The sequence below is a fragment of the Globicephala melas genome, chromosome 2 (genome assembly GCF_963455315.2).
Source record: "Globicephala melas chromosome 2, mGloMel1.2, whole genome shotgun sequence".
Lineage (NCBI taxonomy): Eukaryota > Metazoa > Chordata > Mammalia > Artiodactyla > Delphinidae > Globicephala > Globicephala melas.
The window spans coordinates 82,289,927-82,434,105 of record NC_083315.2 but is presented as its reverse complement, the minus strand read 5'-3'; positions in this window follow the sequence as shown (position 1 = coordinate 82,434,105).

Below are 144,179 nucleotides of genomic sequence, written 5' to 3'. Positions count from 1 at the left end.
ACAGGAATAGGGAGAACCAATGAGAGACTAGCTGGAGGTGTCTGGACGGGGAAATTTAACTCTCATTTCCCACCAGGAAGAGGAATTAACCAAAGGCTCAGCGAGCCACGCCGGAACCACACTAGGGCCTGAAGCAATCCTGCGGTGTTGCGGCCAGCTCACAAGAAAGCGAGTTGAAGAAAGGAGCTCAGGGGCCCTGTAATTCACAAACCTGCAGAGTTCTAAATGACAGCTATCGTCCAAAAATATATTGAAGTAAGGCTGCCAAGAGGACTTGAAAGCGGGGCAGAATTGCAGGAAACCGATTTCAGGAGGTAGACTGGAATTGCATGTAAAGCATAGGAAAAGAGGCAGAACGTCCACAATGATACACTTGGCCAAAAAGGGCGTATGCGTTTTTTCCTGAATATATTCAGGAAAAAACGCATACGCCCTTTTTGGCCAACCAAGCAAGCTTGCAAAGAAATCTGCACTACAATGAAGTCTCACTGCCCCCCGGTCAAAAGGGCCATCTGAAAAAAGTGTAAAATCCAGAAAGGCAGGACAGGCCATGGAGAACTGGGAGCCTTCTTATGCTGATGGGCGGGATGTAAATTGCCAACAGCCACTCTGGAGAAGTGTATGGTGTTTCCTGAAACATCTAAAAAACAAAGCAACAGAGCCTAGGGCACTTCCACTTATGGTCCTATAGCTTAGGGAAATTAAAATCAAAAAGACACAGCCACCCCAAAGTTTGGGACGGCTCTGTTTACAAGAACCTCGTTTATGGTACAAGTTCAATATCGCAGAAAGCGAAAAATGGATAAAGAAGTTGTGGTACTTACGTACAATGCAATATCACTCAGCAGTGAAATCTATGTCATCAGGCCAGTAGCAGCATAATGAGTGGATTCAGGTACGATGATTCTAAGTGAAATAAGTCACACAGAAAAAGAAACATCATAAGGTATCACTAATACACGGAATGTAAACTTGGCTACACAGGAACTGAATTAAAAAACAGAATAGGGTCTCAAATGTAGAAAACCAACTTATGCTTGCTTAAGGAGAAAGGTGAGTTGGGGTGCTGCATAAAACCAGAGATTGAAATTAGCACAGATACCTTTCCATAAGCCAAATATGTAATAGACAAGAGCTACTGCTTGCTCAACGAAGTGGACTCAACACCCCGTATTAAACGCCTAAGAATATACCTGACTAGTAAGAATCTTAAAACCTATGGATTTATATGTCTCCGAAAGAGAATCAAGCGTGTGTACAGCGGCATAAACGCAGCAGTGATAGGATTGGTGAGGTTCGGTGAGCAAATGCAGACCCTTTGAAGTCATATTGCATGGTACCCATTCCATGGTTCTCAACTCTCCAGGTTTAAGGGATTCTTCCTTCAGCTAAAACATGCATGTGGAACCCACAGTATGATCCACCGTGTGATCGGGAAACGTGTTCAAATGTGTCTCAGTTTTCGTCCCCTGGTACTCGGGTGCAACATTCCAGACGCTTTACTAACACTCTCCCCACTTGGAGAGTCAGTGCCTTTAACCTCCTGTTTGGCCCAGTTTGCAATTTCTGCGGAAAATGAACAGGAATAGGGAGAACCAATGAGAGACTAGCTGGAGGTGTCTGGACGGGCAAATTTAACTCTCATTTCCCACCAGGAAGAGGAATTAACCGAAGGCTCAGCGAGCCACGCCGGAACCACACTAGGGCCTGAAGCAATCCTGCGGTGTTGCGGCCAGCTCACAAGAAAGCGAGTTGAAGAAAGGAGCTCAGGGGCCCTGTAATTCACAAACCTGCAGAGTTCTAAATGACAGCTATCGTCCAAAAATATATTGAAGTAAGGCTGCCAAGAGGACTTGAAAGCGGGGCAGAATTGCAGGAAACCGATTTCAGGAGGTAGACTGGAATTGCATGTAAAGCATAGGAAAAGAGGCAGAACGTCCACAATGATGCACATGGCCAAAAAGGGCGTATGCGTTTTTTCCTGAATATATTCAGGAAAAAACGCATACGCCCTTTTTGGCCAACCAAGCAAGCTTGCAAAGGAAATTTGCACTACAATGAAGTCTCACTGCCCCCCGGTCAAAAGGGCCATCTGAAAAAAGTGTAAAATCCAGAAAGGCAGGACAGGCCATGGAGAACTGGGAGCCTTGTTATGCTGATGGGTGGGATGTAAATTGCCAACAGCCACTCTGGAGAAGTGTATGGTGTTTCCTGAAACATGTAAAAAACAAAGCAACAGAGCCTAGGGCACTTCCACTTATGGTCCTATAGCTTAGGGAAATTAAAATCAAAAAGACACAGCAACCCCAAAGTTTGGGACGGCTCTGTTTACAAGAATCTCATTTACGATTCAAGTTCAATATCGCAGAAAGCGAGAAATTGATAAAGAAGTTGTGGTACTTACGTACAATGCAATATCACTCAGCAATGAAATCTATGTCATCAGGCCAGTAGCAGCATAATGAGTGGATTCAGGTACGATGATTCTAAGTGAAATAAGTCACACAGAAAAAGAAACATCATAAGATATCACTAATACACGGAATGTAAACTTGGCTACACAGGAACTGAATTAGAAAACAGAATAGGGTCTCAAATGTAGAAAACCAACTTATGCTTGCTTAAGGGGAAAGGTGAGTTGGGGTGCTGCATAAAACCAGAGATTGAAATTAGCACAGATACCTTTCCATAAGCCAAATATGTAATAGACAAGAGCTACTGCTTGCTCAACGAAGTGGACTCAACACCCCATATTAAACGCCTAAGAATATACCTGACTAGTAAGAATCTTAAAACCTATGGATTTATATGTCTCCGAAAGAGAATCAAGCGTGTGTACGGCGGCATAAACGCAGCAGTGATAGGATTGGTGAGGTTCGGTGAGCAAATGCAGACCCTTTGAAGTCATATTGCATGGTACCCATTCCATGGTTCTCAACTCTCCAGGTTTAAGGGATTCTTCCTTCAGCTAAAACATGCATGTGGAACCCACAGTATGATCCACCGTGTGATCGGGAAACGTGTTCAAATGTGTCTCAGTTTTCGTCCCCTGGTACTCGGGTGCAACATTCCAGACGCTTTACTAACACTCTCCCCACTTGGAGAGTCAGTGCCTTTAACCTCCTGTTTGGCCCAGTTTGCAATTTCTGCGGAAAATGAACAGGAATAGGGAGAACCAATGAGAGACTAGCTGGAGGTGTCTGGACGGGCAAATTTAACTCTCATTTCCCACCAGGAAGAGGAATTAACCAAAGGCTCAGCGAGCCACGCCGGAACCACACTAGGGCCTGAAGCAATCCTGCGGTGTTGCGGCCAGCTCACAAGAAAGCGAGTTGAAGAAAGGAGCTCAGGGGCCCTGTAATTCACAAACCTGCAGAGTTCTAAATGACAGCTATCGTCCAAAAATATATTGAAGTAAGGCTGCCAAGAGGACTTGAAAGCGGGGCAGAATTGCAGGAAACCGATTTCAGGAGGTAGACTGGAATTGCATGTAAAGCATAGGAAAAGAGGCAGAACGTCCACAATGATGCACTTGGCCAAAAAGGGCGTATGCGTTTTTTCCTGAATATATTCAGGAAAAAACGCATACGCCCTTTTTGGCCAACCAAGCAAGCTTGCAAAGGAAATCTGCACTACAATGAAGTCTCACTGCCCCCCGGTCAAAAGGGCCATCTGAAAAAAGTGTAAAATCCAGAAAGGCAGGACAGGCCATGGAGAACTGGGAGCCTTGTTATGCTGATGGGTGGGATGTAAATTGCCAACAGCCACTCTGGAGAAGTGTATGGTGTTTCCTGAAACATGTAAAAAACAAAGCAACAGAGCCTAGGGCACTTCCACTTATGGTCCTATAGCTTAGGGAAATTAAAATCAAAAAGACACAGCAACCCCAAAGTTTGGGACGGCTCTGTTTACAAGAATCTCATTTACGATTCAAGTTCAATATCGCAGAAAGCGAGAAATTGATAAAGAAGTTGTGGTACTTACGTACAATGCAATATCACTCAGCAATGAAATCTATGTCATCAGGCCAGTAGCAGCATAATGAGTGGATTCAGGTACGATGATTCTAAGTGAAATAAGTCACACAGAAAAAGAAACATCATAAGATATCACTAATACACGGAATGTAAACTTGGCTACACAGGAACTGAATTAGAAAACAGAATAGGGTCTCAAATGTAGAAAACCAACTTATGCTTGCTTAAGGGGAAAGGTGAGTTGGGGTGCTGCATAAAACCAGAGATTGAAATTAGCACAGATACCTTTCCATAAGCCAAATATGTAATAGACAAGAGCTACTGCTTGCTCAACGAAGTGGACTCAACACCCCATATTAAACGCCTAAGAATATACCTGACTAGTAAGAATCTTAAAACCTATGGATTTATATGTCTCAGAAAGAGAATCAAGCGTGTGTACAGCGGCATAAACGCAGCAGTGATAGGATTGGTGAGGTTCGGTGAGCAAATGCAGACCCTTTGAAGTCATATTGCATGGTACCCATTCCATGGTTCTCAACTCTCCAGGTTTAAGGGATTCTTCCTTCAGCTAAAACATGCATGTGGAACCCAGAGTATGATCCACCGTGTGATCGGGAAACGTGTTCAAATGTGTCTCAGTTTTCGTCCCCTGGTACTCGGGTGCAACATTCCAGACGCTTTACTAACACTCTCCCCACTTGGAGAGTCAGTGCCTTTAACCTCCTGTTTGGCCTAGTTTGCAATTTCTGCAGAAAAGGAACAGGAATAGGGAGAACCAATGAGAGAGTAGCTGGAGGTGTCTGGACGGGCAAATTTAACTCTCATTTCCCAGCAGGAAGTGGAATTAAACAAAGGCTCAGCGTGCCATTCCGGAAACACACTAGGGCCTGAAGCAGTCCTGCGGTGTTGAGGCCAGCTCACAAGAAAGCGAGTTGAAGAAAGGAGCTCAGGGGCACTGTAATTCACAAACCTGCAGAGTTATAAATGACAGCTATCGTCCAAAAATATATTGAATTAAGGCAGCCATGAGGACTTGAAATTTGGGCAGAATTGCAGGAAACCGATTTCAGGAGGTAGACTGGAATTGCATGTAAAGCATAGGAAAAGAGGCAGAACGTCCACAATGATGCACTTGGCCAAAAAGTGCGTATGTGTTTTGTCCTGAATATATTCAGGAAAAAACGCATACGCACTTTTTGGCCAACCAAGCAAGCTTGCAAAGGAAATCTGCACTACAATGAAGTCTCACTGCCCCCCGGTCAAAAGGGCCATCTGAAAAAAGTGTAGAATCCAGAAAGGCAGGACCGGCCATGGAGAACTGGGAGCCTTGTTATGCTGATGGGTGGGATGTAAATTGCCAACAGACACTCTGGAGAAGTGTATGGTGTTTCCTGAAACATGTAAAAAACAAAGCAACAGAGCCTAGGGCACTTCCACTTATGGTCCTATAGCTTAGGGAAATTAAAATCAAAAAGACACAGCCACCCCAATGTTTGGGACGGCTCTGTTTACAAGAATCTCATTTACGATTCAAGTTCAATATCGCAGAAAGCGAGAAATTGATAAAGAAGTTGTGGTACTTACGTACAATGCAATATCACTCAGCAATTAAATCTATGTCATCAGGCCAGTAGCAGCATAATGAGTGGATTCAGGTACGATGATTCTAAGTGAAATAAGTCACACAGAAAAAGAAACATCATAAGATATCACTAATACACGGAATGTAAACTTGGCTACACAGGAACTGAATTAGAAAACAGAATAGGGTCTCAAATGTAGAAAACCAACTTATGCTTGCTTAAGGGGAAAGGTGAGTTGGGGTGCTGCATAAAACCAGAGATTGAAATTAGCACAGATACCTTTCCATAAGCCAAATATGTAATAGACAAGAGCTACTGCTTGCTCAACGAAGTGGACTCAACACCCCATATTAAACGCCTAAGAATATACCTGACTAGTAAGAATCTTAAAACCTATGGATTTATATGTCTCCGAAAGAGAATCAAGCGTGTGTACGGCGGCATAAACGCAGCAGTGATAGGATTGGTGAGGTTCGGTGAGCAAATGCAGACCCTTTGAAGTCATATTGCATGGTACCCATTCCATGGTTCTCAACTCTCCAGGTTTAAGGGATTCTTCCTTCAGCTAAAACATGCATGTGGAACCCACAGTATGATCCACCGTGTGATCGGGAAACGTGTTCAAATGTGTCTCAGTTTTCGTCCCCTGGTACTCGGGTGCAACATTCCAGACGCTTTACTAACACTCTCCCCACTTGGAGAGTCAGCGCCTTTAACCTCCTGTTTGGCCCAGTTTGCAATTTCTGCGGAAAATGAACAGGAATAGGGAGAACCAATGAGAGACTAGCTGGAGGTGTCTGGACGGGGAAATTTAACTCTCATTTCCCACCAGGAAGAGGAATTAACCAAAGGCTCAGCGAGCCACGCCGGAACCACACTAGGGCCTGAAGCAATCCTGCGGTGTTGCGGCCAGCTCACAAGAAAGCGAGTTGAAGAAAGGAGCTCAGGGGCCCTGTAATTCACAAACCTGCAGAGTTCTAAATGACAGCTATCGTCCAAAAATATATTGAAGTAAGGCTGCCAAGAGGACTTGAAAGCGGGGCAGAATTGCAGGAAACCGATTTCAGGAGGTAGACTGGAATTGCATGTAAAGCATAGGAAAAGAGGCAGAACGTCCACAATGATGCACTTGGCCAAAAAGTGCGTATGCGTTTTGTCCTGAATATATTCAGGAAAAAACGCATACGCACTTTTTGGCCAACCAAGCAAGCTTGCAAAGGAAATCTGCACTACAATGAAGTCTCACTGCCCCCCGGTCAAAAGGGCCATCTGAAAAAAGTGTAAAATCCAGAAAGGCAGGACAGGCCATGGAGAACTGGGAGCCTTGTTATGCTGATGGGTGGGATGTAAATTGCCAACAGCCACTCTGGAGAAGTGTATGGTGTTTCCTGAAACATCTAAAAAACAAAGCAACAGAGCCTAGGGCACTTCCACTTATGGTCCTATAGCTTAGGGAAATTAAAATCAAAAAGACACAGCAACCCCAAAGTTTGGGACGGCTCTGTTTACAAGAATCTCATTTACGATTCAAGTTCAATATCGCAGAAAGCGAGAAATTGATAAAGAAGTTGTGGTACTTACGTACAATGCAATATCACTCAGCAATGAAATCTATGTCATCAGGCCAGTAGCAGCATAATGAGTGGATTCAGGTACGATGATTCTAAGTGAAATAAGTCACACAGAAAAAGAAACATCATAAGATATCACTAATACACGGAATGTAAACTTGGCTACACAGGAACTGAATTACAAAACAGAATAGGGTCTCAAATGTAGAAAACCAACTTATGCTTGCTTAAGGGGAAAGGTGAGTTGGGGTGCTGCATAAAACCAGAGATTGAAATTAGCACAGATACCTTTCCATAAGCCAAATATGTAATAGACAAGAGCTACTGCTTGCTCAACGAAGTGGACTCAACACCCCATATTAAACGCCTAAGAATATACCTGACTAGTAAGAATCTTAAAACCTATGGATTTATATGTCTCCGAAAGAGAATCAAGCGTGTGTACAGCGGCATAAACGCAGCAGTGATAGGATTGGTGAGGTTCGGTGAGCAAATGCAGACCCTTTGAAGTCATATTGCATGGTACCCATTCCATGGTTCTCAACTCTCCAGGTTTAAGGGATTCTTCCTTCAGCTAAAACATGCATGTGGAACCCACAGTATGATCCACCGTGTGATCGGGAAACGTGTTCAAATGTGTCTCAGTTTTCGTCCCCTGGTACTCGGGTGCAACATTCCAGACGCTTTACTAACACTCTCCCCACTTGGAGAGTCAGTGCCTTTAACCTCCTGTTTGGCCCAGTTTGCAATTTCTGCGGAAAATGAACAGGAATAGGGAGAACCAATGAGAGACTAGCTGGAGGTGTCTGGACGGGGAAATTTAACTCTCATTTCCCACCAGGAAGAGGAATTAACCAAAGGCTCAGCGAGCCACGCCGGAACCACACTAGGGCCTGAAGCAATCCTGCGGTGTTGCGGCCAGCTCACAAGAAAGCGAGTTGAAGAAAGGAGCTCAGGGGCCCTGTAATTCACAAACCTGCAGAGGTATAAATGACAGCTATCGTCCGAAAATATATTGAAGTAAGGCTGCCAAGAGGACTTGAAAGCGGGGCAGAATTGCAGGAAACCGATTTCAGGAGGTAGACTGGAATTGCATGTAAAGCATAGGAAAAGAGGCAGAACGTCCACAATGATGCACTTGGCCAAAAAGGGCGTATGCGTTTTTTCCTGAATATATTCAGGAAAAAACGCATACGCCCTTTTTGGCCAACCAAGCAAGCTTGCAAAGGAAATCTGCACTACAATGAAGTCTCACTGCCCCCCGGTCAAAAGGGCCATCTGAAAAAAGTGTAAAATCCAGAAAGGCAGGACAGGCCATGGAGAACTGGGAGCCTTCTTATGCTGATGGGCGGGATGTAAATTGCCAACAGCCACTCTGGAGAAGTGTATGGTGTTTCCTGAAACATCTAAAAAACAAAGCAACAGAGCCTAGGGCACTTCCACTTATGGTCCTATAGCTTAGGGAAATTAAAATCAAAAAGACACAGCCACCCCAAAGTTTGGGACGGCTCTGTTTACAAGAACCTCGTTTATGGTACAAGTTCAATATCGCAGAAAGCGAAAAATGGATAAAGAAGTTGTGGTACTTACGTACAATGCAATATCACTCAGCAGTGAAATCTATGTCATCAGGCCAGTAGCAGCATAATGAGTGGATTCAGGTACGATGATTCTAAGTGAAATAAGTCACACAGAAAAAGAAACATCATAAGGTATCACTAATACACGGAATGTAAACTTGGCTACACAGGAACTGAATTAAAAAACAGAATAGGGTCTCAAATGTAGAAAACCAACTTATGCTTGCTTAAGGAGAAAGGTGAGTTGGGGTGCTGCATAAAACCAGAGATTGAAATTAGCACAGATACCTTTCCATAAGCCAAATATGTAATACACAAGAGCTACTGCTTGCTCAACGAAGTGGACTCAACACCCCGTATTAAACGCCTAAGAATATACCTGACTAGTAAGAATCTTAAAACCTATGGATTTATATGTCTCCGAAAGAGAATCAAGCGTGTGTACAGCGGCATAAACGCAGCAGTGATAGGATTGGTGAGGTTCGGTGAGCAAATGCAGACCCTTTGAAGTCATATTGCATGGTACCCATTCCATGGTTCTCAACTCTCCAGGTTTAAGGGATTCTTCCTTCAGCTAAAACATGCATGTGGAACCCACAGTATGATCCACCGTGTGATCGGGAAACGTGTTCAAATGTGTCTCAGTTTTCGTCCCCTGGTACTCGGGTGCAACATTCCAGACGCTTTACTAACACTCTCCCCACTTGGAGAGTCAGTGCCTTTAACCTCCTGTTTGGCCCAGTTTGCAATTTCTGCGGAAAATGAACAGGAATAGGGAGAACCAATGAGAGACTAGCTGGAGGTGTCTGGACGGGGAAATTTAACTCTCATTTCCCACCAGGAAGAGGAATTAACCGAAGGCTCAGCGAGCCACGCCGGAACCACACTAGGGCCTGAAGCAATCCTGCGGTGTTGCGGCCAGCTCACAAGAAAGCGAGTTGAAGAAAGGAGCTCAGGGGCCCTGTAATTCACAAACCTGCAGAGTTCTAAATGACAGCTATCGTCCAAAAATATATTGAAGTAAGGCTGCCAAGAGGACTTGAAAGCGGGGCAGAATTGCAGGAAACCGATTTCAGGAGGTAGACTGGAATTGCATGTAAAGCATAGGAAAAGAGGCAGAACGTCCACAATGATGCACTTGGCCAAAAAGGGCGTATGCGTTTTTTCCTGAATATATTCAGGAAAAAACGCATACGCCCTTTTTGGCCAACCAAGCAAGCTTGCAAAGGAAATCTGCACTACAATGAAGTCTCACTGCCCCCCGGTCAAAAGGGCCATCTGAAAAAAGTGTAAAATCCAGAAAGGCAGGACAGGCCATGGAGAACTGGGAGCCTTGTTATGCTGATGGGTGGGATGTAAATTGCCAACAGCCACTCTGGAGAAGTGTATGGTGTTTCCTGAAACATGTAAAAAACAAAGCAACAGAGCCTAGGGCACTTCCACTTATGGTCCTATAGCTTAGGGAAATTAAAATCAAAAAGACACAGCAACCCCAAAGTTTGGGACGGCTCTGTTTACAAGAATCTCATTTACGATTCAAGTTCAATATCGCAGAAAGCGAGAAATTGATAAAGAAGTTGTGGTACTTACGTACAATGCAATATCACTCAGCAATGAAATCTGTGTCATCAGGCCAGTAGCAGCATAATGAGTGGATTCAGGTACGATGATTCTAAGTGAAATAAGTCACACAGAAAAAGAAACATCATAAGATATCACTAATACACGGAATGTAAACTTGGCTACACAGGAACTGAATTACAAAACAGAATAGGGTCTCAAATGTAGAAAACCAACTTATGCTTGCTTAAGGGGAAAGGTGAGTTGGGGTGCTGCATAAAACCAGAGATTGAAATTAGCACAGATACCTTTCCATAAGCCAAATATGTAATAGACAAGAGCTACTGCTTGCTCAACGAAGTGGACTCAACACCCCATATTAAACGCCTAAGAATATACCTGACTAGTAAGAATCTTAAAACCTATGGATTTATATGTCTCCGAAAGAGAATCAAGCGTGTGTACAGCGGCATAAACGCAGCAGTGATAGGATTGGTGAGGTTCGGTGAGCAAATGCAGACCCTTTGAAGTCATATTGCATGGTACCCATTCCATGGTTCTCAACTCTCCAGGTTTAAGGGATTCTTCCTTCAGCTAAAACATGCATGTGGAACCCACAGTATGATCCACCGTGTGATCGGGAAACGTGTTCAAATGTGTCTCAGTTTTCGTCCCCTGGTACTCGGGTGCAACATTCCAGACGCTTTACTAACACTCTCCCCACTTGGAGAGTCAGTGCCTTTAACCTCCTGTTTGGCCCAGTTTGCAATTTCTGCGGAAAATGAACAGGAATAGGGAGAACCAATGAGAGACTAGCTGGAGGTGTCTGGACGGGCAAATTTAACTCTCATTTCCCACCAAGAAGAGGAATTAACCAAAGGCTCAGCGAGCCACGCCGGAACCACACTAGGGCCTGAAGCAATCCTGCGGTGTTGCGGCCAGCTCACAAGAAAGCGAGTTGAAGAAAGGAGCTCAGGGGCCCTGTAATTCACAAACCTGCAGAGTTCTAAATGACAGCTATCGTCCAAAAATATATTGAAGTAAGGCTGCCAAGAGGACTTGAAAGCGGGGCAGAATTGCAGGAAACCGATTTCAGGAGGTAGACTGGAATTGCATGTAAAGCATAGGAAAAGAGGCAGAACGTCCACAATGATGCACTTGGCCAAAAAGGGCGTATGCGTTTTTTCCTGAATATATTCAGGAAAAAACGCATACGCCCTTTTTGGCCAACCAAGCAAGCTTGCAAAGGAAATCTGCACTACAATGAAGTCTCACTGCCCCCCGGTCAAAAGGGCCATCTGAAAAAAGTGTAAAATCCAGAAAGGCAGGACAGGCCATGGAGAACTGGGAGCCTTCTTATGCTGATGGGCGGGATGTAAATTGCAAACAGCCACTCTGGAGAAGTGTATGGTGTTTCCTGAAACATCTAAAAAACAAAGCAACAGAGCCAGGGCACTTCCACTTATGGTCCTATAGCTTAGGGAAATTAAAATCAAAATGACACAGCCACCCCAAAGTTTGGGACGGCTCTGTTTACAAGAACCTCGTTTACGGTACAAGGTCAATATCGCAGAAAGCGAAAAATGGATAAAGAAGTTGTGGTACTTACGTACAATGCAATATCACTCAGCAATGAAATCTATGTCATCAGGCCAGTAGCAGCATAATGAGTGGATTCAGGTACGATGATTCTAAGTGAAATAAGTCACACAGAAAAAGAAACATCATTAGATATCACTAATACACGGAATGTAAACTTGGCTACACAGGAACTGAATTACAAAACAGAATAGGGTCTCAAATGTAGAAAACCAACTTATGCTTGCTTAAGGGGAAAGGTGAGTTGGGGTGCTGCATAAAACCAGAGATTGAAATTAGCACAGATACCTTTCCATAAGCCAAATATGTAATACACAAGAGCTACTCCTTGGTCAACGAAGTGGACTCAACACCCCACATTAAACGCCTAAGAATATACCTGAATAGTAAGAATCTTAAAACCTATGGATTTATATGTCTCCGAAAGAGAATCAAGCGTGTGTACAGCGGCATAAACGCAGCAGTGATAGGATTGGTGAGGTTCGGTGAGCAAATGCAGACCCTTTGAAGTCATATTGCATGGTACCCATTCCATGGGTCTCAACTCTCCAGGTTTAAGGGATTCTTCCTTCAGCTAAAACATGCATGTGGAACCCAGAGTATGATGCACCGTGAGATCGGGAAACGTGTTCAAATGTGTCTCAGTTTTCGTCCCCTGGTACTCGGGTGCAAGATTCCAGACGCTTTACTAACACTCTCCCCACTTGGAGAGTCAGTGCCTTTAACCTCCTGTTTGGCCTAGTTTGCAATTTCTGCAGAAAAGGAACAGGAATAGGGAGAACCAATGAGAGAGTAGCTGGAGGTGTCTGGACGGGCAAATTTAACTCTCATTTCCCAGCAGGAAGTGGAATTAAACAAAGGCTCAGCGTGCCATTCCGGAACCACACTAGGGCCTGAAGCAGTCCTGCGGTGTTGAGGCCAGCTCACAAGAAAGCGAGTTGAAGAAAGGAGCACAGGGGCACTGTAATTCACAAACCTGCAGAGTTATAAATGACAGCTATCGTCCAAAAATATATTGAATTAAGGCAGCCATGAGGACTTGAAATTTGGGCAGAATTGCAGGAAACCGATTTCAGGAGGTAGACTGGAATTACATGTAAAGCATAGGAAAAGAGGCAGAACGTCCACAATGATGCACTTGGCCAAAAAGTGCGTATGTGTTTTGTCCTGAATATATTCAGGAAAAAACGCATACGCACTTTTTGGCCAACCAAGCAAGCTTGCAAAGGAGATCTGCACTACAATGAAGTCTCACTGCCCCCCGGTCAAAAGGGCCATCTGAAAAAAGTGTAAAATCCAGAAAGGCAGGACAGGCCATGGAGAACTGGGAGCCTTGTTATGCTGATGGGTGGGATGTAAATTGCCAACAGACACTCTGGAGAAGTGTATGGTGTTTCCTGAAACATGTAAAAAACAAAGCAACAGAGCCTAGGGCACTTCCACTTATGGTCCTATAGCTTAGGGAAATTAAAATCAAAAAGACACAGCCACCCCAAAGTTTGGGACGGCTCTGTTTACAAGAATCTCATTTACGATTCAAGTTCAATATCGCAGAAAGCGAGAAATTGATAAAGAAGTTGTGGTACTTACGTACAATGCAATATCACTCAGCAATTAAATCTATGTCATCAGGCCAGTAGCAGCATAATGAGTGGATTCAGGTACGATGATTCTAAGTGAAATAAGTCACACAGAAAAAGAAACATCATAAGATATCACTAATACACGGAATGTAAACTTGGCTACACAGGAACTGAATTAGAAAACAGAATAGGGTCTCAAATGTAGAAAACCAACTTATGCTTGCTTAAGGGGAAAGGTGAGTGGGGTGCTGCATAAAACCAGAGATTGAAATTTGCACAGATACCTTTCCATAAGCCAAATATGTAATAGACAAGAGCTACTGCTTGCTCAACGAAGTGGACTCAACACCCCATATTAAACGCCTAAGAATATACCTGACTAGTAAGAATCTTAAAACCTATGGATTTATATGTCTCCGAAAGAGAATCAAGCGTGTGTACGGCGGCATAAACGCAGCAGTGATAGGATTGGTGAGGTTCGGTGAGCAAATGCAGACCCTTTGAAGTCATATTGCATGGTACCCATTCCATGGTTCTCAACTCTCCAGGTTTAAGGGATTCTTCCTTCAGCTAAAACATGCATGTGGAACCCACAGTATGATCCACCGTGTGATCGGGAAACGTGTTCAAATGTGTCTCAGTTTTCGTCCCCTGGTACTCGGGTGCAACATTCCAGACGCTTTACTAACACTCTCCCCACTTGGAGAGTCAGTGCCTTTAACCTCCTGTTTGGCCCAGTTTGCAATTTCTGCGGAAAATGAACAGGAATAGGGAGAACCAATGAGAGACTAGCTGGAGGTGTCTGGACGGGGAAATTTAACTCTCATTTCCCACCAGGAAGAGGAATTAACCAAAGGCTCAGCGAGCCACGCCGGAACCACACTAGGGCCTGAAACAATCCTGCGGTGTTGCGGCCAGCTCACAAGAAAGCGAGTTGAAGAAAGGAGCTCAGGGGCCCTGTAATTCACAAACCTGCAGAGTTCTAAATGACAGCTATCGTCCAAAAATATATTGAAGTAAGGCTGCCAAGAGGACTTGAAAGCGGGGCAGAATTGCAGGAAACCGATTTCAGGAGGTAGACTGGAATTGCATGTAAAGCATAGGAAAAGAGGCAGAACGTCCACAATGATGCACTTGGCCAAAAAGTGCGTATGCGTTTTGTCCTGAATATATTCAGGAAAAAACGCATACGCACTTTTTGGCCAACGAAGCAAGCTTGCAAAGGAAATCTGCACTACAATGAAGTCTCACTGCCCCCCGGTCAAAAGGGCCATCTGAAAAAAGTGTAAAATCCAGAAAGGCAGGACAGGCCATGGAGAACTGGGAGCCTTGTTATGCTGATGGGTGGGATGTAAATTGCCAACAGCCACTCTGGAGAAGTGTATGGTGTTTCCTGAAACATGTAAAAAACAAAGCAACAGAGCCTAGGGCACTTCCACTTATGGTCCTATAGCTTAGGGAAATTAAAATCAAAAAGACACAGCAACCCCAAAGTTTGGGACGGCTCTGTTTACAAGAATCTCATTTACGATTCAAGTTCAATATCGCAGAAAGCGAGAAATTGATAAAGAAGTTGTGGTACTTACGTACAATGCAATATCACTCAGCAATGAAATCTATGTCATCAGGCCAGTAGCAGCATAATGAGTGGATTCAGGTACGATGATTCTAAGTGAAATAAGTCACACAGAAAAAGAAACATCATAAGATATCACTAATACAAGGAATGTAAACTTGGCTACACAGGAACTGAATTAGAAAACAGAATAGGGTCTCAAATGTAGAAAACCAACTTATGCTTGCTTAAGGGGAAAGGTGAGTTGGGGTGCTGCATAAAACCAGAGATTGAAATTAGCACAGATACCTTTCCATAAGCCAAATATGTAATAGACAAGAGCTACTGCTTGCTCAACGAAGTGGACTCAACACCCCATATTAAACGCCTAAGAATATACCTGACTAGTAAGAATCTTAAAACCTATGGATTTATATGTCTCCGAAAGAGAATCAAGCGTGTGTACAGCGGCATAAACGCAGCAGTGATAGGATTGGTGAGGTTCGGTGAGCAAATGCAGACCCTTTGAAGTCATATTGCATGGTACCCATTCCATGGTTCTCAACTCTCCAGGTTTAAGGGATTCTTCCTTCAGCTAAAACATGCATGTGGAACCCACAGTATGATCCACCGTGTGATCGGGAAACGTGTTCAAATGTGTCTCAGTTTTCGTCCCCTGGTACTCGGGTGCAACATTCCAGACGCTTTACTAACACTCTCCCCACTTGGAGAGTCAGTGCCTTTAACCTCCTGTTTGGCCCAGTTTGCAATTTCTGCGGAAAATGAACAGGAATAGGGAGAACCAATGAGAGACTAGCTGGAGGTGTCTGGACGGGGAAATTTAACTCTCATTTCCCACCAGGAAGAGGAATTAACCAAAGGCTCAGCGAGCCACGCCGGAACCACACTAGGGCCTGAAGCAATCCTGCGGTGTTGCGGCCAGCTCACAAGAAAGCGAGTTGAAGAAAGGAGCTCAGGGGCCCTGTAATTCACAAACCTGCAGAGTTCTAAATGACAGCTATCGTCCAAAAATGTATTGAAGTAAGGCTGCCAAGAGGACTTGAAAGCGGGGCAGAATTGCAGGAAACCGATTTCAGGAGGTAGACTGGAATTGCATGTAAAGCATAGGAAAAGAGGCAGAACGTCCACAATGATACACTTGGCCAAAAAGGGCGTATGCGTTTTTTCCTGAATATATTCAGGAAAAAACGCATACGCCCTTTTTGGCCAACCAAGCAAGCTTGCAAAGGAAATCTGCACTACAATGAAGTCTCACTGCCCCCCGGTCAAAAGGGCCATCTGAAAAAAGTGTAAAATCCAGAAAGGCAGGACAGGCCATGGAGAACTGGGAGCCTTCTTATGCTGATGGGCGGGATGTAAATTGCCAACAGCCACTCTGGAGAAGTGTATGGTGTTTCCTGAAACATCTAAAAAACAAAGCAACAGAGCCTAGGGCACTTCCACTTATGGTCCTATAGCTTAGGGAAATTAAAATCAAAAAGACACAGCCACCCCAAAGTTTGGGACGGCTCTGTTTACAAGAACCTCGTTTACGGTACAAGGTCAATATCGCAGAAAGCGAGAAATGGATAAAGAAGTTGTGGTACTTACGTACAATGCAATATCACTCAGCAATGAAATCTATGTCATCAGGCCAGTAGCAGCATAATGAGTGGATTCAGGTACGATGATTCTAAGTGAAATAAGTCACACAGAAAAAGAAACATCATTAGATATCACTAATACACGGAATGTAAACTTGGCTACACAGGAACTGAATTACAAAACAGAATAGGGTCTCAAATGTAGAAAACCAACTTATGCTTGCTTAAGGGGAAAGGTGAGTTGGGGTGCTGCATAAAACCAGAGATTGAAATTAGCACAGATACCTTTCCATAAGCCACATATGTAATAGACAAGAGCTACTGCTTGCTCAACGAAGTGGACTCAACACCCCACATTAAACGCCTAAGAATATACCTTACTAGTAAGAATCTTAAAACCTATGGATTTATATGTCTCCGAAAGAGAATCAAGCGTGTGTACAGCGGCATAAACGCAGCAGTGATAGGATTGGTGAGGTTCGGTGAGCAAATGCAGACCCTTTGAAGTCATATTGCATGGTACCCATTCCATGGTTCTCAACTCTCCAGGTTTAAGGGATTCTTCCTTCAGCTAAAACATGCATGTGGAACCCACAGTATGATCCACCGTGTGATCGGGAAACGTGTTCAAATGTGTCTCAGTTTTCGTCCCCTGGTACTCGGGTGCAACATTCCAGACGCTTTACTAACACTCTCCCCACTTGGAGAGTCAGTGCCTTTAACCTCCTGTTTGGCCCAGTTTGCAATTTCTGCGGAAAATGAACAGGAATAGGGAGAACCAATGAGAGACTAGCTGGAGGTGTCTGGACGGGCAAATTTAACTCTCATTTCTCACCAGGAAGAGGAATTAACCAAAGGCTCAGCGAGCCACGCCGGAACCACACTAGGGCCTGAAGCAATCCTGCGGTGTTGCGGCCAGCTCACAAGAAAGCGAGTTGAAGAAAGGAGCTCAGGGGCCCTGTAATTCACAAACCTGCAGAGTTCTAAATGACAGCTATCGTCCAAAAATATATTGAAGTAAGGCTGCCAAGAGGACTTGAAAGCGGGGCAGAATTGCAGGAAACCGATTTCAGGAGGTAGACTGGAATTGCATGTAAAGCATAGGAAAAGAGGCAGAACGTCCACAATGATGCACTTGGCCAAAAAGGGCGTATGCGTTTTTTCCTGAATATATTCAGGAAAAAACGCATACGCCCTTTTTGGCCAACCAAGCAAGCTTGCAAAGGAAATCTGCACTACAATGAAGTCTCACTGCCCCCCGGTCAAAAGGGCCATCTGAAACAAGTGTAAAATCCAGAAAGGCAGGACAGGCCATGGAGAACTGGGAGCCTTCTTATGCTGATGGGCGGGATGTAAATTGCCAACAGCCACTCTGGAGAAGTGTATGGTGTTTCCTGAAACATCTAAAAAACAAAGCAACAGAGCCTAGGGCACTTCCACTTATGGTCCTATAGCTTAGGGAAATTAAAATCAAAAAGACACAGCCACCCCAAAGTTTGGGACGGCTCTGTTTAGAAGAACCTCGTTTACGGTACAAGGTCAATATCGCAGAAAGCGAAAAATGGATAAAAAAGTTGTGATACTTACGTACAATGCAATATCACTCAGCAATGAAATCTATGTCATCAGGCCAGTAGCAGCATAATGAGTGGATTCAGGTACGATGATTCTAAGTGAAATAAGTCACACAGAAAAAGAAACATCATTAGATATCACTAATACACGGAATGTAAACTTGGCTACACAGGAACTGAATTACAAAACAGAATAGGGTCTCAAATGTAGAAAACCAACTTATGCTTGCTTAAGGGGAAAGGTGAGTTGGGGTGCTGCATAAAACCAGAGATTGAAATTAGCACAGATACCTTTCCATAAGCCAAATATGTAATAGACAACAGCTACTGCTTGCTCAACGAAGTGGACTCAACACCCCATATTAAACGCCTAAGAATATACCTGACTGGTAAGAATCTTAAAACCTATGGATTTATATGTCTCCGAAACAGAATCAAGCGTGTGTACGGCGGCCTAAACGCAGCAGTGATACGATTGGTGAGGTTCGGTGAGCAAATGCAGACCCTTTGAAGTCATATTGCATGGTACCCATTCCATGGGTCTCAACTCTCCAGGTTTAAGGGATTCTTCCTTCAGCTAAAACATGCATGTGGAACCCAGAGTATGATCCACCGTGTGATCGGGAAACGTGTTCAAATGTGTCTCAGTTTTCGTCCCCTGGTACTCGGGTGCAACATTCCAGACGCTTTACTAACACTCTCCCCACTTGGAGAGTCAGTGCCTTTAACCTCCTGTTTGGCCCAGTTTGCAATTTCTGCGGAAAATGAACAGGAATAGGGAGAACCAATGAGAGACTAGCTGGAGGTGTCTGGACGGGCAAATTTAACTCTCATTTCCCACCAGGAAGAGGAATTAACCAAAGGCTCAGCGAGCCACGCCGGAACCACACTAGGGCCTGAAGCAATCCTGCGGTGTTGCGGCCAGCTCACAAGAAAGCGAGTTGAAGAAAGGAGCTCAGGGGCCCTGTAATTCACAAACCTGCAGAGTTCTAAATGACAGCTATCGTCCAAAAATATATTGAAGTAAGGCTGCCAAGAGGACTTGAAAGCGGGGCAGAATTGCAGGAAACCGATTTCAGGAGGTAGACTGGAATTGCATGTAAAGCATAAGAAAAGAGGCAGAACGTCCACAATGATGCACTTGGCCAAAAAGGGCGTATGCGTTTTTTCCTGAATATATTCAGGAAAAAACGCATACGCCCTTTTTGGCCAACCAAGCAAGCTTGCAAAGGAAATCTGCACTACAATGAAGTCTCACTGCCCCCCGGTCAAAAGGGCCATCTGAAACAAGTGTAAAATCCAGAAAGGCAGGACAGGCCATGGAGAACTGGGAGCCTTCTTATGCTGATGGGCGGGATGTAAATTGCCAACAGCCACTCTGGAGAAGTGTATGGTGTTTCCTGAAACATCTAAAAAACAAAGCAACAGAGCCTAGGGCACTTCCACTTATGGTCCTATAGCTTAGGGAAATTAAAATCAAAAACACACAGCCACCCCAAAGTTTGGGATGGCTCTGTTTACAAGAACCTCGTTTACGGTACAAGGTCAATATCGCAGAAAGCGAAAAATGGATAAAGAAGTTGTGGTACTTACGTACAATGCAATATCACTCAGCAATGAAATCTATGTCATCAGGCCAGTAGCAGCATAATGAGTGGATTCAGGTACGATGATTCTAAGTGAAATAAGTCACACAGAAAAAGAAACATCATTAGATATCACTAATACACGGAATGTAAACTTGGCTACACAGGAACTGAATTACAAAACAGAATAGGGTCTCAAATGTAGAAAACCAACTTATGCTTGCTTAAGGGGAAAGGTGAGTTGGGGTGCTGCATAAAACCAGAGATTGAAATTAGCACAGATACCTTTCCATAAGCCAAATATGTAATAGACAAGAGCTACTGCTTGCTCAACGAAGTGGACTCAACACCCCATATTAAACGCCTAAGAATATACCTGACTGGTAAGAATCTTAAAACCTATGGATTTATATGTCTCCGAAAGAGAATCAAGCGTGTGTACAGCGGCATAAACGCAGCAGTGATAGGATTGGTGAGGTTCGGTGAGCAAATGCAGACCCTTTGAAGTCATATTGCATGGTACCCATTCCATGGGTCTCAACTCTCCAGGTTTAAGGGATTCTTCCTTCAGCTAAAACATGCATGTGGAACCCAGAGTATGATCCACCGTGTGATCGGGAAACGTGTTCAAATGTGTCTCAGTTTTCGTCCCCTGGTACTCGGGTGCAACATTCCAGACGCTTTACTAACACTCTCCCCACTTGGAGAGTCAGTGCCTTTAACCTCCTGTTTGGCCCAGTTTGCAATTTCTGCGGAAAATGAACAGGAATAGGGAGAACCAATGAGAGACTAGCTGGAGGTGTCTGGACGGGGAAATTTAACTCTCATTTCTCACCAGGAAGAGGAATTTACCAAAGGCTCAGCGAGCCACGCCGGAACCACACTAGGGCCTGAAGCAATCCTGCGGTGTTGCGGCCAGCTCACAAGAAAGCGAGTTGAAGAAAGGAGCTCAGGGGCCCTGTAATTCACAAACCTGCAGAGTTATAAATGACAGCTATCGTCCAAAAATATATTGAAGTAAGGCTGCCAAGAGGACTTGAAAGCGGGGCAGAATTGCAGGAAACCGATTTCAGGAGGTAGACTGGAATTGCATGTAAAGCATAGGAAAAGAGGCAGAACGTCCACAATGATGCACTTGGCCAAAAAGGGCGTATGCGTTTTTTCCTTAATATATTCAGGAAAAAACGCATACGCCCTTTTTGGCCAACCAAGCAAGCTTGCAAAGGAAATCTGCACTACAATGAAGTCTCACTGCCCCCCGGTCAAAAGGGCCATCTGAAAAAAGTGTAAAATCCAGAAAGGCAGGACAGGCCATGGAGAACTGGGAGCCTTCTTATGCTGATGGGCGGGATGTAAATTGCCAACAGCCACTCTGGAGAAGTGTATGGTGTTTCCTGAAACATCTAAAAAACAAAGCAACAGAGCCTAGGGCACTTCCACTTATGGTCCTATAGCTTAGGGAAATTAAAATCAAAAACACACAGCCACCCCAAAGTTTGGGACGGCTCTGTTTACAAGAACCTCGTTTACGGTACAAGGTCAATATCGCAGAAAGCGAAAAATGGATAAAGAAGTTGTGGTACTTACGTACAATGCAATATCACTCAGCAATGAAATCTATGTCATCAGGCCAGTAGCAGCATAATGAGTGGATTCAGGTACGATGATTCTAAGTGAAATAAGTCACACAGAAAAAGAAACATCATTAGATATCACTAATACACGGAATGTAAACTTGGCTACACAGGAACTGAATTACAAAACAGAATAGGGTCTCAAATGTAGAAAACCAACTTATGCTTGCTTAAGGGGAAAGGTGAGTTGGGGTGCTGCATAAAACCAGAGATTGAAATTAGCACAGATACCTTTCCATAAGCCAAATATGTAATAGACAAGAGCTACTGCTTGCTCAACGAAGTGGACTCAACACCCCATATTAAACGCCTAAGAATATACCTGACTGGTAAGAATCTTAAAACCTATGGATTTATATGTCTCCGAAAGAGAATCAAGCGTGTGTACAGCGGCATAAACGCAGCAGTGATAGGATTGGTGAGGTTCGGTGAGCAAATGCAGACCCTTTGAAGTCATATTGCATGGTACCCATTCCATGGTTCTCAACTCTCCAGGTTTAAGGGATTCTTCCTTCAGCTAAAACATGCATGTGGAACCCACAGTATGATCCACCGTGTGATCGGGAAACGTGTTCAAATGTGTCTCAGTTTTCGTCCCCTGGTACTCGGGTGCAACATTCCAGACGCTTTACTAACACTCTCCCCACTTGGAGAGTCAGTGCCTTTAACCTCCTGTTTGGCCCAGTTTGCAATTTCTGCGGAAAATGAACAGGAATAGGGAGAACCAATGAGAGACTAGCTGGAGGTGTCTGGACGGGGAAATTTAACTCTCATTTCTCACCAGGAAGAGGAATTAACCAAAGGCTCAGCGAGCCACGCCGGAACCACACTAGGGCCTGAAGCAATCCTGCGGTGTTGCGGCCAGCTCACAAGAAAGCGAGTTGAAGACAGGAGCTCAGGGGCCCTGTAATTCACAAACTTGCAGAGTTATAAATGACAGCTATCGTCCAAAAATATATTGAAGTAAGGCTGCCAAGAGGACTTGAAAGCGGGGCAGAATTGCAGGAAACCGATTTCAGGAGGTAGACTGGAATTGCATGTAAAGCATAGGAAAAGAGGCAGAACGTCCACAATGATGCACTTGGCCAAAAAGGGCGTATGCGTTTTTTCCTGAATATATTCAGGAAAAAACGCATACGCCCTTTTTGGCCAACCAAGCAAGCTTGCAAAGGAAATCTGCACTACAATGAAGTCTCACTGCCCCCCGGTCAAAAGGGCCATCTGAAAAAAGTGTAAAATCCAGAAAGGCAGGACAGGCCATGGAGAACTGGGAGCCTTCTTATGCTGATGGGCGGGATGTAAATTGCCAACAGCCACTCTGGAGAAGTGTATGGTGTTTCCTGAAACATCTAAAAAACAAAGCAACAGAGCCTAGGGCACTTCCACTTATGGTCCTATAGCTTAGGGAAATTAAAATCAAAAAGACACAGCCACCCCAAAGTTTGGGACGGCTCTGTTTACAAGAACCTCGTTTACGGTACAAGGTCAATATCGCAGAAAGCGAAAAATGGATAAAGAAGTTGTGATACTTACGTACAATGCAATATCACTCAGCAATGAAATCTATGTCATCAGGCCAGTAGCAGCATAATGAGTGGATTCAGGTACGATGATTCTAAGTGAAATAAGTCACACAGAAAAAGAAACATCATTAGATATCACTAATACACGGAATGTAAACTTGGCTACACAGGAACTGAATTACAAAACAGAATAGGGTCTCAAATGTAGAAAACCAACTTATGCTTGCTTAAGGGGAAAGGTGAGTTGGGGTGCTGCATAAAACCAGAGATTGAAATTAGCACAGATACCTTTCCATAAGCCAAATATGTAACAGACAAGAGCTACTGCTTGCTCAACGAAGTGGACTCAACACCCCATATTAAACGCCTAAGAATATACCTGACTGGTAAGAATCTTAAAACCTATGGATTTATATGTTTCCGAAAGAGAATCAAGCGTGTGTACGGCGGCTTAAACGCAGCAGTGATAGGATTGGTGAGGTTCGGTGAGCAAATGCAGACCCTTTGAAGTCATATTGCATGGTACCCATTCCATGGTTCTCAACTCTCCAGGTTTAAGGGATTCTTCCTTCAGCTAAAACATGCATGTGGAACCCACAGTATGATCCACCGTGTGATCGGGAAACGTGTTCAAATGTGTCTCAGTTTTCGTCCCCTGGTACTCGGGTGCAACATTCCAGACGCTTTACTAACACTCTCCCCACTTGGAGAGTCAGTGCCTTTAACCTCCTGTTTGGCCCAGTTTGCAATTTCTGCGGAAAATGAACAGGAATAGGGAGAACCAATGAGAGACTAGCTGGAGGTGTCTGGACGGGGAAATTTAACTCTCATTTCCCACCAGGAAGAGGAATTAACCAAAGGCTCAGCGAGCCACGCCGGAACCACACTAGGGCATGAAGCAATCCTGCGGTGTTGCGGCCAGCTCACAAGAAAGCGAGTTGAAGAAAGGAGCTCAGGGGCCCTGTAATTCACAAACCTGCAGAGTTCTAAATGACAGCTATCGTCCAAAAATGTATTGAAGTAAGACTGCCAAGAGGACTTGAAAGCGGGGCAGAATTGCAGGAAACCGATTTCAGGAGGTAGACTGGAATTGCATGTAAAGCATAGGAAAAGAGGCAGAACGTCCACAATGATGCACTTGGCCAAAAAGGGCGTATGCGTTTTTTCCTGAATATATTCAGGAAAAAACGCATACGCCCTTTTTGGCCAACCAAGCAAGCTTGCAAAGGAAATCTGCACTACAATGAAGTCTCACTGCCCCCCGGTCAAAAGGGCCATCTGAAAAAAGTGTAAAATCCAGAAAGGCAGGACAGGCCATGGAGAACTGGGAGCCTTCTTATGCTGATGGGCGGGATGTAAATTGCCAACAGCCACTCTGGAGAAGTGTATGGTGTTTCCTGAAACATCTAAAAAACAAAGCAACAGAGCCTAGGGCACTTCCACTTATGGTCCTATAGCTTAGGGAAATTAAAATCAAAAAGACACAGCCACCCCAAAGTTTGGGACGGCTCTGTTTACAAGAACCTCGTTTACGGTACAAGGTCAATATCGCAGAAAGCGAGAAATGGATAAAGAAGTTGTGGTACTTACGTACAATGCAATATCACTCAGCAATGAAATCTATGTCATCAGGCCAGTAGCAGCATAATGAGTGGATTCAGGTACGATGATTCTAAGTGAAATAAGTCACACAGAAAAAGAAACATCATTAGATATCACTAATACACGGAATGTAAACTTGGCTACACAGGAACTGAATTACAAAACAGAATAGGGTCTCAAATGTAGAAAACCAACTTATGCTTGCTTAAGGGGAAAGGTGAGTTGGGGTGCTGCATAAAACCAGAGATTGAAATTAGCACAGATACCTTTCCATAAGCCAAATATGTAATAGACAAGAGCTACTGCTTGCTCAACGAAGTGGACTCAACACCCCACATTAAACGCCTAAGAATATACCTGACTAGTAAGAATCTTAAAACCTATGGATTTATATGTCTCCGAAAGAGAATCAAGCGTGTGTACAGCGGCATAAACGCAGCAGTGATAGGATTGGTGAGGTTCGGTGAGCAAATGCAGACCCTTTGAAGTCATATTGCATGGTACCCATTCCATGGTTCTCAACTCTCCAGGTTTAAGGGATTCTTCCTTCAGCTAAAACATGCATGTGGAACCCACAGTATGATCCACCGTGTGATCGGGAAACGTGTTCAAATGTGTCTCAGTTTTCGTCCCCTGGTACTCGGGTGCAACATTCCAGACGCTTTACTAACACTCTCCCCACTTGGAGAGTCAGTGCCTTTAACCTCCTGTTTGGCCCAGTTTGCAATTTCTGCGGAAAATGAACAGGAATAGGGAGAACCAATGAGAGACTAGCTGGAGGTGTCTGGACGGGGAAATTTAACTCTCATTTCCCACCAGGAAGAGGAATTAACCAAAGGCTCAGCGAGCCACGCCGGAACCACACTAGGGCCTGAAGCAATCCTGCGGTGTTGCGGCCAGCTCACAAGAAAGCGAGTTGAAGAAAGGAGCTCAGGGGCCCTGTAATTCACAAACCTGCAGAGTTCTAAATGACAGCTATCGTCCAAAAATATATTGAAGTAAGGCTGCCAAGAGGACTTGAAAGCGGGGCAGAATTGCAGGAAACCGATTTCAGGAGGTAGACTGGAATTGCATGTAAAGCATAGGAAAAGAGGCAGAACGTCCACAATGATGCACTTGGCCAAAAAGGGCGTATGCGTTTTTTCCTGAATATATTCAGGAAAAAACGCATACGCCCTTTTTGGCCAACCAAGCAAGCTTGCAAAGGAAATCTGCACTACAATGAAGTCTCACTGCCCCCCGGTCAAAAGGGCCATCTGAAACAAGTGTAAAATCCAGAAAGGCAGGACAGGCCATGGAGAACTGGGAGCCTTCTTATGCTGATGGGCGGGATGTAAATTGCCAACAGCCACTCTGGAGAAGTGTATGGTGTTTCCTGAAACATCTAAAAAACAAAGCAACAGAGCCTAGGGCACTTCCACTTATGGTCCTATAGCTTAGGGAAATTAAAATCAAAAAGACACAGCCACCCCAAAGTTTGGGACGGCTCTGTTTAGAAGAACCTCGTTTACGGTACAAGGTCAATATCGCAGAAAGCGAAAAATGGATAAAAAAGTTGTGATACTTACGTACAATGCAATATCACTCAGCAATGAAATCTATGTCATCAGGCCAGTAGCAGCATAATGAGTGGATTCAGGTACGATGATTCTAAGTGAAATAAGTCACACAGAAAAAGAAACATCATTAGATATCACTAATACACGGAATGTAAACTTGGCTACACAGGAACTGAATTACAAAACAGAATAGGGTCTCAAATGTAGAAAACCAACTTATGCTTGCTTAAGGGGAAAGGTGAGTTGGGGTGCTGCATAAAACCAGAGATTGAAATTAGCACAGATACCTTTCCATAAGCCAAATATGTAATAGACAACAGCTACTGCTTGCTCAACGAAGTGGACTCAACACCCCATATTAAACGCCTAAGAATATACCTGACTGGTAAGAATCTTAAAACCTATGGATTTATATGTCTCCGAAACAGAATCAAGCGTGTGTACGGCGGCCTAAACGCAGCAGTGATACGATTGGTGAGGTTCGGTGAGCAAATGCAGACCCTTTGAAGTCATATTGCATGGTACCCATTCCATGGGTCTCAACTCTCCAGGTTTAAGGGATTCTTCCTTCAGCTAAAACATGCATGTGGAACCCAGAGTATGATCCACCGTGTGATCGGGAAACGTGTTCAAATGTGTCTCAGTTTTCGTCCCCTGGTACTCGGGTGCAACATTCCAGACGCTTTACTAACACTCTCCCCACTTGGAGAGTCAGTGCCTTTAACCTCCTGTTTGGCCCAGTTTGCAATTTCTGCGGAAAATGAACAGGAATAGGGAGAACCAATGAGAGACTAGCTGGAGGTGTCTGGACGGGCAAATTTAACTCTCATTTCCCACCAGGAAGAGGAATTAACCAAAGGCTCAGCGAGCCACGCCGGAACCACACTAGGGCCTGAAGCAATCCTGCGGTGTTGCGGCCAGCTCACAAGAAAGCGAGTTGAAGAAAGGAGCTCAGGGGCCCTGTAATTCACAAACCTGCAGAGTTCTAAATGACAGCTATCGTCCAAAAATATATTGAAGTAAGGCTGCCAAGAGGACTTGAAAGCGGGGCAGAATTGCAGGAAACCGATTTCAGGAGGTAGACTGGAATTGCATGTAAAGCATAAGAAAAGAGGCAGAACGTCCACAATGATGCACTTGGCCAAAAAGGGCGTATGCGTTTTTTCCTGAATATATTCAGGAAAAAACGCATACGCCCTTTTTGGCCAACCAAGCAAGCTTGCAAAGGAAATCTGCACTACAATGAAGTCTCACTGCCCCCCGGTCAAAAGGGCCATCTGAAACAAGTGTAAAATCCAGAAAGGCAGGACAGGCCATGGAGAACTGGGAGCCTTCTTATGCTGATGGGCGGGATGTAAATTGCCAACAGCCACTCTGGAGAAGTGTATGGTGTTTCCTGAAACATCTAAAAAACAAAGCAACAGAGCCTAGGGCACTTCCACTTATGGTCCTATAGCTTAGGGAAATTAAAATCAAAAACACACAGCCACCCCAAAGTTTGGGATGGCTCTGTTTACAAGAACCTCGTTTACGGTACAAGGTCAATATCGCAGAAAGCGAAAAATGGATAAAGAAGTTGTGGTACTTACGTACAATGCAATATCACTCAGCAATGAAATCTATGTCATCAGGCCAGTAGCAGCATAATGAGTGGATTCAGGTACGATGATTCTAAGTGAAATAAGTCACACAGAAAAAGAAACATCATTAGATATCACTAATACACGGAATGTAAACTTGGCTACACAGGAACTGAATTACAAAACAGAATAGGGTCTCAAATGTAGAAAACCAACTTATGCTTGCTTAAGGGGAAAGGTGAGTTGGGGTGCTGCATAAAACCAGAGATTGAAATTAGCACAGATACCTTTCCATAAGCCAAATATGTAATAGACAAGAGCTACTGCTTGCTCAACGAAGTGGACTCAACACCCCATATTAAACGCCTAAGAATATACCTGACTGGTAAGAATCTTAAAACCTATGGATTTATATGTCTCCGAAAGAGAATCAAGCGTGTGTACAGCGGCATAAACGCAGCAGTGATAGGATTGGTGAGGTTCGGTGAGCAAATGCAGACCCTTTGAAGTCATATTGCATGGTACCCATTCCATGGGTCTCAACTCTCCAGGTTTAAGGGATTCTTCCTTCAGCTAAAACATGCATGTGGAACCCAGAGTATGATCCACCGTGTGATCGGGAAACGTGTTCAAATGTGTCTCAGTTTTCGTCCCCTGGTACTCGGGTGCAACATTCCAGACGCTTTACTAACACTCTCCCCACTTGGAGAGTCAGTGCCTTTAACCTCCTGTTTGGCCCAGTTTGCAATTTCTGCGGAAAATGAACAGGAATAGGGAGAACCAATGAGAGACTAGCTGGAGGTGTCTGGACGGGGAAATTTAACTCTCATTTCTCACCAGGAAGAGGAATTTACCAAAGGCTCAGCGAGCCACGCCGGAACCACACTAGGGCCTGAAGCAATCCTGCGGTGTTGCGGCCAGCTCACAAGAAAGCGAGTTGAAGAAAGGAGCTCAGGGGCCCTGTAATTCACAAACCTGCAGAGTTATAAATGACAGCTATCGTCCAAAAATATATTGAAGTAAGGCTGCCAAGAGGACTTGAAAGCGGGGCAGAATTGCAGGAAACCGATTTCAGGAGGTAGACTGGAATTGCATGTAAAGCATAGGAAAAGAGGCAGAACGTCCACAATGATGCACTTGGCCAAAAAGGGCGTATGCGTTTTTTCCTTAATATATTCAGGAAAAAACGCATACGCCCTTTTTGGCCAACCAAGCAAGCTTGCAAAGGAAATCTGCACTACAATGAAGTCTCACTGCCCCCCGGTCAAAAGGGCCATCTGAAAAAAGTGTAAAATCCAGAAAGGCAGGACAGGCCATGGAGAACTGGGAGCCTTCTTATGCTGATGGGCGGGATGTAAATTGCCAACAGCCACTCTGGAGAAGTGTATGGTGTTTCCTGAAACATCTAAAAAACAAAGCAACAGAGCCTAGGGCACTTCCACTTATGGTCCTATAGCTTAGGGAAATTAAAATCAAAAACACACAGCCACCCCAAAGTTTGGGACGGCTCTGTTTACAAGAACCTCGTTTACGGTACAAGGTCAATATCGCAGAAAGCGAAAAATGGATAAAGAAGTTGTGGTACTTACGTACAATGCAATATCACTCAGCAATGAAATCTATGTCATCAGGCCAGTAGCAGCATAATGAGTGGATTCAGGTACGATGATTCTAAGTGAAATAAGTCACACAGAAAAAGAAACATCATTAGATATCACTAATACACGGAATGTAAACTTGGCTACACAGGAACTGAATTACAAAACAGAATAGGGTCTCAAATGTAGAAAACCAACTTATGCTTGCTTAAGGGGAAAGGTGAGTTGGGGTGCTGCATAAAACCAGAGATTGAAATTAGCACAGATACCTTTCCATAAGCCAAATATGTAATAGACAAGAGCTACTGCTTGCTCAACGAAGTGGACTCAACACCCCATATTAAACGCCTAAGAATATACCTGACTGGTAAGAATCTTAAAACCTATGGATTTATATGTCTCCGAAAGAGAATCAAGCGTGTGTACAGCGGCATAAACGCAGCAGTGATAGGATTGGTGAGGTTCGGTGAGCAAATGCAGACCCTTTGAAGTCATATTGCATGGTACCCATTCCATGGTTCTCAACTCTCCAGGTTTAAGGGATTCTTCCTTCAGCTAAAACATGCATGTGGAACCCAGAGTATGATCCACCGTGTGATCGGGAAACGTGTTCAAATGTGTCTCAGTTTTCGTCCCCTGGTACTCGGGTGCAACATTCCAGACGCTTTACTAACACTCTCCCCACTTGGAGAGTCAGTGCCTTTAACCTCCTGTTTGGCCCAGTTTGCAATTTCTGCGGAAAATGAACAGGAATAGGGAGAACCAATGAGAGACTAGCTGGAGGTGTCTGGACGGGGAAATTTAACTCTCATTTCTCACCAGGAAGAGGAATTTACCAAAGGCTCAGCGAGCCACGCCGGAACCACACTAGGGCCTGAAGCAATCCTGCGGTGTTGCGGCCAGCTCACAAGAAAGCGAGTTGAAGAAAGGAGCTCAGGGGCCCTGTAATTCACAAACCTGCAGAGTTATAAATGACAGCTATCGTCCAAAAATATATTGAAGTAAGGCTGCCAAGAGGACTTGAAAGCGGGGCAGAATTGCAGGAAACCGATTTCAGGAGGTAGACTGGAATTGCATGTAAAGCATAGGAAAAGAGGCAGAACGTCCACAATGATGCACTTGGCCAAAAAGGGCGTATGCGTTTTTTCCTTAATATATTCAGGAAAAAACGCATACGCCCTTTTTGGCCAACCAAGCAAGCTTGCAAAGGAAATCTGCACTACAATGAAGTCTCACTGCCCCCCGGTCAAAAGGGCCATCTGAAAAAAGTGTAAAATCCAGAAAGGCAGGACAGGCCATGGAGAACTGGGAGCCTTCTTATGCTGATGGGCGGGATGTAAATTGCCAACAGCCACTCTGGAGAAGTGTATGGTGTTTCCTGAAACATCTAAAAAACAAAGCAACAGAGCCTAGGGCACTTCCACTTATGGTCCTATAGCTTAGGGAAATTAAAATCAAAAACACACAGCCACCCCAAAGTTTGGGACGGCTCTGTTTACAAGAACCTCGTTTACGGTACAAGGTCAATATCGCAGAAAGCGAAAAATGGATAAAGAAGTTGTGGTACTTACGTACAATGCAATATCACTCAGCAATGAAATCTATGTCATCAGGCCAGTAGCAGCATAATGAGTGGATTCAGGTACGATGATTCTAAGTGAAATAAGTCACACAGAAAAAGAAACATCATTAGATATCACTAATACACGGAATGTAAACTTGGCTACACAGGAACTGAATTACAAAACAGAATAGGGTCTCAAATGTAGAAAACCAACTTATGCTTGCTTAAGGGGAAAGGTGAGTTGGGGTGCTGCATAAAACCAGAGATTGAAATTAGCACAGATACCTTTCCATAAGCCAAATATGTAATACACAAGAGCTACTGCTTGCTCAACGAAGTGGACTCAACACCCCATATTAAACGCCTAAGAATATACCTGACTGGTAAGAATCTTAAAACCTATGGATTTATATGTCTCCGAAAGAGAATCAAGCGTGTGTACGGCGGCTTAAACGCAGCAGTGATAGGATTGGTGAGGTTCGGTGAGCAAATGCAGACCCTTTGAAGTCATATTGCATGGTACCCATTCCATGGTTCTCAACTCTCCAGGTTTAAGGGATTCTTCCTTCAGCTAAAACATGCATGTGGAACCCACAGTATGATCCACCGTGTGATCGGGAAACGTGTTCAAATGTGTCTCAGTTTTCGTCCCCTGGTACTCGGGTGCAACATTCCAGACGCTTTACTAACACTCTCCCCACTTGGAGAGTCAGTGCCTTTAACCTCCTGTTTGGCCCAGTTTGCAATTTCTGCGGAAAATGAACAGGAATAGGGAGAACCAATGAGAGACTAGCTGGAGGTGTCTGGACGGGGAAATTTAACTCTCATTTCTCACCAGGAAGAGGAATTAACCAAAGGCTCAGCGAGCCACGCCGGAACCACACTAGGGCCTGAAGCAATCCTGCGGTGTTGCGGCCAGCTCACAAGAAAGCGAGTTGAAGACAGGAGCTCAGGGGCCCTGTAATTCACAAACTTGCAGAGTTATAAATGACAGCTATCGTCCAAAAATATATTGAAGTAAGGCTGCCAAGAGGACTTGAAAGCGGGGCAGAATTGCAGGAAACCGATTTCAGGAGGTAGACTGGAATTGCATGTAAAGCATAGGAAAAGAGGCAGAACGTCCACAATGATGCACTTGGCCAAAAAGGGCGTATGCGTTTTTTCCTGAATATATTCAGGAAAAAACGCATACGCCCTTTTTGGCCAACCAAGCAAGCTTGCAAAGGAAATCTGCACTACAATGAAGTCTCACTGCCCCCCGGTCAAAAGGGCCATCTGAAAAAAGTGTAAAATCCAGAAAGGCAGGACAGGCCATGGAGAACTGGGAGCCTTCTTATGCTGATGGGCGGGATGTAAATTGCCAACAGCCACTCTGGAGAAGTGTATGGTGTTTCCTGAAACATCTAAAAAACAAAGCAACAGAGCCTAGGGCACTTCCACTTATGGTCCTATAGCTTAGGGAAATTAAAATCAAAAAGACACAGCCACCCCAAAGTTTGGGACGGCTCTGTTTACAAGAACCTCGTTTACGGTACAAGGTCAATATCGCAGAAAGCGAAAAATGGATAAAGAAGTTGTGATACTTACGTACAATGCAATATCACTCAGCAATGAAATCTATGTCATCAGGCCAGTAGCAGCATAATGAGTGGATTCAGGTACGATGATTCTAAGTGAAATAAGTCACACAGAAAAAGAAACATCATTAGATATCACTAATACACGGAATGTAAACTTGGCTACACAGGAACTGAATTACAAAACAGAATAGGGTCTCAAATGTAGAAAACCAACTTATGCTTGCTTAAGGGGAAAGGTGAGTTGGGGTGCTGCATAAAACCAGAGATTGAAATTAGCACAGATACCTTTCCATAAGCCAAATATGTAACAGACAAGAGCTACTGCTTGCTCAACGAAGTGGACTCAACACCCCATATTAAACGCCTAAGAATATACCTGACTGGTAAGAATCTTAAAACCTATGGATTATATGTTTCCGAAAGAGAATCAAGCGTGTGTACGGCGGCTTAAACGCAGCAGTGATAGGATTGGTGAGGTTCGGTGAGCAAATGCAGACCCTTTGAAGTCATATTGCATGGTACCCATTCCATGGTTCTCAACTCTCCAGGTTTAAGGGATTCTTCCTTCAGCTAAAACATGCATGTGGAACCCACAGTATGATCCACCGTGTGATCGGGAAACGTGTTCAAATGTGTCTCAGTTTTCGTCCCCTGGTACTCGGGTGCAACATTCCAGACGCTTTACTAACACTCTCCCCACTTGGAGAGTCAGTGCCTTTAACCTCCTGTTTGGCCCAGTTTGCAATTTCTGCGGAAAATGAACAGGAATAGGGAGAACCAATGAGAGACTAGCTGGAGGTGTCTGGACGGGGAAATTTAACTCTCATTTCCCACCAGGAAGAGGAATTAACCAAAGGCTCAGCGAGCCACGCCGGAACCACACTAGGGCATGAAGCAATCCTGCGGTGTTGCGGCCAGCTCACAAGAAAGCGAGTTGAAGAAAGGAGCTCAGGGGCCCTGTAATTCACAAACCTGCAGAGTTCTAAATGACAGCTATCGTCCAAAAATGTATTGAAGTAAGACTGCCAAGAGGACTTGAAAGCGGGGCAGAATTGCAGGAAACCGATTTCAGGAGGTAGACTGGAATTGCATGTAAAGCATAGGAAAAGAGGCAGAACGTCCACAATGATGCACTTGGCCAAAAAGGGCGTATGCGTTTTTTCCTGAATATATTCAGGAAAAAACGCATACGCCCTTTTTGGCCAACCAAGCAAGCTTGCAAAGGAAATCTGCACTACAATGAAGTCTCACTGCCCCCCGGTCAAAAGGGCCATCTGAAACAAGTGTAAAATCCAGAAAGGCAGGACAGGCCATGGAGAACTGGGAGCCTTCTTATGCTGATGGGCGGGATGTAAATTGCCAACAGCCACTCTGGAGAAGTGTATGGTGTTTCCTGAAACATCTAAAAAACAAAGCAACAGAGCCTAGGGCACTTCCACTTATGGTCCTATAGCTTAGGGAAATTAAAATCAAAAAGACACAGCCACCCCAAAGTTTGGGACGGCTCTGTTTACAAGAACCTCGTTTACGGTACAAGGTCAATATCGCAGAAAGCGAAAAATGGATAAAGAAGTTGTGATACTTACGTACAATGCAATATCACTCAGGAATGAAATCTATGTCATCAGGCCAGTAGCAGCATAATGAGTGGATTCAGGTACGATGATTCTAAGTGAAATAAGTCACACAGAAAAAGAAACATCATTAGATATCACTAATACACGGAATGTAAACTTGGCTACACAGGAACTGAATTACAAAACAGAATAGGGTCTCAAATGTAGAAAACCAACTTATGCTTGCTTAAGGGGAAAGGTGAGTTGGGGTGGTGCATAAAACCAGAGATTGAAATTAGCACAGATACCTTTCCATAAGCCAAATATGTAATAGACAACAGCTACTGCTTGCTCAACGAAGTGGACTCAACACCCCATATTAAACGCCTAAGAATATACCTGACTGGTAAGAATCTTAAAACCTATGGATTTATATGTCTCCGAAACAGAATCAAGCGTGTGTACGGCGGCCTAAACGCAGCAGTGATACGATTGGTGAGGTTCGGTGAGCAAATGCAGACCCTTTGAAGTCATATTGCATGGTACCCATTCCATGGGTCTCAACTCTCCAGGTTTAAGGGATTCTTCCTTCAGCTAAAACATGCATGTGGAACCCAGAGTATGATCCACCGTGTGATCGGGAAACGTGTTCAAATGTGTCTCAGTTTTCGTCCCCTGGTACTCGGGTGCAACATTCCAGACGCTTTACTAACACTCTCCCCACTTGGAGAGTCAGTGCCTTTAACCTCCTGTTTGGCCCAGTTTGCAATTTCTGCGGAAAATGAACAGGAATAGGGAGAACCAATGAGAGACTAGCTGGAGGTGTCTGGACGGGCAAATTTAACTCTCATTTCCCACCAGGAAGAGGAATTAACCAAAGGCTCAGCGAGCCACGCCGGAACCACACTAGGGCCTGAAGCAATCCTGCGGTGTTGCGGCCAGCTCACAAGAAAGCGAGTTGAAGAAAGGAGCTCAGGGGCCCTGTAATTCACAAACCTGCAGAGTTCTAAATGACAGCTATCGTCCAAAAATATATTGAAGTAAGGCTGCCAAGAGGACTTGAAAGCGGGGCAGAATTGCAGGAAACCGATTTCAGGAGGTAGACTGGAATTGCATGTAAAGCATAAGAAAAGAGGCAGAACGTCCACAATGATGCACTTGGCCAAAAAGGGCGTATGCGTTTTTTCCTGAATATATTCAGGAAAAAACGCATACGCCCTTTTTGGCCAACCAAGCAAGCTTGCAAAGGAAATCTGCACTACAATGAAGTCTCACTGCCCCCCGGTCAAAAGGGCCATCTGAAAAAAGTGTAAAATCCAGAAAGGCAGGACAGGCCATGGAGAACTGGGAGCCTTCTTATGCTGATGGGCGGGATGTAAATTGCCAACAGCCACTCTGGAGAAGTGTATGGTGTTTCCTGAAACATCTAAAAAACAAAGCAACAGAGCCTAGGGCACTTCCACTTATGGTCCTATAGCTTAGGGAAATTAAAATCAAAAAGACACAGCCACCCCAAAGTTTGGGACGGCTCTGTTTACAAGAACCTCGTTTACGGTACAAGGTCAATATCGCAGAAAGCGAGAAATGGATAAAGAAGTTGTGGTACTTACGTACAATGCAATATCACTCAGCAATGAAATCTATGTCATCAGGCCAGTAGCAGCATAATGAGTGGATTCAGGTACGATGATTCTAAGTGAAATAAGTCACACAGAAAAAGAAACATCATTAGATATCACTAATACACGGAATGTAAACTTGGCTACACAGGAACTGAATTACAAAACAGAATAGGGTCTCAAATGTAGAAAACCAACTTATGCTTGCTTAAGGGGAAAGGTGAGTTGGGGTGCTGCATAAAACCAGAGATTGAAATTAGCACAGATACCTTTCCATAAGCCAAATATGTAATAGACAACAGCTACTGCTTGCTCAACGAAGTGGACTCAACACCCCATATTAAACGCCTAAGAATATACCTGACTGGTAAGAATCTTAAAACCTATGGATTTATATGTCTCCGAAACAGAATCAAGCGTGTGTACGGCGGCCTAAACGCAGCAGTGATACGATTGGTGAGGTTCGGTGAGCAAATGCAGACCCTTTGAAGTCATATTGCATGGTACCCATTCCATGGGTCTCAACTCTCCAGGTTTAAGGGATTCTTCCTTCAGCTAAAACATGCATGTGGAACCCAGAGTATGATCCACCGTGTGATCGGGAAACGTGTTCAAATGTGTCTCAGTTTTCGTCCCCTGGTACTCGGGTGCAACATTCCAGACGCTTTACTAACACTCTCCCCACTTGGAGAGTCAGTGCCTTTAACCTCCTGTTTGGCCCAGTTTGCAATTTCTGCGGAAAATGAACAGGAATAGGGAGAACCAATGAGAGACTAGCTGGAGGTGTCTGGACGGGCAAATTTAACTCTCATTTCCCACCAGGAAGAGGAATTAACCAAAGGCTCAGCGAGCCACGCCGGAACCACACTAGGGCCTGAAGCAATCCTGCGGTGTTGCGGCCAGCTCACAAGAAAGCGAGTTGAAGAAAGGAGCTCAGGGGCCCTGTAATTCACAAACCTGCAGAGTTCTAAATGACAGCTATCGTCCAAAAATATATTGAAGTAAGGCTGCCAAGAGGACTTGAAAGCGGGGCAGAATTGCAGGAAACCGATTTCAGGAGGTAGACTGGAATTGCATGTAAAGCATAAGAAAAGAGGCAGAACGTCCACAATGATGCACTTGGCCAAAAAGGGCGTATGCGTTTTTTCCTGAATATATTCAGGAAAAAACGCATACGCCCTTTTTGGCCAACCAAGCAAGCTTGCAAAGGAAATCTGCACTACAATGAAGTCTCACTGCCCCACGGTCAAAAGGGCCATCTGAAACAAGTGTAAAATCCAGAAAGGCAGGACAGGCCATGGAGAACTGGGAGCCTTCTTATGCTGATGGGCGGGATGTAAATTGCCAACAGCCACTCTGGAGAAGTGTATGGTGTTTCCTGAAACATCTAAAAAACAAAGCAACAGAGCCTAGGGCACTTCCACTTATGGTCCTATAGCTTAGGGAAATTAAAATCAAAAACACACAGCCACCCCAAAGTTTGGGATGGCTCTGTTTACAAGAACCTCGTTTACGGTACAAGGTCAATATCGCAGAAAGCGAAAAATGGATAAAGAAGTTGTGGTACTTACGTACAATGCAATATCACTCAGCAATGAAATCTATGTCATCAGGCCAGTAGCAGCATAATGAGTGGATTCAGGTACGATGATTCTAAGTGAAATAAGTCACACAGAAAAAGAAACATCATTAGATATCACTAATACACGGAATGTAAACTTGGCTACACAGGAACTGAATTACAAAACAGAATAGGGTCTCAAATGTAGAAAACCAACTTATGCTTGCTTAAGGGGAAAGGTGAGTTGGGGTGCTGCATAAAACCAGAGATTGAAATTAGCACAGATACCTTTCCATAAGCCAAATATGTAATAGACAAGAGCTACTGCTTGCTCAACGAAGTGGACTCAACACCCCATATTAAACGCCTAAGAATATACCTGACTGGTAAGAATCTTAAAACCTATGGATTTATATGTCTCCGAAAGAGAATCAAGCGTGTGTACAGCGGCATAAACGCAGCAGTGATAGGATTGGTGAGGTTCGGTGAGCAAATGCAGACCCTTTGAAGTCATATTGCATGGTACCCATTCCATGGGTCTCAACTCTCCAGGTTTAAGGGATTCTTCCTTCAGCTAAAACATGCATGTGGAACCCAGAGTATGATCCACCGTGTGATCGGGAAACGTGTTCAAATGTGTCTCAGTTTTCGTCCCCTGGTACTCGGGTGCAACATTCCAGACGCTTTACTAACACTCTCCCCACTTGGAGAGTCAGTGCCTTTAACCTCCTGTTTGGCCCAGTTTGCAATTTCTGCGGAAAATGAACAGGAATAGGGAGAACCAATGAGAGACTAGCTGGAGGTGTCTGGACGGGGAAATTTAACTCTCATTTCTCACCAGGAAGAGGAATTTACCAAAGGCTCAGCGAGCCACGCCGGAACCACACTAGGGCCTGAAGCAATCCTGCGGTGTTGCGGCCAGCTCACAAGAAAGCGAGTTGAAGAAAGGAGCTCAGGGGCCCTGTAATTCACAAACCTGCAGAGTTATAAATGACAGCTATCGTCCAAAAATATATTGAAGTAAGGCTGCCAAGAGGACTTGAAAGCGGGGCAGAATTGCAGGAAACCGATTTCAGGAGGTAGACTGGAATTGCATGTAAAGCATAGGAAAAGAGGCAGAACGTCCACAATGATGCACTTGGCCAAAAAGGGCGTATGCGTTTTTTCCTGAATATATTCAGGAAAAAACGCATACGCCCTTTTTGGCCAACCAAGCAAGCTTGCAAAGGAAATCTGCACTACAATGAAGTCTCACTGCCCCCCGGTCAAAAGGGCCATCTGAAAAAAGTGTAAAATCCAGAAAGGCAGGACAGGCCATGGAGAACTGGGAGCCTTCTTATGCTGATGGGCGGGATGTAAATTGCCAACAGCCACTCTGGAGAAGTGTATGGTGTTTCCTGAAACATCTAAAAAACAAAGCAACAGAGCCTAGGGCACTTCCACTTATGGTCCTATAGCTTAGGGAAATTAAAATCAAAAAGACACAGCCACCCCAAAGTTTGGGACGGCTCTGTTTACAAGAACCTCGTTTACGGTACAAGGTCAATATCGCAGAAAGCGAAAAATGGATAAAGAAGTTGTGGTACTTACGTACAATGCAATATCACTCAGCAATGAAATCTATGTCATCAGGCCAGTAGCAGCATAATGAGTGGATTCAGGTACGATGATTCTAAGTGAAATAAGTCACACAGAAAAAGAAACATCATTAGATATCACTAATACACGGAATGTAAACTTGGCTACACAGGAACTGAATTACAAAACAGAATAGGGTCTCAAATGTAGAAAACCAACTTATGCTTGCTTAAGGGGAAAGGTGAGTTGGGGTGCTGCATAAAACCAGAGATTGAAATTAGCACAGATACCTTTCCATAAGCCAAATATGTAATAGACAAGAGCTACTGCTTGCTCAACGAAGTGGACTCAACACCCCATATTAAACGCCTAAGAATATACCTGACTGGTAAGAATCTTAAAACCTATGGATTTATATGTCTCCGAAAGAGAATCAAGCGTGTGTACAGCGGCATAAACGCAGCAGTGATAGGATTGGTGAGGTTCGGTGAGCAAATGCAGACCCTTTGAAGTCATATTGCATGGTACCCATTCCATGGGTCTCAACTCTCCAGGTTTAAGGGATTCTTCCTTCAGCTAAAACATGCATGTGGAACCCAGAGTATGATCCACCGTGTGATCGGGAAACGTGTTCAAATGTGTCTCAGTTTTCGTCCCCTGGTACTCGGGTGCAACATTCCAGACGCTTTACTAACACTCTCCCCACTTGGAGAGTCAGTGCCTTTAACCTCCTGTTTGGCCCAGTTTGCAATTTCTGCGGAAAATGAACAGGAATAGGGAGAACCAATGAGAGACTAGCTGGAGGTGTCTGGACGGGGAAATTTAACTCTCATTTCTCACCAGGAAGAGGAATTAACCAAAGGCTCAGCGAGCCACGCCGGAACCACACTAGGGCCTGAAGCAATCCTGCGGTGTTGCGGCCAGCTCACAAGAAAGCGAGTTGAAGAAAGGAGCTCAGGGGCCCTGTAATTCACAAACCTGCAGAGTTCTAAATGACAGCTATCGTCCAAAAATATATTGAAGTAAGGCTGCCAAGAGGACTTGAAAGCGGGGCAGAATTGCAGGAAACCGATTTCAGGAGGTAGACTGGAATTGCATGTAAAGCATAGGAAAAGAGGCAGAACGTCCACAATGATGCACTTGGCCAAAAAGGGCGTATGCGTTTTTTCCTGAATATATTCAGGAAAAAACGCATACGCCCTTTTTGGCCAACCAAGCAAGCTTGCAAAGGAAATCTGCACTACAATGAAGTCTCACTGCCCCCCGGTCAAAAGGGCCATCTGAAAAAAGTGTAAAATCCAGAAAGGCAGGACAGGCCATGGAGAACTGGGAGCCTTGTTATGCTGATGGGTGGGATGTAAATTGCCAACAGCCACTCTGGAGAAGTGTATGGTGTTTCCTGAAACATCTAAAAAACAAAGCAACAGAGCCTAGGGCACTTCCACTTATGGTCCTATAGCTTAGGGAAATTAAAATCAAAAAGACACAGCCACCCCAAAGTTTGGGACGGCTCTGTTTACAAGAACCTCGTTTACGGTACAAGGTCAATATCGCAGAAAGCGAAAAATGGATAAAGAAGTTGTGATACTTACGTACAATGCAATATCACTCAGCAATGAAATCTATGTCATCAGGCCAGTAGCAGCATAATGAGTGGATTCAGGTACGATGATTCTAAGTGAAATAAGTCACACAGAAAAAGAAACATCATTAGATATCACTAATACACAGAATGTAAACTTGGCTACACAGGAACTGAATTACAAAACAGAATAGGGTCTCAAATGTAGAAAACCAACTTATGCTTGCTTAAGGGGAAAGGTGAGTTGGGGTGCTGCATAAAACCAGAGATTGAAATTAGCACAGATACCTTTCCATAAGCCAAATATGTAATAGACAAGAGCTACTGCTTGCTCAATGAAGTGGACTCAACACCCCATATTAAACGCCTAAGAATATACCTGACTAGTAAGAATCTTAAAACCTATGGATTTATATGTCTCCGAAAGAGAATCAAGCGTGTGTACAGCGGCATAAACGCAGCAGTGATAGGATTGGTGAGGTTCGGTGAGCAAATGCAGACCCTTTGAAGTCATATTGCATGGTACCCATTCCATGGTTCTCAACTCTCCAGGTTTAAGGGATTCTTCCTTCAGCTAAAACATGCATGTGGAACCCACAGTATGATCCACCGTGTGATCGGGAAACGTGTTCAAATGTGTCTCAGTTTTCGTCCCCTGGTACTCGGGTGCAACATTCCAGACGCTTTACTAACACTCTCCCCACTTGGAGAGTCAGTGCCTTTAACCTCCTGTTTGGCCCAGTTTGCAATTTCTGCGGAAAATGAACAGGAATAGGGAGAACCAATGAGAGACTAGCTGGAGGTGTCTGGACGGGGAAATTTAACTCTCATTTCTCACCAGGAAGAGGAATTAACCAAAGGCTCAGCGAGCCACGCCGGAACCACACTAGGGCCTGAAGCAATCCTGCGGTGTTGCGGCCAGCTCACAAGAAAGCGAGTTGAAGAAAGGAGCTCAGGGGCCCTGTAATTCACAAACCTGCAGAGTTATAAATGACAGCTATCGTCCAAAAATGTATTGAAGTAAGGCTGCCAAGAGGACTTGAAAGCGGGGCAGAATTGCAGGAAACCGATTTCAGGAGGTAGACTGGAATTGCATGTAAAGCATAGGAAAAGAGGCAGAACGTCCACAATGATGCACTTGGCCAAAAAGGGCGTATGCGTTTTTTCCTGAATATATTCAGGAAAAAACGCATACGCCCTTTTTGGCCAACCAAGCAAGCTTGCAAAGGAAATCTGCACTACAATGAAGTCTCACTGCCCCCCGGTCAAAAGGGCCATCTGAAAAAAGTGTAAAATCCAGAAAGGCAGGACAGGCCATGGAGAACTGGGAGCCTTCTTATGCTGATGGGCAGGATGTAAATTGCCAACAGCCACTCTGGAGAAGTGTATGGTGTTTCCTGAAACATCTAAAAAACAAAGCAACAGAGCCTAGGGCACTTCCACTTATGGTCCTATAGCTTAGGGAAATTAAAATCAAAAAGACACAGCCACCCCAAAGTTTGGGACGGCTCTGTTTACAAGAACCTCGTTTACGGTACAAGTTCAATATCGCAGAAAGCGAAAAATGGATAAAGAAGTTGTGATACTTACGTACAATGCAATATCACTCAGCAATGAAATCTATGTCATCAGGCCAGTAGCAGCATAATGAGTGGATTCAGGTACGATGATTCTAAGTGAAATAAGTCACACAGAAAAAGAAACATCATTAGATATCACTAATACACGGAATGTAAACTTGGCTACACAGGAACTGAATTACAAAACAGAATAGGGTCTCAAATGTAGAAAACCAACTTATGCTTGCTTAAGGGGAAAGGTGAGTTGGGGTGCTGCATAAAACCAGAGATTGAAATTAGCACAGATACCTTTCCATAAGCCAAATATGTAATAGACAAGAGCTACTGCTTGCTCAACGAAGTGGACTCAACACCCCATATTAAACGCCTAAGAATATACCTGACTGGTAAGAATCTTAAAACCTATGGATTTATATGTCTCCGAAAGAGAATCAAGCGTGTGTACAGCGGCATAAACGCAGCAGTGATAGGATTGGTGAGGTTCGGTGAGCAAATGCAGACCCTTTGAAGTCATATTGCATGGTACCCATTCCATGGGTCTCAACTCTCCAGGTTTAAGGGATTCTTCCTTCAGCTAAAACATGCATGTGGAACCCAGAGTATGATCCACCGTGTGATCGGGAAACGTGTTCAAATGTGTCTCAGTTTTCGTCCCCTGGTACTCGGGTGCAACATTCCAGACGCTTTACTAACACTCTCCCCACTTGGAGAGTCAGTGCCTTTAACCTCCTGTTTGGCCCAGTTTGCAATTTCTGCGGAAAATGAACAGGAATAGGGAGAACCAATGAGAGACTAGCTGGAGGTGTCTGGACGGGGAAATTTAACTCTCATTTCTCACCAGGAAGAGGAATTAACCAAAGGCTCAGCGAGCCACGCCGGAACCACACTAGGGCCTGAAGCAATCCTGCGGTGTTGCGGCCAGCTCACAAGAAAGCGAGTTGAAGAAAGGAGCTCAGGGGCCCTGTAATTCACAAACCTGCAGAGTTATAAATGACAGCTATCGTCCAAAAATATATTGAAGTAAGGCTGCCAAGAGGACTTGAAAGCGGGGCAGAATTGCAGGAAACCGATTTCAGGAGGTAGACTGGAATTGCATGTAAAGCATAGGAAAAGAGGCAGAACGTCCACAATGATGCACTTGGCCAAAAAGGGCGTATGCGTTTTTTCCTGAATATATTCAGGAAAAAACGCATACGCCCTTTTTGGCCAACCAAGCAAGCTTGCAAAGGAAATCTGCACTACAATGAAGTCTCACTGCCCCCCGGTCAAAAGGGCCATCTGAAACAAGTGTAAAATCCAGAAAGGCAGGACAGGCCATGGAGAACTGGGAGCCTTCTTATGCTGATGGGCGGGATGTAAATTGCCAACAGCCACTCTGGAGAAGTGTATGGTGTTTCCTGAAACATCTAAAAAACAAAGCAACAGAGCCTAGGGCACTTCCACTTATGGTCCTATAGCTTAGGGAAATTAAAATCAAAAAGACACAGCCACCCCAAAGTTTGGGACGGCTCTGTTTACAAGAACCTCGTTTACGGTACAAGGTCAATATCGCAGAAAGCGAAAAATGGATAAAGAAGTTGTGATACTTACGTACAATGCAATATCACTCAGCAATGAAATCTATGTCATCAGGCCAGTAGCAGCATAATGAGTGGATTCAGGTACGATGATTCTAAGTGAAATAAGTCACACAGAAAAAGAAACATCATTAGATATCACTAATACACGGAATGTAAACTTGGCTACACAGGAACTGAATTACAAAACAGAATAGGGTCTCAAATGTGGAAAACCAACTTATGCTTGCTTAAGGGGAAAGGTGAGTTGGGGTGCTGCATAAAACCAGAGATTGAAATTAGCACAGATACCTTTCCATAAGCCAAATATGTAATAGACAAGAGCTACTGCTTGCTCAACGAAGTGGACTCAACACCCCATATTAAACGCCTAAGAATATACCTGACTGGTAAGAATCTTAAAACCTATGGATTTATATGTCTCCGAAAGAGAATCAAGCGTGTGTACAGCGGCATAAACGCAGCAGTGATAGGATTGGTGAGGTTCGGTGAGCAAATGCAGACCCTTTGAAGTCATATTGCATGGTACCCATTCCATGGTTCTCAACTCTCCAGGTTTAAGGGATTCTTCCTTCAGCTAAAACATGCATGTGGAACCCACAGTATGATCCACCGTGTGATCGGGAAACGTGTTCAAATGTGTCTCAGTTTTCGTCCCCTGGTACTCGGGTGCAACATTCCAGACGCTTTACTAACACTCTCCCCACTTGGAGAGTCAGTGCCTTTAACCTCCTGTTTGGCCCAGTTTGCAATTTCTGCGGAAAATGAACAGGAATAGGGAGAACCAATGAGAGACTAGCTGGAGGTGTCTGGACGGGCAAATTCAACTCTCATTTCCCACCAGGAAGAGGAATTAACCAAAGGCTCAGCGTGCCATGCCGGAACCACACTAGGGCCTGAAGCAATCCTGCGGTGTTGCGGCCAGCTCACAAGAAAGTGAGTTGAAGAAAGGAGCTCAGGGGCCCTGTAATTCACAAACCTGCAGAGTTATAAATGACAGCTATCGTCCAAAAATGTATTGAAGTAAGGCTGCCAAGAGGACTTGAAAGCGGGGCAGAATTGCAGGAAACCGATTTCAGGAGGTAGACTGGAATTGCATGTAAAGCATAGGAAAAGAGGCAGAACGTCCACAATGATGCACTTGGCCAAAAAGGGCGTATGCGTTTTTTCCTGAATATATTCAGGAAAAAACGCATACGCCCTTTTTGGCCAACCAAGCAAGCTTGCAAAGGAAATCTGCACTACAATGAAGTCTCACTGCCCCCCGGTCAAAAGGGCCATCTGAAACAAGTGTAAAATCCAGAAAGGCAGGACAGGCCATGGAGAACTGGGAGCCTTCTTATGCTGATGGGCGGGATGTAAATTGCCAACAGCCACTCTGGAGAAGTGTATGGTGTTTCCTGAAACATCTAAAAAACAAAGCAACAGAGCCTAGGGCACTTCCACTTATGGTCCTATAGCTTAGGGAAATTAAAATCAAAAAGACACAGCCACCCCAAAGTTTGGGACGGCTCTGTTTACAAGAACCTCGTTTACGGTACAAGGTCAATATCGCAGAAAGCGAAAAATGGATAAAGAAGTTGTGGTACTTACGTACAATGCAATATCACTCAGCAATGAAATCTATGTCATCAGGCCAGTAGCAGCATAATGAGTGGATTCAGGTACGATGATTCTAAGTGAAATAAGTCACACAGAAAAAGAAACATCATTAGATATCACTAATACACGGAATGTAAACTTGGCTACACAGGAACTGAATTACAAAACAGAATAGGGTCTCAAATGTAGAAAACCAACTTATGCTTGCTTAAGGGGAAAGGTGAGTTGGGGTGCTGCATAAAACCAGAGATTGAAATTAGCACAGATACCTTTCCATAAGCCAAATATGTAATAGACAAGAGCTACTGCTTGCTCAACGAAGTGGACTCAACACCCCATATTAAACGCCTAAGAATATACCTGACTGGTAAGAATCTTAAAACCTATGGATTTATATGTCTCCGAAAGAGAATCAAGCGTGTGTACAGTGGCATAAACGCAGCAGTGATAGGATTGGTGAGGTTCGGTGAGCAAATGCAGACCCTTTGAAGTCATATTGCATGGTACCCATTCCATGGGTCTCAACTCTCCAGGTTTAAGGGATTCTTCCTTCAGCTAAAACATGCATGTGGAACCCAGAGTATGATCCACCGTGTGATCGGGAAACGTGTTCAAATGTGTCTCAGTTTTCGTCCCCTGGTACTCGGGTGCAACATTCCAGACGCTTTACTAACACTCTCCCCACTTGGAGAGTCAGTGCCTTTAACCTCCTGTTTGGCCCAGTTTGCAATTTCTGCGGAAAATGAACAGGAATAGGGAGAACCAATGAGAGACTAGCTGGAGGTGTCTGGACGGGGAAATTTAACTCTCATTTCTCACCAGGAAGAGGAATTAACCAAAGGCTCAGCGAGCCACGCCGGAACCACACTAGGGCCTGAAGCAATCCTGCGGTGTTGCGGCCAGCTCACAAGAAAGCGAGTTGAAGAAAGGAGCTCAGGGGCCCTGTAATTCACAAACCTGCAGAGTTATAAATGACAGCTATCGTCCAAAAATGTATTGAAGTAAGGCTGCCAAGAGGACTTGAAAGCGGGGCAGAATTGCAGGAAACCGATTTCAGGAGGTAGACTGGAATTGCATGTAAAGCATAGGAAAAGAGGCAGAACGTCCACAATGATGCACTTGGCCAAAAAGGGCGTATGCGTTTTTTCCTGAATATATTCAGGAAAAAACGCATACGCCCTTTTTGGCCAACCAAGCAAGCTTGCAAAGGAAATCTGCACTACAATGAAGTCTCACTGCCCCCCGGTCAAAAGGGCCATCTGAAACAAGTGTAAAATCCAGAAAGGCAGGACAGGCCATGGAGAACTGGGAGCCTTCTTATGCTGATGGGCGGGATGTAAATTGCCAACAGCCACTCTGGAGAAGTGTATGGTGTTTCCTGAAACATCTAAAAAACAAAGCAACAGAGCCTAGGGCACTTCCACTTATGGTCCTATAGCTTAGGGAAATTAAAATCAAAAAGACACAGCCACCCCAAAGTTTGGGACGGCTCTGTTTACAAGAACCTCGTTTACGGTACAAGGTCAATATCGCAGAAAGCGAAAAATGGATAAAGAAGTTGTGGTACTTACGTACAATGCAATATCACTCAGCAATGAAATCTATGTCATCAGGCCAGTAGCAGCATAATGAGTGGATTCAGGTACGATGATTCTAAGTGAAATAAGTCACACAGAAAAAGAAACATCATTAGATATCACTAATACACGGAATGTAAACTTGGCTACACAGGAACTGAATTACAAAACAGAATAGGGTCTCAAATGTAGAAAACCAACTTATGCTTGCTTAAGGGGAAAGGTGAGTTGGGGTGCTGCATAAAACCAGAGATTGAAATTAGCACAGATACCTTTCCATAAGCCAAATATGTAATAGACAAGAGCTACTGCTTGCTCAACGAAGTGGACTCAACACCCCATATTAAACGCCTAAGAATATACCTGACTGGTAAGAATCTTAAAACCTATGGATTTATATGTCTCCGAAAGAGAATCAAGCGTGTGTACAGCGGCATAAACGCAGCAGTGATAGGATTGGTGAGGTTCGGTGAGCAAATGCAGACCCTTTGAAGTCATATTGCATGGTACCCATTCCATGGGTCTCAACTCTCCAGGTTTAAGGGATTCTTCCTTCAGCTAAAACATGCATGTGGAACCCAGAGTATGATCCACCGTGTGATCGGGAAACGTGTTCAAATGTGTCTCAGTTTTCGTCCCCTGGTACTCGGGTGCAACATTCCAGACGCTTTACTAACACTCTCCCCACTTGGAGAGTCAGTGCCTTTAACCTCCTGTTTGGCCCAGTTTGCAATTTCTGCGGAAAATGAACAGGAATAGGGAGAACCAATGAGAGACTAGCTGGAGGTGTCTGGACGGGGAAATTTAACTCTCATTTCCCACCAGGAAGAGGAATTAACCAAAGGCTCAGCGAGCCACGCCGGAACCACACTAGGGCCTGAAGCAATCCTGCGGTGTTGCGGCCAGCTCACAAGAAAGCGAGTTGAAGAAAGGAGCTCAGGGGCCCTGTAATTCACAAACCTGCAGAGTTCTAAATGACAGCTATCGTCCAAAAATGTATTGAAGTAAGACTGCCAAGAGGACTTGAAAGCGGGGCAGAATTGCAGGAAACCGATTTCAGGAGGTAGACTGGAATTGCATGTAAAGCATAGGAAAAGAGGCAGAACGTCCACAATGATGCACTTGGCCAAAAAGGGCGTATGCGTTTTTTCCTGAATATATTCAGGAAAAAACGCATACGCCCTTTTTGGCCAACCAAGCAAGCTTGAAAAGGAAATCTGCACTACAATGAAGTCTCACTGCCCCCCGGTCAAAAGGGCCATCTGAAACAAGTGTAAAATCCAAAAAGGCAGGACAGGCCATGGAGAACTGGGAGCCTTCTTATGCTGATGGGCGGGATGTAAATTGCCAACAGCCACTCTGGAGAAGTGTATGGTGTTTCCTGAAACATCTAAAAAACAAAGCAACAGAGCCTAGGGCACTTCCACTTATGGTCCTATAGCTTAGGGAAATTAAAATCAAAAAGACACAGCCACCCCAAAGTTTGGGACGGCTCTGTTTACAAGAACCTCGTTTACGGTACAAGGTCAATATCGCAGAAAGCGAAAAATGGATAAAGAAGTTGTGATACTTACGTACAATGCAATATCACTCAGGAATGAAATCTATGTCATCAGGCCAGTAGCAGCATAATGAGTGGATTCAGGTACGATGATTCTAAGTGAAATAAGTCACACAGAAAAAGAAACATCATTAGATATCACTAATACACGGAATGTAAACTTGGCTACACAGGAACTGAATTACAAAACAGAATAGGGTCTCAAATGTAGAAAACCAACTTATGCTTGCTTAAGGGGAAAGGTGAGTTGGGGTGCTGCATAAAACCAGAGATTGAAATTAGCACAGATACCTTTCCATAAGCCAAATATGTAATAGACAACAGCTACTGCTTGCTCAACGAAGTGGACTCAACACCCCATATTAAACGCCTAAGAATATACCTGACTGGTAAGAATCTTAAAACCTATGGATTTATATGTCTCCGAAACAGAATCAAGCGTGTGTACGGCGGCCTAAACGCAGCAGTGATACGATTGGTGAGGTTCGGTGAGCAAATGCAGACCCTTTGAAGTCATATTGCATGGTACCCATTCCATGGGTCTCAACTCTCCAGGTTTAAGGGATTCTTCCTTCAGCTAAAACATGCATGTGGAACCCAGAGTATGATCCACCGTGTGATCGGGAAACGTGTTCAAATGTGTCTCAGTTTTCGTCCCCTGGTACTCGGGTGCAACATTCCAGACGCTTTACTAACACTCTCCCCACTTGGAGAGTCAGTGCCTTTAACCTCCTGTTTGGCCCAGTTTGCAATTTCTGCGGAAAATGAACAGGAATAGGGAGAACCAATGAGAGACTAGCTGGAGGTGTCTGGACGGGCAAATTTAACTCTCATTTCCCACCAGGAAGAGGAATTAACCAAAGGCTCAGCGAGCCACGCCGGAACCACACTAGGGCCTGAAGCAATCCTGCGGTGTTGCGGCCAGCTCACAAGAAAGCGAGTTGAAGAAAGGAGCTCAGGGGCCCTGTAATTCACAAACCTGCAGAGTTCTAAATGACAGCTATCGTCCAAAAATATATTGAAGTAAGGCTGCCAAGAGGACTTGAAAGCGGGGCAGAATTGCAGGAAACCGATTTCAGGAGGTAGACTGGAATTGCATGTAAAGCATAGGAAAAGAGGCAGAACGTCCACAATGATGCACTTGGCCAAAAAGGGCGTATGCGTTTTTTCCTGAATATATTCAGGAAAAAACGCATACGCCCTTTTTGGCCAACCAAGCAAGCTTGCAAAGGAAATCTGCACTACAATGAAGTCTCACTGCCCCCCGGTCAAAAGGGCCATCTGAAAAAAGTGTAAAATCCAGAAAGGCAGGACAGGCCATGGAGAACTGGGAGCCTTCTTATGCTGATGGGCGGGATGTAAATTGCCAACAGCCACTCTGGAGAAGTGTATGGTGTTTCCTGAAACATCTAAAAAACAAAGCAACAGAGCCTAGGGCACTTCCACTTATGGTCCTATAGCTTAGGGAAATTAAAATCAAAAAGACACAGCCACCCCAAAGTTTGGGACGGCTCTGTTTACAAGAACCTCGTTTACGGTACAAGGTCAATATCGCAGAAAGCGAAAAATGGATAAAGAAGTTGTGGTACTTACGTACAATGCAATATCACTCAGCAATGAAATCTATGTCATCAGGCCAGTAGCAGCATAATGAGTGGATTCAGGTACGATGATTCTAAGTGAAATAAGTCACACAGAAAAAGAAACATCATTAGATATCACTAATACACGGAATGTAAACTTGGCTACACAGGAACTGAATTACAAAACAGAATAGGGTCTCAAATGTAGAAAACCAACTTATGCTTGCTTAAGGGGAAAGGTGAGTTGGGGTGCTGCATAAAACCAGAGATTGAAATTAGCACAGATACCTTTCCATAAGCCAAATATGTAATAGACAACAGCTACTGCTTGCTCAACGAAGTGGACTCAACACCCCATATTAAACGCCTAAGAATATACCTGACTGGTAAGAATCTTAAAACCTATGGATTTATATGTCTCCGAAACAGAATCAAGCGTGTGTACGGCGGCCTAAACGCAGCAGTGATACGATTGGTGAGGTTCGGTGAGCAAATGCAGACCCTTTGAAGTCATATTGCATGGTACCCATTCCATGGGTCTCAACTCTCCAGGTTTAAGGGATTCTTCCTTCAGCTAAAACATGCATGTGGAACCCAGAGTATGATCCACCGTGTGATCGGGAAACGTGTTCAAATGTGTCTCAGTTTTCGTCCCCTGGTACTCGGGTGCAACATTCCAGACGCTTTACTAACACTCTCCCCACTTGGAGAGTCAGTGCCTTTAACCTCCTGTTTGGCCCAGTTTGCAATTTCTGCGGAAAATGAACAGGAATAGGGAGAACCAATGAGTGACTAGCTGGAGGTGTCTGGACGGGCAAATTTAACTCTCATTTCCCACCAGGAAGAGGAATTAACCAAAGGCTCAGCGAGCCACGCCGGAACCACACTAGGGCCTGAAGCAATCCTGCGGTGTTGCGGCCAGCTCACAAGAAAGCGAGTTGAAGAAAGGAGCTCAGGGGCCCTGTAATTCACAAACCTGCAGAGTTCTAAATGACAGCTATCGTCCAAAAATATATTGAAGTAAGGCTGCCAAGAGGACTTGAAAGCGGGGCAGAATTGCAGGAAACCGATTTCAGGAGGTAGACTGGAATTGCATGTAAAGCATAGGAAAAGAGGCAGAACGTCCACAATGATGCACTTGGCCAAAAAGGGCGTATGCGTTTTTTCCTGAATATATTCAGGAAAAAACGCATACGCCCTTTTTGGCCAACCAAGCAAGCTTGCAAAGGAAATCTGCACTACAATGAAGTCTCACTGCCCCCCGGTCAAAAGGGCCATCTGAAAAAAGTGTAAAATCCAGAAAGGCAGGACAGGCCATGGAGAACTGGGAGCCTTCTTATGCTGATGGGCGGGATGTAAATTGCCAACAGCCACTCTGGAGAAGTGTATGGTGTTTCCTGAAACATCTAAAAAACAAAGCAACAGAGCCTAGGGCACTTCCACTTATGGTCCTATAGCTTAGGGAAATTAAAATCAAAAAGACACAGCCACCCCAAAGTTTGGGACGGCTCTGTTTACAAGAACCTCGTTTACGGTACAAGGTCAATATCGCAGAAAGCGAAAAATGGATAAAGAAGTTGTGGTACTTACGTACAATGCAATATCACTCAGCAATGAAATCTATGTCATCAGGCCAGTAGCAGCATAATGAGTGGATTCAGGTACGATGATTCTAAGTGAAATAAGTCACACAGAAAAAGAAACATCATTAGATATCACTAATACACGGAATGTAAACTTGGCTACACAGGAACTGAATTACAAAACAGAATAGGGTCTCAAATGTAGAAAACCAACTTATGCTTGCTTAAGGGGAAAGGTGAGTTGGGGTGCTGCATAAAACCAGAGATTGAAATTAGCACAGATACCTTTCCATAAGCCAAATATGTAATAGACAAGAGCTACTGCTTGCTCAACGAAGTGGACTCAACACCCCATATTAAACGCCTAAGAATATACCTGACTGGTAAGAATCTTAAAACCTATGGATTTATATGTCTCCGAAAGAGAATCAAGCGTGTGTACAGCGGCATAAACGCAGCAGTGATAGGATTGGTGAGGTTCGGTGAGCAAATGCAGACCCTTTGAAGTCATATTGCATGGTACCCATTCCATGGGTCTCAACTCTCCAGGTTTAAGGGATTCTTCCTTCAGCTAAAACATGCATGTGGAACCCAGAGTATGATCCACCGTGTGATCGGGAAACGTGTTCAAATGTGTCTCAGTTTTCGTCCCCTGGTACTCGGGTGCAACATTCCAGACGCTTTACTAACACTCTCCCCACTTGGAGAGTCAGTGCCTTTAACCTCCTGTTTGGCCCAGTTTGCAATTTCTGCGGAAAATGAACAGGAATAGGGAGAACCAATGAGAGACTAGCTGGAGGTGTCTGGACGGGGAAATTTAACTCTCATTTCTCACCAGGAAGAGGAATTAACCAAAGGCTCAGCGAGCCACGCCGGAACCACACTAGGGCCTGAAGCAATCCTGCGGTGTTGCGGCCAGCTCACAAGAAAGCGAGTTGAAGAAAGGAGCTCAGGGGCCCTGTAATTCACAAACCTGCAGAGTTATAAATGACAGCTATCGTCCAAAAATATATTGAAGTAAGGCTGCCAAGAGGACTTGAAAGCGGGGCAGAATTGCAGGAAACCGATTTCAGGAGGTAGACTGGAATTGCATGTAAAGCATAGGAAAAGAGGCAGAACGTCCACAATGATGCACTTGGCCAAAAAGGGCGTATGCGTTTTTTCCTGAATATATTCAGGAAAAAACGCATACGCCCTTTTTGGCCAACCAAGCAAGCTTGCAAAGGAAATCTGCACTACAATGAAGTCTCACTGCCCCCCGGTCAAAAGGGCCATCTGAAAAAAGTGTAAAATCCAGAAAGGCAGGACAGGCCATGGAGAACTGGGAGCCTTCTTATGCTGATGGGCGGGATGTAAATTGCCAACAGCCACTCTGGAGAAGTGTATGGTGTTTCCTGAAACATCTAAAAAACAAAGCAACAGAGCCTAGGGCACTTCCACTTATGGTCCTATAGCTTAGGGAAATTAAAATCAAAAAGACACAGCCACCCCAAAGTTTGGGACGGCTCTGTTTACAAGAACCTCGTTTACGGTACAAGGTCAATATCGCAGAAAGCGAAAAATGGATAAAGAAGTTGTGATACTTACGTACAATGCAATATCACTCAGCAATGAAATCTATGTCATCAGGCCAGTAGCAGCATAATGAGTGGATTCAGGTACGATGATTCTAAGTGAAATAAGTCACACAGAAAAAGAAACATCATTAGATATCACTAATACACAGAATGTAAACTTGGCTACACAGGAACTGAATTACAAAACAGAATAGGGTCTCAAATGTAGAAAACCAACTTATGCTTGCTTAAGGGGAAAGGTGAGTTGGGGTGCTGCATAAAACCAGAGATTGAAATTAGCACAGATACCTTTCCATAAGCCAAATATGTAATAGACAAGAGCTACTGCTTGCTCAATGAAGTGGACTCAACACCCCATATTAAACGCCTAAGAATATACCTGACTAGTAAGAATCTTAAAACCTATGGATTTATATGTCTCCGAAAGAGAATCAAGCGTGTGTACAGCGGCATAAACGCAGCAGTGATAGGATTGGTGAGGTTCGGTGAGCAAATGCAGACCCTTTGAAGTCATATTGCATGGTACCCATTCCATGGTTCTCAACTCTCCAGGTTTAAGGGATTCTTCCTTCAGCTAAAACATGCATGTGGAACCCACAGTATGATCCACCGTGTGATCGGGAAACGTGTTCAAATGTGTCTCAGTTTTCGTCCCCTGGTACTCGGGTGCAACATTCCAGACGCTTTACTAACACTCTCCCCACTTGGAGAGTCAGTGCCTTTAACCTCCTGTTTGGCCCAGTTTGCAATTTCTGCGGAAAATGAACAGGAATAGGGAGAACCAATGAGAGACTAGCTGGAGGTGTCTGGACGGGGAAATTTAACTCTCATTTCTCACCAGGAAGAGGAATTAACCAAAGGCTCAGCGAGCCACGCCGGAACCACACTAGGGCCTGAAGCAATCCTGCGGTGTTGCGGCCAGCTCACAAGAAAGCGAGTTGAAGAAAGGAGCTCAGGGGCCCTGTAATTCACAAACCTGCAGAGTTATAAATGACAGCTATCGTCCAAAAATGTATTGAAGTAAGGCTGCCAAGAGGACTTGAAAGCGGGGCAGAATTGCAGGAAACCGATTTCAGGAGGTAGACTGGAATTGCATGTAAAGCATAGGAAAAGAGGCAGAACGTCCACAATGATGCACTTGGCCAAAAAGGGCGTATGCGTTTTTTCCTGAATATATTCAGGAAAAAACGCATACGCCCTTTTTGGCCAACCAAGCAAGCTTGCAAAGGAAATCTGCACTACAATGAAGTCTCACTGCCCCCCGGTCAAAAGGGCCATCTGAAAAAAGTGTAAAATCCAGAAAGGCAGGACAGGCCATGGAGAACTGGGAGCCTTCTTATGCTGATGGGCGGGATGTAAATTGCCAACAGCCACTCTGGAGAAGTGTATGGTGTTTCCTGAAACATCTAAAAAACAAAGCAACAGAGCCTAGGGCACTTCCACTTATGGTCCTATAGCTTAGGGAAATTAAAATCAAAAAGACACAGCCACCCCAAAGTTTGGGACGGCTCTGTTTACAAGAACCTCGTTTACGGTACAAGTTCAATATCGCAGAAAGCGAAAAATGGATAAAGAAGTTGTGATACTTACGTACAATGCAATATCACTCAGCAATGAAATCTATGTCATCAGGCCAGTAGCAGCATAATGAGTGGATTCAGGTACGATGATTCTAAGTGAAATAAGTCACACAGAAAAAGAAACATCATTAGATATCACTAATACACGGAATGTAAACTTGGCTACACAGGAACTGAATTACAAAACAGAATAGGGTCTCAAATGTAGAAAACCAACTTATGCTTGCTTAAGGGGAAAGGTGAGTTGGGGTGCTGCATAAAACCAGAGATTGAAATTAGCACAGATACCTTTCCATAAGCCAAATATGTAATAGACAAGAGCTACTGCTTGCTCAACGAAGTGGACTCAACACCCCATATTAAACGCCTAAGAATATACCTGACTGGTAAGAATCTTAAAACCTATGGATTTATATGTCTCCGAAAGAGAATCAAGCGTGTGTACAGCGGCATAAACGCAGCAGTGATAGGATTGGTGAGGTTCGGTGAGCAAATGCAGACCCTTTGAAGTCATATTGCATGGTACCCATTCCATGGGTCTCAACTCTCCAGGTTTAAGGGATTCTTCCTTCAGCTAAAACATGCATGTGGAACCCAGAGTATGATCCACCGTGTGATCGGGAAACGTGTTCAAATGTGTCTCAGTTTTCGTCCCCTGGTACTCGGGTGCAACATTCCAGACGCTTTACTAACACTCTCCCCACTTGGAGAGTCAGTGCCTTTAACCTCCTGTTTGGCCCAGTTTGCAATTTCTGCGGAAAATGAACAGGAATAGGGAGAACCAATGAGAGACTAGCTGGAGGTGTCTGGACGGGGAAATTTAACTCTCATTTCTCACCAGGAAGAGGAATTAAGCAAAGGCTCAGCGAGCCACGCCGGAACCACACTAGGGCCTGAAGCAATCCTGCGGTGTTGCGGCCAGCTCACAAGAAAGCGAGTTGAAGAAAGGAGCTCAGGGGCCCTGTAATTCACAAACCTGCAGAGTTATAAATGACAGCTATCGTCCAAAAATATATTGAAGTAAGGCTGCCAAGAGGACTTGAAAGCGGGGCAGAATTGCAGGAAACCGATTTCAGGAGGTAGACTGGAATTGCATGTAAAGCATAGGAAAAGAGGCAGAACGTCCACAATGATGCACTTGGCCAAAAAGGGCGTATGCGTTTTTTCCTGAATATATTCAGGAAAAAACGCATACGCCCTTTTTGGCCAACCAAGCAAGCTTGCAAAGGAAATCTGCACTACAATGAAGTCTCACTGCCCCCCGGTCAAAAGGGCCATCTGAAACAAGTGTAAAATCCAGAAAGGCAGGACAGGCCATGGAGAACTGGGAGCCTTCTTATGCTGATGGGCGGGATGTAAATTGCCAACAGCCACTCTGGAGAAGTGTATGGTGTTTCCTGAAACATCTAAAAAACAAAGCAACAGAGCCTAGGGCACTTCCACTTATGGTCCTATAGCTTAGGGAAATTAAAATCAAAAAGACACAGCCACCCCAAAGTTTGGGACGGCTCTGTTTACAAGAACCTCGTTTACGGTACAAGGTCAATATCGCAGAAAGCGAAAAATGGATAAAGAAGTTGTGATACTTACGTACAATGCAATATCACTCAGCAATGAAATCTATGTCATCAGGCCAGTAGCAGCATAATGAGTGGATTCAGGTACGATGATTCTAAGTGAAATAAGTCACACAGAAAAAGAAACATCATTAGATATCACTAATACACGGAATGTAAACTTGGCTACACAGGAACTGAATTACAAAACAGAATAGGGTCTCAAATGTGGAAAACCAACTTATGCTTGCTTAAGGGGAAAGGTGAGTTGGGGTGCTGCATAAAACCAGAGATTGAAATTAGCACAGATACCTTTCCATAAGCCAAATATGTAATAGACAAGAGCTACTGCTTGCTCAACGAAGTGGACTCAACACCCCATATTAAACGCCTAAGAATATACCTGACTGGTAAGAATCTTAAAACCTATGGATTTATATGTCTCCGAAAGAGAATCAAGCGTGTGTACAGCGGCATAAACGCAGCAGTGATAGGATTGGTGAGGTTCGGTGAGCAAATGCAGACCCTTTGAAGTCATATTGCATGGTACCCATTCCATGGTTCTCAACTCTCCAGGTTTAAGGGATTCTTCCTTCAGCTAAAACATGCATGTGGAACCCACAGTATGATCCACCGTGTGATCGGGAAACGTGTTCAAATGTGTCTCAGTTTTCGTCCCCTGGTACTCGGGTGCAACATTCCAGACGCTTTACTAACACTCTCCCCACTTGGAGAGTCAGTGCCTTTAACCTCCTGTTTGGCCCAGTTTGCAATTTCTGCGGAAAATGAACAGGAATAGGGAGAACCAATGAGAGACTAGCTGGAGGTGTCTGGACGGGCAAATTCAACTCTCATTTCCCACCAGGAAGAGGAATTAACCAAAGGCTCAGCGTGCCATGCCGGAACCACACTAGGGCCTGAAGCAATCCTGCGGTGTTGCGGCCAGCTCACAAGAAAGTGAGTTGAAGAAAGGAGCTCAGGGGCCCTGTAATTCACAAACCTGCAGAGTTATAAATGACAGCTATCGTCCAAAAATGTATTGAAGTAAGGCTGCCAAGAGGACTTGAAAGCGGGGCAGAATTGCAGGAAACCGATTTCAGGAGGTAGACTGGAATTGCATGTAAAGCATAGGAAAAGAGGCAGAACGTCCACAATGATGCACTTGGCCAAAAAGGGCGTATGCGTTTTTTCCTGAATATATTCAGGAAAAAACGCATACGCCCTTTTTGGCCAACCAAGCAAGCTTGCAAAGGAAATCTGCACTACAATGAAGTCTCACTGCCCCCCGGTCAAAAGGGCCATCTGAAACAAGTGTAAAATCCAGAAAGGCAGGACAGGCCATGGAGAACTGGGAGCCTTCTTATGCTGATGGGCGGGATGTAAATTGCCAACAGCCACTCTGGAGAAGTGTATGGTGTTTCCTGAAACATCTAAAAAACAAAGCAACAGAGCCTAGGGCACTTCCACTTATGGTCCTATAGCTTAGGGAAATTAAAATCAAAAAGACACAGCCACCCCAAAGTTTGGGACGGCTCTGTTTACAAGAACCTCGTTTACGGTACAAGGTCAATATCGCAGAAAGCGAAAAATGGATAAAGAAGTTGTGGTACTTACGTACAATGCAATATCACTCAGCAATGAAATCTATGTCATCAGGCCAGTAGCAGCATAATGAGTGGATTCAGGTACGATGATTCTAAGTGAAATAAGTCACACAGAAAAAGAAACATCATTAGATATCACTAATACACGGAATGTAAACTTGGCTACACAGGAACTGAATTACAAAACAGAATAGGGTCTCAAATGTAGAAAACCAACTTATGCTTGCTTAAGGGGAAAGGTGAGTTGGGGTGCTGCATAAAACCAGAGATTGAAATTAGCACAGATACCTTTCCATAAGCCAAATATGTAATAGACAAGAGCTACTGCTTGCTCAACGAAGTGGACTCAACACCCCATATTAAACGCCTAAGAATATACCTGACTGGTAAGAATCTTAAAACCTATGGATTTATATGTCTCCGAAAGAGAATCAAGCGTGTGTACAGCGGCATAAACGCAGCAGTGATAGGATTGGTGAGGTTCGGTGAGCAAATGCAGACCCTTTGAAGTCATATTGCATGGTACCCATTCCATGGGTCTCAACTCTCCAGGTTTAAGGGATTCTTCCTTCAGCTAAAACATGCATGTGGAACCCAGAGTATGATCCACCGTGTGATCGGGAAACGTGTTCAAATGTGTCTCAGTTTTCGTCCCCTGGTACTCGGGTGCAACATTCCAGACGCTTTACTAACACTCTCCCCACTTGGAGAGTCAGTGCCTTTAACCTCCTGTTTGGCCCAGTTTGCAATTTCTGCGGAAAATGAACAGGAATAGGGAGAACCAATGAGAGACTAGCTGGAGGTGTCTGGACGGGGAAATTTAACTCTCATTTCTCACCAGGAAGAGGAATTAACCAAAGGCTCAGCGAGCCACGCCGGAACCACACTAGGGCCTGAAGCAATCCTGCGGTGTTGCGGCCAGCTCACAAGAAAGCGAGTTGAAGAAAGGAGCTCAGGGGCCCTGTAATTCACAAACCTGCAGAGTTATAAATGACAGCTATCGTCCAAAAATGTATTGAAGTAAGGCTGCCAAGAGGACTTGAAAGCGGGGCAGAATTGCAGGAAACCGATTTCAGGAGGTAGACTGGAATTGCATGTAAAGCATAGGAAAAGAGGCAGAACGTCCACAATGATGCACTTGGCCAAAAAGGGCGTATGCGTTTTTTCCTGAATATATTCAGGAAAAAACGCATACGCCCTTTTTGGCCAACCAAGCAAGCTTGCAAAGGAAATCTGCACTACAATGAAGTCTCACTGCCCCCCGGTCAAAAGGGCCATCTGAAACAAGTGTAAAATCCAGAAAGGCAGGACAGGCCATGGAGAACTGGGAGCCTTCTTATGCTGATGGGCGGGATGTAAATTGCCAACAGCCACTCTGGAGAAGTGTATGGTGTTTCCTGAAACATCTAAAAAACAAAGCAACAGAGCCTAGGGCACTTCCACTTATGGTCCTATAGCTTAGGGAAATTAAAATCAAAAAGACACAGCCACCCCAAAGTTTGGGACGGCTCTGTTTACAAGAACCTCGTTTACGGTACAAGGTCAATATCGCAGAAAGCGAAAAATGGATAAAGAAGTTGTGGTACTTACGTACAATGCAATATCACTCAGCAATGAAATCTATGTCATCAGGCCAGTAGCAGCATAATGAGTGGATTCAGGTACGATGATTCTAAGTGAAATAAGTCACACAGAAAAAGAAACATCATTAGATATCACTAATACACGGAATGTAAACTTGGCTACACAGGAACTGAATTACAAAACAGAATAGGGTCTCAAATGTAGAAAACCAACTTATGCTTGCTTAAGGGGAAAGGTGAGTTGGGGTGCTGCATAAAACCAGAGATTGAAATTAGCACAGATACCTTTCCATAAGCCAAATATGTAATAGACAAGAGCTACTGCTTGCTCAACGAAGTGGACTCAACACCCCATATTAAACGCCTAAGAATATACCTGACTGGTAAGAATCTTAAAACCTATGGATTTATATGTCTCCGAAAGAGAATCAAGCGTGTGTACAGCGGCATAAACGCAGCAGTGATAGGATTGGTGAGGTTCGGTGAGCAAATGCAGACCCTTTGAAGTCATATTGCATGGTACCCATTCCATGGGTCTCAACTCTCCAGGTTTAAGGGATTCTTCCTTCAGCTAAAACATGCATGTGGAACCCAGAGTATGATCCACCGTGTGATCGGGAAACGTGTTCAAATGTGTCTCAGTTTTCGTCCCCTGGTACTCGGGTGCAACATTCCAGACGCTTTACTAACACTCTCCCCACTTGGAGAGTCAGTGCCTTTAACCTCCTGTTTGGCCCAGTTTGCAATTTCTGCGGAAAATGAACAGGAATAGGGAGAACCAATGAGAGACTAGCTGGAGGTGTCTGGACGGGGAAATTTAACTCTCATTTCTCACCAGGAAGAGGAATTAACCAAAGGCTCAGCGAGCCACGCCGGAACCACACTAGGGCCTGAAGCAATCCTGCGGTGTTGCGGCCAGCTCACAAGAAAGCGAGTTGAAGAAAGGAGCTCAGGGGCCCTGTAATTCACAAACCTGCAGAGTTATAAATGACAGCTATCGTCCAAAAATGTATTGAAGTAAGGCTGCCAAGAGGACTTGAAAGCGGGGCAGAATTGCAGGAAACCGATTTCAGGAGGTAGACTGGAATTGCATGTAAAGCATAGGAAAAGAGGCAGAACGTCCACAATGATGCACTTGGCCAAAAAGGGCGTATGCGTTTTTTCCTGAATATATTCAGGAAAAAACGCATACGCCCTTTTTGGCCAACCAAGCAAGCTTGCAAAGGAAATCTGCACTACAATGAAGTCTCACTGCCCCCCGGTCAAAAGGGCCATCTGAAACAAGTGTAAAATCCAGAAAGGCAGGACAGGCCATGGAGAACTGGGAGCCTTCTTATGCTGATGGGCGGTATGTAAATTGCCAACAGCCACTCTGGAGAAGTGTATGGTGTTTCCTGAAACATCTAAAAAACAAAGCAACAGAGCCTAGGGCACTTCCACTTATGGTCCTATAGCTTAGGGAAATTAAAATCAAAAAGACACAGCCACCCCAAAGTTTGGGATGGCTCTGTTTACAAGAACCTCGTTTACGGTACAAGGTCAATATCGCAGAAAGCGAAAAATGGATAAAGAAGTTGTGGTAGTTACGTACAATGCAATATCACTCAGCAATGAAATCTATGTCATCAGGCCAGTAGCAGCATAATGAGTGGATTCAGGTACGATGATTCTAAGTGAAATAAGTCACACAGAAAAAGAAACATCATTAGATATCACTAATACACGGAATGTAAACTTGGCTACACAGGAACTGAATTACAAAACAGAATAGGGTCTCAAATGTAGAAAACCAACTTATGCTTGCTTAAGGGGAAAGGTGAGTTGGGGTGCTGCATAAAACCAGAGATTGAAATTAGCACAGATACCTTTCCATAAGCCAAATATGTAATAGACAAGAGCTACTGCTTGCTCAACGAAGTGGACTCAACACCCCATATTAAACGCCTAAGAATATACCTGACTGGTAAGAATCTTAAAACCTATGGATTTATATGTCTCCGAAAGAGAATCAAGCGTGTGTACAGCGGCATAAACGCAGCAGTGATAGGATTGGTGAGTTTCGGTGAGCAAATGCAGACCCTTTGAAGTCATATTGCATGGTACCCATTCCATGGGTCTCAACTCTCCAGGTTTAAGGGATTCTTCCTTCAGCTAAAACATGCATGTGGAACCCAGAGTATGATCCACCGTGTGATCGGGAAACGTGTTCAAATGTGTCTCAGTTTTCGTCCCCTGGTACTCGGGTGCAACATTCCAGACGCTTTACTAACACTCTCCCCACTTGGAGAGTCAGTGCCTTTAACCTCCTGTTTGGCCCAGTTTGCAATTTCTGCGGAAAATGAACAGGAATAGGGAGAACCAATGAGAGACTAGCTGGAGGTGTCTGGACGGGGAAATTTAACTCTCATTTCTCACCAGGAAGAGGAATTAACCAAAGGCTCAGCGAGCCACGCCGGAACCACACTAGGGCCTGAAGCAATCCTGCGGTGTTGCGGCCAGCTCACAAGAAAGCGAGTTGAAGAAAGGAGCTCAGGGGCCCTGTAATTCACAAACCTGCAGAGTTATAAATGACAGCTATCGTCCAAAAATGTATTGAAGTAAGGCTGCCAAGAGGACTTGAAAGCGGGGCAGAATTGCAGGAAACCGATTTCAGGAGGTAGACTGGAATTGCATGTAAAGCATAGGAAAAGAGGCAGAACGTCCACAATGATGCACTTGGCCAAAAAGGGCGTATGCGTTTTTTCCTGAATATATTCAGGAAAAAACGCATACGCCCTTTTTGGCCAACCAAGCAAGCTTGCAAAGGAAATCTGCACTACAATGAAGTCTCACTGCCCCCCGGTCAAAAGGGCCATCTGAAACAAGTGTAAAATCCAGAAAGGCAGGACAGGCCATGGAGAACTGGGAGCCTTCTTATGCTGATGGGCGGGATGTAAATTGCCAACAGCCACTCTGGAGAAGTGTATGGTGTTTCCTGAAACATCTAAAAAACAAAGCAACAGAACCTAGGGCACTTCCACTTATGGTCCTATAGCTTAGGGAAATTAAAATCAAAAAGACACAGCCACCCCAAAGTTTGGGATGGCTCTGTTTACAAGAACCTCGTTTACGGTACAAGGTCAATATCGCAGAAAGCGAAAAATGGATAAAGAAGTTGTGGTACTTACGTACAATGCAATATCACTCAGCAATGAAATCTATGTCATCAGGCCAGTAGCAGCATAATGAGTGGATTCAGGTACGATGATTCTAAGTGAAATAAGTCACACAGAAAAAGAAACATCATTAGATATCACTAATACACGGAATGTAAACTTGGCTACACAGGAACTGAATTACAAAACAGAATAGGGTCTCAAATGTAGAAAACCAACTTATGCTTGCTTAAGGGGAAAGGTGAGTTGGGGTGCTGCATAAAACCAGAGATTGAAATTAGCACAGATACCTTTCCATAAGCCAAATATGTAATAGACAAGAGCTACTGCTTGCTCAACGAAGTGGACTCAACACCCCATATTAAACGCCTAAGAATATACCTGACTGGTAAGAATCTTAAAACCTATGGATTTATATGTCTCCGAAAGAGAATCAAGCGTGTGTACAGCGGCATAAACGCAGCAGTGATAGGATTGGTGAGGTTCGGTGAGCAAATGCAGACCCTTTGAAGTCATATTGCATGGTACCCATTCCATGGGTCTCAACTCTCCAGGTTTAAGGGATTCTTCCTTCAGCTAAAACATGCATGTGGAACCCAGAGTATGATCCACCGTGTGATCGGGAAACGTGTTCAAATGTGTCTCAGTTTTCGTCCCCTGGTACTCGGGTGCAACATTCCAGACGCTTTACTAACACTCTCCCCACTTGGAGAGTCAGTGCCTTTAACCTCCTGTTTGGCCCAGTTTGCAATTTCTGCGGAAAATGAACAGGAATAGGGAGAACCAATGAGAGACTAGCTGGAGGTGTCTGGACGGGGAAATTTAACTCTCATTTCTCACCAGGAAGAGGAATTAACCAAAGGCTCAGCGAGCCACGCCGGAACCACACTAGGGCCTGAAGCAATCCTGCGGTGTTGCGGCCAGCTCACAAGAAAGCGAGTTGAAGAAAGGAGCTCAGGGGCCCTGTAATTCACAAACCTGCAGAGTTATAAATGACAGCTATCGTCCAAAAATATATTGAAGTAAGGCTGCCAAGAGGACTTGAAAGCGGGGCAGAATTGCAGGAAACCGATTTCAGGAGGTAGACTGGAATTGCATGTAAAGCATAGGAAAAGAGGCAGAACGTCCACAATGATGCACTTGGCCAAAAAGGGCGTATGCGTTTTTTCCTGAATATATTCAGGAAAAAACGCATACGCCCTTTTTGGCCAACCAAGCAAGCTTGCAAAGGAAATCTGCACTACAATGAAGTCTCACTGCCCCCCGGTCAAAAGGGCCATCTGAAAAAAGTGTAAAATCCAGAAAGGCAGGACAGGCCATGGAGAACTGGGAGCCTTCTTATGCTGATGGGCGGGATGTAAATTGCCAACAGCCACTCTGGAGAAGTGTATGGTGTTTCCTGAAACATCTAAAAAACAAAGCAACAGAGCCTAGGGCACTTCCACTTATGGTCCTATAGCTTAGGGAAATTAAAATCAAAAAGACACAGCCACCCCAAAGTTTGGGACGGCTCTGTTTACAAGAACCTCGTTTACGGTACAAGTTCAATATCGCAGAAAGCGAAAAATGGATAAAGAAGTTGTGATACTTACGTACAATGCAATATCACTCAGCAATGAAATCTATGTCATCAGGCCAGTAGCAGCATAATGAGTGGATTCAGGTACGATGATTCTAAGTGAAATAAGTCACACAGAAAAAGAAACATCATTAGATATCACTAATACACGGAATGTAAACTTGGCTACACAGGAACTGAATTACAAAACAGAATAGGGTCTCAAATGTAGAAAACCAACTTATGCTTGCTTAAGAGGAAAGGTGAGTTGGGGTGCTGCATAAAACCAGAGATTGAAATTAGCACAGATACCTTTCCATAAGCCAAATATGTAATAGACAAGAGCTACTGCTTGCTCAACGAAGTGGACTCAACACCCCATATTAAACGCCTAAGAATATACCTGACTGGTAAGAATCTTAAAACCTATGGATTTATATGTCTCCGAAAGAGAATCAAGCGTGTGTACAGCGGCATAAACGCAGCAGTGATAGGATTGGTGAGGTTCGGTGAGCAAATGCAGACCCTTTGAAGTCATATTGCATGGTACCCATTCCATGGGTCTCAACTCTCCAGGTTTAAGGGATTCTTCCTTCAGCTAAAACATGCATGTGGAACCCAGAGTATGATCCACCGTGTGATCGGGAAACGTGTTCAAATGTGTCTCAGTTTTCGTCCCCTGGTACTCGGGTGCAACATTCCAGACGCTTTACTAACACTCTCCCCACTTGGAGAGTCAGTGCCTTTAACCTCCTGTTTGGCCCAGTTTGCAATTTCTGCGGAAAATGAACAGGAATAGGGAGAACCAATGAGAGACTAGCTGGAGGTGTCTGGACGGGGAAATTTAACTCTCATTTCTCACCAGGAAGAGGAATTAACCAAAGGCTCAGCGAGCCACGCCGGAACCACACTAGGGCCTGAAGCAATCCTGCGGTGTTGCGGCCAGCTCACAAGAAAGCGAGTTGAAGAAAGGAGCTCAGGGGCCCTGTAATTCACAAACCTGCAGAGTTATAAATGACAGCTATCGTCCAAAAATATATTGAAGTAAGGCTGCCAAGAGGACTTGAAAGCGGGGCAGAATTGCAGGAAACCGATTTCAGGAGGTAGACTGGAATTGCATGTAAAGCATAGGAAAAGAGGCAGAACGTCCACAATGATGCACTTGGCCAAAAAGGGCGTATGCGTTTTTTCCTGAATATATTCAGGAAAAAACGCATACGCCCTTTTTGGCCAACCAAGCAAGCTTGCAAAGGAAATCTGCACTACAATGAAGTCTCACTGCCCCCCGGTCAAAAGGGCCATCTGAAAAAAGTGTAAAATCCAGAAAGGCAGGACAGGCCATGGAGAACTGGGAGCCTTCTTATGCTGATGGGCGGGATGTAAATTGCCAACAGCCACTCTGGAGAAGTGTATGGTGTTTCCTGAAACATCTAAAAAACAAAGCAACAGAGCCTAGGGCACTTCCACTTATGGTCCTATAGCTTAGGGAAATTAAAATCAAAAAGACACAGCCACCCCAAAGTTTGGGACGGCTCTGTTTACAAGAACCTCGTTTACGGTACAAGGTCAATATCGCAGAAAGCGAAAAATGGATAAAGAAGTTGTGGTACTTACGTACAATGCAATATCACTCAGCAATGAAATCTATGTCATCAGGCCAGTAGCAGCATAATGAGTGGATTCAGGTACGATGATTCTAAGTGAAATAAGTCACACAGAAAAAGAAACATCATTAGATATCACTAATACACGGAATGTAAACTTGGCTACACAGGAACTGAATTACAAAACAGAATAGGGTCTCAAATGTAGAAAACCAACTTATGCTTGCTTAAGGGGAAAGGTGAGTTGGGGTGCTGCATAAAACCAGAGATTGAAATTAGCACAGATACCTTTCCATAAGCCAAATATGTAATAGACAAGAGCTACTGCTTGCTCAACGAAGTGGACTCAACACCCCATATTAAACGCCTAAGAATATACCTGACTGGTAAGAATCTTAAAACCTATGGATTTATATGTCTCCGAAAGAGAATCAAGCGTGTGTACAGCGGCATAAACGCAGCAGTGATAGGATTGGTGAGGTTCGGTGAGCAAATGCAGACCCTTTGAAGTCATATTGCATGGTACCCATTCCATGGGTCTCAACTCTCCAGGTTTAAGGGATTCTTCCTTCAGCTAAAACATGCATGTGGAACCCAGAGTATGATCCACCGTGTGATCGGGAAACGTGTTCAAATGTGTCTCAGTTTTCGTCCCCTGGTACTCGGGTGCAACATTCCAGACGCTTTACTAACACTCTCCCCACTTGGAGAGTCAGTGCCTTTAACCTCCTGTTTGGCCCAGTTTGCAATTTCTGCGGAAAATGAACAGGAATAGGGAGAACCAATGAGAGACTAGCTGGAGGTGTCTGGACGGGGAAATTTAACTCTCATTTCTCACCAGGAAGAGGAATTAACCAAAGGCTCAGCGAGCCACGCCGGAACCACACTAGGGCCTGAAGCAATCCTGCGGTGTTGCGGCCAGCTCACAAGAAAGCGAGTTGAAGAAAGGAGCTCAGGGGCCCTGTAATTCACAAACCTGCAGAGTTATAAATGACAGCTATCGTCCAAAAATATATTGAAGTAAGGCTGCCAAGAGGACTTGAAAGCGGGGCAGAATTGCAGGAAACCGATTTCAGGAGGTAGACTGGAATTGCATGTAAAGCATAGGAAAAGAGGCAGAACGTCCACAATGATGCACTTGGCCAAAAAGGGCGTATGCGTTTTTTCCTGAATATATTCAGGAAAAAACGCATACGCCCTTTTTGGCCAACCAAGCAAGCTTGCAAAGGAAATCTGCACTACAATGAAGTCTCACTGCCCCCCGGTCAAAAGGGCCATCTGAAAAAAGTGTAAAATCCAGAAAGGCAGGACAGGCCATGGAGAACTGGGAGCCTTCTTATGCTGATGGGCGGGATGTAAATTGCCAACAGCCACTCTGGAGAAGTGTATGGTGTTTCCTGAAACATCTAAAAAACAAAGCAACAGAGCCTAGGGCACTTCCACTTATGGTCCTATAGCTTAGGGAAATTAAAATCAAAAAGACACAGCCACCCCAAAGTTTGGGACGGCTCTGTTTACAAGAACCTCGTTTACGGTACAAGTTCAATATCGCAGAAAGCGAAAAATGGATAAAGAAGTTGTGATACTTACGTACAATGCAATATCACTCAGCAATGAAATCTATGTCATCAGGCCAGTAGCAGCATAATGAGTGGATTCAGGTACGATGATTCTAAGTGAAATAAGTCACACAGAAAAAGAAACATCATTAGATATCACTAATACACGGAATGTAAACTTGGCTACACAGGAACTGAATTACAAAACAGAATAGGGTCTCAAATGTAGAAAACCAACTTATGCTTGCTTAAGGGGAAAGGTGAGTTGGGGTGCTGCATAAAACCAGAGATTGAAATTAGCACAGATACCTTTCCATAAGCCAAATATGTAATAGACAAGAGCTACTGCTTGCTCAACGAAGTGGACTCAACACCCCATATTAAACGCCTAAGAATATACCTGACTAGTAAGAATCTTAAAACCTATGGATTTATATGTCTCCGAAAGAGAATCAAGCGTGTGTACAGCGGCATAAACGCAGCAGTGATAGGATTGGTGAGGTTCGGTGAGCAAATGCAGACCCTTTGAAGTCATATTGCATGGTACCCATTCCATGGGTCTCAACTCTCCAGGTTTAAGGGATTCTTCCTTCAGCTAAAACATGCATGTGGAACCCAGAGTATGATCCACCGTGTGATCGGGAAACGTGTTCAAATGTGTCTCAGTTTTCGTCCCCTGGTACTCGGGTGCAACATTCCAGACGCTTTACTAACACTCTCCCCACTTGGAGAGTCAGTGCCTTTAACCTCCTGTTTGGCCCAGTTTGCAATTTCTGCGGAAAATGAACAGGAATAGGGAGAACCAATGAGAGACTAGCTGGAGGTGTCTGGACGGGGAAATTTAACTCTCATTTCTCACCAGGAAGAGGAATTAACCAAAGGCTCAGCGAGCCATGCCGGAACCACACTAGGGCCTGAAGCAATCCTGCGGTGTTGCGGCCAGCTCACAAGAAAGCGAGTTGAAGAAAGGAGCTCAGGGGCCCTGTAATTCACAAACCTGCAGAGTTATAAATGACAGCTATCGTCCAAAAATATATTGAAGTAAGGCTGCCAAGAGGACTTGAAAGCGGGGCAGAATTGCAGGAAACCGATTTCAGGAGGTAGACTGGAATTGCATGTAAAGCATAGGAAAAGAGGCAGAACGTCCACAATGATGCACTTGGCCAAAAAGGGCGTATGCGTTTTTTCCTGAATATATTCAGGAAAAAACGCATACGCCCTTTTTGGCCAACCAAGCAAGCTTGCAAAGGAAATCTGCACTACAATGAAGTCTCACTGCCCCCCGGTCAAAAGGGCCATCTGAAACAAGTGTAAAATCCAGAAAGGCAGGACAGGCCATGGAGAACTGGGAGCCTTCTTATGCTGATGGGCGGGATGTAAATTGCCAACAGCCACTCTGGAGAAGTGTATGGTGTTTCCTGAAACATCTAAAAAACAAAGCAACAGAGCCTAGGGCACTTCCACTTATGGTCCTATAGCTTAGGGAAATTAAAATCAAAAAGACACAGCCACCCCAAAGTTTGGGACGGCTCTGTTTACAAGAACCTCGTTTACGGTACAAGGTCAATATCGCAGAAAGCGAAAAATGGATAAAGAAGTTGTGGTACTTACGTACAATGCAATATCACTCAGCAATGAAATCTATGTCATCAGGCCAGTAGCAGCATAATGAGTGGATTCAGGTACGATGATTCTAAGTGAAATAAGTCACACAGAAAAAGAAACATCATTAGATATCACTAATACACGGAATGTAAACTTGGCTACACAGGAACTGAATTACAAAACAGAATAGGGTCTCAAATGTAGAAAACCAACTTATGCTTGCTTAAGGGGAAAGGTGAGTTGGGGTGCTGCATAAAACCAGAGATTGAAATTAGCACAGATACCTTTCCATAAGCCAAATATGTAATAGACAAGAGCTACTGCTTGCTCAACGAAGTGGACTCAACACCCCATATTAAACGCCTAAGAATATACCTGACTGGTAAGAATCTTAAAACCTATGGATTTATATGTCTCCGAAAGAGAATCAAGCGTGTGTACAGCGGCATAAACGCAGCAGTGATAGGATTGGTGAGGTTCGGTGAGCAAATGCAGACCCTTTGAAGTCATATTGCATGGTACCCATTCCATGGGTCTCAACTCTCCAGGTTTAAGGGATTCTTCCTTCAGCTAAAACATGCATGTGGAACCCAGAGTATGATCCACCGTGTGATCGGGAAACGTGTTCAAATGTGTCTCAGTTTTCATCCCCTGGTACTCGGGTGCAACATTCCAGACGCTTTACTAACACTCTCCCCACTTGGAGAGTCAGTGCCTTTAACCTCCTGTTTGGCCCAGTTTGCAATTTCTGCGGAAAATGAACAGGAATAGGGAGAACCAATGAGAGACTAGCTGGAGGTGTCTGGACGGGGAAATTTAACTCTCATTTCTCACCAGGAAGAGGAATTAACCAAAGGCTCAGCGAGCCACGCCGGAACCACACTAGGGCCTGAAGCAATCCTGCGGTGTTGCGGCCAGCTCACAAGAAAGCGAGTTGAAGAAAGGAGCTCAGGGGCCCTGTAATTCACAAACCTGCAGAGTTATAAATGACAGCTATCGTCCAAAAATGTATTGAAGTAAGGCTGCCAAGAGGACTTGAAAGCGGGGCAGAATTGCAGGAAACCGATTTCAGGAGGTAGACTGGAATTGCATGTAAAGCATAGGAAAAGAGGCAGAACGTCCACAATGATGCACTTGGCCAAAAAGGGCGTATGCGTTTTTTCCTGAATATATTCAGGAAAAAACGCATACGCCCTTTTTGGCCAACCAAGCAAGCTTGCAAAGGAAATCTGCACTACAATGAAGTCTCACTGCCCCCCGGTCAAAAGGGCCATCTGAAAAAAGTGTAAAATCCAGAAAGGCAGGACAGGCCATGGAGAACTGGGAGCCTTCTTATGCTGATGGGCGGGATGTAAATTGCCAACAGCCACTCTGGAGAAGTGTATGGTGTTTCCTGAAACATCTAAAAAACAAAGCAACAGAGCCTAGGGCACTTCCACTTATGGTCCTATAGCTTAGGGAAATTAAAATCAAAAAGACACAGCCACCCCAAAGTTTGGGACGGCTCTGTTTACAAGAACCTCGTTTACGGTACAAGGTCAATATCGCAGAAAGCGAAAAATGGATAAAGAAGTTGTGATACTTACGTACAATGCAATATCACTCAGCAATGAAATCTATGTCATCAGGCCAGTAGCAGCATAATGAGTGGATTCAGGTACGATGATTCTAAGTGAAATAAGTCACACAGAAAAAGAAACATCATTAGATATCACTAATACACGGAATGTAAACTTGGCTACACAGGAACTGAATTACAAAACAGAATAGGGTCTCAAATGTAGAAAACCAACTTATGCTTGCTTAAGGGGAAAGGTGAGTTGGGGTGCTGCATAAAACCAGAGATTGAAATTAGCACAGATACCTTTCCATAAGCCAAATATGTAATAGACAAGAGCTACTGCTTGCTCAACGAAGTGGACTCAACACCCCATATTAAACGCCTAAGAATATACCTGACTGGTAAGAATCTTAAAACCTATGGATTTATATGTCTCCGAAAGAGAATCAAGCGTGTGTACAGCGGCATAAACGCAGCAGTGATAGGATTGGTGAGGTTCGGTGAGCAAATGCAGACCCTTTGAAGTCATATTGCATGGTACCCATTCCATGGGTCTCAACTCTCCAGGTTTAAGGGATTCTTCCTTCAGCTAAAACATGCATGTGGAACCCAGAGTATGATCCACCGTGTGATCGGGAAACGTGTTCAAATGTGTCTCAGTTTTCGTCCCCTGGTACTCGGGTGCAACATTCCAGACGCTTTACTAACACTCTCCCCACTTGGAGAGTCAGTGCCTTTAACCTCCTGTTTGGCCCAGTTTGCAATTTCTGCGGAAAATGAACAGGAATAGGGAGAACCAATGAGAGACTAGCTGGAGGTGTCTGGACGGGGAAATTTAACTCTCATTTCTCACCAGGAAGAGGAATTAACCAAAGGCTCAGCGAGCCACGCCGGAACCACACTAGGGCCTGAAGCAATCCTGCGGTGTTGCGGCCAGCTCACAAGAAAGCGAGTTGAAGAAAGGAGCTCAGGGGCCCTGTAATTCACAAACCTGCAGAGTTATAAATGACAGCTATCGTCCAAAAATATATTGAAGTAAGGCTGCCAAGAGGACTTGAAAGCGGGGCAGAATTGCAGGAAACCGATTTCAGGAGGTAGACTGGAATTGCATGTAAAGCATAGGAAAAGAGGCAGAACGTCCACAATGATGCACTTGGCCAAAAAGGGCGTATGCGTTTTTTCCTGAATATATTCAGGAAAAAACGCATACGCCCTTTTTGGCCAACCAAGCAAGCTTGCAAAGGAAATCTGCACTACAATGAAGTCTCACTGCCCCCCGGTCAAAAGGGCCATCTGAAAAAAGTGTAAAATCCAGAAAGGCAGGACAGGCCATGGAGAACTGGGAGCCTTCTTATGCTGATGGGCGGGATGTAAATTGCCAACAGCCACTCTGGAGAAGTGTATGGTGTTTCCTGAAACATCTAAAAAACAAAGCAACAGAGCCTAGGGCACTTCCACTTATGGTCCTATAGCTTAGGGAAATTAAAATCAAAAAGACACAGCCACCCCAAAGTTTGGGACGGCTCTGTTTACAAGAACCTCGTTTACGGTACAAGGTCAATATCGCAGAAAGCGAAAAATGGATAAAGAAGTTGTGATACTTACGTACAATGCAATATCACTCAGCAATGAAATCTATGTCATCAGGCCAGTAGCAGCATAATGAGTGGATTCAGGTACGATGATTCTAAGTGAAATAAGTCACACAGAAAAAGAAACATCATTAGATATCACTAATACACGGAATGTAAACTTGGCTACACAGGAACTGAATTACAAAACAGAATAGGGTCTCAAATGTAGAAAACCAACTTATGCTTGCTTAAGGGGAAAGGTGAGTTGGGGTGCTGCATAAAACCAGGGATTGAAATTAGCACAGATACCTTTCCATAAGCCAAATATGTAATAGACAAGAGCTACTGCTTGCTCAACGAAGTGGACTCAACACCCCATATTAAACGCCTAAGAATATACCTGACTGGTAAGAATCTTAAAACCTATGGATTTATATGTCTCCGAAAGAGAATCAAGCGTGTGTACAGCGGCATAAACGCAGCAGTGATAGGATTGGTGAGGTTCGGTGAGCAAATGCAGACCCTTTGAAGTCATATTGCATGGTACCCATTCCATGGGTCTCAACTCTCCAGGTTTAAGGGATTCTTCCTTCAGCTAAAACATGCATGTGGAACCCACAGTATGATCCACCGTGTGATCGGGAAACGTGTTCAAATGTGTCTCAGTTTTCGTCCCCTGGTACTCGGGTGCAACATTCCAGACGCTTTACTAACACTCTCCCCACTTGGAGAGTCAGTGCCTTTAACCTCCTGTTTGGCCCAGTTTGCAATTTCTGCGGAAAATGAACAGGAATAGGGAGAACCAATGAGAGACTAGCTGGAGGTGTCTGGACGGGGAAATTTAACTCTCATTTCTCACCAGGAAGAGGAATTAACCAAAGGCTCAGCGAGCCACGCCGGAACCACACTAGGGCCTGAAGCAATCCTGCGGTGTTGCGGCCAGCTCACAAGAAAGCGAGTTGAAGAAAGGAGCTCAGGGGCCCTGTAATTCACAAAACTGCAGAGTTATAAATGACAGCTATCGTCCAAAAATATATTGAAGTAAGGCTGCCAAGAGGACTTGAAAGCGGGGCAGAATTGCAGGAAACCGATTTCAGGAGGTAGACTGGAATTGCATGTAAAGCATAGGAAAAGAGGCAGAACGTCCACAATGATGCACTTGGCCAAAAAGGGCGTATGCGTTTTTTCCTGAATATATTCAGGAAAAAACGCATACGCCCTTTTTGGCCAACCAAGCAAGCTTGCAAAGGAAATCTGCACTACAATGAAGTCTCACTGCCCCCCGGTCAAAAGGGCCATCTGAAACAAGTGTAAAATCCAGAAAGGCAGGACAGGCCATGGAGAACTGGGAGCCTTCTTATGCTGATGGGCGGGATGTAAATTGCCAACAGCCACTCTGGAGAAGTGTATGGTGTTTCCTGAAACATCTAAAAAACAAAGCAACAGAGCCTAGGGCACTTCAACTTATGGTCCTATAGCTTAGGGAAATTAAAATCAAAAAGACACAGCCACCCCAAAGTTTGGGACGGCTCTGTTTACAAGAACCTCGTTTACGGTACAAGGTCAATATCGCAGAAAGCGAAAAATGGATAAAGAAGTTGTGATACTTACGTACAATGCAATATCACTCAGCAATGAAATCTATGTCATCAGGCCAGTAGCAGCATAATGAGTGGATTCAGGTACGATGATTCTAGTGAAATAAGTCACACAGAAAAAGAAACATCATTAGATATCACTAATACACGGAATGTAAACTTGGCTACACAGGAACTGAATTACAAAACAGAATAGGGTCTCAAATGTAGAAAACCAACTTATGCTTGCTTAAGGGGAAAGGTGAGTTGGGGTGCTGCATAAAACCAGAGATTGAAATTAGCACAGATACCTTTCCATAAGCCAAATATGTAATAGACAAGAGCTACTGCTTGCTCAACGAAGTGGACTCAACACCCCATATTAAACGCCTAAGAATATACCTGACTAGTAAGAATCTTAAAACCTATGGATTTATATGTCTCCGAAAGAGAATCAAGCGTGTGTACAGCGGCATAAACGCAGCAGTGATAGGATTGGTGAGGTTCGGTGAGCAAATGCAGACCCTTTGAAGTCATATTGCATGGTACCCATTCCATGGTTCTCAACTCTCCAGGTTTAAGGGATTCTTCCTTCAGCTAAAACATGCATGTGGAACCCAGAGTATGATCCACCGTGTGATCGGGAAACGTGTTCAAATGTGTCTCAGTTTTCGTCCCCTGGTACTCGGGTGCAACATTCCAGACGCTTTACTAACACTCTCCCCACTTGGAGAGTCAGTGCCTTTAACCTCCTGTTTGGCCCAGTTTGCAATTTCTGCGGAAAATGAACAGGAATAGGGAGAACCAATGAGAGACTAGCTGGAGGTGTCTGGACGGGCAAATTCAACTCTCATTTCCCACCAGGAAGAGGAATTAACCAAAGGCTCAGCGTGCCACGCCGGAACCACACTAGGGCCTGAAGCAATCCTGCGGTGTTGCGGCCAGCTCACAAGAAAGCGAGTTGAAGAAAGGAGCTCAGGGGCCCTGTAATTCACAAACCTGCAGAGTTATAAATGACAGCTATCGTCCAAAAATGTATTGAAGTAAGGCTGCCAAGAGGACTTGAAAGCGGGGCAGAATTGCAGGAAACCGATTTCAGGAGGTAGACTGGAATTGCATGTAAAGCATAGGAAAAGAGGCAGAACGTCCACAATGATGCACTTGGCCAAAAAGGGCGTATGCGTTTTTTCCTGAATATATTCAGGAAAAAACGCATACGCCCTTTTTGGCCAACCAAGCAAGCTTGCAAAGGAAATCTGCACTACAATGAAGTCTCACTGCCCCCCGGTCAAAAGGGCCATCTGAAACAAGTGTAAAATCCAGAAAGGCAGGACAGGCCATGGAGAACTGGGAGCCTTCTTATGCTGATGGGCGGGATGTAAATTGCCAACAGCCACTCTGGAGAAGTGTATGGTGTTTCCTGAAACATCTAAAAAACAAAGCAACAGAGCCTAGGGCACTTCCACTTATGGTCCTATAGCTTAGGGAAATTAAAATCAAAAAGACACAGCCACCCCAAAGTTTGGGACGGCTCTGTTTACAAGAACCTCGTTTACGGTACAAGGTCAATATCGCAGAAAGCGAAAAATGGATAAAGAAGTTGTGGTACTTACGTACAATGCAATATCACTCAGCAATGAAATCTATGTCATCAGGCCAGTAGCAGCATAATGAGTGGATTCAGGTACGATGATTCTAAGTGAAATAAGTCACACAGAAAAAGAAACATCATTAGATATCACTAATACACGGAATGTAAACTTGGCTACACAGGAACTGAATTACAAAACAGAATAGGGTCTCAAATGTAGAAAACCAACTTATGCTTGCTTAAGGGGAAAGGTGAGTTGGGGTGCTGCATAAAACCAGAGATTGAAATTAGCACAGATACCTTTCCATAAGCCAAATATGTAATAGACAAGAGCTACTGCTTGCTCAACGAAGTGGACTCAACACCCCATATTAAACGCCTAAGAATATACCTGACTGGTAAGAATCTTAAAACCTATGGATTTATATGTCTCCGAAAGAGAATCAAGCGTGTGTACAGCGGCATAAACGCAGCAGTGATAGGATTGGTGAGGTTCGGTGAGCAAATGCAGACCCTTTGAAGTCATATTGCATGGTACCCATTCCATGGGTCTCAACTCTCCAGGTTTAAGGGATTCTTCCTTCAGCTAAAACATGCATGTGGAACCCAGAGTATGATCCACCGTGTGATCGGGAAACGTGTTCAAATGTGTCTCAGTTTTCATCCCCTGGTACTCGGGTGCAACATTCCAGACGCTTTACTAACACTCTCCCCACTTGGAGAGTCAGTGCCTTTAACCTCCTGTTTGGCCCAGTTTGCAATTTCTGCGGAAAATGAACAGGAATAGGGAGAACCAATGAGAGACTAGCTGGAGGTGTCTGGACGGGGAAATTTAACTCTCATTTCTCACCAGGAAGAGGAATTAACCAAAGGCTCAGCGAGCCACGCCGGAACCACACTAGGGCCTGAAGCAATCCTGCGGTGTTGCGGCCAGCTCACAAGAAAGCGAGTTGAAGAAAGGAGCTCAGGGGCCCTGTAATTCACAAACCTGCAGAGTTCTAAATGACAGCTATCGTCCAAAAATGTATTGAAGTAAGGCTGCCAAGAGGACTTGAAAGCGGGGCAGAATTGCAGGAAACCGATTTCAGGAGGTAGACTGGAATTGCATGTAAAGCGTAGGAAAAGAGGCAGAACGTCCACAATGATGCACTTGGCCAAAAAGGGCCCATGCGTTTTTTCCTGAATATATTCAGGAAAAAACGCATGCGCCCTTTTTGGCCAACCAAGCAAGCTTGCAAAGGAAATCTGCACTACAATGAAGTCTCACAGCCCCCCCGGTCTAAAGGGCCATCTGAAAAAAGTGTAAAATCCAGAAAGGCAGGACAGGCCATGGAGAACTGGGAGCCTTCTTATACTGATGGGCGGGATGTAAGTTGCCAACAGCCACTCTGGAGAAGTGTATGGTGTTTCCTGAAACATCTAAAAAACAAAGCAACAGAGCCTAGGGCACTTCCACTTATGGTCCTATAGCTTAGGGAAATTAAAATCAAAAAGACACAGCCACCCCAAAGTTTGGGATGGCTCTGTTTACAAGAACCTCGTTTACGGTACAAGGTCAATATCGCAGAAAGCGAAAAATGGATAAAGAAGTTGTGGTACTTACGTACAATGCAATATCACTCAGCAATGAAATCTATGTCATCAGGCCAGTAGCAGCATAATGAGTGGATTCAGGTACGATGATTCTAAGTGAAATAAGTCACACAGAAAAAGAAACATCATTAGATATCACTAATACACGGAATGTAAACTTGGCTACACAGGAACTGAATTACAAAACAGAATAGGGTCTCAAATGTAGAAAACCAACTTATGCTTGCTTAAGGGGAAAGGTGAGTTGGGGTGCTGCATAAAACCAGAGATTGAAATTAGCACAGATACCTTTCCATAAGCCAAATATGTAATAGACAAGAGCTACTGCTTGCTCAACGAAGTGGACTCAACACCCCATATTAAACGCCTAAGAATATACCTGACTGGTAAGAATCTTAAAACCTATGGATTTATATGTCTCCGAAAGAGAATCAAGCGTGTGTACAGCGGCATAAACGCAGCAGTGATAGGATTGGTGAGGTTCGGTGAGCAAATGCAGACCCTTTGAAGTCATATTGCATGGTACCCATTCCATGGGTCTCAACTCTCCAGGTTTAAGGGATTCTTCCTTCAGCTAAAACATGCATGTGGAACCCAGAGTATGATCCACCGTGTGATCGGGAAACGTGTTCAAATGTGTCTCAGTTTTCGTCCCCTGGTACTCGGGTGCAACATTCCAGACGCTTTACTAACACTATCCCCACTTGGAGAGTCAGTGCCTTTAACCTCCTGTTTGGCCCAGTTTGCAATTTCTGCGGAAAATGAACAGGAATAGGGAGAACCAATGAGAGACTAGCTGGAGGTGTCTGGACGGGGAAATTTAACTCTCATTTCTCACCAGGAAGAGGAATTAACCAAAGGCTCAGCGAGCCACGCCGGAACCACACTAGGGCCTGAAGCAATCCTGCGGTGTTGCGGCCAGCTCACAAGAAAGCGAGTTGAAGAAAGGAGCTCAGGGGCCCTGTAATTCACAAACCTGCAGAGTTATAAATGACAGCTATCGTCCAAAAATATATTGAAGTAAGGCTGCCAAGAGGACTTGAAAGCGGGGCAGAATTGCAGGAAACCGATTTCAGGAGGTAGACTGGAATTGCATGTAAAGCATAGGAAAAGAGGCAGAACGTCCACAATGATGCACTTGGCCAAAAAGGGCGTATGCGTTTTTTCCTGAATATATTCAGGAAAAAACGCATACGCCCTTTTTGGCCAACCAAGCAACCTTGCAAAGGAAATCTGCACTACAATGAAGTCTCACTGCCCCCCGGTCAAAAGGGCCATCTGAAACAAGTGTAAAATCCAGAAAGGCAGGACAGGCCATGGAGAACTGGGAGCCTTCTTATGCTGATGGGCGGGATGTAAATTGCCAACAGCCACTCTGGAGAAGTGTATGGTGTTTCCTGAAACATCTAAAAAACAAAGCAACAGAGCCTAGGGCACTTCCACTTATGGTCCTATAGCTTAGGGAAATTAAAATCAAAAAGACACAGCCACCCCAAAGTTTGGGACGGCTCTGTTTACAAGAACCTCGTTTACGGTACAAGTTCAATATCGCAGAAAGCGAAAAATGGATAAAGAAGTTGTGATACTTACGTACAATGCAATATCACTCAGCAATGAAATCTATGTCATCAGGCCAGTAGCAGCATAATGAGTGGATTCAGGTACGATGATTCTAAGTGAAATAAGTCACACAGAAAAAGAAACATCATTAGATATCACTAATACACGGAATGTAAACTTGGCTACACAGGAACTGAATTACAAAACAGAATAGGGTCTCAAATGTAGAAAACCAACTTATGCTTGCTTAAGGGGAAAGGTGAGTTGGGGTGCTGCATAAAACCAGAGATTGAAATTAGCACAGATACCTTTCCATAAGCCAAATATGTAATAGACAAGAGCTACTGCTTGCTCAACGAAGTGGACTCAACACCCCATATTAAACGCCTAAGAATATACCTGACTGGTAAGAATCTTAAAACCTATGGATTTATATGTCTCCGAAAGAGAAACAAGCGTGTGTACAGCGGCATAAACGCAGCAGTGATAGGATTGGTGAGGTTCGGTGAGCAAATGCAGACCCTTTGAAGTCATATTGCATGGTACCCATTCCATGGGTCTCAACTCTCCAGGTTTAAGGGATTCTTCCTTCAGCTAAAACATGCATGTGGAACCCAGAGTATGATCCACCGTGTGATCGGGAAACGTGTTCAAATGTGTCTCAGTTTTCGTCCCCTGGTACTCGGGTGCAACATTCCAGACGCTTTACTAACACTCTCCCCACTTGGAGAGTCAGTGCCTTTAACCTACTGTTTGGCCCAGTTTGCAATTTCTGCGGAAAATGAACAGGAATAGGGAGAACCAATGAGAGACTAGCTGGAGGTGTCTGGACGGGGAAATTTAACTCTCATTTCTCACCAGGAAGAGGAATTAACCAAAGGCTCAGCGAGCCACGCCGGAACCACACTAGGGCCTGAAGCAATCCTGCGGTGTTGCGGCCAGCTCACAAGAAAGCGAGTTGAAGAAAGGAGCTCAGGGGCCCTGTAATTCACAAACCTGCAGAGTTATAAATGACAGCTATCGTCCAAAAATATATTGAAGTAAGGCTGCCAAGAGGACTTGAAAGCGGGGCAGAATTGCAGGAAACCGATTTCAGGAGGTAGACTGGAATTGCATGTAAAGCATAGGAAAAGAGGCAGAACGTCCACAATGATGCACTTGGCCAAAAAGGGCGTATGCGTTTTTTCCTGAATATATTCAGGAAAAAACGCATACGCCCTTTTTGGCCAACCAAGCAAGCTTGCAAAGGAAATCTGCACTACAATGAAGTCTCACTGCCCCCCGGTCAAAAGGGCCATCTGAAAAAAGTGTAAAATCCAGAAAGGCAGGACAGGCCATGGAGAACTGGGAGCCTTCTTATGCTGATGGGCGGGATGTAAATTGCCAACAGCCACTCTGGAGAAGTGTATGGTGTTTCCTGAAACATCTAAAAAACAAAGCAACAGAGCCTAGGGCACTTCCACTTATGGTCCTATAGCTTAGGGAAATTAAAATCAAAAAGACACAGCCACCCCAAAGTTTGGGACGGCTCTGTTTACAAGAACCTCGTTTACGGTACAAGGTCAATATCGCAGAAAGCGAAAAATGGATAAAGAAGTTGTGATACTTACGTACAATGCAATATCACTCAGCAATGAAATCTATGTCATCAGGCCAGTAGCAGCATAATGAGTGGATTCAGGTACGATGATTCTAAGTGAAATAAGTCACACAGAAAAGAAACATCATTAGATATCACTAATACACGGAATGTAAACTTGGCTACACAGGAACTGAATTACAAAACAGAATAGGGTCTCAAATGTAGAAAACCAACTTATGCTTGCTTAAGGGGAAAGGTGAGTTGGGGTGCTGCATAAAACCAGAGATTGAAATTAGCACAGATACTTTTCCATAAGCCAAATATGTAATAGACAAGAGCTACTGCTTGCTCAACGAAGTGGACTCAACACCCCATATTAAACGCCTAAGAATATACCTGACTAGTAAGAATCTTAAAACCTATGGATTTATATGTCTCCGAAAGAGAATCAAGCGTGTGTACAGCGGCATAAACGCAGCAGTGATAGGATTGGTGAGCTTCGGTGAGCAAATGCAGACCCTTTGAAGTCATATTGCATGGTACCCATTCCATGGTTCTCAACTCTCCAGGTTTAAGGGATTCTTCCTTCAGCTAAAACATGCATGTGGAACCCAGAGTATGATCCACCATGTGATCGGGAAACGTGTTCAAATGTGTCTCAGTTTTCGTCCCCTGGTACTCGGGTGCAACATTCCAGACGCTTTACTAACACTCTCCCCACTTGGAGAGTCAGTGCCTTTAACCTCCTGTTTGGCCCAGTTTGCAATTTCTGCGGAAAATGAACAGGAATAGGGAGAACCAATGAGAGACTAGCTGGAGGTGTCTGGACGGGCAAATTTAACTCTCATTTCTCACCAGGAAGAGGAATTAACCAAAGGCTCAGCGAGCCATGCCGGAACCACACTAGGGCCTGAAGCAATCCTGCGGTGTTGCGGCCAGCTCACAAGAAAGCGAGTTGAAGAAAGGAGCTCAGGGGCCCTGTAATTCACAAACCTGCAGAGTTATAAATGACAGCTATCGTCCAAAAATATATTGAAGTAAGGCTGCCAAGAGGACTTGAAAGCGGGGCAGAATTGCAGGAAACCGATTTCAGGAGGTAGACTGGAATTGCATGTAAAGCATAGGAAAAGAGGCAGAACGTCCACAATGATGCACTTGGCCAAAAAGGGCGTATGCGTTTTTTCCTGAATATATTCAGGAAAAAACGCATACGCCCTTTTTGGCCAACCAAGCAAGCTTGCAAAGGAAATCTGCACTACAATGAAGTCTCACTGCCCCCCGGTCAAAAGGGCCATTCTGAAAAAAGTGTAAAATCCAGAAAGGCAGGACAGGCCATGGAGAACTGGGAGCCTTCTTATGCTGATGGGCGGGATGTAAATTGCCAACAGCCACTCTGGAGAAGTGTATGGTGTTTCCTGAAACATCTAAAAAACAAAGCAACAGAGCCTAGGGCACTTCCACTTATGGTCCTATAGATTAGGGAAATTAAAATCAAAAAGACACAGCCACCCCAAAGTTTGGGACGGCTCTGTTTACAAGAACCTCGTTTACGGTACAAGTTCAATATCGCAGAAAGCAAAAAATGGATAAAGAAGTTGTGGTACTTACGTACAATGCAATATCACTCAGCAATGAAATCTATGTCATCAGGCCAGTAGCAGCATAATGAGTGGATTCAGGTACGATGATTCTAAGTGAAATAAGTCACACAGAAAAAGAAACATCATAAGGTATCACTAATACACGGAATGTAAACTTGGCTACACAGGAACTGAATTACAAAACAGAATAGGGTCTCAAATGTAGAAAACCAACTTATGCTTGCTTAAGGGGAAAGGTGAGTTGGGGTGCTTCATAAAACCAGAGATTGAAATTAGCACAGATACCTTTCCATAAGCCAAATATGTAATAGACAAGAGCTACTGCTTGCTCAACGAAGTGGACTCCACACCCCATATTAAACGCCTAAGAATATACCTGACTAGTAAGAATCTTAAAACCTATGGATTTATATGTCTCCCAAAGAGAATCAAGCGTGTGTACAGCGGCATAAACGCAGCAGTGATAGGATTGGTGAGGTTCGGTGAGCAAATGCAGACCCTTTGAAGTCATATTGCATGGTACCCATTCCATGGGTCTCAACTCTCCAGGTTTAAGGGATTCTTCCTTCAGCTAAAACATGTATGTGGAACCCAGAGTATGATCCACCGTGTGATCGGGAAACGTGTTCAAATGTGTCTCAGTTTTCGTCCCCTGGTACTCGGGTGCAACATTCCAGACACTTTACTAACACTCTCCCCACTTGGAGAGTCAGTGCCTTTAACCTCCTGTTTGGCCCAGTTTGCAATTTCTGCGGAAAATGAACAGGAATAGGGAGAACCAATGAGAGACTAGCTGGAGGTGTCTGGACGGGCAAATTCAACTCACATTTCCCACCAAGAAGAGGAATTAACCAAAGGCTCAGCGAGCCACGCCGGAACCACACTAGGGCCTGAAGCAATCCTGCGGTGTTGCGGCCAGCTCACAAGAAAGCGAGTTGAAGAAAGGAGCTCAGGGGCCCTGTAATTCACAAACCTGCAGAGTTCTAAATGACAGCTATCGTCCAAAAATGTATTGAAGTAAGGCTGCCAAGAGGACTTGAAAGCGGGGCAGAATTGCAGGAAACCGATTTCAGGAGGTAGACTGGAATTGCATGTAAAGCGTAGGAAAAGAGGCAGAACGTCCACAATGATGCACTTGGCCAAAAAGGGCCCATGCGTTTTTTCCTGAATATATTCAGGAAAAAACGCATGCGCCCTTTTTGGCCAACCAAGCAAGCTTGCAAAGGAAATCTGCACTACAATGAAGTCTCACTGCCCCCCCGGTCTAAAGGGCCATCTGAAAAAAGTGTAAAATCCAGAAAGGCAGGACAGGCCATGGAGAACTGGGAGCCTTCTTATACTGATGGGCGGGATGTAAGTTGCCAACAGCCACTCTGGAGAAGTGTATGGTGTTTCCTGAAACATCTAAAAAACAAAGCAACAGAGCCTAGGGCACTTCCACTTATGGTCCTATAGCTTAGGGAAATTAAAATCAAAAAGACACAGCCACCCCAAAGTTTGGGACGGCTCTGTTTACAAGAACCTCGTTTATGGTACAAGTTCAATATCGCAGAAAGCGAAAAATGGATAAAGAAGTTGTGGTACTTACGTACAATGCAATATCACTCAGCAGTGAAATCTATGTCATCAGGCCAGTAGCAGCATAATGAGTGGATTCAGGTACGATGATTCTAAGTGAAATAAGTCACACAGAAAAAGAAACATCATAAGGTATCACTAATACACGGAATGTAAACTTGGCTACACAGGAACTGAATTACAAAACAGAATAGGGTCTCAAATGTAGAAAACCAACTTATGCTTGCTTAAGGGGAAAGGTGAGTTGGGGTGCTGCATAAAACCAGAGATTGAAATTAGCACAGATACCTTTCCATAAGCCAAATATGTAATAGACAAGAGCTACTGCTTGCTCAACGAAGTGGACTCAACACCCCATATTAAACGCCTAAGAATATACCTGACTAGTAAGAATCTTAAAACCTATGGATTTATATGTCTCCGAAAGAGAATCAAGCGTGTGTACAGCTGCATAAACGCAGCAGTGATAGGATTGGTGAGGTTCGGTGAGCAAATGCAGACCCTTTGAAGTCATATTGCATGGTACCCATTCCATGGTTCTCAACTCTCCAGGTTTAAGGGATTCTTCCTTCAGCTAAAACATGTATGTGGAACCCAGAGTATGATCCACCGTGTGATCGGGAAACGTGTTCAAATGTGTCTCAGTTTTCGTCCCCTGGTACTCGGGTGCAACATTCCAGACGCTTTACTAACACTCTCCCCACTTGGAGAGTCAGTGCCTTTAACCTCCTGTTTGGCCCAGTTTGCAATTTCTGCGGAAAATGAACAGGAATAGGGAGAACCAATGAGAGACTAGCTGGAGGTGTCTGGACGGGCAAATTCAACTCTCATTTCCCACCAAGAAGAGGAATTAACCAAAGGCTCAGCGAGCCACGCCGGAACCACACTAGGGCCTGAAGCAATCCTGCGGTGTTGCGGCCAGCTCACAAGAAAGCGAGTTGAAGAAAGGAGCTCAGGGGCCCTGTAATTCACAAACCTGCAGAGTTCTAAATGACAGCTATCGTCCAAAAATGTATTGAAGTAAGGCTGCCAAGAGGACTTGAAAGCGGGGCAGAATTGCAGGAAACCGATTTCAGGAGGTAGACTGGAATTGCATGTAAAGCGTAGGAAAAGAGGCAGAACGTCCACAATGATGCACTTGGCCAAAAAGGGCGCATGCGTTTTTTCCTGAATATATTCAGGAAAAAACGCATGCGCCCTTTTTGGCCAACCAAGCAAGCTTGCAAAGGAAATCTGCACTACAATGAAGTCTCACTGCCCCCCCGGTCTAAAGGGCCATCTGAAAAAAGTGTAAAATCCAGAAAGGCAGGACAGGCCATGGAGAACTGGGAGCCTTCTTATACTGATGGGCGGGATGTAAGTTGCCAACAGCCACTCTGGAGAAGTGTATGGTGTTTCCTGAAACATCTAAAAAACAAAGCAACAGAGCCTAGGGCACTTCCACTTATGGTCCTATAGCTTAGGGAAATTAAAATCAAAAAGACACAGCCACCCCAAAGTTTGGGACGGCTCTGTTTACAAGAACCTCGTTTATGGTACAAGTTCAATATCGCAGAAAGCGAAAAATGGATAAAGAAGTTGTGGTACTTACGTACAATGCAATATCACTCAGCAATGAAATCTATGTCATCAGGCCAGTAGCAGCATAATGAGTGGATTCAGGTACGATGATTCTAAGTGAAATAAGTCACACAGAAAAAGAAACATCATTAGATATCACTAATACACGGAATGTAAACTTGGCTACACAGGAACTGAATTACAAAACAGAATAGGGTCTCAAATGTAGAAAACCAACTTATGCTTGCTTAAGGGGAAAGGTGAGTTGGGGTGCTGCATAAAACCAGAGATTGAAATTAGCACAGATACTTTTCCATAAGCCAAATATGTAATAGACAAGAGCTACTGCTTGCTCAACGAAGTGGACTCAACACCCCATATTAAACGCCTAAGAATATACCTGACTAGTAAGAATCTTAAAACCTATGGATTTATATGTCTCCGAAAGAGAATCAAGCGTGTGTACAGCGGCATAAACGCAGCAGTGATAGTATTGGTGAGCTTCGGTGAGCAAATGCAGACCCTTTGAAGTCATATTGCATGGTACCCATTCCATGGTTCTCAACTCTCCAGGTTTAAGGGATTCTTCCTTCAGCTAAAACATGCATGTGGAACCCAGAGTATGATCCACCATGTGATCGGGAAACGTGTTCAAATGTGTCTCAGTTTTCGTCCCCTGGTACTCGGGTGCAACATTCCAGACGCTTTACTAACACTCTCCCCACTTGGAGAGTCAGTGCCTTTAACCTCCTGTTTGGCCCAGTTTGCAATTTCTGCGGAAAATGAACAGGAATAGGGAGAACCAATGAGAGACTAGCTGGAGGTGTCTGGACGGGCAAATTTAACTCTCATTTCTCACCAGGAAGAGGAATTAACCAAAGGCTCAGCGAGCCATGCCGGAACCACACTAGGGCCTGAAGCAATCCTGCGGTGTTGCGGCCAGCTCACAAGAAAGCGAGTTGAAGAAAGGAGCTCAGGGGCCCTGTAATTCACAAACCTGCAGAGTTATAAATGACAGCTATCGTCCAAAAATATATTGAAGTAAGGCTGCCAAGAGGACTTGAAAGCGGGGCAGAATTGCAGGAAACCGATTTCAGGAGGTAGACTGGAATTGCATGTAAAGCATAGGAAAAGAGGCAGAACGTCCACAATGATGCACTTGGCCAAAAAGGGCGTATGCGTTTTTTCCTGAATATATTCAGGAAAAAACGCATACGCCCTTTTTGGCCAACCAAGCAAGCTTTCAAAGGAAATCTGCACTACAATGAAGTCTCACTGCCCCCCGGTCAAAAGGGCCATTCTGAAAAAAGTGTAAAATCCAGAAAGGCAGGACAGGCCATGGAGAACTGGGAGCATTCTTATGCTGATGGGCGGGATGTAAATTGCCAACAGCCACTCTGGAGAAGTGTATGGTGTTTCCTGAAACATCTAAAAAACAAAGCAACAGAGCCTAGGGCACTTCCACTTATGGTCCTATAGATTAGGGAAATTAAAATCAAAAAGACACAGCCACCCCAAAGTTTGGGACGGCTCTGTTTACAAGAACCTCGTTTACGGTACAAGTTCAATATCGCAGAAAGCAAAAAATGGATAAAGAAGTTGTGGTACTTACGTACAATGCAATATCACTCAGCAATGAAATCTATGTCATCAGGCCAGTAGCAGCATAATGAGTGGATTCAGGTACGATGATTCTAAGTGAAATAAGTCACACAGAAAAAGAAACATCATAAGGTATCACTAATACACGGAATGTAAACTTGGCTACACAGGAACTGAATTACAAAACAGAATAGGGTCTCAAATGTAGAAAACCAACTTATGCTTGCTTAAGGGGAAAGGTGAGTTGGGGTGCTTCATAAAACCAGAGATTGAAATTAGCACAGATACCTTTCCATAAGCCAAATATGTAATAGACAAGAGCTACTGCTTGCTCAACGAAGTGGACTCCACACCCCATATTAAACGCCTAAGAATATACCTGACTAGTAAGAATCTTAAAACCTATGGATTTATATGTCTCCCAAAGAGAATCAAGCGTGTGTACAGCGGCATAAACGCAGCAGTGATAGGATTGGTGAGGTTCGGTGAGCAAATGCAGACCCTTTGAAGTCATATTGCATGGTACCCATTCCATGGGTCTCAACTCTCCAGGTTTAAGGGATTCTTCCTTCAGCTAAAACATGTATGTGGAACCCAGAGTATGATCCACCGTGTGATCGGGAAACGTGTTCAAATGTGTCTCAGTTTTCGTCCCCTGGTACTCGGGTGCAACATTCCAGACGCTTTACTAACACTCTCCCCACTTGGAGAGTCAGTGCCTTTAACCTCCTGTTTGGCCCAGTTTGCAATTTCTGCGGAAAATGAACAGGAATAGGGAGAACCAATGAGAGACTAGCTGGAGGTGTCTGGACGGGCAAATTCAACTCACATTTCCCACCAAGAAGAGGAATTAACCAAAGGCTCAGCGAGCCACGCCGGAACCACACTAGGGCCTGAAGCAATCCTGCGGTGTTGCGGCCAGCTCACAAGAAAGCGAGTTGAAGAAAGGAGCTCAGGGGCCCTGTAATTCACAAACCTGCAGAGTTCTAAATGACAGCTATCGTCCAAAAATGTATTGAAGTAAGGCTGCCAAGAGGACTTGAAAGCGGGGCAGAATTGCAGGAAACCGATTTCAGGAGGTAGACTGGAATTGCATGTAAAGCGTAGGAAAAGAGGCAGAACGTCCACAATGATGCACTTGGCCAAAAAGGGCCCATGCGTTTTTTCCTGAATATATTCAGGAAAAAACGCATGCGCCCTTTTTGGCCAACCAAGCAAGCTTGCAAAGGAAATCTGCACTACAATGAAGTCTCACTGCCCCCCCGGTCTAAAGGGCCATCTGAAAAAAGTGTAAAATCCAGAAAGGCAGGACAGGCCATGGAGAACTGGGAGCCTTCTTATACTGATGGGCGGGATGTAAGTTGCCAACAGCCACTCTGGAGAAGTGTATGGTGTTTCCTGAAACATCTAAAAAACAAAGCAACAGAGCCTAGGGCACTTCCACTTATGGTCCTATAGCTTAGGGAAATTAAAATCAAAAAGACACAGCCACCCCAAAGTTTGGGACGGCTCTGTTTACAAGAACCTCGTTTATGGTACAAGTTCAATATCGCAGAAAGCGAAAAATGGATAAAGAAGTTGTGGTACTTACGTACAATGCAATATCACTCAGCAGTGAAATCTATGTCATCAGGCCAGTAGCAGCATAATGAGTGGATTCAGGTACGATGATTCTAAGTGAAATAAGTCACACAGAAAAAGAAACATCATAAGGTATCACTAATACACGGAATGTAAACTTGGCTACACAGGAACTGAATTACAAAACAGAATAGGGTCTCAAATGTAGAAAACCAACTTATGCTTGCTTAAGGGGAAAGGTGAGTGGGGGTGCTGCATAAAACCAGAGATTGAAATTAGCACAGATACCTTTCCATAAGCCAAATATGTAATAGACAAGAGCTACTGCTTGCTCAACGAAGTGGACTCAACACCCCATATTAAACGCCTAAGAATATACCTGACTAGTAAGAATCTTAAAACCTATGGATTTATATGTCTCCGAAAGAGAATCAAGCGTGTGTACAGCTGCATAAACGCAGCAGTGATAGGATTGGTGAGGTTCGGTGAGCAAATGCAGACCCTTTGAAGTCATATTGCATGGTACCCATTCCATGGTTCTCAACTCTCCAGGTTTAAGGGATTCTTCCTTCAGCTAAAACATGTATGTGGAACCCAGAGTATGATCCACCGTGTGATCGGGAAACGTGTTCAAATGTGTCTCAGTTTTCGTCCCCTGGTACTCGGGTGCAACATTCCAGACGCTTTACTAACACTCTCCCCACTTGGAGAGTCAGTGCCTTTAACCTCCTGTTTGGCCCAGTTTGCAATTTCTGCGGAAAATGAACAGGAATAGGGAGAACCAATGAGAGACTAGCTGGAGGTGTCTGGACGGGCAAATTCAACTCTCATTTCCCACCAAGAAGAGGAATTAACCAAAGGCTCAGCGAGCCACGCCGGAACCACACTACGGCCTGAAGCAATCCTGCGGTGTTGCGGCCAGCTCACAAGAAAGCGAGTTGAAGAAAGGAGCTCAGGGGCCCTGTAATTCACAAACCTGCAGAGTTCTAAATGACAGCTATCGTCCAAAAATGTATTGAAGTAAGGCTGCCAAGAGGACTTGAAAGCGGGGCAGAATTGCAGGAAACCGATTTCAGGAGGTAGACTGGAATTGCATGTAAAGCGTAGGAAAAGAGGCAGAACGTCCACAATGATGCACTTGGCCAAAAAGGGCGCATGCGTTTTTTCCTGAATATATTCAGGAAAAAACGCATGCGCCCTTTTTGGCCAACCAAGCAAGCTTGCAAAGGAAATCTGCACTACAATGAAGTCTCACTGCCCCCCCGGTCTAAAGGGCCATCTGAAAAAAGTGTAAAATCCAGAAAGGCAGGACAGGCCATGGAGAACTGGGAGCCTTCTTATACTGATGGGCGGGATGTAAGTTGCCAACAGCCACTCTGGAGAAGTGTATGGTGTTTCCTGAAACATCTAAAAAACAAAGCAACAGAGCCTAGGGCACTTCCACTTATGGTCCTATAGCTTAGGGAAATTAAAATCAAAAAGACACAGCCACCCCAAAGTTTGGGACGGCTCTGTTTACAAGAACCTCGTTTATGGTACAAGTTCAATATCGCAGAAAGCGAAAAATGGATAAAGAAGTTGTGGTACTTACGTACAATGCAATATCACTCAGCAGTGAAATCTATGTCATCAGGCCAGTAGCAGCATAATGAGTGGATTCAGGTACGATGATTCTAAGTGAAATAAGTCACACAGAAAAAGAAACATCATAAGGTATCACTAATACACGGAATGTAAACTTGGCTACACAGGAACTGAATTACAAAACAGAATAGGGTCTCAAATGTAGAAAACCAACTTATGCTTGCTTAAGGGGAAAGGTGAGTTGGGGTGCTGCATAAAACCAGAGATTGAAATTAGCACAGATACCTTTCCATAAGCCAAATATGTAATAGACAAGAGCTACTGCTTGCTCAACGAAGTGGACTCAACACCCCATATTAAACGCCTAAGAATATACCTGACTAGTAAGAATCTTAAAACCTATGGATTTATATGTCTCCGAAAGAGAATCAAGCGTGTGTACAGCTGCATAAACGCAGCAGTGATAGGATTGGTGAGGTTTGGTGAGCAAATGCAGACCCTTTGAAGTCATATTGCATGGTACCCATTCCATGGTTCTCAACTCTCCAGGTTTAAGGGATTCTTCCTTCAGCTAAAACATGTATGTGGAACCCAGAGTATGATCCACCGTGTGATCGGGAAACGTGTTCAAATGTGTCTCAGTTTTCGTCCCCTGGTACTCGGGTGCAACATTCCAGACGCTTTACTAACACTCTCCCCACTTGGAGAGTCAGTGCCTTTAACCTCCTGTTTGGCCCAGTTTGCAATTTCTGCGGAAAATGAACAGGAATAGGGAGAACCAATGAGAGACTAGCTGGAGGTGTCTGGACGGGCAAATTCAACTCTCATTTCCCACCAGGAAGAGGAATTAACCAAAGGCTCAGCGAGCCACGCCGGAACCACACTAGGGCCTGAAGCAATCCTGCGGTGTTGCGGCCAGCTCACAAGAAAGCGAGTTGAAGAAAGGAGCTCAGGGGCCCTGTAATTCACAAACCTGCAGAGTTCTAAATGACAGCTATCGTCCAAAAATATATTGAAGTAAGGCTGCCAAGAGGACTTGAAAGCGGGGCAGAATTGCAGGAAACCGATTTCAGCAGGTAGACTGGAATTGCATGTAAAGCGTAGGAAAAGAGGCAGAACGTCCACAATGATGCACTTGGCCAAAAAGGGCGTATGCGTTTTTTCCTGAATATATTCAGGAAAAAACGCATACGCCCTTTTTGGCCAACCAAGCAAGCTTGCAAAGGAAATCTGCACTACAATGAAGTCTCACTGCCCCCCGGTCAAAAGGGCCATCTGAAAAAAGTGTAAAATCCAGAAAGGCAGGACAGGCCATAGAGAACTGGGAGCCTTCTTATGCTGATGGGCGGGATGTAAATTGCCAACAGCCACTCTGGAGAAGTGTATGGTGTTTCCTGAAATATCTAAAAAACAAAGCAACAGAGCCTAGGGCACTTCCACTTATGGTCCTATAGCTTAGGGAAATTAAAATCAAAAAGACACAGCCACCCCAAAGTTTGGGACGGCTCTGTTTACAAGAACCTCGTTTACGGTACAAGGTCAATATCGCAGAAAGCGAAAAATGGATAAAGAAGTTGTGGTACTTACGTACAAGGCAATATCACTCAGCAATGAAATCTATGTCATCAGGCCAGTAGCAGCATAATGAGTGGATTCAGGTACGATGATTCTAAGTGAAATAAGTCACACAGAAAAAGAAACATCATAAGATATCACTATACACGGAATGTAAACTTGGCTACACAGGAACTGAATTACAAAACAAAATAGGGTCTCAAATGTAGAAAACCAACTTACGCTTGCTTAAGGGGAAAGGTGAGTTGGGGTGCTGCATAAAGCCAGAGATTGAAATTAGCACAGATACCTTTCCATAAGCCAAATATGTAATAGAAAAGAGCTACTGCTTGCTCAACGAAGTGGACTCAACACCCCATATTAAACGCCTAGGAATATACCTGACTAGTAAGAATCTTAAAACCTATGGATTTATATGTCTCCGAAAGAGAATCAAGCGTGTGTACGGCGGCATAAACGCAGCAGTGATAGGATTGGTGAGGTTCGGTGAGCAAATGCAGACCCTTTGAAGTCATATTGCATGGTACCCATTCCATGGTTCTCAACTCTCCAGGTTTAAGGGATTCTTCCTTCAGCTAAAACATGCATGTGGAACCCACAGTATGATCCACCGTGTGATCGGGAAACGTGTTCAAATGTGTCTCAGTTTTCGTCGCCTGGTACTCGGGTGCAACATTCCAGACGCTTTACTAACACTCTCCCCACTTGGAGAGTCAGTGCCTTTAACCTCCTGTTTGGCCCAGTTTGCAATTTCTGCGGAAAATGAACAGGAATAGGGAGAACCAATGAGAGACTAGCTGGAGGTGTCTGGACGGGCAAATTTAACTCTCATTTCCCACCAAGAAGAGGAATTAACCAAAGGCTCAGCGTGCCATGCCGGAACCACACTAGGGCCTGAAGCAATCCTGCGGTGTTGCGGCCAGCTCACAAGAAAGCGAGTTGAAGAAAGGAGCTCAGGGGCCCTGTAATTCACAAACCTGCAGAGTTCTAAATGACAGCTATCGTCCAAAAATGTATTGAAGTAAGGCTGCCAAGAGGACTTGAAAGCGGGGCAGAATTGCAGGAAACCGATTTCAGGAAGTAGACTGCAATTGCATGTAAAGCATAGGAAAAGAGGCAGAACGTCCACAATGATGCACTTGGCCAAAAAGTGCGTATGCGTTTTTTCCTGAATATATTCAGGAAAAAACGCATACGCCCTTTTTGGCCAAGCAAGCAAGCTTGCAAAGGAAATCTGCACTACAATGAAGTCTCACTGCCCCCCGGTCAAAAGGGCCATCTGAAAAAAGTGTAAAATCCAGAAAGGCAGGACAGGCCATGGAGAACTGGGAGCCTTCTTATGCTGATGGGCGGGATGTAAGTTGCCAACAGCCACTCTGGAGAAGTGTATGGTGTTTCCTGAAACATCTAAAAAACAAAGCAACAGAGCCTAGGGCACTTCCACGTATGGTCCTATAGCTTAGGGAAATTAAAATCAAAAAGACACAGCCACCCCAAAGTTTGGGACGGCTCTGTTTACAAGAACCTCGTTTATGGTACAAGTTCAATATCGCAGAAAGCGAGAAATGGATAAAGAAGTTGTGGTACTTACGTACAATGCAATATCACTCAGCAGTGAAATCTATGTCATCAGGCCAGTAGCAGCATAATGAGCGGATTCAGGTACGATGATTCTAAGTGAAATAAGTCACACAGAAAAAGAAACATCATAAGGTATCACTAATACACGGAATGTAAACTTGGCTACACAGGAACTGAATTACAAAACAGAATAGGGTCTCAAATGTAGAAAACCAACTTATGCTTGCTTAAGGGGAAAGGTGAGTTGGGGTGCTGCATAAAACCAGAGATTGAAATTAGCACAGATACCTTACCATAAGCCAAATATGTAATATACAAGAGCTACTCCTTGCTCAACGAAGTGGACTCAACACCCCACATTAAACGCCTACGAATATACCTGACTAGTAAGAATCTTAAAACCTATGGATTTATATGTCTCCGAAAGAGAATCAAGCGTGTGTACAGCGGCATAAACGCAGCAGTGATAGGATTGGTGAGGTTCGGTGAGCAAATGCAGACCCTTTGAAGTCATATTGCATGGTACCCATTCCATGGGTCTCAACTCTCCAGGTTTAAGGGATTCTTCTTTCAGCTAAAACATGCATGTGGAACCCACAGTATGATCCACCGTGTGATCGGGAAACGTGTTCAAATGTGTCTCAGTTTTCGTCCCCTGGTACTCGGGTGCAAGATTCCAGACGCTTTACTAACACTCTCCCCACTTGGAGAGTCAGTGCCTTTAACCTCCTGTTTGGCCTAGTTTGCAATTTCTGCGGAAAAGGAACAGGAATAGGGAGAACCAATGAGAGAGTAGCTGGAGGTGTCTGGACGGGCAAATTTAACTCTCATTTCCCAGCAGGAAGTGGAATTAAACAAAGGCTCAGCGTGCCATTCCGGAACCACACTAGGGCCTGAAGCAGTCCTGCGGTGTTGAGGCCAGCTCACAAGAAAGCGAGTTGAAGAAAGGAGCTCAGGGGCACTGTAATTCACAAACCTGCAGAGTTATAAATGACAGCTATCGTCCAAAAATATATTGAAGTAAGGCAGCCATGAGGACTTGAAAGTTGGGCAGAATTGCAGGAAACCGATTTCAGGAGGTAGACTGGAATTGCATGTAAAGCATAGGAAAAGAGGCAGAACGTCCACAATGATGCACTTGGCCAAAAAGTGCGTATGCGTTTTGTCCTGAATATATTCAGGAAAAAACGCATACGCCCTTTTTGGCCAACCAAGCAAGCTTGCAAAGGAAATCTGCACTACAATGAAGTCTCACTGCCCCCCGGTCAAAAGGGCCATCTGAAAAAAGTGTAAAATCCAGAAAGGCAGGACAGGCCATGGAGAACTGGGAACCTTGTTATGCTGATGGGTGGGATGTAAATTGCCAACAGCCACTCTGGAGAAGTGTATGGTGTTTCCTGAAACATCTAAAAAACAAAGCAACAGAGCCTAGGGCACTTCCACTTATGGTCCTATAGCTTAGGGAAATTAAAATCAAAAAGACACAGCAAACCCAAAGTTTGGGACGGCTCTGTTTACAAGAATCTCGTTTACGATTCAAGTTCAATATCGCAGAAAGCGAGAAATTGATAAAGAAGTTGTGGTACTTACGTACAATGCAATATCACTCAGCAATTAAATCTATGTCATCAGGCCAGTAGCAGCATAATGAGTGGATTCAGGTACGATGATTCTAAGTGAAATAAGTCACACAGAAAAAGAAACATCATAAGATATCACTAATACACGGAATGTAAACTTGGCTACACAGGAACTGAATTACAAAACAGAATAGGGTCTCAAATGTAGAAAACCAACTTATGCTTGCTTAAGGGGAAAGGTGAGTTGGGGTGCTGCATAAAACCAGAGATTGAAATTAGCACAGATACCTTTCCATAAGCCAAATATGTAATAGAAAAGAGCTACTCCTTGCTCAACGAAGTGGACTCAACACCCCATATTAAACGCCTAAGAATATACCTGACTAGTAAGAATCTTAAAACCTATGGATTTATATGTCTCCGAAAGAGAATCAAGCGTGTGTACGGCGGCATAAACGCAGCAGTGATAGGATTGGTGAGGTTCGGTGAGCAAATGCAGACCCTTTGAAGTCATATTGCATGGTACCCATTCCATGGTTCTCAACTCTCCAGGTTTAAGGGATTCTTCCTTCAGCTAAAACATGCATGTGGAACCCAGAGTATGATCCACCGTGTGATCGGGAAACGTGTTCAAATGTGTCTCAGTTTTCGTCCCCTGGTACTCGGGTGCAACATTCCAGACGCTTTACTAACACTCTCCCCACTTGGAGAGTCAGTGCCTTTAACCTCCTGTTTGGCCCAGTTTGCAATTTCTGCGGAAAATGAACAGGAATACGGAGAACCAATGAGAGACTAGCTGGAGGTGTCTGGACGGGCAAATTTAACTCTCATTTCCCAGCAGGAAGTGGAATTAACCAAAGGCTCAGCGTGCCACGCCGGAACCACACTAGGGCCTGAAGCAATCCTGCGGTGTTGCGGCCAGCTCACAAGAAAGCGAGTTGAAGAAAGGAGCTCAGGGGCCCTGTAATTCACAAACCTGCAGAGTTCTAAATGACAGCTATCGTCCAAAAATATATTGAAGTAAGGCTGCCAAGAGGACTTGAAAGCGGGGCAGAATTGCAGGAAACCGATTTCAGGAGGTAGACTGGAATTGCATGTAAAGCATAGGAAAAGAGGCAGAACGTCCACAATGATGCACTTGGCCAAAAAGGGCGTATGCGTTTTTTCCTGAATATATTCAGGAAAAAACGCATACGCCCTTTTTGGCCAACCAAGCAAGCTTGCAAAGGAAATCTGCACTACAATGAAGTCTCACTGCCCCCCGGTCAAAAGGGCCATCTGAAAAAAGTGTAAAATCCAGAAAGGCAGGACAGGCCATGGAGAACTGGGAGCCTTCTTATGCTGATGGGCGGGATGTAAATTGCCAACAGCCACTCTGGAGAAGTGTATGGTGTTTCCTGAAACATCTAAAAAACAAAGCAACAGAGCCTAGGGCACTTCCACTTATGGTCCTATAGCTTAGGGAAATTAAAATCAAAAAGACACAGCCACCCCAAAGTTTGGGACGGCTCTGTTTACAAGAACCTCGTTTACGGTACAAGGTCAATATCGCAGAAAGCGAAAAATGGATAAAGAAGTTGTGGTACTTACGTACAAGGCAATATCACTCAGCAATGAAATCTATGTCATCAGGCCAGTAGCAGCATAATGAGTGGATTCAGGTACGATGATTCTAAGTGAAATAAGTCACACAGAAAAAGAAACATCATAAGATATCACTATACACGGAATGTAAACTTGGCTACACAGGAACTGAATTACAAAACAAAATAGGGTCTCAAATGTAGAAAACCAACTTATGCTTGCTTAAGGGGAAAGGTGAGTTGGGGTGCTGCATAAAGCCAGAGATTGAAATTAGCACAGATACCTTACCATAAGCCAAATATGTAATAGAAAAGAGCTACTGCTTGCTCAACGAAGTGGACTCAACACCCCATATTAAACGCCTAAGAATATACCTGACTAGTAAGAATCTTAAAACCTATGGATTTATATGTCTCCGAAAGAGAATCAAGCGTGTGTACGGCGGCATAAACGCAGCAGTGATAGGATTGGTGAGGTTCGGTGAGCAAATGCAGACCCTTTGAAGTCATATTGCATGGTACCCATTCCATGGTTCTCAACTCTCCAGGTTTAAGGGATTCTTCCTTCAGCTAAAACATGCATGTGGAACCCACAGTATGATCCACCGTGTGATAGGGAAACGTGTTCAAATGTGTCTCAGTTTTCGTCCCCTGGTACTCGGGTGCAACATTCCAGACGCTTTACTAACACTCTCCCCACTTGGAGAGTCAGTGCCTTTAACCTCCTGTTTGGCCCAGTTTGCAATTTCTGCGGAAAATGAACAGGAATAGGGAGAACCAATGAGAGACTAGCTGGAGGTGTCTGGACGGGCAAATTTAACTCTCATTTCCCACCAAGAAGAGGAATTAACCAAAGGCTCAGCGTGCCATGCCGGAACCACACTAGGGCCTGAAGCAATCCTGCGGTGTTGCGGCCAGCTCACAAGAAAGCGAGTTGAAGAAAGGAGCTCAGGGGCCCTGTAATTCACAAACCTGCAGAGTTCTAAATGACAGCTATCGTCCAAAAATGTATTGAAGTAAGGCTGCCAGGAGGACTTGAAAGCGGGGCAGAATTGCAGGAAACCGATTTCAGGAGGTAGACTGGAATTGCATGTAAAGCATAGGAAAAGAGGCAGAACGTCCACAATTATGCACTTGGCCAAAAAGTGCGTATGCGTTTTTTCCTGAATATATTCAGGAAAAAACGCATACGCCCTTTTTGGCCAAGCAAGCAAGCTTGCAAAGGAAATCTGCACTACAATGAAGTCTCACTGCCCCCCGGTCAAAAGGGCCATCTGAAAAAAGTGTAAAATCCAGAAAGGCATGACAGGCCATGGAGAACTGGGAGCCTTCTTATGCTGATGGGCGGGATGTAAGTTGCCAACAGCCACTCTGGAGAAGTGTATGGTGTTTCCTGAAACATCTAAAAAACAAAGCAACAGAGCCTAGGGCACTTCCACTTATGGTCCTATAGCTTAGGGAAATTAAAATCAAAAAGACACAGCCACCCCAAAGTTTGGGACGGCTCTGTTTACAAGAACCTCGTTTATGGTACAAGTTCAATATCGCAGAAAGCGAGAAATGGATAAAGAAGTTGTGGTACTTACGTACAATGCAATATCACTCAGCAGTGAAATCTATGTCATCAGGCCAGTAGCAGCATAATGAGTGGATTCAGGTACGATGATTCTAAGTGAAATAAGTCACACAGAAAAAGAAACATCATAAGATATCACTAATACACGGAATGTAAACTTGGCTACACAGGAACTGAATTACAAAACAGAATAGGGTCTCAAATGTAGAAAACCAACTTATGCTTGCTTAAGGGGAAAGGTGAGTTGGGGTGCTGCATAAAACCAGAGATTGAAATTAGCACAGATACCTTTCCATAAGCCAAATATGTAATAGAAAAGAGCTACTCCTTGCTCAACGAAGTGGACTCAACACCCCATATTAAACGCCTAAGAATATACCTGACTAGTAAGAATCTTAAAACCTATGGATTTATATGTCTCCGAAAGAGAATCAAGCGTGTGTACGGCGGCATAAACGCAGCAGTGATAGGATTGGTGAGGTTCGGTGAGCAAATGCAGACCCTTTGAAGTCATATTGCATGGTACCCATTCCATGGTTCTCAACTCTCCAGGTTTAAGGGATTCTTCCTTCAGCTAAAACATGCATGTGGAACCCACAGTATGGTCCACCGTGTGATCGGGAAACGTGTTCAAATGTGTCTCAGTTTTCGTCCCCTGGTACTCGGGTGCAACATTCCAGACGCTTTACTAACACTCTCCCCACTTGGAGAGTCAGTGCCTTTAACCTCCTGTTTGGCCCAGTTTGCAATTTCTGCGGAAAATGAACAGGAATACGGAGAACCAATGAGAGACTAGCTGGAGGTGTCTGGACGGGCAAATTTAACTCTCATTTCCCAGCAGGAAGTGGAATTAACCAAAGGCTCAGCGTGCCACGCCGGAACCACACTAGGGCCTGAAGCAATCCTGCGGTGTTGCGGCCAGCTCACAAGAAAGCGAGTTGAAGAAAGGAGCTCAGGGGCCCTGTAATTCACAAACCTGCAGAGTTCTAAATGACAGCTATCGTCCAAAAATATATTGAAGTAAGGCTGCCAAGAGGACTTGAAAGCGGGGCAGAATTGCAGGAAACCGATTTCAGGAGGTAGACTGGAATTGCATGTAAAGCATAGGAAAAGAGGCAGAACGTCCACAATGATGCACTTGGCCAAAAAGGGCGTATGCGTTTTTTCCTGAATATATTCAGGAAAAAACGCATACGCCCTTTTTGGCCAACCAAGCAAGCTTGCAAAGGAAATCTGCACTACAATGAAGTCTCACTGCCCCCCGGTCAAAAGGGCCATCTGAAAAAAGTGTAAAATCCAGAAAGGCAGGACAGGCCATGGAGAACTGGGAGCCTTCTTATGCTGATGGGCGGGATGTAAATTGCCAACAGCCACTCTGGAGAAGTGTATGGTGTTTCCTGAAACATCTAAAAAACAAAGCAACAGAGCCTAGGGCACTTCCACTTATGGTCCTATAGCTTAGGGAAATTAAAATCAAAAAGACACAGCCACCCCAAAGTTTGGGACGGCTCTGTTTACAAGAACCTCGTTTACGGTACAAGGTCAATATCGCAGAAAGCGAAAAATGGATAAAGAAGTTGTGGTACTTACGTACAAGGCAATATCACTCAGCAATGAAATCTATGTCATCAGGCCAGTAGCAGCATAATGAGTGGATTCAGGTACGATGATTCTAAGTGAAATAAGTCACACAGAAAAAGAAACATCATAAGATATCACTATACACGGAATGTAAACTTGGCTACACAGGAACTGAATTACAAAACAAAATAGGGTCTCAAATGTAGAAAACCAACTTATGCTTGCTTAAGGGGAAAGGTGAGTTGGGGTGCTGCATAAAGCCAGAGATTGAAATTAGCACAGATACCTTACCATAAGCCAAATATGTAATAGAAAAGAGCTACTGCTTGCTCAACGAAGTGGACTCAACACCCCATATTAAACGCCTAAGAATATACCTGACTAGTAAGAATCTTAAAACCTATGGATTTATATGTCTCCGAAAGAGAATCAAGCGTGTGTACGGCGGCATAAACGCAGCAGTGATAGGATTGGTGAGGTTCGGTGAGCAAATGCAGACCCTTTGAAGTCATATTGCATGGTACCCATTCCATGGTTCTCAACTCTCCAGGTTTAAGGGATTCTTCCTTCAGCTAAAACATGCATGTGGAACCCACAGTATGATCCACCGTGTGATAGGGAAACGTGTTCAAATGTGTCTCAGTTTTCGTCCCCTGGTACTCGGGTGCAACATTCCAGACGCTTTACTAACACTCTCCCCACTTGGAGAGTCAGTGCCTTTAACCTCCTGTTTGGCCCAGTTTGCAATTTCTGCGGAAAATGAACAGGAATAGGGAGAACCAATGAGAGACTAGCTGGAGGTGTCTGGACGGGCAAATTTAACTCTCATTTCCCACCAAGAAGAGGAATTAACCAAAGGCTCAGCGTGCCATGCCGGAACCACACTAGGGCCTGAAGCAATCCTGCGGTGTTGCGGCCAGCTCACAAGAAAGCGAGTTGAAGAAAGGAGCTCAGGGGCCCTGTAATTCACAAACCTGCAGAGTTCTAAATGACAGCTATCGTCCAAAAATGTATTGAAGTAAGGCTGCCAGGAGGACTTGAAAGCGGGGCAGAATTGCAGGAAACCGATTTCAGGAGGTAGACTGGAATTGCATGTAAAGCATAGGAAAAGAGGCAGAACGTCCACAATTATGCACTTGGCCAAAAAGTGCGTATGCGTTTTTTCCTGAATATATTCAGGAAAAAACGCATACGCCCTTTTTGGCCAAGCAAGCAAGCTTGCAAAGGAAATCTGCACTACAATGAAGTCTCACTGCCCCCCGGTCAAAAGGGCCATCTGAAAAAAGTGTAAAATCCAGAAAGGCAGGACAGGCCATGGAGAACTGGGAGCCTTCTTATGCTGATGGGCGGGATGTAAGTTGCCAACAGCCACTCTGGAGAAGTGTATGGTGTTTCCTGAAACATCTAAAAAACAAAGCAACAGAGCCTAGGGCACTTCCACTTATGGTCCTATAGCTTAGGGAAATTAAAATCAAAAAGACACAGCCACCCCAAAGTTTGGGACGGCTCTGTTTACAAGAACCTCGTTTATGGTACAAGTTCAATATCGCAGAAAGCGAGAAATGGATAAAGAAGTTGTGGTACTTACGTACAATGCAATATCACTCAGCAATTAAATCTATGTCATCAGGCCAGTAGCAGCATAATGAGTGGATTCAGGTACGATGATTCTAAGTGAAATAAGTCACACAGAAAAAGAAACATCATAAGATATCACTAATACACGGAATGTAAACTTGGCTACACAGGAACTGAATTACAAAACAGAATAGGGTCTCAAATGTAGAAAACCAACTTATGCTTGCTTAAGGGGAAAGGTGAGTTGGGGTGCTGCATAAAACCAGAGATTGAAATTAGCACAGATACCTTTCCATAAGCCAAATATGTAATAGAAAAGAGCTACTCCTTGCTCAACGAAGTGGACTCAACACCCCATATTAAACGCCTAAGAATATACCTGACTAGTAAGAATCTTAAAACCTATGGATTTATATGTCTCCGAAAGAGAATCAAGCGTGTGTACGGCGGCATAAACGCAGCAGTGATAGGATTGGTGAGGTTCGGTGAGCAAATGCAGACCCTTTGAAGTCATATTGCATGGTACCCATTCCATGGTTCTCAACTCTCCAGGTTTAAGGGATTCTTCCTTCAGCTAAAACATGCATGTGGAACCCAGAGTATGATCCACCGTGTGATCGGGAAACGTGTTCAAATGTGTCTCAGTTTTCGTCCCCTGGTACTCGGGTGCAACATTCCAGACGCTTTACTAACACTCTCCCCACTTGGAGAGTCAGTGCCTTTAACCTCCTGTTTGGCCCAGTTTGCAATTTCTGCGGAAAATGAACAGGAATACGGAGAACCAATGAGAGACTAGCTGGAGGTGTCTGGACGGGCAAATTTAACTCTCATTTCCCAGCAGGAAGTGGAATTAACCAAAGGCTCAGCGTGCCACGCCGGAACCACACTAGGGCCTGAAGCAATCCTGCGGTGTTGCGGCCAGCTCACAAGAAAGCGAGTTGAAGAAAGGAGCTCAGGGGCCCTGTAATTCACAAACCTGCAGAGTTCTAAATGACAGCTATCGTCCAAAAATATATTGAAGTAAGGCTGCCAAGAGGACTTGAAAGCGGGGCAGAATTGCAGGAAACCGATTTCAGGAGGTAGACTGGAATTGCATGTAAAGCATAGGAAAAGAGGCAGAACGTCCACAATGATGCACTTGGCCAAAAAGGGCGTATGCGTTTTTTCCTGAATATATTCAGGAAAAAACGCATACGCCCTTTTTGGCCAACCAAGCAAGCTTGCAAAGGAAATCTGCACTACAATGAAGTCTCACTGCCCCCCGGTCAAAAGGGCCATCTGAAAAAAGTGTAAAATCCAGAAAGGCAGGACAGGCCATGGAGAACTGGGAGCCTTCTTATGCTGATGGGCGGGATGTAAATTGCCAACAGCCACTCTGGAGAAGTGTATGGTGTTTCCTGAAACATCTAAAAAACAAAGCAACAGAGCCTAGGGCACTTCCACTTATGGTCCTATAGCTTAGGGAAATTAAAATCAAAAAGACACAGCCACCCCAAAGTTTGGGACGGCTCTGTTTACAAGAACCTCGTTTACGGTACAAGGTCAATATCGCAGAAAGCGAAAAATGGATAAAGAAGTTGTGGTACTTACGTACAAGGCAATATCACTCAGCAATGAAATCTATGTCATCAGGCCAGTAGCACCATAATGAGTGGATTCAGGTACGATGATTCTAAGTGAAATAAGTCACACAGAAAAAGAAACATCATTAGATATCACTAATATACGGAATGTAAACTTGGCTACACAGGAACTGAATTACAAAACAGAATAGGGTCTCAAATGTAGAAAACCAACTTATGCTTGCTTAAGGGGAAAGGTGAGTTGGGGTGCTGCATAAAGCCAGAGATTGAAATTAGCACAGATACCTTACCATAAGCCAAATATGTAATAGAAAAGAGCTACTGCTTGCTCAACGAAGTGGACTCAACACCCCATATTAAACGCCTAAGAATATACCTGACTAGTAAGAATCTTAAAACCTATGGATTTATATGTCTCCGAAAGAGAATCAAGCGTGTGTACGGCGGCATAAACGCAGCAGTGATAGGATTGGTGAGGTTCGGTGAGCAAATGCAGACCCTTTGAAGTCATATTGCATGGTACCCATTCCATGGTTCTCAACTCTCCAGGTTTAAGGGATTCTTCCTTCAGCTAAAACATGCATGTGGAACCCACAGTATGATCCACCGTGTGATAGGGAAACGTGTTCAAATGTGTCTCAGTTTTCGTCCCCTGGTACTCGGGTGCAACATTCCAGACGCTTTACTAACACTCTCCCCACTTGGAGAGTCAGTGCCTTTAACCTCCTGTTTGGCCCAGTTTGCAATTTCTGCGGAAAATGAACAGGAATAGGGAGAACCAATGAGAGACTAGCTGGAGGTGTCTGGACGGGCAAATTTAACTCTCATTTCCCACCAAGAAGAGGAATTAACCAAAGGCTCAGCGTGCCATGCCGGAACCACACTAGGGCCTGAAGCAATCCTGCGGTGTTGCGGCCAGCTCACAAGAAAGCGAGTTGAAGAAAGGAGCTCAGGGGCCCTGTAATTCACAAACCTGCAGAGTTCTAAATGACAGCTATCGTCCAAAAATGTATTGAAGTAAGGCTGCCAGGAGGACTTGAAAGCGGGGCAGAATTGCAGGAAACCGATTTCAGGAGGTAGACTGGAATTGCATGTAAAGCATAGGAAAAGAGGCAGAACGTCCACAATTATGCACTTGGCCAAAAAGTGCGTATGCGTTTTTTCCTGAATATATTCAGGAAAAAACGCATACGCACTTTTTGGCCAAGCAAGCAAGCTTGCAAAGGAAATCTGCACTACAATGAAGTCTCACTGCCCCCCGGTCAAAAGGGCCATCTGAAAAAAGTGTAAAATCCAGAAAGGCAGGACAGGCCATGGAGAACTGGGAGCCTTCTTATGCTGATGGGCGGGATGTAAATTGCCAACAGCCACTCTGGAGAAGTGTATGGTGTTTCCTGAAACATCTAAAAAACAAAGCAACAGAGCCTAGGGCACTTCCACTTATGGTCCTATAGCTTAGGGAAATTAAAATCAAAAAGACACAGCCACCCCAAAGTTTGGGACGGCTCTGTTTACAAGAACCTCGTTTATGGTACAAGTTCAATATCGCAGAAAGCGAGAAATGGATAAAGAAGTTGTGGTACTTACGTACAATGCAATATCACTCAGCAGTGAAATCTATGTCATCAGGCCAGTAGCAGCATAATGAGTGGATTCAGGTACGATGATTCTAAGTGAAATAAGTCACACAGAAAAAGAAACATCATAAGATATCACTAATACACGGAATGTAAACTTGGCTACACAGGAACTGAATTACAAAACAGAATAGGGTCTCAAATGTAGAAAACCAACTTATGCTTGCTTAAGGGGAAAGGTGAGTTGGGGTGCTGCATAAAACCAGAGATTGAAATTAGCACAGATACCTTTCCATAAGCCAAATATGTAATAGAAAAGAGCTACTCCTTGCTCAACGAAGTGGACTCAACACCCCATATTAAACGCCTAAGAATATACCTGACTAGTAAGAATCTTAAAACCTATGGATTTATATGTCTCCGAAAGAGAATCAAGCGTGTGTACGGCGGCATAAACGCAGCAGTGATAGGATTGGTGAGGTTCGGTGAGCAAATGCAGACCCTTTGAAGTCATATTGCATGGTACCCATTCCATGGTTCTCAACTCTCCAGGTTTAAGGGATTCTTCCTTCAGCTAAAACATGCATGTGGAACCCACAGTATGGTCCACCGTGTGATCGGGAAACGTGTTCAAATGTGTCTCAGTTTTCGTCCCCTGGTACTCGGGTGCAACATTCCAGACGCTTTACTAACACTCTCCCCACTTGGAGAGTCAGTGCCTTTAACCTCCTGTTTGGCCCAGTTTGCAATTTCTGCGGAAAATGAACAGGAATACGGAGAACCAATGAGAGACTAGCTGGAGGTGTCTGGACGGGCAAATTTAACTCTCATTTCCCAGCAGGAAGTGGAATTAACCAAAGGCTCAGCGTGCCACGCCGGAACCACACTAGGGCCTGAAGCAATCCTGCGGTGTTGCGGCCAGCTCACAAGAAAGCGAGTTGAAGAAAGGAGCTCAGGGGCCCTGTAATTCACAAACCTGCAGAGTTATAAATGACAGCTATCGTCCAAAAATATATTGAAGTAAGGCTGCCAAGAGGACTTGAAAGCGGGGCAGAATTGCAGGAAACCGATTTCAGGAGGTAGACTGGAATTGCATGTAAAGCATAGGAAAAGAGGCAGAACGTCCACAATGATGCACTTGGCCAAAAAGGGCGTATGCGTTTTTTCCTGAATATATTCAGGAAAAAACGCATACGCCCTTTTTGGCCAACCAAGCAAGCTTGCAAAGGAAATCTGCACTACAATGAAGTCTCACTGCCCCCCGGTCAAAAGGGCCATCTGAAAAAAGTGTAAAATCCAGAAAGGCAGGACAGGCCATGGAGAACTGGGAGCCTTCTTATGCTGATGGGCGGGATGTAAATTGCCAACAGCCACTCTGGAGAAGTGTATGGTGTTTCCTGAAACATCTAAAAAACAAAGCAACAGAGCCTAGGGCACTTCCACTTATGGTCCTATAGCTTAGGGAAATTAAAATCAAAAAGACACAGCCACCCCAAAGTTTGGGACGGCTCTGTTTACAAGAACCTCGTTTACGGTACAAGGTCAATATCGCAGAAAGCGAAAAATGGATAAAGAAGTTGTGGTACTTACGTACAAGGCAATATCACTCAGCAATGAAATCTATGTCATCAGGCCAGTAGCACCATAATGAGTGGATTCAGGTACGATGATTCTAAGTGAAATAAGTCACACAGAAAAAGAAACATCATAAGATATCACTATACACGGAATGTAAACTTGGCTACACAGGAACTGAATTACAAAACAAAATAGGGTCTCAAATGTAGAAAACCAACTTATGCTTGCTTAAGGGGAAAGGTGAGTTGGGGTGCTGCATAAAGCCAGAGATTGAAATTAGCACAGATACCTTACCATAAGCCAAATATGTAATAGAAAAGAGCTACTGCTTGCTCAACGAAGTGGACTCAACACCCCATATTAAACGCCTAAGAATATACCTGACTAGTAAGAATCTTAAAACCTATGGATTTATATGTCTCCGAAAGAGAATCAAGCGTGTGTACGGCGGCATAAACGCAGCAGTGATAGGATTGGTGAGGTTCGGTGAGCAAATGCAGACCCTTTGAAGTCATATTGCATGGTACCCATTCCATGGTTCTCAACTCTCCAGGTTTAAGGGATTCTTCCTTCAGCTAAAACATGCATGTGGAACCCACAGTATGATCCACCGTGTGATAGGGAAACGTGTTCAAATGTGTCTCAGTTTTCGTCCCCTGGTACTCGGGTGCAACATTCCAGACGCTTTACTAACACTCTCCCCACTTGGAGAGTCAGTGCCTTTAACCTCCTGTTTGGCCCAGTTTGCAATTTCTGCGGAAAATGAACAGGAATAGGGAGAACCAATGAGAGACTAGCTGGAGGTGTCTGGACGGGCAAATTTAACTCTCATTTCCCACCAAGAAGAGGAATTAACCAAAGGCTCAGCGTGCCATGCCGGAACCACACTAGGGCCTGAAGCAATCCTGCGGTGTTGCGGCCAGCTCACAAGAAAGCGAGTTGAAGAAAGGAGCTCAGGGGCCCTGTAATTCACAAACCTGCAGAGTTCTAAATGACAGCTATCGTCCAAAAATGTATTGAAGTAAGGCTGCCAGGAGGACTTGAAAGCGGGGCAGAATTGCAGGAAACCGATTTCAGGAGGTAGACTGGAATTGCATGTAAAGCATAGGAAAAGAGGCAGAACGTCCACAATTATGCACTTGGCCAAAAAGTGCGTATGCGTTTTTTCCTGAATATATTCAGGAAAAAACGCATACGCCCTTTTTGGCCAAGCAAGCAAGCTTGCAAAGGAAATCTGCACTACAATGAAGTCTCACTGCCCCCCGGTCAAAAGGGCCATCTGAAAAAAGTGTAAAATCCAGAAAGGCAGGACAGGCCATGGAGAACTGGGAGCCTTCTTATGCTGATGGGCGGGATGTAAGTTGCCAACAGCCACTCTGGAGAAGTGTATGGTGTTTCCTGAAACATCTAAAAAACAAAGCAACAGAGCCTAGGGCACTTCCACTTATGGTCCTATAGCTTAGGGAAATTAAAATCAAAAAGACACAGCCACCCCAAAGTTTGGGACGGCTCTGTTTACAAGAACCTCGTTTATGGTACAAGTTCAATATCGCAGAAAGCGAGAAATGGATAAAGAAGTTGTGGTACTTACGTACAATGCAATATCACTCAGCAGTGAAATCTATGTCATCAGGCCAGTAGCAGCATAATGAGTGGATTCAGGTACGATGATTCTAAGTGAAATAAGTCACACAGAAAAAGAAACATCATAAGATATCACTAATACACGGAATGTAAACTTGGCTACACAGGAACTGAATTACAAAACAGAATAGGGTCTCAAATGTAGAAAACCAACTTATGCTTGCTTAAGGGGAAAGGTGAGTTGGGGTGCTGCATAAAACCAGAGATTGAAATTAGCACAGATACCTTTCCATAAGCCAAATATGTAATAGAAAAGAGCTACTCCTTGCTCAACGAAGTGGACTCAACACCCCATATTAAACGCCTAAGAATATACCTGACTAGTAAGAATCTTAAAACCTATGGATTTATATGTCTCCGAAAGAGAATCAAGCGTGTGTACGGCGGCATAAACGCAGCAGTGATAGGATTGGTGAGGTTCGGTGAGCAAATGCAGACCCTTTGAAGTCATATTGCATGGTACCCATTCCATGGTTCTCAACTCTCCAGGTTTAAGGGATTCTTCCTTCAGCTAAAACATGCATGTGGAACCCACAGTATGGTCCACCGTGTGATCGGGAAACGTGTTCAAATGTGTCTCAGTTTTCGTCCCCTGGTACTCGGGTGCAACATTCCAGACGCTTTACTAACACTCTCCCCACTTGGAGAGTCAGTGCCTTTAACCTCCTGTTTGGCCCAGTTTGCAATTTCTGCGGAAAATGAACAGGAATAGGGAGAACCAATGAGAGACTAGCTGGAGGTGTCTGGACGGGCAAATTTAACTCTCATTTCCCAGCAGGAAGTGGAATTAACCAAAGGCTCAGCGTGCCACGCCGGAACCACACTAGGGCCTGAAGCAATCCTGCGGTGTTGCGGCCAGCTCACAAGAAAGCGAGTTGAAGAAAGGAGCTCAGGGGCCCTGTAATTCACAAACCTGCAGAGTTCTAAATGACAGCTATCGTCCAAAAATATATTGAAGTAAGGCTGCCAAGAGGACTTGAAAGCGGGGCAGAATTGCAGGAAACCGATTTCAGGAGGTAGACTGGAATTGCATGTAAAGCATAGGAAAAGAGGCAGAACGTCCACAATGATGCACTTGGCCAAAAAGGGCGTATGCGTTTTTTCCTGAATATATTCAGGAAAAAACGCATACGCCCTTTTTGGCCAACCAAGCAAGCTTGCAAAGGAAATCTGCACTACAATGAAGTCTCACTGCCCCCCGGTCAAAAGGGCCATCTGAAAAAAGTGTAAAATCCAGAAAGGCAGGACAGGCCATGGAGAACTGGGAGCCTTCTTATGCTGATGGGCGGGATGTAAATTGCCAACAGCCACTCTGGAGAAGTGTATGGTGTTTCCTGAAACATCTAAAAAACAAAGCAACAGAGCCTAGGGCACTTCCACTTATGGTCCTATAGCTTAGGGAAATTAAAATCAAAAAGACACAGCCACCCCAAAGTTTGGGACGGCTCTGTTTACAAGAACCTCGTTTACGGTACAAGGTCAATATCGCAGAAAGCGAAAAATGGATAAAGAAGTTGTGGTACTTACGTACAAGGCAATATCACTCAGCAATGAAATCTATGTCATCAGGCCAGTAGCAGCATAATGAGTGGATTCAGGTACGATGATTCTAAGTGAAATAAGTCACACAGAAAAAGAAACATCATAAGATATCACTATACACGGAATGTAAACTTGGCTACACAGGAACTGAATTACAAAACAAAATAGGGTCTCAAATGTAGAAAACCAACTTATGCTTGCTTAAGGGGAAAGGTGAGTTGGGGTGCTGCATAAAGCCAGAGATTGAAATTAGCACAGATACCTTTCCATAAGCCAAATATGTAATAGAAAAGAGCTACTGCTTGCTCAACGAAGTGGACTCAACACCCCATATTAAACGCCTAAGAATATACCTGACTAGTAAGAATCTTAAAACCTATGGATTTATATGTCTCCGAAAGAGAATCAAGCGTGTGTACGGCGGCATAAACGCAGCAGTGATAGGATTGGTGAGGTTCGGTGAGCAAATGCAGACCCTTTGAAGTCATATTGCATGGTACCCATTCCATGGTTCTCAACTCTCCAGGTTTAAGGGATTCTTCCTTCAGCTAAAACATGCATGTGGAACCCACAGTATGATCCACCGTGTGATAGGGAAACGTGTTCAAATGTGTCTCAGTTTTCGTCCCCTGGTACTCGGGTGCAACATTCCAGACGCTTTACTAACACTCTCCCCACTTGGAGAGTCAGTGCCTTTAACCTCCTGTTTGGCCCAGTTTGCAATTTCTGCGGAAAATGAACAGGAATAGGGAGAACCAATGAGAGACTAGCTGGAGGTGTCTGGACGGGCAAATTTAACTCTCATTTCCCACCAAGAAGAGGAATTAACCAAAGGCTCAGCGTGCCATGCCGGAACCACACTAGGGCCTGAAGCAATCCTGCGGTGTTGCGGCCAGCTCACAAGAAAGCGAGTTGAAGAAAGGAGCTCAGGGGCCCTGTAATTCACAAACCTGCAGAGTTCTAAATGACAGCTATCGTCCAAAAATGTATTGAAGTAAGGCTGCCAAGAGGAATTGAAAGCGGGGCAGAATTGCAGGAAACCGATTTCAGGAGGTAGACTGGAATTGCATGTAAAGCATAGGAAAAGAGGCAGAACGTCCACAATGATGCACTTGGCCAAAAAGTGCGTATGCGTTTTTTCCTGAATATATTCAGGAAAAAACGCATACGCCCTTTTTGGCCAAGCAAGCAAGCTTGCAAAGGAAATCTGCACTACAATGAAGTCTCACTGCCCCCCGGTCAAAAGGGCCATCTGAAAAAAGTGTAAAATCCAGAAAGGCAGGACAGGCCATGGAGAACTGGGAGCCTTCTTATACTGATGGGCGGGATGTAAGTTGCCAACAGCCACTCTGGAAAAGTGTATGGTGTTTCCTGAAACATCTAAAAAACAAAGCAACAGAGCCTAGGGCACTTCCACTTATGGTCCTATAGCTTAGGGAAATTAAAATCAAAAAGACACAGCCACCCCAAAGTTTGGGACGGCTCTGTTTACAAGAACCTCGTTTATGGTACAAGTTCAATATCGCAGAAAGCGAAAAATGGATAAAGAAGTTGTGGTACTTACGTACAATGCAATATCACTCAGCAGTGAAATCTATGTCATCAGGCCAGTAGCAGCATAATGAGCGGATTCAGGTACGATGATTCTAAGTGAAATAAGTCACACAGAAAAAGAAACATCATAAGGTATCACTAATACACGGAATGTAAACTTGGCTACACAGGAACTGAATTACAAAACAGAATAGGGTCTCAAATGTAGAAAACCAACTTATGCTTGCTTAAGGGGAAAGGTGAGTTGGGGTGCTGCATAAAACCAGAGATTGAAATTAGCACAGATACCTTTCCATAAGCCAAATATGTAATACACAAGAGCTACTCCTTGCTCAACGAAGTGGACTCAACACCCCACATTAAACGCCTAAGAATATACCTGACTAGTAAGAATCTTAAAACCTATGGATTTATATGTCTCCGAAAGAGAATCAAGCGTGTGTACAGCGGCATAAACGCAGCAGTGATAGGATTGGTGAGGTTCGGTGAGCAAATGCAGACCCTTTGAAGTCATATTGCATGGTACCCATTCCATGGGTCTCAACTCTCCAGGTTTAAGGGATTCTTCCTTCAGCTAAAACATGCATGTGGAACCCAGATTATGATCCACCGTGTGATCGGGAAACGTGTTCAAATGTGTCTCAGTTTTCGTCCCCTGGTACTCGGGTGCAAGATTCCAGACGCTTTACTAACACTCTCCCCACTTGGAGAGTCAGTGCCTTTAACCTCCTGTTTGGCCTAGTTTGCAATTTCTGCAGAAAAGGAACAGGAATAGGGAGAACCAATGAGAGAGTAGCTGGAGGTGTCTGGACGGGCAAATTTAACTCTCATTTCCCAGCAGGAAGTGGAATTAAACAAAGGCTCAGCGTGCCATTCCGGAACCACACTAGGGCCTGAAGCAGTCCTGCGGTGTTGAGGCCAGCTCACAAGAAAGCGAGTTGAAGAAAGGAGCTCAGGGGCACTGTAATTCACAAACCTGCAGAGTTATAAATGACAGCTATCGTCCAAAAATATATTGAAGTAAGGCAGCCATGAGGACTTGAAAGTTGGGCAGAATTGCAGGAAACCGATTTCAGGAGGTAGACTGGAATTGCATGTAAAGCATAGGAAAAGAGGCAGAACGTCCACAATGATGCACTTGGCCAAAAAGTGTGTATGCATTTTGTCCTGAATATATTCAGGAAAAAACGCATACGCACTTCTTGGCCAACCAAGCAAGCTTGCAAAGGAAATCTGCACTACAATGAAGTCTCACTGCCCCCCGGTCAAAAGGGCCATCTGAAAAAAGTGTAAAATCCAGAAAGGCAGGACAGGCCATGGAGAACTGGGAGCCTTCTTATGCTGATGGGTGGGATGTAAATTGCCAACAGCCACTCTGGAGAAGTGTATGGTGTTTCCTGAAACATGTAAAAAACAAAGCAACAGAGCCTAGGGCACTTCCACTTATGGTCCTATAGCTTAGGGAAATTAAAATCAAAAAGACACAGCAAACCCAAAGTTTGGGACGGCTCTGTTTACAAGAATCTCATTTACGATTCAAGTTCAATATCGCAGAAAGCGAGAAATTGATAAAGAAGTTGTGGTACTTACGTACAATGCAATATCACTCAGCAATTAAATCTATGTCATCAGGCCAGTAGCAGCATAATGAGTGGATTCAGGTACGATGATTATAAGTGAAATAAGTCACACAGAAAAAGAAACATCATAAGATATCACTAATACACGGAATGTAAACTTGGCTACACAGGAACTGAATTACAAAACAGAATAGGGTCTCAAATGTAGAAAACCAACTTATGCTTGCTTAAGGGGAAAGGTGAGTTGGGGTGCTGCATAAAACCAGAGATTGAAATTAGCACAGATACCTTTCCATAAGCCAAATATGTAATACACAAGAGCTACTCCTTGCTCAACGAAGTGGACTCAACAGCCCACATTAAACGCCTAAGAATATACCTGACTAGTAAGAATCTTAAAACCTATGGATTTATATGTCTCCAAAAGAGAATCAAGCGTGTGTACAGCGGCATAAACGCAGCAGTGATAGGATTGGTGAGGTTCGGTGAGCAAATGCAGACCCTTTGAAGTCATATTGCATGGTACCCATTCCATGGGTCTCAACTCTCCAGGTTTAAGGGATTCTTCCTTCAGCTAAAACATGCATGTGGAACCCAGAGTATGATCCACCGTGTGATCGGGAAACGTGTTCAAATGTGTCTCAGTTTTCGTCCCCTGGTACTCGGGTGCAACATTCCAGACGCTTTACTAACACTCTCCCCACTTGGAGAGTCAGTGCCTTTAACCTCCTGTTTGGCCTAGTTTGCAATTTCTGCAGAAAAGGAACAGGAATAGGGAGAACCAATGAGAGAGTAGCTGGAGGTGTCTGGACGGGCAAATTTAACTCTCATTTCCCAGCAGGAAGTGGAATTAAACAAAGGCTCAGCGTGCCATTCCGGAACCACACTAGGGCCTGAAGCAGTCCTGCGGTGTTGAGGCCAGCTCACAAGAAAGCGAGTTGAAGAAAGGAGCTCAGGGGCACTGTAATTCACAAACCTGCAGAGTTATAAATGACAGCTATCGTCCAAAAATATATTGAAGTAAGGCAGCCATGAGGACTTGAAAGTTGGGCAGAATTGCAGGAAACCGATTTCAGGAGGTAGACTGGAATTGCATGTAAAGCATAGGAAAAGAGGCAGAACGTCCACAATGATGCACTTGGCCAAAAAGGGCGTATGCGTTTTGTCCTGAATATATTCAGGAAAAAACGCATACGCACTTTTTGGCCAACCAAGCAAGCTTGCAAAGGAAATCTGCACTACAATGAAGTCTCACTGCCCCCCGGTCAAAAGGGCCATCTGAAAAAAGTGTAAAATCCAGAAAGGCAGGACAGGCCATGGAGAACTGGGAGCCTTGTTATGCTGATGGGTGGGATGTAAATTGCCAACAGCCACTCTGGAGAAGTGTATGGTGTTTCCTGAAACATGTAAAAAACAAAGCAACAGAGCCTAGGGCACTTCCACTTATGGTCCTATAGCTTAGGGAAATTAAAATCAAAAAGACACAGCAACCCCAAAGTTTGGGACGGCTCTGTTTACAAGAATCTCATTTAGGATTCAAGTTCAATATCGCAGAAAGCGAGAAATTGATAAAGAAGTTGTGGTACTTACGTACAATGCAATATCACTCAGCAATTAAATCTATGTCATCAGGCCAGTAGCAGCATAATGAGTGGATTCAGGTACGATGATTCTAAGTGAAATAAGTCACACAGAAAAAGAAACATCATAAGATATCACTAATACACGGAATGTAAACTTGGCTACACAGGAACTGAATTAGAAAACAGAATAGGGTCTCAAATGTAGAAAACCAACTTATGCTTGCTTAAGGGGAAAGGTGAGTTGGGGTGCTGCATAAAGCCAGAGATTGAAATTAGCACAGATACCTTTCCATAAGCCAAATATGTAATAGAAAAGAGCTACTGCTTGCTCAACGAAGTGGACTCAACACCCCATATTAAACGCCTAAGAATATACCTGACTAGTATGAATCTTAAAACCTATGGATTTATATGTCTCCGAAAGAGAATCAAGCGTGTGTACGGCGGCATAAACGCAGCAGTGATAGGATTGGTGAGGTTCGGTGAGCAAATGCAGACCCTTTGAAGTCATATTGCATGGTACCCATTCCATGGTTCTCAACTCTCCAGGTTTAAGGGATGCTTCCTTCAGCTAAAACATGCATGTGGAACCCACAGTATGATCCACCGTGTGATAGGGAAACGTGTTCAAATGTGTCTCAGTTTTCGTCCCCTGGTACTCGGGTGCAACATTCCAGACGCTTTACTAACACTCTCCCCACTTGGAGAGTCAGTGCCTTTAACCTCCTGTTTGGCCCAGTTTGCAATTTCTGCGGAAAATGAACAGGAATAGGGAGAACCAATGAGAGACTAGCTGGAGGTGTCTGGATGGGCAAATTTAACTCTCATTTCCCACCAGGAAGAGGAATTAACCAAAGGCTCAGCGAGCCATGCCGGAACCACACTAGGGCCTGAAGCAATCCTGCGGTGTTGCGGCCAGCTCACAAGAAAGCGAGTTGAAGAAAGGAGCTCAGGGGCCCTGTAATTCACAAACCTGCAGAGTTCTAAATGACAGCTATCGTCCAAAAATATATTGAAGTAAGGCTGCCAAGAGGACTTGAAAGCGGGGCAGAATTGCAGGAAACCGATTTCAGGAGGTAGACTGGAATTGCATGTAAAGCATAGGAAAAGAGGCAGAACGTCCACAATGATGCACTTGGCCAAAAAGGGCGTATGCGTTTTTTCCTGAATATATTCAGGAAAAAACGCATACGCCCTTTTTGGCCAACCAAGCAAGCTTGCAAAGGAAATATGCACTACAATGAAGTCTCACTGCCCCCCCCGGTCAAAAGGGCCATCTGAAAAAAGTGTAAAATCCAGAAAGGCAGGACAGGCCATGGAGAACTGGGAGCCTTCTTATGCTGATGGGCGGGATGTAAATTGCCAACAGCCACTCTGGAGAAGTGTATGGTGTTTCCTGAAACATCTAAAAAACAAAGCAACAGAGCCTAGGGCACTTCCACTTATGGTCCTATAGCTTAGGGAAATTAAAATAAAAAACACAGCCACCCCAAAGTTTGGGACGGCTCTGTTTACAAGAACCTCGTTTACGGTACAAGGTCAATATCGCAGAAAGCAAAAAATGGATAAAGAAGTTGTGGTACTTACGTACAAGGCAATATCACTCAGCAATGAAATCTATGTCATCAGGCCAGTAGCAGCATAATGAGCGGATTCAGGTACGATGATTCTAAGTGAAATAAGTCACACAGAAAAAGAAACATCATTAGATATCACTAATATACGGAATGTAAACTTGGCTACACAGGAACTGAGTTACAAAACAGAACAGGGTCTCAAATGTAGAAAACCAACTTATGCTTGCTTAAGGGGAAAGCTGAGTTGGGGTGCTGCATAAAACCAGAGATTGAAATTAGCACAGATACCTTTCCATAAGCCAAATATGTAATAGACAAGAGCTACTGCTTGCTCAACGAAGTGGACTCAACACCCCATAATAAACGCCTAAGAATATACCTGACTAGTAAGAATCTTAAAACCTATGGATTTATATGTCTCCGAAAGAGAATCAAGCGTGTGTACAGCGGCATAAACGCAGCAGTGATAGGATTGGTGAGGTTCGGTGAGCAAATGCAGACCCTTTGAAGTCATATTGCATGGTACCCATTCCATGGTTCTCAACTCTCCAGGTTTAAGGGATTCTTCCTGCAGCTAAAACATGCATGTGGAACCCAGAGTATGATCCACCGTGTGATCGGGAAACGTGTTCAAATGTGTATCAGTTTTCGTCCCCTGGTCCTCGGGTGCAACATTCCAGACGCTTTACTAACACTCTCCCCACTTGGAGAGTCAGTGCCTTTAACCTCCTGTTTGGCCCAGTTTGCAATTTCTGCGGAAAATGAACAGGAATAGGGAGAACCAATGAGAGACTAGCTGGAGGTGTCTGGACGGGCAAATTTAACTCTCATTTCCCACCAGGAAGAGGAATTAACCAAAGGCTCAACGAGCCATGCCGGAACCACACTAGGGCCTGAAGCAATCCTGCGGTGTTGCGGCCAGCTCACAAGAAAGCGAGTTGAAGAAAGGAGCTCAGGGGCCCTGTAATTCACAAACCTGCAGAGTTATAAATGACAGCTATCGTCCAAAAATATATTGAAGTAAGGCTGCCAAGAGGACTTGAAAGCGGGGCAGAATTGCAGGAAACCGATTTCAGGAGGTAGACTGGAATTGCATGTAAAGCATGGGAAAAGAGGCAGAACGTCCACAATGATGCACTTGGCCAAAAAGGGCGTATGCGTTTTTTCCTGAATATATTCAGGAAAAAACGCATACGCCCTTTTTGGCCAACCAAGCAAGCTTGCAAAGGAAATCTGCACTACAATGAAGTCTCACTGCCCCCCGGTCAAAAGGGCCATCTGAAAAAAGTGTAAAATCCAGAAAGGCAGGACAGGCCATGGAGAACTGGGAGCCTTCTTATGCTGATGGGCGGGATGTAAATTGCCAACAGCCACTCTGGAGAAGTGTATGGTGTTTCCTGAAACATCTAAAAAACAAAGCAACAGAGCCTAGGGCACTTCCACTTATGGTCCTATAGATCAGGGAAATTAAAATCAAAAAGACACAGCCACCCCAAAGTTTGGGACGGCTCTGTTTACAAGAACCTCGTTTACGGTACAAGGTCAATATCGCAGAAAGCGAAAAATGGATAAAGAAGTTGTGGTACTTACGTACAAGGCAATATCACTCAGCAATGAAATCTATGTCATCAGGCCAGTAGCAGCATAATGAGCGGATTCAGGTACGATGATTCTAAGTGAAATAAGTCACACAGAAAAAGAAACATCATTAGATATCACTAATATACGGAATGTAAACTTGGCTACACAGGAACTGAATTACAAAACAGAACAGGGTCTCAAATGTAGAAAACCAACTTATGCTTGCTTAAGGGGAAAGATGAGTTGGGGTGCTGCATAAAACCAGAGATTGAAATTAGCACAGATACCTTTCCATAAGCCAAATATGTAATAGACAAGAGCTACTGCTTGCTCAATGAAGTGGACTCAACACCCCATATTAAACGCCTAAGAATATACCTGACTAGTAAGAATCTTAAAACCTATGGATTTATATGTCTCCGAAAGAGAATCAAGCGTGTGTACAGCGGCATAAACGCAGCAGTGATAGGATTGGTGAGGTTCGGTGAGCAAATGCAGACCCTTTGAAGTCATATTGCATGGTACCCATTCCATGGTTCTCAACTCTCCAGGTTTAAGGGATTCTTCCTGCAGCTAAAACATGCATGTGGAACCCAGAGTATGATCCACCGTGTGATCGGGAAACGTGTTCAAATGTGTATCAGTTTTCGTCCCCTGGTACTCGGGTGCAACATTCCAGACGCTTTACTAACACTCTCCCCACTTGGAGAGTCAGTGCCTTTAACCTCCTGTTTGGCCCAGTTTGCAATTTCTGCGGAAAATGAACAGGAATAGGGAGAACCAATGAGAGACTAGCTGGAGGTGTCTGGACGGGCAAATTTAACTCTCATTTCCCACCAGGAAGAGGAATTAACCAAAGGCTCAGCGTGCCATGCCGGAACCACACTAGGGCCTGAAGCAATCCTGCGGTATTGCGGCCAGCTCACAAGAAAGCGAGTTGAAGAAAGGAGCTCAGGGGCCCTGTAATTCACAAACCTGCAGAGTTATAAATGACAGCTATCGTCCAAAAATATATTGAAGTAAGGCTGCCAAGAGGACTTGAAAGCGGGGCAGAATTGCAGGAAACCGATTTCAGGAGGTAGACTGGAATTGCATGTAAAGCATGGGAAAAGAGGCAGAACGTCCACAATGATGCACTTGGCCAAAATGGGCGTATGCGTTTTTTCCTGAATATATTCAGGAAAAAACGCATACGCCCTTTTTGGCCAACCAAGCAAGCTTGCAAAGGAAATCTGCACTACAATGAAGTCTCACTGCCCCCCGGTCAAAAGGGCCATCTGAAAAAAGTGTAAAATCCAGAAAGGCAGGACAGGCCATGGAGAACTGGGAGCCTTCTTATGCTGATGGGCGGGATGTAAATTGCCAACAGCCACTCTGGAGAAGTGTATGGTGTTTCCTGAAACATCTAAAAAACAAAGCAACAGAGCCTAGGGCACTTCCACTTATGGTCCTATAGATCAGGGAAATTAAAATCAAAAAGACACAGCCACCCCAAAGTTTGGGACGGCTCTGTTTACAAGAACCTCGTTTACAGTACAAGGTCAATATCGCAGAAAGCGAAAAATGGATAAAGAAGTTGTGGTACTTACGTACAAGGCAATATCACTCAGCAATGAAATCTATGTCATCAGGCCAGTAGCAGCATAATGAGCGGATTCAGGTACGATGATTCTAAGTGAAATAAGTCACACAGAAAAAGAAACATCATGAGATATCACTAATATACGGAATGTAAACTTGGCTACACAGGAACTGAATTACAAAACAGAACAGGGTCTCAAATGTAGAAAACCAACTTATGCTTGCTTAAGGGGAAACGTGAGTTGGGGTGCTGCATAAAACCAGAGATTGAAATTAACACAGATACCTTTCCATAAGCCAAATATGTAATAGACAAGAGCTACTGCTTGCTCAATGAAGTGGACTCAACACCCCATATTAAACGCCTAAGAATATACTTGACTAGTAAGAATCTTAAAACCTATGGATTTATATGTCTCCGAAAGAGAATCAAGCGTGTGTACGGCGGCATAAATGCAGCAGTGATAGGATTGGTGAGGTTCGGTGAGCAAATGCAGACCCTTTGAAGTCATATTGCATGGTACCCATTCCATGGTTCTCAACTCTCCAGGTTTAAGGGATTCTTCCTTCAGCTAAAACATGTATGTGGAACCCAGAGCATGATCCACCGTGTGATCGGGAAACGTGTTCAAATGTGTCTCAGTTTTCGTCCCCTGGTACTCGGGTGCAACATTCCAGACTCTTTACTAACACTCTCCCCACTTGGAGAGTCAGTGCCTTTAACCTCCTGTTTGGCCCAGTTTGCAATTTCTGCGGAAAATGAACAGGAATAGGGAGAACCAATGAGAGACTAGCTGGAGGTGTCTGGACGGGCAAATTCAACTCTCATTTCCCACCAGGAAGAGGAATTAACCAAAGGCTCAGCGTGCCATGCCGGAACCACACTAGGGCCTGAAGCAATCCTGCGGTGTTGCGGCCAGCTCACAAGAAAGCGAGTTGAAGAAAGGAGCTCAGGGGCCCTGTAATTCACAAACCTGCAGAGTTATAAATGACAGCTATCGTCCAAAAATATATTGAAGTAAGGCTGCCAAGAGGACTTGAAAGCGGGGCAGAATTGCAGGAAACCGATTTCAGGAGGTAGACTGGAATTGCATGTAAAGCATAGGAAAAGAGGCAGAACGTCCACAATGATGCACTTGGCCAAAAAGTGCGTATGCGTTTTTTCCTGAATATATTCAGGAAAAAACGCATACGCCCTTTTTGGCCAACCAAGCAAGCTTGCAAAGGAAATCTGCACTACAATGAAGTCTCACTGCCCCCCGGTCAAAAGGGCCATCTGAAAAAAGTGTAAAATCCAGAAAGGCAGGACAGGCCATGGAGAACTGGGAGCCTTCTTATGCTGATGGGCGGGATGTAAATTGCAAACAGCCACTCTGGAGAAGTGTATGGTGTTTCCTGAAACATCTAAAAAACAAAGCAACAGAGCCTAGGGCACTTCCACTTATGGTCCTATAGCTTAGGGAAATTAAAATCAAAAAGACACAGCCACCCCAAAGTTTGGGACGGCTCTGTTTACAAGAACCTCGTTTACGGTACAAGGTCAATAACGCAGAAAGCGAAAAATGGATAAAGAAGTTGTGGTACTTACGTAGAAGGCAATATCACTCAGCAATGAAATCTATGTCATCAGGCCAGTAGCAGCATAATGAGTGGATTCAGGTACGATGATTCTAAGTGAAATAAGTCACACAGAAAAAGAAACATCATTAGATATCACTAATATACGGAATGTAAACTTGGCTACACAGGAACTGAATTACAAAACAGAATAGGGTCTCAAATGTAGAAAACCAACTTATGCCTGCTTAAGGGGAAAGGTGAGATGGGGTGCTGCATAAAACCAGAGATTAAAATTAGCACAGACACCTTTCCATAAGCCAAATATGTAATAGACAAGAGCTACTGCTTGCTCAACGAAGTGGACTCAACACCCCATATTAAACGCCTAAGAATATACCTGACTAGTAAGAATCTTAAAACCTATGGATTTATATGTCTCCGAAAGAGAATCAAGCGTGTGTACAGCGGCATAAACGCAGCAGTGATAGGATTGGTGAGGTTCGGTGAGCAAATGCAGACCCTTTGAAGTCATATCGCATGGTACCCATTCCATGGTTCTCAACTCTCCAGGTTTAAGGGATTCTTCCTTCAGCTAAAACATGTATGTGGAACCCAGAGCATGATCCACCGTGTGATCGGGAAACGTGTTCAAATGTGTCTCAGTTTTCGTCCCCTGGTACTCGGGTGCAACATTCCAGACGCTTTACTAACACTCTCCCCACTTGGAGAGTCAGTGCCTTTAACCTCCTGTTTGGCCCAGTTTGCAATTTCTGCGGAAAATGAACAGGAATAGGGAGAACCAATGAGAGACTAGCTGGAGGTGTCTGGACGGGCAAATTCAACTCTCATTTCCCACCAGGAAGAGGAATTAACCAAAGGCTCAGCGTGCCATGCCGGAACCACACTAGGGCCTGAAGCAATCCTGCGGTGTTGCGGCCAGCTCACAAGAAAGCGAGTTGAAGAAAGGAGCTCAGGGGCCCTGTAATTCACAAACCTGCAGAGGTATAAATGACAGCTATCGTCCAAAAATATATTGAAGTAAGGCTGCCAAGAGGACTTGAAAGCGGGGCAGAATTGCAGGAAACCGATTTCAGGAGGTAGACTGGAATTGCATGTAAAGAATAGGAAAAGAGGCAGAACATCCACAATGATGCACTTGGCCAAAAAGGGCGCATGCGTTTTTTCCTGAATATATTCAGGAAAAAACGCATGAGCACTTTTTGGCCAACCAAGCAAGCTTGCAAAGGAAATCTGCACTACAATGAAGTCTCACTGCCCCCCCGGTCAAAAGGGCCATCTGAAAAAAGTGTAAAATCCAGAAAGGCAGGACAGGCCATGGAGAACTGGAAGCCTTCTTATGCTGATGGGCGGGATGTAAATTGCCAACAGCCACTCTGGAGAAGTGTATGGTGTTTCCTGAAACATCTAAAAAACAAAGCAACAGAGCCTAGGGCACTTCCACTTATGGTCCTATAGCTTAGGGAAATTAAAATCAAAAAGACACAGCCACCCCAAAGTTTGGGACGGCTCTGTTTACAAGAACCTCGTTTACGGTACAAGGTCAATATCGCAGAAAGCAAAAAATGGATAAAGAAGTTGTGGTACTTACGTACAAGGCAATATCACTCAGCAATGAAATCTATGTCATCAGGCCAGTAGCAGCATAATGAGCGGATTCAGGTACGATGATTCTAAGTGAAATAAGTCACACAGAAAAAGAAACATCATTAGATATCACTAATATACGGAATGTAAACTTGGCTACACAGGAACTGAATTACAAAACAGAACAGGGTCTCAAATGTAGAAAACCAACTTATGCTTGCTTAAGGGGAAAGATGAGTTGGGGTGCTGCATAAAACCAGAGATTGAAATTAGCACAGATACCTTTCCATAAGCCAAATATGTAATAGCCAAGAGCTACTGCTTGCTCAACGAAGTGGACTCAACACCCCATATTAAACGCCTAAGAATATACCTGACTGGTAAGAATCTTAAAACTTATGGATTTATATGTCTCCGAAACAGAATCAAGCGTGTGTACGGCGGCCTAAACGCAGCAGTGATAGGATTGGTGAGGTTCGGTGAGCAAATGCAGACCCTTTGAAGTCATATTGCATGGTACCCATTCCATGGTTCTCAACTCTCCAGGTTTAAGGGATTCTTCCTTCAGCTAAAACATGCATGTGGAACCCAGAGTATGATCCACCGTGTGATCGGGAAACGTGTTCAAATGTGTCTCAGTTTTCGTCCCCTGGTACTCGGGTGCAACATTCCAGACGCTTTACTAACACTCTCCCCACTTGGAGAGTCAGTGCCTTTAACCTCCTGTTTGGCCCAGTTTGCAATTTCTGCGGAAAATGAACAGGAATACGGAGAACCAATGAGAGACTAGCTGGAGGTGTCTGGATGGGCAAATTTAACTCTCATTTCCCACCAGGAAGAGGAATTAACCAAAGGCTCAGCGAGCCACGCCAGAACCACACTAGGGCCTGAAGCAATCCTGCGGTGTTGCGGCCAGCTCACAAGAAAGCGAGTTGAAGAAAGGAGCTCAGGGGCCCTGTAATTCACAAACCTGCAGAGTTATAAATGACAGCTATCGTCCAAAAATATATTGAAGTAAGGCTGCCAAGAGGACTTGAAAGCGGGGCAGAATTGCAGGAAACCGATTTCAGGAGGTAGACTGGAATTGCATGTAAAGCATAGGAAAAGAGGCAGAACGTCCACAATGATGCACTTGGCCAAAAAGGGCGCATGCGTTTTTTCCTGAATATATTCAGGAAAAAACGCATACGCCCTTTTTGGCCAACCAAGCAAGCTTGCAAAGGAAATCTGCACTACAATGAAGTCTCACTGCCCCCCGGTCAAAAGGGCCATCTGAAAAAAGTGTAAAATCCAGAAAGGCAGGACAGGCCATGGAGAACTGGGAGCCTTCTTATGCTGATGGGCGGGATGTAAATTGCCAACAGCCACTCTGGAGAAGTGTATGGTGTTTCCTGAAACATCTAAAAAACAAAGCAACAGAGCCTAGGGCACTTCCACTTATGGTCCTATAGATCAGGGAAATTAAAATCAAAAAGACACAGCCACCCCAAAGTTTGGGACGGCTCTGTTTACAAGAACCTCGTTTACGGTACAAGGTCAATATCGCAGAAAGCGAAAAATGGATAAAGAAGTTGTGGTACTTACGTACAAGGCAATATCACTCAGCAATGAAATCTATGTCATCAGGCCAGTAGCAGCATAATGAGTGGATTCAGGTACGATGATTCTAAGTGAAATAAGTCACACAGAAAAAGAAACATCATTAGATATCACTAATATACGGAATGTAAACTTGGCTACACAGGAACTGAATTACAAAACAGAACAGGGTCTCAAATGTAGAAAACCAACTTATGCTTGCTTAAGGGGAAAGGTGAGTGGGGTGCTGCATAAAACCAGAGATTGAAATTAACACAGATACCTTTCCATAAGCCAAATATGTAATAGACAAGAGCTACTGCTTGCTCAATGAAGTGGACTCAACACCCCATATTAAACGCCTAAGAATATACTTGACTAGTAAGAATCTTAAAACCTATGGATTTATATGTCTCCGAAAGAGAATCAAGCGTGTGTACAGCGGCATAAATGCAGCAGTGATAGGATTGGTGAGGTTCGGTGAGCAAATGCAGACCCTTTGAAGTCATATTGCATGGTACCCATTCCATGGTTCTCAACTCTCCAGGTTTAAGGGATTCTTCCTTCAGCTAAAACATGCATGTGGAACCCAGAGTATGATCCACCGTGTGATCGGGAAACGTGTTCAAATGTGTCTCAGTTTTCGTCCCCTGGTACTCGGGTGCAACATTCCAGACGCTTTACTAACACTCTCCCCACTTGGAGAGTCAGTGCCTTTAACCTCCTGTTTGGCCCAGTTTGCAATTTCTGCGGAAAATAAACAGGAATAGGGAGAACCAATGAGAGACTAGCTGGAGGTGTCTGGACGGGCATATTTAACTCTCATTTCCCACCAGGAAGAGGAATTAACCAAAGGCTCAGCGTGCCATGCCGGAACCACACTAGGGCCTGAAGCAATCCTGCGGTGTTGCGGCCAGCTCACAAGAAAGCGAGTTGAAGAAAGGAGCTCAGGGGCCCTGTAATTCACAAACCTGCAGAGGTATAAATGACAGCTATCGTCCAAAAATATATTGAAGTAAGGCTGCCAAGAGGACTTGAAAGCGGGGCAGAATTGCAGGAAACCGATTTCAGGAGGTAGACTGGAATTGCATGTAAAGAATAGGAAAAGAGGCAGAACATCCACAATGATGCACTTGGCCAAAAAGGGCGCATGCGTTTTTTCCTGAATATATTCAGGAAAAAACGCATGCGCCCTTTTTGGCCAACCAAGCAAGCTTGCAAAGGAAATCTGCACTACAATGAAGTCTCACTGCCCCCCCGGTCAAAAGGGCCATCTGAAAAAAGTGTAAAATCCAGAAAGGCAGGACAGGCCATGGAGAACTGGAAGCCTTCTTATGCTGATGGGCGGGATGTAAATTGCCAACAGCCACTCTGGAGAAGTGTATGGTGTTTCCTGAAACATCTAAAAAACAAAGCAACAGAGCCTAGGGCACTTCCACTTATGGTCCTATAGCTTAGGGAAATTAAAATCAAAAAGACACAGCCACCCCAAAGTTTGGGACGGCTCTCTTTACAAGAACCTCGTTTACGGTACAAGGTCAATATCGCAGAAAGCAAAAAATGGATAAAGAAGTTGTGGTACTTACGTACAAGGCAATATCACTCAGCAATGAAATCTATGTCATCAGGCCAGTAGCAGCATAATGAGCGGATTCAGGTACGATGATTCTAAGTGAAATAAGTCACACAGAAAAAGAAACATCATAAGGTATCACTAATACACGGAATGTAAACTTGGCTACACAGGAACTGAATTACAAAACAGAATAGGGTCTCAAATGTAGAAAACCAACTTATGCTTGCTTAAGGGGAAAGGTGAGTTGGGGTGCTGCATAAAACCAGAGATTGAAATTAGCACAGATACCTTTCCATAAGCCAAATATGTAATAGACAAGAGCTACTGCTTGCTCAACGAAGTGGACTCAACACCCCATATTAATCGCCTAAGAATATACCTGACTAGTAAGAATCTTAAAACCTATGGATTTATATGTCTCCGAAAGAGAATCAAGCGTGTGTACAGCGGCATAAACGCAGCAGTGATAGGATTGGTGAGGTTCGGAGAGCAAATGCAGACCCTTTGAAGTCATATCGCATGGTACCCATTCCATGGTTCTCAACTCTCCAGGTTTAAGGGATTCTTCCTTCAGCTAAAACATGTATGTGGAACCCAGAGTATGATCCACCGTGTGATCGGGAAACGTGTTCAAATTCATCTCAGTTTTCGTCCCCTGGTACTCGGATGCAACATTCCAGACGCTTTACTAACACTCTCCCCACTTGGAGAGTCAGTGCCTTTAACCTCCTGTTTGGCCCAGTTTGCAATTTCTGCGGAAAATGAACAGGAATAGGGAGAACCAATGAGAGACTAGCTGGAGGTGTCTGGACGGGCAAATTCAACTCTCATTTCCCACCAGGAAGAGGAATTAACCAAAGGCTCAGCGTGCCATGCCGGAACCACACTAGGGCCTGAAGCAATCCTGCGGTGTTGCGGCCAGCTCACAAGAAAGCGAGTTGAAGAAAGGAGCTCAGGGGCCCTGTAATTCACAAACCTGCAGAGTTATAAATGACAGCTATCGTCCAAAAATATATTGAAGTAAGGCTGCCAAGAGGACTTGAAAGCGGGGCAGAATTGCAGGAAACCGATTTCAGGAGGTAGACTGGAATTGCATGTAAAGCATAGGAAAAGAGGCAGAACGTCCACAATGATGCACTTGGCCAAAAAGGGCGTATGCGTTTTTTCCTGAATATATTCAGGAAAAAACGCATACGCCCTTTTTGGACAACCAAGCAAGCTTGCAAAGGAAATCTGCACTACAATGAAGTCTCACTGCCCCCCGGTCAAAAGGGCCAGCTGAAAAAAGTGTAAAATCCAGAAAGGCAGGACAGGCCATGGAGAACTGGGAGCCTTCTTATGCTGATGGGCGGGATGTAAATTGCAAACAGCCACTCTGGAGAAGTGTATGGTGTTTCCTGAAACATCTAAAAAACAAAGCAACAGAGCCTATGGCACTTCCACTTATGGTCCTATAGCTTAGGGAAATTAAAATCAAAAAGACACAGCCACCCAAAAATTTGGGATGGCTCTGTTTACAAGAACCTCGTTTACGGTACAAGGTCAATATCGCAGAAAGCGAAAAATGGATAAAGAAGTTGTGGTACTTACGTACAAGGCAATATCACTCAGCAATGAAATCTATGTCATCAGGCCACTAGCAGCATAATGAGTGGATTCAGGTACGATGATTTTAAGTGAAATAAGTCACACAGAAAAAGAAACATCATAAGGTATCACTAATACACGGAATGTAAACTTGGCTACACAGGAACTGAATTACAAAACAGAATAGGGTCTCAAATGTAGAAAACCAACTTATGCTTGCTTAAGGGGAAAGGTGAGTTGGGGTGCTGCATAAAGCCAGAGATTGAAATTAGCACAGATACCTTTCCATAAGCCAAATATGTAATAGACAAGAGCTACTGCTTGCTCAACGAAGTGGACTCAACACCCCATATTAAACGCCTAAGAATATACCTGACTAGTAAGAATCTTAAAACCTATGGATTTATATGTCTCCGAAAGAGAATCAAGCGTGTGTACGGCGGCATAAACGCAGCAGTGATAGGATTGGTGAGGTTCGGTGAGCAAATGCAGACCCTTTGAAGTCATATTGCATGGTACCCATTCCATGGGTCTCAACTCTCCAGGTTTAAGGGATTCTTCCTTCAGCTAAAACATGCATGTGGAACCCAGAGTATGATCCACCGTGTGATCGGGAAACGTGTTCAAATGTGTCTCAGTTTTCGTCCCCTGGTACTCGGGTGCAACATTCCAGACGCTTTACTAACACTCTCCCCACTTGGAGAGTCAGTGCCTTTAACCTCCTGTTTGGCCCAGTTTGCAATTTCTGCGGAAAATGAACAGGAATAGGGAGAACCAAAGAGAGACTAGCTGGAGGTGTCTGGACGGGCAAATTCAACTCTCATTTCCCACCAGGAAGAGGAATTAACCAAAGGCTCAGCGTGCCATGCCGGAACCACACTAGGTCCTGAAGCAATCCTGCGGTGTTGCGGCCAGCTCACAAGAAAGCGAGTTGAAGAAAGGAGCTCAGGGGCCCTGTAATTCACAAACCTGCAGAGTTATAAATGACAGCTATCGTCCAAAAATATATTGAAGTAAGGCTGCCAAGAGGACTTGAAAGCGGGGCAGAATTGCAGGAAACCGATTTCAGGAGGTAGACTGGAATTGCATGTAAAGCATAGGAAAAGAGGCAGAACGTCCACAATGATGCACTTGGCCAAAAAGGGCGTATGCGTTTTTTCCTGAATATATTCAGGAAAAAACGCATACGCCCTTTTTGGCCAACCAAGCAAGCTTGCAAAGGAAATCTGCACTACAATGAAGTCTCACTGCCCCCCAGTCAAAAGGGCCAGCTGAAAAAAGTGTAAAATCCAGAAAGGCAGGACAGGCCATGGAGAACTGGGAGCCTTCTTATGCTGATGGGCGGGATGTAAATTGCAAACAGCCACTCTGGAGAAGTGTATGGTGTTTCCTGAAACATCTAAAAAACAAAGCAACAGAGCCTAGGGCACTTCCACTTATGGTCCTATAGCTTAGGGAAATTAAAATCAAAAAGACACAGCCACCCCAAAGTTTGGGACGGCTCTGTTTACAAGAACCTCGTTTACGGTACAAGGTCAATAACGCAGAAAGCGAAAAATGGATAAAGAAGTTGTGGTACTTACGTAGAAGGCAATATCACTCAGCAATGAAATCTATGTCATCAGGCCAGTAGCAGCATAATGAGTGGATTCAGGTACGATGATTCTAAGTGAAATAAGTCACACAGAAAAAGAAACATCATTAGATATCACTAATATACGGAATGTAAACTTGGCTACACAGGAACTGAATTACAAAACAGAATAGGGTCTCAAATGTAGAAAACCAACTTATGCCTGCTTAAGGGGAAAGGTGAGATGGGGTGCTGCATAAAACCAGAGATTAAAATTAGCACAGACACCTTTCCATAAGCCAAATATGTAATAGACAAGAGCTACTGCTTGCTCAACGAAGTGGACTCAACACCCCATATTAAACGCCTAAGAATATACCTGACTAGTAAGAATCTTAAAACCTATGGATTTATATGTCTCCGAAAGAGAATCAAGCGTGTGTACAGCGGCATAAACGCAGCAGTGATAGGATTGGTGAGGTTCGGTGAGCAAATGCAGACCCTTTGAAGTCATATCGCATGGTACCCATTCCATGGTTCTCAACTCTCCAGGTTTAAGGGATTCTTCCTTCAGCTAAAACATGTATGTGGAACCCAGAGCATGATCCACCGTGTGATCGGGAAACGTGTTCAAATGTGTCTCAGTTTTCGTCCCCTGGTACTCGGGTGCAACATTCCAGACGCTTTACTAACACTCTCCCCACTTGGAGAGTCAGTGCCTTTAACCTCCTGTTTGGCCCAGTTTGCAATTTCTGCGGAAAATGAACAGGAATAGGGAGAACCAATGAGAGACTAGCTGGAGGTGTCTGGACGGGCAAATTCAACTCTCATTTCCCACCAGGAAGAGGAATTAACCAAAGGCTCAGCGTGCCATGCCGGAACCACACTAGGGCCTGAAGCAATCCTGCGGTGTTGCGGCCAGCTCACAAGAAAGCGAGTTGAAGAAAGGAGCTCAGGGGCCCTGTAATTCACAAACCTGCAGAGGTATAAATGACAGCTATCGTCCAAAAATATATTGAAGTAAGGCTGCCAAGAGGACTTGAAAGCGGGGCAGAATTGCAGGAAACCGATTTCAGGAGGTAGACTGGAATTGCATGTAAAGAATAGGAAAAGAGGCAGAACATCCACAATGATGCACTTGGCCAAAAAGGGCGCATGCGTTTTTTCCTGAATATATTCAGGAAAAAACGCATGAGCACTTTTTGGCCAACCAAGCAAGCTTGCAAAGGAAATCTGCACTACAATGAAGTCTCACTGCCCCCCCGGTCAAAAGGGCCATCTGAAAAAAGTGTAAAATCCAGAAAGGCAGGACAGGCCATGGAGAACTGGAAGCCTTCTTATGCTGATGGGCGGGATGTAAATTGCCAACAGCCACTCTGGAGAAGTGTATGGTGTTTCCTGAAACATCTAAAAAACAAAGCAACAGAGCCTAGGGCACTTCCACTTATGGTCCTATAGCTTAGGGAAATTAAAATCAAAAAGACACAGCCACCCCAAAGTTTGGGACGGCTCTGTTTACAAGAACCTCGTTTACGGTACAAGGTCAATATCGAAGAAAGCAAAAAATGGATAAAGAAGTTGTGGTACTTACGTACAAGGCAATATCACTCAGCAATGAAATCTATGTCATCAGGCCAGTAGCAGCATAATGAGCGGATTCAGGTACGATGATTCTAAGTGAAATAAGTCACACAGAAAAAGAAACATCATTAGATATCACTAATATACGGAATGTAAACTTGGCTACACAGGAACTGAATTACAAAACAGAACAGGGTCTCAAATGTAGAAAACCAACTTATGCTTGCTTAAGGGGAAAGATGAGTTGGGGTGCTGCATAAAGCCAGAGATTGAAATTAGCACAGATACCTTTCCATAAGCCAAATATGTAATAGCCAAGAGCTACTGCTTGCTCAACGAAGTGGACTCAACACCCCATATTAAACGCCTAAGAATATACCTGACTGGTAAGAATCTTAAAACTTATGGATTTATATGTCTCCGAAACAGAATCAAGCGTGTGTACGGCGGCCTAAACGCAGCAGTGATAGGATTGGTGAGGTTCGGTGAGCAAATGCAGACCCTTTGAAGTCATATTGCATGGTACCCATTCCATGGTTCTCAACTCTCCAGGTTTAAGGGATTCTTCCTTCAGCTAAAACATGCATGTGGAACCCAGAGTATGATCCACCGTGTGATCGGGAAACGTGTTCAAATGTGTCTCAGTTTTCGTCCCCTGGTACTCGGGTGCAACATTCCAGACGCTTTACTAACACTCTCCCCACTTGGAGAGTCAGTGCCTTTAACCTCCTGTTTGGCCCAGTTTGCAATTTCTGCGGAAAATGAACAGGAATACGGAGAACCAATGAGAGACTAGCTGGAGGTGTCTGGATGGGCAAATTTAACTCTCATTTCCCACCAGGAAGAGGAATTAACCAAAGGCTCAGCGAGCCACGCCAGAACCACACTAGGGCCTGAAGCAATCCTGCGGTGTTGCGGCCAGCTCACAAGAAAGCGAGTTGAAGAAAGGAGCTCAGGGGCCCTGTAATTCACAAACCTGCAGAATTATAAATGACAGCTATCGTCCAAAAATATATTGAAGTAAGGCTGCCAAGAGGACTTGAAAGCGGGGCAGAATTGCAGGAAACCGATTTCAGGAGGTAGACTGGAATTGCATGTAAAGCATAGGAAAAGAGGCAGAACGTCCACAATGATGCACTTGGCCAAAAAGGGCGCATGCGTTTTTTCCTGAATATATTCAGGAAAAAACGCATACGCCCTTTTTGGCCAACCAAGCAAGCTTGCAAAGGAAATCTGCACTACAATGAAGTCTCACTGCCCCACGGTCAAAAGGGCCATCTGAAAAAAGTGTAAAATCCAGAAAGGCAGGACAGGCCATGGAGAACTGGGAGCCTTCTTATGCTGATGGGCGGGATGTAAATTGCCAACAGCCACTCTGGAGAAGTGTATGGTGTTTCCTGAAACATCTAAAAAACAAAGCAACAGAGCCTAGGGCACTTCCACTTATGGTCCTATAGATCAGGGAAATTAAAATCAAAAAGACACAGCCACCCCAAAGTTTGGGACGGCTCTGTTTACAAGAACCTCGTTTACGGTACAAGGTCAATATCGCAGAAAGCGAAAAATGGATAAAGAAGTTGTGGTACTTACGTACAAGGCAATATCACTCAGCAATGAAATCTATGTCATCAGGCCAGTAGCAGCATAATGAGTGGATTCAGGTACGATGATTCTAAGTGAAATAAGTCACACAGAAAAAGAAACATCATTAGATATCACTAATATACGGAATGTAAACTTGGCTACACAGGAACTGAATTACAAAACAGAACAGGGTCTCAAATGTAGAAAACCAACTTATGCTTGCTTAAGGGGAAAGGTGAGTGGGGTGCTGCATAAAACCAGAGATTGAAATTAACACAGATACCTTTCCATAAGCCAAATATGTAATAGACAAGAGCTACTGCTTGCTCAATGAAGTGGACTCAACACCCCATATTAAACGCCTAAGAATATACTTGACTAGTAAGAATCTTAAAACCTATGGATTTATATGTCTCCGAAAGAGAATCAAGCGTGTGTACAGCGGCATAAATGCAGCAGTGATAGGATTGGTGAGGTTCGGTGAGCAAATGCAGACCCTTTGAAGTCATATTGCATGGTACCCATTCCATGGTTCTCAACTCTCCAGGTTTAAGGGATTCTTCCTTCAGCTAAAACATGCATGTGGAACCCAGAGTATGATCCACCGTGTGATCGGGAAACGTGTTCAAATGTGTCTCAGTTTTCGTCCCCTGGTACTCGGGTGCAACATTCCAGACGCTTTACTAACACTCTCCCCACTTGGAGAGTCAGTGCCTTTAACCTCCTGTTTGGCCCAGTTTGCAATTTCTGCGGAAAATAAACAGGAATAGGGAGAACCAATGAGAGACTAGCTGGAGGTGTCTGGACGGGCATATTTAACTCTCATTTCCCACCAGGAAGAGGAATTAACCAAAGGCTCAGCGTGCCATGCCGGAACCACACTAGGGCCTGAAGCAATCCTGCGGTGTTGCGGCCAGCTCACAAGAAAGCGAGTTGAAGAAAGGAGCTCAGGGGCCCTGTAATTCACAAACCTGCAGAGGTATAAATGACAGCTATCGTCCAAAAATATATTGAAGTAAGGCTGCCAAGAGGACTTGAAAGCGGGGCAGAATTGCAGGAAACCGATTTCAGGAGGTAGACTGGAATTGCATGTAAAGAATAGGAAAAGAGGCAGAACATCCACAATGATGCACTTGGCCAAAAAGGGCGCATGCGTTTTTTCCTGAATATATTCAGGAAAAAACGCATGCGCCCTTTTTGGCCAACCAAGCAAGCTTGCAAAGGAAATCTGCACTACAATGAAGTCTCACTGCCCCCCCGGTCAAAAGGGCCATCTGAAAAAAGTGTAAAATCCAGAAAGGCAGGACAGGCCATGGAGAACTGGAAGCCTTCTTATGCTGATGGGCGGGATGTAAATTGCCAACAGCCACTCTGGAGAAGTGTATGGTGTTTCCTGAAACATCTAAAAAACAAAGCAACAGAGCCTAGGGCACTTCCACTTATGGTCCTATAGCTTAGGGAAATTAAAATCAAAAAGACACAGCCACCCCAAAGTTTGGGACGGCTCTCTTTACAAGAACCTCGTTTACGGTACAAGGTCAATATCGCAGAAAGCAAAAAATGGATAAAGAAGTTGTGGTACTTACGTACAAGGCAATATCACTCAGCAATGAAATCTATGTCATCAGGCCAGTAGCAGCATAATGAGCGGATTCAGGTACGATGATTCTAAGTGAAATAAGTCACACAGAAAAAGAAACATCATAAGGTATCACTAATACACGGAATGTAAACTTGGCTACACAGGAACTGAATTACAAAACAGAATAGGGTCTCAAATGTAGAAAACCAACTTATGCTTGCTTAAGGGGAAAGGTGAGTTGGGGTGCTGCATAAAACCAGAGATTGAAATTAGCACAGATACCTTTCCATAAGCCAAATATGTAATAGACAAGAGCTACTGCTTGCTCAACGAAGTGGACTCAACACCCCATATTAATCGCCTAAGAATATACCTGACTAGTAAGAATCTTAAAACCTATGGATTTATATGTCTCCGAAAGAGAATCAAGCGTGTGTACAGCGGCATAAACGCAGCAGTGATAGGATTGGTGAGGTTCGGTGAGCAAATGCAGACCCTTTGAAGTCATATCGCATGGTACCCATTCCATGGGTCTCAACTCTCCAGGTTTAAGGGATTCTTCCTTCAGCTAAAACATGTATGTGGAACCCAGAGTATGATCCACCGTGTGATCGGGAAACGTGTTCAAATTCATCTCAGTTTTCGTCCCCTGGTACTCGGATGCAACATTCCAGACGCTTTACTAACACTCTCCCCACTTGGAGAGTCAGTGCCTTTAACCTCCTGTTTGGCCCAGTTTGCAATTTCTGCGGAAAATGAACAGGAATAGGGAGAACCAATGAGAGACTAGCTGGAGGTGTCTGGACGGGCAAATTCAACTCTCATTTCCCACCAGGAAGAGGAATTAACCAAAGGCTCAGCGTGCCATGCCGGAACCACAATAGGGCCTGAAGCAATCCTGCGGTGTTGCGGCCAGCTCACAAGAAAGCGAGTTGAAGAAAGGAGCTCAGGGGCCCTGTAATTCACAAACCTGCAGAGTTATAAATGACAGCTATCGTCCAAAAATATATTGAAGTAAGGCTGCCAAGAGGACTTGAAAGCGGGGCAGAATTGCAGGAAACCGATTTCAGGAGGTAGACTGGAATTGCATGTAAAGCATAGGAAAAGAGGCAGAACGTCCACAATGATGCACTTGGCCAAAAAGGGCGTATGCGTTTTTTCCTGAATATATTCAGGAAAAAACGCATACGCCCTTTTTGGCCAACCAAGCAAGCTTGCAAAGGAAATCTGCACTACAATGAAGTCTCACTGCCCCCCGGTCAAAAGGGCCATCTGAAAAAAGTGTAAAATCCAGAAAGGCAGGACAGGCCATGGAGAACTGGGAGCCTTCTTATGCTGATGGGCGGGATGTAAATTGCAAACAGCCACTCTGGAGAAGTGTATGGTGTTTCCTGAAACATCTAAAAAACAAAGCAACAGAGCCTAGGGCACTTCCACTTATGGTCCTATAGCTTAGGGAAATTAAAATCAAAAAGACACAGCCACCCCAAAGTTTGGGACGGCTCTGTTTACAAGAACCTCGTTTACGGTACAAGGTCAATATCGCAGAAAGCGAAAAATGGATAAAGAAGTTGTGGTACTTTCGTACAAGGCAATATCACTCAGCAATGAAATCTATGTCATCAGGCCAGTAGCAGCATAATGAGTGGATTCAGGTACGATGATTCTAAGTGAAATAAGTCACACAGAAAAAGAAACATCATAAGGTATCACTAATACACGGAATGTAAACTTGGCTACACAGGAACTGAATTACAAAACAGAATAGGGTCTCAAATGTAGAAAACCAACTTATGCTTGCTTAAGGGGAAAGGTGAGTTGGGGTGCTGCATAAAGCCAGAGATTGAAATTAGCACAGATACCTTTCCATAAGCCAAATATGTAATAGACAAGAGCTACTGCTTGCTCAACGAAGTGGACTCAACACCCCATATTAAACGCCTAAGAATATACCTGACTAGTAAGAATCTTAAAACCTATGGATTTATATGTCTCCGAAAGAGAATCAAGCGTGTGTACAGCGGCATAAACGCAGCAGTGATAGAATTGGTGAGGTTCGGTGAGCAAATGCAGACCCTTTGAAGTCATATTGCATGGTACCCATTCCATGGTTCTCAACTCTCCAGGTTTAAGGGATTCTTCCTTCAGCTAAAACATGTATGTGGAACCCAGAGTATGATCCACCGTGTGATCGGGAAACGTGTTCAAATTCATCTCAGTTTTCGTCCCCTGGTACTCGGATGCAACATTCCAGACGCTTTACTAACACTCTCCCCACTTGGAGAGTCAGTGCCTTTAACCTCCTGTTTGGCCCAGTTTGCAATTTCTGCGGAAAATGAACAGGAATAGGGAGAACCAATGAGAGACTAGCTGGAGGTGTCTGGACGGGCAAATTCAACTCTCATTTCCCACCAGGAAGAGGAATTAACCAAAGGCTCAGCGTGCCATGCCGGAACCACAATAGGGCCTGAAGCAATCCTGCGGTGTTGCGGCCAGCTCACAAGAAAGCGAGTTGAAGAAAGGAGCTCAGGGGCCCTGTAATTCACAAACCTGCAGAGTTATAAATAACAGCTATCGTCCAAAAATATATTGAAGTAAGGCTGCCAAGAGGACTTGAAAGCGGGGCAGAATTGCAGGAAACCGATTTCAGGAGGTAGACTGGAATTGCATGTAAAGCATAGGAAAAGAGGCAGAACGTCCACAATGATGCACTTGGCCAAAAAGGGCGTATGCGTTTTTTCCTGAATATATTCAGGAAAAAACGCATACGCACTTTTTGGCCAACCAAGCAACCTTGCAAAGGAAATCTGCACTACAATGAAGTCTCACTGCCCCCCGGTCAAAAGGGCCATCTGAAAAAAGTGTAAAATCCAGAAAGGCAGGACAGGCCATGGAGAACTGGGAGCCTTCTTATGCTGATGGGCGGGATGTAAATTGCAAACAGCCACTCTGGAGAAGTGTATGGTGTTTCCTGAAACATCTAAAAAACAAAGCAACAGAGCCTAGGGCACTTCCACTTATGGTCCTATAGCTTAGGGAAATTAAAATCAAAAAGACACAGCCACCCCAAAGTTTGGGACGGCTCTGTTTACAAGAACCTCGTTTACGGTACAAGGTCAATATCGCAGAAAGCGAAAAATGGATAAAGAAGTTGTGGTACTTTCGTACAAGGCAATATCACTCAGCAATGAAATCTATGTCATCAGGCCAGTAGCAGCATAATGAGTGGATTCAGGTACGATGATTCTAAGTGAAATAAGTCACACAGAAAAAGAAACATCATAAGGTATCACTAATACACGGAATGTAAACTTGGCTACACAGGAACTGAATTACAAAACAGAATAGGGTCTCAAATGTAGAAAACCAACTTATGCTTGCTTAAGGGGAAAGGTGAGTTGGGGTGCTGCATAAAGCCAGAGATTGAAATTAGCACAGATACCTTTCCATAAGCCAAATATGTAATAGACAAGAGCTACTGCTTGCTCAACGAAGTGGACTCAACACCCCATATTAAACGCCTAAGAATATACCTGACTAGTAAGAATCTTAAAACCTATGGATTTATATGTCTCCGAAAGAGAATCAAGCGTGTATACAGCGGCATAAACGCAGCAGTGATAGAATTGGTGAGGTTCGGTGAGCAAATGCAGACCCTTTGAAGTCATATTGCATGGTACCCATTCCATGGTTCTCAACTCTCCAGGTTTAAGGGATTCTTCCTTCAGCTAAAACATGCATGTGGAACCCAGAGTATGATCCACCGTGTGATCGGGAAACGTGTTCAAATGTGTCTCAGTTTTCGTCCCCTGGTACTCGGGTGCAACATTCCAGACGCTTTACTAACACTCTCCCCACATGGAGAGTCAGTGCCTTTAACCTCCTGTTTGGCCCAGTTTGCAATTTCTGCGGAAAATGAACAGGAATAGGGAGAACCAATGAGAGACTAGCTGGAGGTGTCTGGACGGGCAAATTTAACTCTCATTTCACACCAGGAAGAGGAATTAACCAAAGGCTCAGCGAGCCATGCCGGAACCACACTAGGGCCTGAAGCAATCCCGCGGTGTTGCGGCCAGCTCACAAGAAAGCGAGTTGAAGAAAGGAGCTCAGGGGCCCTGTAATTCACAAACCTGCAGAGTTATAAATGACAGCTATCGTCCAAAAATATATTGAAGTAAGGCTGCCAAGAGGACTTGAAAGCGGGGCAGAATTGCAGGAAACCGATTTCAGGAGGTAGACTGGAATTGCATGTAAAGCATAGGAAAAGAGGCAGAACGTCCACAATGATGCACTTGGCCAAAAAGGGCGTATGCGTTTTTTCCTGAATATATTCAGGAAAAAACGCATACGCCCTTTTTGGCCAACCAAGCAAGCTTGCAAAGGAAATCTGCAATACAATGAAGTCTCACTGCCCCCCGGTCAAAAGGGCCATCTGAAAAAAGTGTAAAATCCAGAAAGGCAGGACAGGCCATGGAGAACTGGGAGCCTTCTTATGCTGATGGGCGGGATGTAAATTGCCAACAGCCACTCTGGAGAAGTGTATGGTGTTTCCTGAAACATCTAAAAAACAAAGCAACAGAGCCTAGGGCACTTCCACCTATGGTCCTATAGATGAGGGAAATTAAAATCAAAAAGACACAGCCACCCCAAAGTTTGGGACGGCTCTGTTTACAAGAACCTCGTTTACGGTACAAGGTCAATATCGCAGAAAGCGAAAAATGGATAAAGAAGTTGTGGTACTTACGTACAATGCAATATCACTCAGCAATGAAATCTATGTCATCAGGCCAGTAGCAGCATAGTGAGTGGATTCAGGTACGTTGATTCTAAGTGAAATAAGTCACACAGAAAAAGCAACATCATAAGGTATCACTAATACACGGAATGTAAACTTGGCTACACAGGAACTGAATTACAAAACACAATAGGGTCTCAAATGTAGAAAACCAACTTATGCTTGCTTAAGGGGAAAGGTGAGTTGGGGTGCTGCATAAAACCAGAGATAGAAATTAGCACAGATACCTTTCCATAAGCCAAATATGTAATAGACAACAGCTACTGCTTGCTCAACGAAGTGGACTCAACACCCCATATTAAACGCCTAAGAATATACCTGACTGGTAAGAATCTTAAAACCTATGGATTTATATGTCTCCGAAAGAGAATCAAGCGTGTGTACAGCGGCATAAACACAGCAGTGATAGGATTGGTGAGGTTCGGTGAGCAAATGCAGACCCTTTGAAGTCATATTGCATGGTACCCATTCCATGGTTCTCAACTCTCCAGGTTTAAGGGATTCTTCCTTCAGCTAAAACATGCATGTGGAACCCACAGTATGATCCACCGTGTGATCGGGAAACGTGTTCAAATGTGTCTCAGTTTTCATCCCCTGGTACTCGGGTGCAACATTCCAGACGCTTTACTAACACTCTCCCCACTTGGAGAGTCAGTGCCTTTAACCTCCTGTTTGGCCCAGTTTGCAATTTCTGCGGAAAATGAACAGGAATAGGGAGAACCAATGAGAGACTAGCTGGAGGTGTCTGGACGGACAAATTTAACTCTCATTTCCCACCAGGAAGAGGAATTAACCAAAGGCTCAACGAGCCATGCCGGAACCACACTAGGGCCTGAAGCAATCCCGCGGTGTTGCGGCCAGCTCACAAGAAAGCGAGTTGAAGAAAGGAGCTCAGGGGCCCTGTAATTCACAAACCTGCAGAGTTATAAATGACAGCTATCGTCCAAAAATATATTGAAGTAAGGCTGCCAAGAGGACTTGAAAGCGGGGCAGAATTGCAGGAAACCGATTTCAGGAGGTAGACTGGAATTGCATGTAAAGCATAGGAAAAGAGGCAGAACGTCCACAATGATGCACTTGGCCAAAAAGGGCGTATGCGTTTTTTCCTGAATATATTCAGGAAAAAACGCATACGCCCTTTTTGGCCAACCAAGCAAGCTTGCAAAGGAAATCTGCACTACAATGAAGTCTCACTGCCCCCCGGTCAAAAGGGCCATCTGAAAAAAGTGTAAAATCCAGAAAGGCAGGACAGGCCATGGAGAACTGGGAGCCTTCTTATGCTGATGGGCGGGATGTAAATTGCAAACAGCCACTCTGGAGAAGTGTATGGTGTTTCCTGAAACATCTAAAAAACAAAGGAACAGAGCCTAAGGCACTTCCACTTATGGTCCTATAGATTAGGGAAATTAAAATCAAAAAGACACAGCCACCCCAAAGTTTGGGACGGCTCTGTTTACAAGAACCTCGTTTACGGTACAAGGTCAATATCGCAGAAAGCGAAAAATGGATAAAGAAGTTGTGGTACTTACGTACAATGCAATATCACTCAGCAATGAAATCTATGTCATCAGGCCAGTAGCAGCATAATGAGTGGATTCAGGTTCGATGATTCTAAGTGAAATAAGTCACACAGAAAAAGAAACATCATTAGATATCACTAATACACGGAATGTAAACTTGGCTACACAGGAACTGAATTACAAAACAGAATAGGGTCTCAAATGTAGAAAACCAACTTATGCTTGCTTAAGGGGAAAGGTGAGTTGGGGTGCTGCATAAAACCAGAGATTGAAATTAGCACAGATACCTTTCCATAAGCCAAATATGTAATAGACAAGAGCTACTGCTTGCTCAACGAAGTGGACTCAACACCCCATATTAAACGCCTAAGAATATACCTGACTAGTAAGAATCTTAAAAGTTATGGATTTATATGTCTCCGAAACAGAATCAAGCGTGTGTACGGCGGCCTAAACGCAGCAGTGATAGGATTGGTGAGGTTCGGTGAGCAAATGCAGACCCTTTGAAGTCATATTGCATGGTACCCATTCCATGGTTCTCAACTCTCCAGGTTTAAGGGATTCTTCCTTCAGCTAAAACATGCATGTGGAACCCAGAGTATGATCCACCGTGTGATCGGGAAACGTGTTCAAATGTGTCTCAGTTTTCGTTCCCTGGTACTCGGGTGCAACATTCCAGACGCTTTACTAACACTCTCCCCACTTGGAGAGTCAGTGCCTTTAACCTCCTGTTTGGCCCAGTTTGCAATTTCTGCGGAAAATGAACAGGAATAGGGAGAACCAATGAGAGACTAGCTGGAGGTGTCTGGACGGGGAAATTTAACTCTCATTTCCCACCAGGAAGAGGAATTAACCAAAGGCTCAGCGAGCCACGCTGGAACCACACTAGGGCCTGAAGCAATCCTGCGGTGTTGCGGCCAGCTCACAAGAAAGCGAGTTGAAGAAAGGAGCTCAGGGGCCCTGTAATTCACAAACCTGCAGAGTTCTAAATGACAGCTATCGTCCAAAAATATATTGAAGTAAGGCTGCCAAGAGGACTTGAAAGTGGGGCAGAATTGCAGGAAACCGATTTCAGGAGGTAGATTGGAATTGCATGTAAAGCATAGGAAAAGAGGCAGAATGTCCACAATGATGCACTTGGCCAAAAAGGGCGTATGCGTTTTTTCCTGAATATATTCAGGAAAAAACGCATACGCCCTTTTTGGCCAACCAAGCAAGCTTGCAAAGGAAATCTGCACTACAATGAAGTCTCACTGCCCCCCGGTCAAAAGGGCCATCTGAAAAAAGTGTAAAATCCAGAAAGGCAGGACAGGCCATGGAGAACTGGGAGCCTTCTTATGCTGATGGGCGGGATGTAAATTGCCAACAGCCACTCTGGAGAAGTGTATGGTGTTTCCTGAAACATCTAAAAAACAAAGCAACAGAGCCTAGGGCACTTCCACTTATGGTCCTATAGCTTAGGGAAATTAAAATAAAAAAGACACAGCCACCCCAAAGTTTGGGACGGCTCTGTTTACAAGAACCTCGTTTATGGTACAAGTTCAATATCGCAGAAAGCGAAAAATGGATAAAGAAGTTGTGGTACTTACGTACAATGCAATATAACTCAGTAATGAAATCTATGTCATCAGGCCAGTAGCAGCATAATGAGTGGATTCAGGTACGATGATTCTAAGTGAAATAAGTCACACAGAAAAAGAAACATCATTAGATATCACTAATACACGGAATGTAAACTTGGCTACACAGGAACTGAATTACAAAACAGAATAGGGTCTCAAATGTAGAAAACCAACTTATGCTTGCTTAAGGGGAAAGGTGAGTTGGGGTGCTGCATAAAACCAGAGATTGAAATTAGCACAGATACCTTTCCATAAGCCAAATATGTAACAGACAAGAGCTACTGCTTGCTCAACGAAGTGGACTCAACACCCCATATTAAACGCCTAAGAATATACCTGACTAGAAAGAATCTTAAAACCTATGGATTTATATGTCTCCGAAAGAGAATCAAGCGTGTGTACAGCGGCCTAAACGCAGCAGTGATAGGATTGGTGAGGTTCGGTGAGCAAATGCAGACCCTTTGAAGTCATATTGCATGGTACCCATTCCATGGTTCTCAACTCTCCAGGTTTAAGGGATTCTTCCTTCAGCTAAAACATGCATGTGGAACCCACAGTATGATCCACCGTGTGATCGGGAAACGTGTTCAAATGTGTCTCAGTTTTCGTCCCCTGGTACTCGGGTGCAACATTCCAGACGCTTTACTAACACTCTCCCCACTTGGAGAGTCAGTGCCTTTAACCTCCTGTTTGGCCCAGTTTGCAATTTCTGCGTAAAATGAACAGGAATAGGGAGAACCAATGAGAGACTAGCTGGAGGTGTCTGGACGGGCAAATTTAACTCTCATTTCCCACCAGGAAGAGGAATTAACCAAAGGCTCAGCGAGCCACGCCGGAACCACACTAGGGCCTGAAGCAATCCTGCGGTGTTGCGGCCAGCTCACAAGAAAGCGAGTTGAAGAAAGTAGCTCAGGGGCCCTGTAATTCACAAACCTGCAGAGTTCTAAATGACAGCTATCGTCCAAAAATATATTGAAGTAAGGCTGCCAAGAGGACTTGAAAGCGGGGCAGAATTGCAGGAAACCGATTTCAGGAGGTAGACTGGAATTGCATGTAAAGCATAGGAAAAGAGGCAGAACGTCCACAATGATGCACTTGGCCAAAAAGGGCGTATGCGTTTTTTCCTGAATATATTCAGGAAAAAACGCATACGCCCTTTTTGGCCAACCAAGCAAGCTTGCAAAGGAAATCTGCACTACAATGAAGTCTCACTGCCCCCCGGTCAAAAGGGCCATCTGAAAAAAGTGTAAAATCCAGAAAGGCAGGACAGGCCATGGAGAACTGGGAGCCTTCTTATGCTGATGGGCGGGATGTAAATTGCCAACAGCCACTCTGGAGAAGTGTATGGTGTTTCCTGAAACATCTAAAAAACAAAGCAACAGAGCCCAGGGCACTTCCACTTATGGTCCTATAGATTAGGGAAATTAAAATCAAAAAGACACAGCCACCCCAAAGTTTGGGACGGCTCTGTTTACAAGAACCTCGTTTACGGTACAAGGTCAATATCGCAGAAAGCGAAAAATGGATAAAGAAGTTGTGGTACTTACGTACAATGCAATATCACTCAGCAATGAAATCTATGTCATCAGGCCAGTAGCAGCATAATGAGTGGATTCAGGTACGATGATTCTAAGTGAAATAAGTCACACAGAAAAAGAAACATCATTAGATATCACTAATACACGGAATGTAAACTTGGCTACACAGGAACTGAATTACAAAACAGAATAGGGTCTCAAATGTAGAAAACCAACTTATGCTTGCTTAAGGGGAAAGGTGAGTTGGGGTGCTGCATAAAACCAGAGATTGAAATTAGCACAGATACCTTTCCATAAGCCAAATATGTAATAGACAAGAGCTACTGCTTGCTCAACGAAGTGGACTCAACACCCCATATTAAACGCCTAAGAATATACCTGACTGGTAAGAATCTTAAAACCTATGGATTTATATGTCTCCGAAACAGAATCAAGCGTGTGTACGGCGGCCTAAACGCAGCAGTGATAGGATTGGCGAGGTTCGGTGAGCAAATGCAGACCCTTTGAAGTCATATTACATGGTACCCATTCCATGGTTCTCAACTCTCCAGGTTTAAGGGATTCTTCCTTCAGCTAAAACATGCATGTGGAACCCACAGTATGATCCACCGTGTGATCGGGAAACGTGTTCAAATGTGTCTCAGTTTTCGTCCCCTGGTACTCGGGTGCAACATTCCAGACGCTTTACTAACACTCTCCCCACTTGGAGAGTCAGTGCCTTTAACCTCCTGTTTGGCCCAGTTTGCAATTTCTGCAGAAAATGAACAGGAATAGGGAGAACCAATGAGAGACTTGCTGGAGGTGTCTGGACGGGGAAATTTAACTCTCATTTCCCACCAGGAAGAGGAATTAACCAAAGGCTCAGCGAGCCACGCCGGAACCACACTAGGGCCTGAAGCAATCCTGCGGTGTTGCGGCCAGCTCACAAGAAAGCGAGTTGAAGAAAGGAGCTCAGGGGCCCTGTAATTCACAAACCTGCAGAGTTATAAATGACAGCTATCGTCCAAAAATATATTGAAGTAAGGCTGCCAAGAGGACTTGAAAGTGGGGCAGAATTGCAGAAAACCGATTTCAGGAGGTAGACTGGAATTGCATGTAAAGCATAGGAAAAGAGGCAGAATGTCCACAATGATGCACTTGGCCAAAAAGGGCGTATGCGTTTTTTCCTGAATATATTCAGGAAAAAACGCATACGCCCTTTTTGGCCAACCAAGCAAGCTTGCAAAGGAAATCTGCACTACAATGAAGTCTCACTGCCCCCCGGTCAAAAGGGCCATCTGAAAAAAGTGTAAAATCCAGAAAGGCAGGACAGGCCATGGAGAACTGGGAGCCTTCTTATGCTGATGGGCGGGATGTAAATTGCCAACAGCCACTCTGGAGAAGTGTATGGTGTTTCCTGAAACATCTAAAAAACAAAGCAACAGAGCCTAGGGCACTTCCACTTATGGTCCTATAGCTTAGGGAAATTAAAATAAAAAAACACAGCCACCCCAAAGTTTGGGACGGCTCTGTTTACAAGAACCTCGTTTACGGTACAAGGTCAATATCGCAGAAAGCGAAAAATGGATAAAGAAGTTGTGGTACTTACGTACAATGCAATATCACTCAGCAATGAAATCTATGTCATCAGGCCAGTAGCAGCATAATGAGTGGATTCAGGTACGATGATTCTAAGTGAAATAAGTCACACAGAAAAAGAAACATCATTAGATATCACTAATACACGGAATGTAAACTTGGCTACACAGGAACTGAATTACAAAACAGAATAGGGTCTCAAATGTAGAAAACCAACTTATGCTTGCTTAAGGGGAAAGGTGAGTTGGGGTGCTGCATAAAACCAGAGATTGAAATTAGCACAGATACCTTTCCATAAGCCAAATATGTAATACACAAGAGCTACTGCTTGCTCAACGAAGTGGACTCAACATCCCATATTAAACGCCTAAGAATATACCTGACTGGTAAGAATCTTAAAACCTATGGATTTATATGTCTCCGAAAGAGAATCAAGCGTGTGTACAGCGGCATAAACGCAGCAGTGATAGGATTGGTGAGGTTCGGTGAGCAAATGCAGACCCTTTGAAGTCATATTGCATGGTACCCATTCCATGGTTCTCAACTCTCCAGGTTTAAGGGATTCTTCCTTCAGCTAAAACATGCATGTGGAACCCAGAGTATGATCCACCGTGTGATCGGGAAACGTGTTCAAATGTGTCTCAGATTTCGTCCCCTGGTACTCGGGTGCAACATTCCATACGCTTTACTAACACTCTCCCCACTTAGAGAGTCAGTGCCTTTAACCTCCTGTTTGGCCCAGTTTGCAATTTCTGCGGAAAATGAACAGGAATAGGGAGAACCAATGAGAGACTAGCTGGAGGTGTCTGGACGGGCAAATTTAACTCTCATTTCCCACCAGGAAGAGGAATTAACCAAAGGCTCAGCGTGCCATGCCGGAACCACACTAGGGCCTGAAGCAATCCCGCGGTGTTGCGGCCAGCTCACAAGAAAGCGAGTTGAAGAAAGGAGCTCAGGGGCCCTGTAATTCACAAACCTGCAGAGTTATAAATGACAGCTATCGTCCAAAAATATATTGAAGTAAGGCTGCCAAGAGGACTTGAAAGCGGGGCAGAATTGCAGGAAACCGATTTCAGGAGGTAGACTGGAATTGCATGTAAAGCATAGGAAAAGAGGCAGAACGTCCACAATGATGCACTTGGCCAAAAAGGGCGTATGCGTTTTTTC